The sequence below is a fragment of the Alnus glutinosa genome, chromosome 7 (genome assembly GCF_958979055.1).
Source record: "Alnus glutinosa chromosome 7, dhAlnGlut1.1, whole genome shotgun sequence".
NCBI lineage: Eukaryota > Viridiplantae > Streptophyta > Magnoliopsida > Fagales > Betulaceae > Alnus > Alnus glutinosa.
Window position 1 is genome coordinate 23,740,352 of NC_084892.1, and position 143,193 is coordinate 23,883,544.

General features: G+C 35.1%; 12 protein-coding genes across 20 annotated transcripts in view; 7 read left to right on the top strand and 5 right to left on the bottom strand.

Moving 5' to 3' along the window:
* Positions 1–1,782: 1,782 nt before the first annotated feature.
* Positions 1,783–2,515, top strand: LOC133873004 (zinc finger protein ZAT11-like). Its single transcript, XM_062310707.1, has one exon. It carries the CDS (start codon positions 1,852–1,854, stop codon positions 2,365–2,367), a length of 516 nt encoding a protein of 171 aa, XP_062166691.1. The 5' UTR covers positions 1,783–1,851; the 3' UTR covers positions 2,368–2,515.
* Positions 2,516–27,604: 25,089 nt separating this feature from the next.
* LOC133874248 (type I inositol polyphosphate 5-phosphatase 8) lies at positions 27,605–34,233 on the top strand. Of its 3 annotated transcripts, none has more exons than XM_062312122.1 (11): positions 27,605–27,934; positions 28,955–29,051; positions 29,133–29,220; positions 29,315–29,383; positions 29,708–29,780; positions 30,038–30,142; positions 30,661–31,114; positions 31,727–31,923; positions 32,183–32,291; positions 32,492–32,640; positions 33,329–34,233. In XM_062312122.1, the coding sequence occupies exons 2-11, from the start codon at positions 29,022–29,024 to the stop codon at positions 33,621–33,623; spliced, it is 1,569 nt and encodes a 522-aa protein (XP_062168106.1). In that variant the 5' UTR covers positions 27,605–27,934; positions 28,955–29,021; the 3' UTR covers positions 33,624–34,233. The 3 variants fall into 3 exon arrangements, with proteins under 3 accessions (XP_062168106.1, XP_062168107.1, XP_062168108.1); XM_062312123.1 differs by having other exon boundaries at positions 27,605–27,895; XM_062312124.1 differs by lacking the exon at positions 27,605–27,934 and adding an exon at positions 27,975–27,992.
* A 1,746-nt stretch (positions 34,234–35,979) lies between these two features.
* Positions 35,980–46,988, top strand: LOC133872394 (uncharacterized). Of its 4 annotated transcripts, none has more exons than XM_062309896.1 (7): positions 35,980–36,159; positions 36,556–36,779; positions 37,807–39,072; positions 39,156–39,224; positions 39,360–39,558; positions 39,684–39,777; positions 46,843–46,988. In XM_062309896.1, the coding sequence occupies exons 2-6, from the start codon at positions 36,777–36,779 to the stop codon at positions 39,752–39,754; spliced, it is 1,608 nt and encodes a 535-aa protein (XP_062165880.1). In that variant the 5' UTR covers positions 35,980–36,159; positions 36,556–36,776; the 3' UTR covers positions 39,755–39,777; positions 46,843–46,988. The 4 variants fall into 4 exon arrangements, with proteins under 4 accessions (XP_062165880.1, XP_062165878.1, XP_062165879.1 ...); XM_062309894.1 differs by lacking the exon at positions 46,843–46,988 and adding an exon at positions 43,734–44,012; XM_062309895.1 differs by lacking the exon at positions 46,843–46,988 and having other exon boundaries at positions 36,556–36,615; positions 36,727–36,779; positions 39,684–40,091.
* LOC133872395 (WAT1-related protein At2g37460-like) lies at positions 44,004–46,550 on the bottom strand. The gene is made up of 7 exons (XM_062309898.1): positions 46,113–46,550; positions 45,910–45,972; positions 45,703–45,819; positions 45,322–45,562; positions 45,076–45,237; positions 44,507–44,658; positions 44,004–44,430 (listed from the first exon to the last, which is right to left on the bottom strand). The coding sequence occupies exons 1-7, from the start codon at positions 46,307–46,309 to the stop codon at positions 44,199–44,201; spliced, it is 1,164 nt and encodes a 387-aa protein (XP_062165882.1). The 5' UTR covers positions 46,310–46,550; the 3' UTR covers positions 44,004–44,198.
* Positions 46,989–70,855: 23,867 nt separating the features above from the next.
* LOC133873087 (ras-related protein RABE1c-like) lies at positions 70,856–77,336 on the bottom strand. 2 transcript variants are annotated; one of them, XM_062310807.1, is made up of 9 exons: positions 77,103–77,336; positions 76,887–76,972; positions 76,444–76,516; positions 76,266–76,366; positions 72,072–72,137; positions 71,705–71,802; positions 71,521–71,583; positions 71,331–71,423; positions 70,856–71,113 (listed from the first exon to the last, which is right to left on the bottom strand). In XM_062310807.1, exons 2-9 carry the CDS (start codon positions 76,957–76,959, stop codon positions 71,030–71,032), a joined length of 651 nt encoding a protein of 216 aa, XP_062166791.1. In that variant the 5' UTR covers positions 76,960–76,972; positions 77,103–77,336; the 3' UTR covers positions 70,856–71,029. The 2 variants fall into 2 exon arrangements, with proteins under 2 accessions (XP_062166791.1, XP_062166792.1); XM_062310808.1 differs by having other exon boundaries at positions 76,887–77,115.
* Positions 77,337–92,274: 14,938 nt separating this feature from the next.
* On the top strand, positions 92,275–98,898 carry LOC133872512 (soluble inorganic pyrophosphatase 4-like). Its single transcript, XM_062310033.1, has 9 exons — positions 92,275–92,545; positions 93,796–93,949; positions 94,039–94,067; positions 95,211–95,276; positions 95,353–95,460; positions 95,820–95,885; positions 95,964–96,084; positions 96,222–96,303; positions 98,623–98,898. The coding sequence occupies exons 2-9, from the start codon at positions 93,805–93,807 to the stop codon at positions 98,663–98,665; spliced, it is 660 nt and encodes a 219-aa protein (XP_062166017.1). The 5' UTR covers positions 92,275–92,545; positions 93,796–93,804; the 3' UTR covers positions 98,666–98,898.
* Positions 98,899–101,034: 2,136 nt separating this feature from the next.
* On the bottom strand, positions 101,035–107,236 carry LOC133872302 (small ribosomal subunit protein uS8). The gene is made up of 4 exons (XM_062309781.1): positions 107,076–107,236; positions 101,655–101,803; positions 101,399–101,559; positions 101,035–101,276 (listed from the first exon to the last, which is right to left on the bottom strand). The coding sequence occupies exons 2-4, from the start codon at positions 101,785–101,787 to the stop codon at positions 101,178–101,180; spliced, it is 393 nt and encodes a 130-aa protein (XP_062165765.1). The 5' UTR covers positions 101,788–101,803; positions 107,076–107,236; the 3' UTR covers positions 101,035–101,177.
* Positions 107,237–114,377: 7,141 nt separating this feature from the next.
* LOC133873614 (uncharacterized) lies at positions 114,378–119,880 on the top strand. Its single transcript, XM_062311344.1, has 2 exons — positions 114,378–115,092; positions 119,618–119,880. Exons 1-2 carry the CDS (start codon positions 114,500–114,502, stop codon positions 119,622–119,624), a joined length of 600 nt encoding a protein of 199 aa, XP_062167328.1. The 5' UTR covers positions 114,378–114,499; the 3' UTR covers positions 119,625–119,880.
* A 7,051-nt stretch (positions 119,881–126,931) lies between these two features.
* Positions 126,932–127,543, top strand: LOC133873168 (probable histone H2B.3). Its single transcript, XM_062310901.1, has one exon. The coding sequence runs from the start codon at positions 127,012–127,014 to the stop codon at positions 127,435–127,437; it is 426 nt and encodes a 141-aa protein (XP_062166885.1). The 5' UTR covers positions 126,932–127,011; the 3' UTR covers positions 127,438–127,543.
* Positions 127,544–131,494: 3,951 nt separating this feature from the next.
* On the bottom strand, positions 131,495–132,566 carry LOC133873964 (histone H2A). The gene is made up of 2 exons (XM_062311776.1): positions 132,282–132,566; positions 131,495–131,951 (listed from the first exon to the last, which is right to left on the bottom strand). Exons 1-2 carry the CDS (start codon positions 132,489–132,491, stop codon positions 131,709–131,711), a joined length of 453 nt encoding a protein of 150 aa, XP_062167760.1. The 5' UTR covers positions 132,492–132,566; the 3' UTR covers positions 131,495–131,708.
* A 2,976-nt stretch (positions 132,567–135,542) lies between these two features.
* LOC133872902 (uncharacterized) lies at positions 135,543–138,174 on the top strand. 3 transcript variants are annotated; one of them, XM_062310549.1, is made up of 3 exons: positions 135,543–136,120; positions 136,839–137,168; positions 137,554–138,174. In XM_062310549.1, exons 2-3 carry the CDS (start codon positions 136,854–136,856, stop codon positions 137,947–137,949), a joined length of 711 nt encoding a protein of 236 aa, XP_062166533.1. In that variant the 5' UTR covers positions 135,543–136,120; positions 136,839–136,853; the 3' UTR covers positions 137,950–138,174. The 3 variants fall into 3 exon arrangements, with proteins under 3 accessions (XP_062166533.1, XP_062166536.1, XP_062166534.1); XM_062310552.1 differs by having other exon boundaries at positions 135,544–136,120; positions 137,578–138,174; XM_062310550.1 differs by lacking the exon at positions 135,543–136,120 and adding an exon at positions 136,262–136,355.
* A 1,285-nt stretch (positions 138,175–139,459) lies between these two features.
* The window catches only part of LOC133872922 (arginine biosynthesis bifunctional protein ArgJ, chloroplastic), a 7,206-nt gene continuing 3,472 nt past the window's right edge, over positions 139,460–143,193 (bottom strand). Inside the window, exons 11-17 of the mRNA XM_062310583.1 lie at positions 143,131–143,193; positions 141,962–142,084; positions 141,462–141,524; positions 141,033–141,110; positions 140,811–140,956; positions 140,459–140,529; positions 139,460–139,840 (exon numbers count right to left, since the gene is read on the bottom strand). The exon at positions 143,131–143,193 is cut by the window's right edge and continues 24 nt beyond it. Coding sequence (XP_062166567.1) covers positions 139,758–139,840; positions 140,459–140,529; positions 140,811–140,956; positions 141,033–141,110; positions 141,462–141,524; positions 141,962–142,084; positions 143,131–143,193 — 627 coding nt within the window. The 3' untranslated portion in view covers positions 139,460–139,757. The remainder of the gene's footprint in view (positions 139,841–140,458; positions 140,530–140,810; positions 140,957–141,032; positions 141,111–141,461; positions 141,525–141,961; positions 142,085–143,130) is intronic.

A 143,193-nucleotide genomic window follows, 5' to 3' on the forward strand; every position in this document is an offset into this window, starting at 1 on the left:
TTGATTTGGTTTCTCATGTATCTAAGAATTAAACCCGCATATCCCCACACAACCCGCACCCCCCGCCCCACATTACCCCCACCTCGCACCGCACGGGTTCTCCCCATTTTGTGCGGTTTGCAAGTAATTTTCGCAACCCACATGGATGCGGGACAGTGCCAAAAAATGGGCATCCCAACCCCCTGCCCCATGCTTAGCCCTAACCAAACGGACCTTGTCGTCAAACACCGACCAAAGTGTCAATTAAAAAGAAATGGTAGGTTAAGTTGTCAAGTGCCGTACATAATAGTTTAGGTGACTTGTCGGTTGTCACTCTACGTGTATGGTTTTTTTTTTTCATTTGGATTTATCCGTAAGACACTTCCAGTAACCTACCATGAGACTTCAAAAGAAGATTCCTTCACTCGCATATATAAATAAATAAATTAATATATACTTCTTAAATTATGACTTAATTTACAATATCTCTAACTAAAGAGTAAAGATTATATTAATTTTTTAAAAAATTATCAAAAATTTACAATGTACATATTGTATCCAACAAAAGGATAAAATACCCTTTTAAAAAATAATAAGGCAAAAATATCTTTATAAATTCGGGGAAAAAAAAAAAAAAAGCAATGTGCCTGTCATCACTTTTTTTATTTTAATTTTTTGAAAGTTATTAATTTTTACTATTTATGATAATTTAAAAGAATATTGATGCAGTTTTTATTTCGAAAACACGTTGTAAATTAAACGTGAGGTCGAGAATAACGCGAAACTTTTCTAAAAAAATAAAATAAAATTCCTTTATAGCCTCGTAATTTGTTGGCTAGCAATAAAAAATAAGAAAAATGCTAAAATTACTACTGTACGCATAAATCATTCCCCAAAAAATAAAGGGGTAATTGCACCATTGGTCCCTGTGGTATGTCATAATTATTTTTCACTCCTTATAGTTTAAAAAGTGTACGGGAGGTCCTTGTGGTATGCAATAATTACAAATCGATCTCTGGCGTCAAATTCTGTTAAAATTTTTAACAGATTCCGTCAAATGCCACGTCAGCGCTACGTGTCGCCGACATGCACATCTTAATAAAATAATATAAATTTATTAAAAAATAAATAAATATACTTATTTTTTTAAAAAAAAAAAACAAAAAGAAAAAAGAAAAAAGAAAAAATGGGACAAGGTGGTGGCAGCCACCCCAGTGGCCGGGGGTGGCGCACGGCCACCCCTAGATCTACTAGGGGTGGCTGCCACCCCCTTGCCCCATTTTTTCTTTTTCTTTTTTTTTGTTTTAAAAAAATAAGTATATTTATTTATTTTTTAATAAATTTATATTATTTTATTAAGATGTGTATGTTAGCACTAGGTGTCGCCAATAAGATGGCAACACGTGGCGCTGATGTGGCATTTGACGGAATATGTTAAAAATTTTAACAGAATTTGACTCCAGGGATCGATTTGTAATTATTGCATACCACAAGGACCTCCCATGTACTTTTTAAATTATAGAGAGTGAAAAATAATTATGACATACTACAGGGACCAACGGTGCAATTATTCCAAAAATAAAAGGATTAAGTGGTCACACGGTCCATATCCTCTAAATCATCACACGTGGAGATATACCATTTATTACTTTTCTTGGTACACAAGTATCAGCGTTCTCGTCGTTGCACACCCAGTCAAAGAAGGACAGAGAAAGTCCAACTTGTCTATTGCCAGGAACACCACACCGTACTTTCCTCGCTCGTCAAATAAAACATCCTTATAAATACCCAAGCTCCCAAGCTCTGTCACAGGTAGATTGCTTTCCCAGACCATTTACGTCAACAAAGCTAAACAAACCTACGTACGTAGCAATGAAGAGAACGAGAGATCAGAGCTTCGACATGGCAAATTGTCTAATGTTTCTGTCTCACGGCCTACAGACCGAGCCGAAAAAGAGTTCGCCGGTTTCTTCTGTCTTTGAGTGCAAGACATGTAATCGGCAATTCTCGTCGTTCCAAGCGCTGGGCGGCCACCGAGCCAGCCACAAGAGAACGAGATTAACGGGGGAAGAACAAGAGCAGAGAGACCGGACCAAACTCCAAGGCTCTGCTGCAGGGAACAAACCGAAGATGCATGAGTGCTCGATCTGTGGCCTGGAGTTTGCAATGGGGCAAGCTTTGGGCGGGCATATGAGGCGGCATAGAGCGACGATGAACGAAGGGTTTTCTTCTTCCATTACAGTTGAATCGAAAGTGCCAGCTGTGCTGAAAAGGTCCAACAGTAAAAGGGTTATGTGCCTGGACTTGAACTTGACGCCATTGGAGAACGATTTGAAGTTGTTATTTGGAAATAAGGCTCCTGCAGTCGATCTTCGGTTGATAATTTGATACTGCAATTGTCTTTTAATTTCATATTCTTTTTTTTTTTTAGTTGTTCAACATTGTACGTAGTCGATCTTTGTAATTTTTTTTTGTTTTTTTTAATCTCATATTCATTCATTTATTTTTAATACAATATCATTCAATTCTTTTCCAAGATTATTTATTGAATTACTGTTCTTCTCTTCTTATTCGGTACACGTCTTATATGTCAAAATCGTATAATCCATTCCTCTATGTTGTTGGTCGTTGTTGGGCTCCTAGCTTATGGCCGGGAATTTCTATATTACGTTCAATTAAGTAATTATCTGGTTATAATATTATATAGGGTTAACAAATCCCTCAATTTACCGGAATCAAATCATCTCCCTTGATTTATGGGATAGAAATCAATAGTTATCTTAAATGATTTCTATCCCTTTAACACTTCTCTCACAAATCTTATCTTATGGTACTTGCAAAGCCACTTTTATCTGGCCTTGTATATTGAGTTAGGAAAATGCCACACGGATTTTCTAAAACATCGAGGACTTTTGGATCTGGTTTTGGGTATAAAAACAACACCCACAGGTTTTGTAACTCCCAATTAATCTAATTTGTGCCATTTGAACGTAGTGATTTCTCACCGCATGCGCTCTCACGCACACTAGAAATGTCAATTGCTAAATATCACGCTTCACACATGCCGCCTTATCTAGCCTTTCTTGCAAAATAATCCCAAAAGTAGGCGTGGACACCGCTAATATGCTGAGTCGAGAAAAGTCTCTTTACATCCACATGGTTTTTTGGATGAATAGTTTCAGTCACGTGTTTTTCCCATGCACTTTACGCATCGCTAGAGATATAAACGAAACAAAGTTACCCGTGAGCTCGCTCGGACTTGCCTCGATAAAGCTTGGCTCGTATGCGACTCGGTTATTAAATTAGCTATTCATGGACACAAAAATATACTCGATTATTAAACGATACAAACCCATATAAAACTCGGCTAGCTGGTTTACATGATACTAAATCTTAAAATTTAGGTGATATACTGACAGGGCATAGTATATCTTCATTATATAATGTAAATTATGTAATAAACATATGATTCATCATTTATATCAACAAGACAACAACACTTGTTTTGTATGACTAGTGACTAAGTATGATCTAATCATGTAAATCATATAATATAATCTAACAATTCATATGAATATGATATAAAGATTCATATGTGATATATATATATATATATATATATTATAGTCATATAATGTCACATAATTCTTAAATTTTAATTCATAAGTATACAATTCATAGTAATGTAAACTTTAAAGATTAAGAACTAATAGTAACTGGATCACTTTACCAAAAAATATCGGTATTTCTTTTTTCGAGCCGAGTTGAGCTTAATTTTTAATTTTAAAAACTCGTCATATGAGCTCGAGCTCGACTTGAGCTCGTGATAAATGAGCTCAAGAGCGGCTCGAGCTCGGCTCGTTTACACCCCTACGCATCGCTAGCCAATTTTCCCAAATTCGATGCATGAGGTCATGACTATCTACACATCCAACCACCGTTTGTGGTCACCTCCAGTAGCCCACCGCCAGCCACGGTCTGACGCCAACCGTCCACCATGGGCCACCTCTCAACCTCACCCATTGCCAGCCACTGTCCAACCCGGCCCATCATCGACCGGCCACCACCGTTTAGCCTAGTATCTAGTTAATCTCAACCGAACTTGCTCGTCACCAAGGTGTAACTCAATCGGCTGGGGACCATGCCTCATGAAGCTGAGGTCACTAATTCAAATCCCCCCTTCCCCCTCCCCCCTTTTGTGTGGACATGTCAAAAAAAAAAAAAATGTAATCAAATCCATGGGATATATATCAAGGCATTACTATTACATTTTCTAGCCTACCTTCTTCAGCCCTTACCTGTTACATTTTACCTATAAATAGACAATGCAAGACAATTATATAATTAAGCCATTTAATAGTCTCAATGGTGAACATAAATCTCTAAGGTAAACCATCCCAATCCCAAATTTCCGCTTTGGCTTCTCTCAAAATCTTATTTTTATATTTTATTTTATTGTTTTAACACATCGATCTTTTGCTCCGTCGTTAGACATTCGATAGATATCTTTGTTAGTAAAAGAAAGAAAAATGATGTTGGGTGGTGGGGGGAGTTCAAAGAACTTAATTGAATGCCTAATCTCATTTCAACCTAGAAATGCTTGCATGGCTTGATTACCACGCAAAGGGATTTCTTTTTGATATAAAAAAACACTCGTGACTCATGCGGCGCCGATTTGCTGACCATTTGCGTACACAAGTTAGAAAAGAGCTCCAATTTGACTTCTCTTCTCATGAATCACGGTCGGGGTGGTAAACATGCACTCCTTTACACAAGTTACGCGGAATGGGGTATTCAATCGGTTTGGTCTGCACTTTTAGTAGCTTCTGCTTCTTTTTCTTTCAAAAAGAGAGAATTTCATTCAAATATAAGAAGTAAATTAACCACTACATTATGAATTCCAAGTTAATTAAGGAAAAGGAGTCTCTTTCTTTTTGTTTTTCTTATAAATGAGCTTAAACAAGAACGCACAACCAAGTGCATATTCAGACGTACGGCTGACTAGAAACACGTACAATACAATTAATGTAATCAGAAACAGAAAGAAAATACACGAAAATAAGAAAACTAAAAACAGAAATAGACTAACAAAGGAGTGCATCATCAGCAATATTATAAATTAAAGCAGGTCCGATATCCACAGGTCTGAGGGGATCCTCGCGGTGGAGAAGGTGCTCGAGACCGAGGATACAGTAATTCTATAAGAAGGACTAGAGTCTTCTTTGTGTCCGCTCAAACGACGTTACGTGGCTTTAAAATTATCATTGAATCAAAATTTAATAATAATCATCTTAAATTCAATTGTGATTTTAAAATCCATATGGCATTTGAAATAACACAAGGATAGCATTACTCAAAAAAAAAAGAAAAATAAAATTAGTTTCGTTCTCTTGCAATCTCTTATTCATCTATATAAGAGATTTGCAAATCTACCATTGAATTTTTTAGACCACATATGGGTTTTACAGATTTATCAATTTGTAAAAAAAAAAAAATAAATAAAAAAGTGCAAGAAAATGACACTAAACAAATCTCTAAAACAACCAGAAATAAAAATAAAAACTAAAAAATAAAAGAAAATAGCGAAAAGGAGAGGGGGAAGTTAGTACATCTAATAGTGTATATAAAGTCAATGTCGTCATGTCTTTTAAAATTTTAAATAATGTGAAATTATATATACTATTAGATGTATTAACTTTAAATCCTAACCATAAAATATATAGCATTAAGTTCATTTGAAATTGAGAAGATCTCAAGGGAGATTGAGCTTTTTTTGGTTTTTTTTTTTTTTTTTTTTGGATGATGTAAGCCCCTACGTACGTCAAGTCTGAGCATTGTTGGGGCCTGGGGGCTTCCCTCGCACTCTCTCTTTCTACGCGTTTTTTTGACTTTCCCTTCCAAGTTCCAACCATTAATCCACGAGCCCAACATGACTCTGATTGACTGGGCCTAACCAACCAAATTAACAATTCTAGCCCAACATAACACGTTAGATATACAATTCCTTCACGACTCACTTTCTATTACAATTTTTATTATAAATCGACGTAACAGTTTATGTAATATTTATTAAAGGGGACTGTAGTCCATAGTCAAAACAATTTTTTTTTTTTTTTTTTTTTTTTTTTTTTTTATTTTTATTTTGCACGACACCAAATTTGTTTTTTCTGAATATAAAATATATTTGATGGGAAAATCAAATTACATCAGCAGCCTCATAATCTGCATATTCTATTCGTAAGAAACTAATTATGGAAAGGACCCTGGTCCATCGTTTGAAAAGATAGTTGAAAAATCAAAAATTAGATTAAAAAAAACTCTTAAAAACCAATTATCTTGCTTGTTAAAAACACTCTCAATGAAAATGACCCAATCCAACTTTCCAAATTCAAATAATGTCAATAAACCTCTATGTCACTGAAACTAATCCACCCATGCCTTCTAATAATATATATAGTCAAAATTTTATTTTATTTGCGAGATATCATTATCATTGTCTAAATCAGTTCGTTATAACCTTACATTTTAAAGTTTTTTTTTTTTTTAATAATAATAAAAAAAAAAAAAAAAAATTGCGTCAAATGGACAACCAATAGAGTGTTATTTAATTGGTTTCTTCCGCCAAAAAACAAGCACATGTGCCACAACAAGTATTTCGTGACTCACAACTAGGCAAGCCGTCGCCATGAGAATCAACTGGTCAAAAGATACCGCCTTTATTGAGTCGGAAAAAAACTGCCTTTAAAACAAATAACGCCGCCTCCATTAAAGCTACTCTGCAAGACACGAGACAAGTTTCTGTAGGGACGACGAAGCAAGAAAGTTGATGGAGGGGGTGAATTAAGGATACTTGGAAGGGTTTTGGAGGACACCATTAAGAAAACCTCAAAGAATACCTTCCCAAACCACCCTTTTTTTTTTTTAATGTTCAAATCTGTTATCGTACGTAAGCTAATATCTCATGCACATTCATATATAGTATATTATAAAATATTACTTTTTAGTCCATGTCACTAAGAAAATGATTTATGCATAAATAATGTATTGTTTAAATTACTTTCGAGAAGACAACCGCTGCTATTGAAGAGAGACCTCAGTTAACCATGCATTAAGATTATATTAATTGAAGTCTTATGTCATTAATATTATTGTAATGACTTACTCTCAACAATATAATATTGTCTGTTTTTTGTTCTCCCGAATCAGACTTTCTAAGAGATCACCTATCCTGATACTATTCTCGTAAAAGCACGCTTAACTGCGAAGTTTTGATAGGTTCATAACCATCACGGCTTCAAAATTTATTGTGTCAAGATAGGTGTGAATATACATATAAGCACGTATCCATTCTCATACGCAGGCGATGTAAGATATCACAATTATATTGTAGGAAAAAAAAAATTGTCTTTATGACACAATCATTCGTGCCTCCTAATAGGGTCATAACTATAAGTACAAATGCTAGTAGGTAATAATCATTTTCATCCGTTATTCAGATATGCTAGTACGCATCTGCATTTTCATCCCTAATTATAGCTGGCTCAACACTCAAGAGTATTAATGACATCTGATTTACTTATTTAGCATATAAATTGCAAGCTTTATAGAAATTTGTTTAACTCAAAAGTGATCAAGAAGGACCACACTACTACACTAGGTTCTGAGTGTTAATGCTGACGTGGTTTTTTTTTTTTATATATATATATATATATATATATATATATATATATATATATATATATATATATGAAGAAAATAAAAGGTAAAACAGACAGAAATTGCATGACACGTACCAATGATGTTTACGGTGCATGAAAACCATTAACAAAGAGTTGGACGTTTAATTATTTTCTTAACAATCATCCAATGGTGATATAAGATTCTTCCTTTCACTTTATGATTAAGTTTTTATTTTATAAATTTAATTGTGTATATAATATGGCGTCGTGTAAAAGTTTTAAATAATGTGTCATTTTGTACACTATTAAAAGGAGTAAAATAAAATATTGAGTATGAAATAATATCAAATAAAGAGGATCCTTGACCAGTTAGATTTTTATAATGCAAAAAAAAAAAAAAAAAAAAAAGGGAGAAGAGAGAAGAGAGAGATTTAATTAGAAGTGCCACAATAGTTGGATGCGACCAACAATATGTAAGCAGGGCTGGCCCGACTGGCTCAGGTCTTTTAGGCACCCTGTATTCAGAAAGTGGACTAGGTCCAAGCTCAGGTCCGACCCGGCAGGCGGGAGCCCAAGCCAGCATACCAATGTATTAAGAAAGGTTTTGTTTTCTTTTGTTAAAAAACACGGTGTATAAAGATTTTCGCTATTGAATTGAGCCGCAGGTCACAACAAAATATTACGACATTTGTTACATGTCACAGAAATTTGGCTCTAATACAACGATGAAATCTAAAATAGAATAATAAAGGCGGAAACAAGAGAGAAAAGAACATAAGGAACTACGGGTGATTCAGTGTTAAACACCTACGTTCGCCATTACGAATTAGCCCTAAAGGCTACATTGTGCTCATTGACTTATTTGTCTACAATACAAATGTCCATATTTGTAGAGCTTAGAGTAAATACAAAGAATGATAATCAAATCCCCATTACTCGATTATAATTCCAATATTTGATTACAATTAACACGTAAACAGATAATAAAACAATATCAACCAAATATAGAATATATGAAAAATATAATATATTTTCATATATTCTAACAAAAATTATATAAGAAGAAAAATGTTCGGCTTCACTCTTTTTTTTTCTTTTTTTATTTAAATGTTTGGTTTCATTATCTTGTCCATTTCCGTACAAGAGATGTACAAATCTACTATTGAATCTATGAAACACATGTGGGTTTAACAAATTCATTAATAAATTTATAAAAAAAAAATAAAAGAATGACATCAAACACATCTCGTATAAAAATCACATGTATTTTGTTATCATATATCATTCAAAAAACTGTTCGTAAGAATAATAAATTAATTAAATGGAATGAAATTTTTAAAACCATATTTGAAGAAAAACTTTATCCTAACTAGTTTTCATTAATTTTATTTTATTTATTTTTTTTAAAAAGTGCACATCATCATAACGTTGTCATCACAGTAAGTAAATATGAAGTAATTATTGGGCTTTTGAAATTTGAATCATGACTTCGATGATAATGGCCGAAAACAGTAGTTTAATTAATTTGCAGATCTAGTCATCACAAAGTTAACTTGTCCCTAACACCATATAATTAGTATCACGTTATTTTGGAATCCTTGTCACTGAATGAACTTTGATTTCGATCATGATAATAACATATATAGAACACTTGGGCAGATCTTCATCGTAAGTTAATTAAAATTTAACCCATTATTTTCGAATCCTTGTCACTGAGAATGAACTCGATCTGCCTTAATAATTTATATTCTGGGATTGCTTTAGGGGCAGCCAACTGCTCCGTGTAGAGTAATTTAAACCAAAATTAGATTCTTTGGAGTCAGACATGAAATCATTAAGCTCCTTTTGAGATAAATTTTGGTTTCTGATGCAACCCACTCGTGCCTCCGAAAGGTACTATTATTGCATCTAAGTGCTATAATATGAAAATAATAATATTAAAAAAAAAATTATAATACGAGTGGAAGTAGAAAAAGAGATCGAAGGAAAGATTTGAGGAGCTTAATGACAAGCATATTGCAAAGATAATATTTATAAAGTACTATGGTGGGTGAGCTATATATGCTGAGAAATATACATATATCCTGAATGATAATTGATACAAACAAATATATATATATATATATATATATATATATATATATATATATATATATATATATAAAATAAAATAAAATTCTAAACTTTAACATCAACCATGCATGGGTAAAAGCACAGACACTTTTTGTTGGGAAGGCTGGAATAGTGCCGGCCCTAGATTTCACCTATCTCAAAAAAGCATATATGAGATCCGCTTCCTCCTCCTCTACCTTTTTCTTTCTACTTCCCGCTCTTATCCTCCCCCTCTCATTCTGGTTTTTTTTTTTTTTTTTTTTTTTAGGTGTTATCTTCGATTAGATCAGCAATTTTGGCATTTCCACTATGCATCCGTCCATCTATCTACCTTCATACTGTGTCATTCATCTTCTCCATTACCGCTGCTGCTGTTTGCTTTTTTTTTTTTTTTTTTTCTTTTTTTGGCTTTGAATAAAAGTTTTATTCTCTTAGATCTTTCCTCATGTGCGATTTATGGAATGTAGGTTAGTCAGGTGTAAGGGTTTATCTCTCACGACCTTGATAGTTCGATGTAAGGGGTTATTTCTCACGGCTAGTTTAAATAAATTTTTAGGATATTTGGCTACCCTTATCTTAGATTTAGTCTGCTAATAGCAGATCTGTTATTTAACTATTTTTATACATGGGTTAGCAGAAGATGAAAGTCATAGATAACACTTTATTGTAAAAAATTTGTTGTATCTATGACTATATAACCTCATAGCATGTGCCTATGATTCTGCATAGCTTTATGCTTTGTGATGTAAGAGCTTTTTGCTCATAATCTTTGATCAATGAAATATTCAAATCTTTCGTTAAAAAAAAAAATCAACCATGCATGTTTCCCACAAATGAGTCTCGACTATAACACTATGTCTCATTAGGGATATACATGCGGATGAATATTAATCGTCAATATTCGCTATCTGCAATTATTCGTTATCTACACATACAATTGCTGTTAGTAAAAATTATTATTCGCATACGTGGATGTAAATAATAAATTTAAAATATGCACAGGGGCGAAACTACTCTTTGGCTTGGGGGGCCAAAAAAAAAAATCTGAAAAAAAAAAAAAAAAAATTTAAATTTTATCCCTTATTTTTTTTATTTTCTTAGTTTTAGCCCCCCAAAATTTTTTTTTCTCAATTTGGCCCCCCAATGTTTGAAACCTGGCTCCGCCCAATATGCAGATGCGATCTACTGTATGTGAATCCAGTTGAAATATTTTGGGATTTTATTTTTTTCTAACCATAATTAAGAATTAATTGAAAAGTATTGACTAACTACTCTTTATCGTAATTGGGGCCCTAACAATTTTTTTTTTGTTAAACACAATTTAATTATATTATAATAATTGAACCTTATTCCACTGGAAGGCTTAGCAGCCAGTTAACTGGTCTAACCAAAGAACCGCCCATGGTTAGTGGTCAAGATCCTCCGCATCGCCGACAACCCCAACGTGGTCAAGTCCCATGACACGTTCAATCATATCCAAGTCGCAGATTTATTGGATGGTGTGTTTGGTAAAAAAAATTATGTGAATTCTTTTTTTTTTTTTTAACAGTAATCAAGTATAAATAATTTGTATGAAAAAATAAAGTTTTAATTTGTAATAATTTTTTTTATTTAAATTTTTTAGTAATGCTATATAAAAAGTGACAGTTGTTTGGCTTAGCTGTTAAAATGCTAACTGATATACTAGGTTTGTTTGGTAAAGACATGTACAGAACATAATAATGGGTTGTTAGTTTGAAATTAGTAAAAAGTGATGATGTGACATAAAATAAAAAGAATTTTTATAAAAAAGTGAAAAAGTTTTGTATTGTAGTGAATTTTTTTATTTGAATAATAATAAAAAATTATTGATATGATATAAAAAGTGAAAAAAGTGAGAATGTTTTGATGTTGATTGCCGATTGGTGATAAAAAATATAAAAAATTGAAGAAAAAAAAAGAAGATGTAAACAATAACAGCATTATACTGTTCTGTTATGTAAGTTATCAAACAAGGCCACTATCTACGTAGGATATCAAAATCATGTCATGTGAATTACAAGTCAAATCATTTTGTCACGTATGACAATTTTTTTTTTTTTTTTTTTTAAGAAAAATACACAAAAAAAAAAAGAACAAAAAACAAAAAAAGAACAGAGGAAAAAAACTAAATTTTTTTAAGAGAGAGAGAGAGGTGGAGGGGTGACTCCATCTCCCTAGCTTCCACCCCCACAGAGGGGGTGGCCAGGGGTGGCTCCTATAGGTCCATCCCTGCGATCGGTCAAGTCTTTTTTTTAGTCAATGAAATCAAAATTTTTTTTTTTTTTAAAAAAAAGAAAATTAACTTTTCCTTTGCTTCGCAACCTAGCTCTTCTATTTTATTTTTATTTTTATTTTTATTTTTTATTTTTTTTCTTGAAAGAACTCTAAACGAATTTAGAGACAAACAAAAGTAAGAATTCTTCTAAAAAATAAAAGAGAAATAAATCATATTTGATAAATATGTCATAAATAGTTTGACAATTTTTTATTTTTGTTGCCTCTGCACCAATTAAGAAATTTAAATAGTCTCCCATTTTGTCACAACCCAAAAAGTATTTAAAAATATGATTTTTTTTTTTTAAAAAAAAGTAATTAAAACGTGTATTCATTAGTGCCAAAAATCTTAATTAGTCTAATATATATAACACAAGCGCAACCTAATAAATCTCAGACTATTTGTAGTTTGTCATATGTACGTTACAGTTCCTATATATATATATACAAACATTTTATCCACCTTCGGTTCATCTTCACCAATCAATGTTTTCTCGTGAAAAAAAAAAAAATAATAATTAAAAATGTCATCGTTCACCAAGAATACCCCTACTGCTCAAATTTCCAGATCGACATGAACCTAAAAATGTCTGGAAAAAAATTATTTTAGAATTATATCCGGCCTAGCTCCCTAATTAGTTAAACATCGTGATTCCATCCCTCAATGTCACTGTCGCAAAGATACATATTCTATTGGTTCCTAATGAGTGGCCGGAGAGTTAACTAAATTAATTAGTCTCTTGATTACTGCTCCAACTTGAGTTACATTAATATATAGTTAGATTCGATCTGTTGAAGAATCCAACCTTTACTTGTTAATAATTAGAAATAATTTCCGACATTTTAGGTTCTATTAGCCTGAAATCATTGCTTACGAAACCTTCCAAGTTTAACTTGTTCATGGCTTCTAAGAGTTCTCATTAGTCAATCTAGAATCTCATTGAATAATTAAATCTTGCGGTGGTTGCTGAGAGCTACTTTAGTGAGCAAATTTTTAGTGGCTCGATCATCGGGATATTCAAATACTATGTGTATCACGTTTCTTTAGTCAATTTCATCATATCATTTCAAAAAAAATGTGATTGCGATCAGTTTTCGAGCAAAGAGACAGTTACATATGAACGTCACTGCATACACAATATGCAGAGAGCTAGAAAAATTAATGTTAATTTTTTAGTAATTGTTCAACGTAATGCCGGCCGGACTGAATACGAAGAGAAATATTCGGGGCAACTTTTGGGATCCTCACGTTTGTTTGTGGAGTATTTAAACCCAAAAGTTAATGTAATTATGATAACCGGCCTACAGTCAAGCCATTGATGTATTCAGTCATGGATGTTTATTTTTTAAAAGCTCTCCAAATTTGAAGTTGTTTTGGGATGACGTAACTGCCCCTTCCGGGAGCGTTGCTTTTAGAGCATTTCTAGTAACCTCATCAAAATAGCTTTTTAATTATTTTGGTGAGCCAATTTGATGAAAATACTAAAAAACCACTTCCAGCAGCCTCACTATTTTAACGAAAAAGTTTTGATGAGTGAAATTACTCACCAATACTGATGAGTAATATTCACTCACAAATTTTTTTTCACCTTTCTCTCTCACATGATCATCACACTTTTTTTTTTTTTTTTCTCTCATTTTCTTCTCCCATTTCCCATCTTTCTCACACGATAATGTCTTTATTTCATAGACATGAAGTATTCTTTGTAAAAAGTTTAAATAAAAAAATAATAAAGAAATATGAAAAAAAAAATATATTATTTAAATAGAATAGTGAACAGTTAAAATGGTGAGGCTGTTGAAAAAATTTTAAAAAATTGGCTCACCAGAATAGAGAAAAGTGATTTTTAACTACTTTGGTGAGTAAAATTTGATAAGACTACTAAAAATGCTCTTATATATATATATATATTCTATTGTTAATGTTAAGTTAAATAAACTTGACACTCTAAATAGTAAATTAAATCAAATAATAAAAAATAAGGATTATGATTATTATTGCAAATACGATTTAAATCACTATTTTTCATGTTCGTTAATGTACCAAAAAAATAAAAATGAAAAATGAAATGACACCAAGTTCCGAAAGATGGGCAGGACAAAAAAAGGGTGGGCCGGCCACTTGAAGAGCAGAAAATGATTACCAGGATAGATGATCCACTATAAAGCGTAATTATCTGATAGGTCTCATGATTAGGACGCTTGGAGGATCCCCTAATCATTGGTTGGCTTTTTAATCGCTATTCCCTACAGCCGGCAACCTTTTTTGGTTATCTATCTAGTCCCAGTCCCACACATCTCATTGCTGTTTTTGTCCAAACATCAACCACGCTGGTCGCTAGCTCATCTTCTATAACCAGTCCTCCTGGACAAATATCGCTAATCATGCTTATATTCTTAAACAATCCCATCTGCCTACACCGCATGACGTTTGACGTGACGACAGACTCACCCTTTCCGGTGGTCCTTTAATTATTCGGTTCTAAAGCCAACCGATGGTTGCTCCGGGGGAATAAAAAAAAACGTTATACCACTTGCTTTTAATTTCAGAAAAAATATATATATATATACCTTTCACTGCATGGGGTGATTCTACGGAGTAATGTTAGAAATTTTTTTTATTATTTTTGTGTTTCTTTAAAAATAAAGTGATTTATAAAATTATTAGTAAATTTGTGATTGATCACTATTAAATTTTAATTAAATGATAATTTTAAAAGTCATCTGAAACTTTTAAAGTTATTCGGTTTCACTCCTCTTATTTGTTTGGAGAGGTAGTTCGATTATTTTCTATTTTAGTTTTTTTTTATATAAATTTATAATTTTTATTATTATGGATCATATGTGTCATGATTTGAATGATGTTAGCGTAGCATTTAACGGTTTCGTAAAAACAATTAGAAGAAAATTGGGTATAGTGACCCAATTGTTATTTTTACATATCACATGTATTTTTATACTATAAAAAAACTTATTACAAATTAGTTTAACAGATATTGATTTTACATTTTTCCTCGAATTAATACTTATATAACGGGGCTCTCAAACAAATTATTAACCACAAGGCTCTATTTTCTTTTGTCGTTGCTTCATCTGCGTTAATCAGCAGTCTTTATTATCTTTCTTTTTTTCTCTTTAATTTGATCAGTAGTAATATAATGCAAGCACATTTCTTTAGATTTCTGTTTTTTCGGTTATTTTGTAAACACTTCCCGGCCAGCAAGGTCGAAAGTAGGCGGAAAACGGCCGGGAGCTAGCAACACTCTTTGCCATGCCAGGACCATCAAAGGAGAACGAAGCTGTAAATCACTAGTACTGGTCGTCAGACGGTCATTGTACATCACCCATCAAACTTAGATTCCTGTCTCTCTTAAAAATTCAAGGGCACAGATTTGACAATCATACGTACTCGTCGATCCATTGCATCATTTGCATGCACCTGATCGATCTAATGGCCATTTCGATTATGTACGTTAAGAGTTTCACGAATGAGATCTCTTGGTATCGATCAGTTGGCTACTCATCCTCTCTTACGATATTCTCGATCGTACTCCATCTTTGACAATCATACTGATCAATTGATCATCCATTGCACTTGATCGATTTTTCTTATGGCATTATAATTGTTCAACAGATGGAGAACATATCGCGGAAGATTACATATCTTTCGGCGGTAAAATGAAGTCAAAACATCATGGGAGAAATCGCGGAAGATTACATATATATCTTGCAAACATAAGCTGTTTGTCTAATTCTCTTCCTCAAAACATTAGGTACGGTACGTACCTACCCCCTAAATTTGTCAGTTTTGATATTTTTCCACTTCCAATAAGGATTTAAGAATTGTCTATTCACCATTAGGTTAATATATATGAATATGATTTGATCTTCCACTTGTAGCCAAGTCTCTTAATGCATACATATATCATTAAAGAACCACTAATGCCTTGAATAATTAATTATTACTAAAATATTCATAAGCTCCCATGCATGTTCATGAATCATGGAGACAATTCACTTGGCCTCAGCCCTAGAGTAATATATAATTAACATTTCTTGTTGATCAATATCCTCTATCATTCCCCCCACGATAATGGCTTGAACATGGAAGGTTCCAAGGATAAATATTGCACCGGCCATGTAAGCCACCATCTATGCAATTGTTTTCAAAATATTTGCTATTGCGCTAGTCAAATTAACCAAAGTTTTCCTGGAAATTGATCAGGACATCTTAGTCTCTATCTGTCCAAAATATGTAATTAAATATATTATTTCCATTAATATGATACTTGGTTCAAGATTTTAACACTAAAAGCGATCTTTGCTACCGTCCAAATGAAGTCTAAATTTGTAAGAGGAGTCTAATACATATTTTTAAGTGTTCATTTCTTGACGTGGTAGTAAAAATCATCATGGAATGCTATATATAGCACATCAGGGAATAAATGTTAGGAAATAACTCATATTTCCTAGAACCAATGACAAGCAAAAAATAAGAAAGAAAAACAAGCAATCACCACTAAAGACTACGTCTACAGAGTTGCAGTAAGATTTCACTATTTCTTGAGAAACAATACAATGAGAAGTCAATACAACACAAAACCCTAAAAACAAAAATGCCTATAAATACGACCCTCAACTGAGTCAATAACATTGAAACGGGTTAAAAAAAAATTTCCCTAATTAAGGACACTAAGCCATGCATGGACTAAACCTCAAGAAAAATATAAAAATTGTAGTGCTTCCGAGTTGAATCGGGTCAATACAAATCAGGTTCTACATAGCCTAATAGTAAACACTTATGAATGAATATTTGAAAGTATGTATAACATTTCTCAATTTGTAAAAGGAATTGGACCACTCTAATCTGTTGGACAATTTGTGGTCATGCCTCCCTTTAAGGTGTTCTCTTGATCATGTGGCGGAAAGTTTTGTTGTCAAACCTTATCGTTTAAGCAAGTCAAGAAGCATATTGGGTTAGGTTGTAAGAATGATTTGTCGAATCTTCAGAGCCAATGGGTGAAGAAGTTGCACATGACACTTTGCTCACCACCATTGGTTCTCTCTCTTTCGACTCCAAAAACTCAATAATAATATAAGCAAAAAGTGAGCTTTTTGAAGTTCAGCTTAATTAATTATCTTTGTTTATCTCTTGGGGCACATTATCTTTTCTTTTTTAATCGTCACTAACGCAAGCCTAACTGCAGCGGATTGCGACAGACTTTTTGTGTAACCTTTCCACCAGTTCTCAAGCTAATCTTGACCGGGACACACGGACGCGGCACGTGTACAAACAAACCGACATCCAGATCGATGATATTGAGGTTAATTATAAAGGTTCTAATTCTGCAATAATTAGTTAACACCTGTTAACGTTTGAAGGATGCTAGGTATTTTACAAGTCAAAAGGTAGAAAAAGCTCCAAACATGTGCTCATCATGCCACTAAGTACCAATTTTTATTTTTATTTTTTTAATTTTTCTGGTAAAAATAGGATATTTTTTGAGATACTTGGGTTGGCAACGAGAAATCTGCCCAACTACTGCAGCATGTGCTGTCAATATATATTAGCACTACCATTAATCCTTATATATTTTTTCAGTTTTAAGATGAGTATATATATATATATCCATTCTTGTAATAATTAATATGAAGAGCAAATCAAATTTTCATTTAGACTAGAATTGTTCTGGTCTTGCATGCATACATGCATCCAAATTGAGTATATATGAAACACCAACACAAAAAATGCATACACTCGCATGTATAGAGGTTTGCTTAGAGTAATATAAATGGAGATTGCATTTGGATATATTCGGCAAAAAAAAGCCACTTTTGTGATGTGTAGAAGTTGTTATATATTGATCAATTGTTTGAATATGCAAAGCCACAATTGCATCTTCTCAACGTCCACAACATTTCAAAGAAACCGTTAGGTTTTTAGTGTGTTGGCGAATTCAATGTTAAAACATGGTATTTGGATTGTCATTTTAGTTTTGAGTTAAGGGATAGTCAGACTAAAAGTCGGTCCAAAACATGAATAATTCAAGTTTATGAATGCAATCCAGCAAAGACCAGTCAAAACAATTTTGTATTTCACGAAAATTTTTCAATTCCGATGTTTAGTAAGTCAATGAATTGTGAACATATATCGGAAAAAATTTTATGCCTAAATTGAAACTTCTCTCTTTTTTCTTTTTTCTCTTGTTATTACCATTAAACCAAGTCATCCTAAATATTTTGAGCCTAAATAGAGATTACTTTGGAAGGAAATCCTAGAACTTTAGGCCTAAATTGAAACTTTTCACTCTTTTTTTCTTGGTTATTACCATTAAACCAACGAAGGCATCCTAAATATTTTGAGCCTATATAGAGTTTAATCCTCTTTCTTTTGTGATTATTAAACTACGTACATTAAAAATAAAAATAACAACCCAACTCGGCCATTAGAGTTCAAGGGTTGTAGCAAGCAAATTCGTTTGTTATTCAAATAAAAAAAATCACTACAATACAATTTTATTTTATTTTTTCATACAAATTCTTTCTACTTTGTATCACATCAATCATCTTTTATTACTATTGAAACAAAAATTCTTCAAAACAATATTTACCAAACATTAGGGTGTTTGGCAAGCATTTGTGTTATGAAATTTTTGTTTGAGTAGTTGTAAGAAATGATTAATGTGATATAAAGTATAAAAAAGTTTGGAATTGTTTTATAAAAAAATGAAAAATTTGTTTTGTAGTGGTTTTTTTATTAGAAAGTAATACAAAATTATTGATGTGATTTAAAAAGTGAAAAAAAAAAAATGTTAGAATGTTTTGGATTTGATTTTTTTGAAAAAAAGTGAAAAAAATAAAATAAAATTGAGGGAAATGAGATGCTTGCCAAAAAATTTCTCTACTTTATTTTACTTTCGTAAAAAATAATCTATTTCAACTTTTTTTTCACTTTTTATATAGTGTCTGGCGGTCTGTTAGTTTTTGGACGGAGAAGTTAACCGAGGTACTTATTTGGTCATTTCCTAAAACTGGGGTATCATCTGTGATGCAAATTGAAACTCAAGGACTAAAAAATAAAGTTTCCAAAATTCAGGAACTTTAAAGGTGTTTAACCCAAAAATTTATACATCATACTCACATAGTATGAGACTCATATAGTAAATTCTACTCGCATAAATCCTAACTCATTTAAGCGTGTTATATAAATTTGTTGCGAAAATATCATTTTTTATAGGGAATAATGTGATTTTTTTTTTTTTAAAAAAAAAACTGTTTAGTAATAATGAGGAACTGTCTAATTAGAATCATGAGGAGCTACGTACATCTCAGAGATTCGGAAAGGAATCTTATTAATCGTTAAAACGAAAGTACATTGATTACTTATACAACAAAGAATTAGCTTGACTGCTAAGAGTATTTTCAGTAATAATAGTTAAAATAACTATTAAAAAATATAATTATTTACTTTAGTTATTAATTTTTTTATGTTGTTTTTAACAAATTTGTTATTTTAATCTCTACTTACATTTAAATATTATTTTGTGTGAAAAAAATAGGAAGAGAAAAAAAAAAAGAAATGAGGAAAATGAAAGATAAAATAATAAAAAAAACTCTTTGTAGAGTAATAAACAGAAGATTATATTTACTATTCACACTAGAAGAAATATATATATATATATATATACCTATTTTGCCAGTTTTGCTGGAAACAAAAAATAGTTCATAATGGTTATATTTGACTATTATAAATCATTTACCTATTTTGTTGGAAATGCCCTAAACAAACTACTAAAGTCTAAAAAGATAAACATCATTCCTTCTTAACTCAACTATAGACTTTTGAAATTCTAATATAAATTATCTTAGAATTCTAATTTTTGTAGTGACCCATGCACGTTGGACTGCATCACCAACATGAACAGTTGTTAATTATTTGGGTACCAAATTAAACTAAATTCTTACCTTCTACAGAAATGTGTCGTTTTAAGTGGTTAACATCTTCCAATCAAATGTAAGAGATTGCAAATTAGGTAACTTCCGCCATTTCATATGATGAATAATGCAACAACGACGAACACACCCTTGGATGTAGGACACCTCGAGAATAGCGCTCAAGCTACCTCTGTCAGGGAGGACCACTTGACCACTGCTCAACTTCCGCACGAGTGGTTGCCAACTGAGACGAGCTTTTGACATGCGCTCATGGCTCAACCTAGTCTCAATCGGAATGATCGGGTTGTCGTTGCCTAATTAATGTAGAAAATTTTCTAAATTCGCCTGATATTTGAAGACCCAACCATCGCAAAACCATAACAAACGACCTGTTTGTCTCATATTGCAGTAGTTTCAAAACTCTATTAAATCTTTTAATCAATCTCCTCAACAACCAGAAACTCCTTATATAGGTCTTGAGAAAAACTGGAGTTTAGATCAAAGTTGGTTTATGAAAAACACAGTTTGAGGGCGCAACATTTGAATGAGTTAATGATGCATTCGAACGCATGCTTAAGTTTTCACAATTTTATCATTCAGGCGTTCGAACGAGGTTCAATCACCATTGCGACTAAGTGTCTCAATCATATATACTTCAATGAACATCACATTCAAAACTTATTCGACCAGGGTTGCGCTTGGACATCTTTGTAGCTCCTTGTGAAACATTTCAGGTCAAAATATCTGCAATCGAGACACTAGGGCTCTTTGAGGTATTTTATAGTGTTCAATTATTCAGCCTCGTTCAAACCTCGTTCGACAGCCCTTGAGATCGAGCCTCTTGAGAGCTTGAACTTTAAAACACTTGAAATCTTGAAATCCTTCGTTCTATCGACCTTCAATCGCCACAGCGACCAAGCCTCTCACGAACTCAATTCTTGAGATGTACTAAAATCGCGTTCAAACTACTTTCGACTGATAGCAGTTGATCTTCTATTTTCAACAAGATTTGAACTCTAACTTAAGAACCAACTTGACAACTTAACTTAGACTTATAATCAAACTAGTTTTGCCATTAAATTTGCCAATATAAAACCTAACACTTGTTCTATTGGAAAATTTTATAAAGATGCATGAGGAGACCATGATAGCATGATGTGGGCGCTACCCACAAGGGTTGGAACAACACGTCTCTATGTTGATGGCATGACAAGAAGGTTGGTTAGGTATTAATGAATGGAAATGAATTATTTCCCAAAACTTCTAAACTGGAAGGGCAATCCTTCCTAACAACAACTTAGAGCATTTGTAGTGAAATCGTTAAAGAGATGAAATTACCAAAATCAGACGATTTTGCTCAAAATCACGTTTCCAACGAGCTCTCTACCACTATAATGAAATTGCTGATTGTTAGAAACCCTCATCTGATGAGATGTGGGCAAAGTCGATTGTCTCCTCTTGTTTTGCGATATTTTATTTAATTTCGCAGGCGAAGGTCATTAGTCAGAGGTGGAAAGCTAGTCGAGACCAAAACCGATTTAGGGCAAAATCGATCGAGAAGATGCTGGCTGTGAGGAAAAGCAGGCCGTCGAAGAAGCTGGTCGTCATGGAAGGCCGGTTCCAATGGATCTAGAAGCAGAGAAGGTTGAGCCTCCACCGGTCGTTGAGCCACCACTAGTCGTCAAAGTAGAGAAGGTCGAGCCTCCACCAGTCGTCGAAGCAGAGAATGTTGAGCCTTCACCAGTCGTCGAAGAAGCCAGTTCGCGATGAACAGTCGGCCGTCAAGCCTCCACCAGTCGTGAAGTCGTTGGTCGTCGAAGGTTGAGTCCGGTGGAAGTGGGGTTGGGTTCGGTGGAAGTCTGGATTGGGTCTTTTTGGTTGGTTGGTTGGTTGAAAGATTAATAAAAAATAGTATTTATTTTAAAGTAGAGAATATTTAAAGAATTCGATATTTAGAGTTTTGAAAACTAGGTAGCTAAAATAACAAAAGTGATATTTTTCGTCAAAATTTAAAATGCTCTTAGTACCAATATCATTGATGTGTTCAAGTACCATCCCTTGGATGAGCCATTATATCCAGAAGATAACTTGATGACGAGTTTTTTTGAAGAATGAGAGGCAACTAATATAGAAAACCTTGAGAATAGAGCTTGAACGGATGCTTGACAAAGCGCTCAAGCGATCTTTTATCCAAGACTGCTCGACTACCGCTCGAGCAGTGGCTAACAAGGGCCAAGCACTCTAGCGGGTCTTCTTATATCAGGCCAATATGTAAGATTTTTTGCATTAGGCAACAACCCAATTCGATTCCTTCCTATATTATACTGATTAATTGGTTTATTTCTAGCTAGCATCAGAACTTTCTAATATTTTCTATATTTTTCGTCTTAATTTGAGAGATTCTTCCATGTTTAGATTACTTGTAGCATGCATCGAGTTTCTTACTCTTTTATTACCAATGCCATATCTACTTACGTTTATCAACACAATTTTATTATGGCTTAATCCATCAAGTTATCCACCATTTGTCTGCACAAAAGAGCTAGGGGTTTTCCGATGATCCCAACACACAAAGGAATCTTTTCCTCTGAGTAACTGAGATCGATGGATAGCAGGCATGAGGCATCTCCAGTACGTACACAATCCTGTCATGGCGCAGCCGTTGGCCCTGCTACTTCCTTTTGATCGAGACAGAAGTGTGTGTCATCTTTTGACATTTGCTTTGCCAAACCCAGACAAATCAAATCAAATCAAAAGCCAATTTGTCAGAGCCGGAATTAAGATAGACGGCTGTTAATAAAGGCTCAATCAATGATTGGTAAAGCTGGGAGCCACTTCTTCCTAATTTCAAAGTAATATTTATTTAGTAAATATTTTGTAGAAGTAACTTTTTTTTTGAAATAATAATAAAATGTCATCAATGTGATTTAAAATAAAATAAATAAATTTGTAATCTTTTTATGAAAAAGTAAAAGAAAATTTGTTTTGTAATGACTTTTTTATTTGGATAATATTAAAAAAAAAATTATTGATATGATATAAAATAATTGTTGAAACTTTTTTGTCAAGGAGTTAAAAAAATGGCAGATATACAATGAATTTGTTTATCAATTGGTGCCGTTATCTTTAATATTTTTATGAGAAATGATCCTTACGCTCATTTTTTACAACAGCCCCACAACAAGTTGATGTGACTGGTAATAGTTTATTATTTTTTTACAAAAAGAAAACAAATCAAAACAAAAAAAATAATAAAATATTACCAGCCACGTCAGTTTGTTGTGGGACTGTTGTGAGAAATGAGTATAGGGATCATTTCTCTATTTCTATAGGGAAAATGTTAGATTTATAACATCAACACAACAAGTGCACAACCTCTTACATGAAAGTGGGCCCCACACACAGGGACCCACCTTCATGTAAGGGGTTATTGTATACTTGTTGTGATGGTGTAGTGTATGAATCAAATCCCTTTCTATAGAGGGTCCTATTAATCGAGTGGCTAAAGACAATTTGTTTGAAAAATATTTTTTTTCGACAGTTTTTTTACACTTGTCAAGAAGAAAAATATTTGAATAGGGTCAGTCATCCTATATATACACACACTCCACACATAAAAATTTAGAAAGAAATTATAACAATATATATATATATATATATATATATATATATATATATATATATATATATATATATATATTACAGAGACAAAGAATTTAATATTACTTAAATAATCCCTTAAGGGCTTTCGTTAACAAAAGCCTATCCTGCTTTTACCTTTTTCTTTAAATTTGTGCAATTTCTAAAGAAAGGTGATTGGCATTTTAAGAAAACTCTTATGGGAAACAATTAAATATTTTTTGTTTTAGAATTTAATTCTAACTTGATGTGTTACAATCGATCCTATGAGATTTATTATTTTGAGAAATATTTCACAATCTTATAGAATTGTAACACATCAAGTTGGAATCAAATTCTAAAAAAAAAGTGTTGAGATGCCAAGCATTTCTCAATTCTTATATTTTAATCTTTGGATTAATAATCACGCGTGTCATGTCAATCTAAAAATATTTAAATTAATTTAGACAAAATAGAGTATTTATATATATGTTTCGTATTGTTAAGCGTCACTATATTTATAGATTCCATAATGCATCTCATGGGACCATGGCAAATGGAATAACCCCAATGCCTTGGTGAGATACAAATGGCCGGTCACACCTAGTTATTCGATTGAGTCTAATTTCGGGGGATTCACACAATTAGTAGTGTTGCAAATCGTGACCACCATCCATACATGGTTACATCAGTTGCTTCTAACCATTATATCCAATGTAATTAACATTAGTTTGTGTGCATGCATGTGCGTAAAAAATGCAAAGTTTATAAGTGAAAGTATTTATGCATGATAATAATTTAATTTGGTGTTTTTATGGACAATTAATTTACTAAAGTGCTAGTACATATTCATATACAAGCTTCTTGCAAATAAACTAGCTCCTTATTTATGCATCATACTCTAATATTAGCCAAGGTTCATGCCTAATTTCACGTTCTGTCATAAAAATGTTCGAACGTTCCTCAGGAAACATTGGAACGTACATTCTGATTTACACCTTAGACGTATGGTCTGGACCATTGGAATAATGCTCGACGAACGCTTTTGTCCCATAATTTGTTTCCGCAAAGTTTCACCCAACAAGAACCTGATCTATTACTCCCCTTTATCTCCAAGGAGTTCCACAGACCTCTAAGGCGTTTATTAAGCATGAACCAACTTTAAAAACAACTAAGGTTACAACTTATAATCAAAACCTTAAAAAACACAATTTTTTTTTCCGATATTCACTTCAGTGGTTAAACAACGAAATAAATGTTCTAAATGTGTTAAATGGTAAGAGGTTAATTAAGCACTACCTTAGGGTCAAAACAAAAGTCATTCTTCAAAGTTCCGGTCGACTTTCATACAAGGACTAAACATATCTACAAGTGCTCATTTTTTTTGACAATATTTATAGGAAACACAACAAGTATATATACAAACTAATACCAAAGTCAAGGCTCTAGCATGAAATACAACACATAAATCAACAGTAAGTCATGCCTTACACCTCAAAGGTGAAAGCTTTATGTCCTAATAGCACAAAACCCAAAAGAAAAGCCCTTCTCCTTCTCCTTCTCTCTCCCTCTTTCTCTCTCTAGGGCTGCTAGGAGTGAACCAAACTGGGTGCCATAAGGTTCCCTCGTATTTTATTTAAGTTTGGACGTATTATAATCGCATGCACAGTATAACCGTTAGAAGGGTTATCCACAACCATTGGAACGCTTTTGCTAAAATTTTGTTACCCGATACTAAGCACCATTTGAATGTTCTATTGTGGCAACATTGGGACAGTGCACGAACTGTTCGAACGTTGCACATAAAATTAACCCAAGGGTTTTGAAAAACCTGAATTCTCCTTGCCTTTAAACCAAGCATTTCAACACCTTAAACTTATTTGGGTATTTTATAAAACACAACATTGTCGTTTACTTTGGGTATAAAGTGATATATATTAAAAAGATAGTAAAAGGAGCTCACAATTTTAGTAAATATTTGTTGTTTTTTAGAATTTTCTATCTTCTTGTTTGTGTATAGAAAATGCCATTCTTACGTGCTGCACTCATTCATGAGCTTCCGCTGCGTGAATTTATAGCCAATAGCGATGGTTGATGAAGAGATGGATGAGGGGTACTAAAGAGAAGTTCTGTTGGGTTTCACCTAATAAAGTGAAGAGTGGGGTCCAATCTGGTACTTGGGGGACCATGCACCCCGAAGTCCTGAACCAAGAGCACAGTCGGTCAGCCGCACAGGGACTAGCTCTGAAAAGACTAACTGATTTGACCATCTATCTAAAATTCTTCAAAATTGCTAACGCTATTTAAAAAGAGAAATGCTAAAATATTTCTTAGTGTTTTCCTGCAATGACATAAATATAATTAAAAAATTATATCTATATCCTTTTGGATGGCATAGATATAATTTTTTTAATAAAAAATTATATCTATGATATTTCAGGAGAACGCTATGAGAACACAAGAAGATGCTCTAATATTCCTCATTTAAAATTTGGCCCGACTCCACTCCCCACTCTTCAAAAAATTCTATGATCACAAATATATATTTGGAGTCAGAAGGGCTTTTCCTCCCTTTTTTTTTTTTTTTTTTTTTTTTTTTTTTCAAGGAGAACACTATGAGAACACAAGAAGATGCTTTAACATTCCTCATTCAAAATTTGGCCCGTCTCCACTCCCCACTCTTCAAAAAATTCTATGATCACAAATATATATTTGGAGTCAGAAGGGTTTTTCCTCCCCTTTTTTTTTTTTCTTAAGTAATTTATAAATATTTTACATTTTAAATTATTTGTTAATGTTTTTAATTTCCAGTAAAAACTGTGAGTTTATAAAAAAATTTGTAACAAAAAGTGTAATATATGGTTAATATTACATGGAATACTATTTGTTAATTGTTTATGTCATGTGAATTTATAAAAAATTTATAGAAAAACTGTAATACATGAAACAATACTATTTATTATGATATAAGATTGAGTAATTTTAGGAACCGTATTTTTATCTTATTTTTATCTTTTTAAAGTTGATGTGACTTTTAAAATTATAATTTAATTAAAATTCAATAGTGATTAATCACAAATTCGACGATAATTTTAAGAGTCACATCACTTAAAAAGATAAAAAGACGGTCATAATATTACTCTATAAAATTGGACAATATTTGTTTAATTATATTGATACATACATGAGTAATTTTACATGTCATACAAACGTCTATCAAGTGTCTATCAAATAATGATGTGTCTTTTAAAATTACCATTTAATTAATTACATACTCAATGTTAATTTTAAAAGTTACTTTATTATTGAATGAACACTTAATAAACATTTATATAACATGTAAAATTACTTTATATACATTGGTTAGTGAGAATTAATCACTAAACCTAAACTTTGTGCTCAAGTAACATGTGAAATTATGCACAACTAACAATTTATATTCCATTTCTATCGAAAGGGATCTTTTACTTGAAAAAAACAAAAAAAAAAAAACACATCTTATATGCCATTGGATACACAAAATTTAAATATAATCATGAAATAAATATTATTTAAATTATTTGAAATGGACAAAAAAGAAAGAAAAAAGAAAAAAAAAAAAGAAAAAAGGCGATTCCAATAAACGGGACATTCATAGTTTTAGCATTACGTAAAAAACCAGCTAGTTTAATAATATGTGCATTAAATATGACTGAGCTTGACAAGAAACGAGGCCGCCCTATATAAATAGATCTTCTGCAGTACCATTTTTAACAGTAACCGCAATTAGATGAGTTGGACTTCAACCCCACTCCATCGTTCACTTTTTTGGGTCCCCCACTCTCCCCAAAAAGAAGCTCTTCTGCTGTAGGAACTGGTACAGTGCTGGGCAATAGAGCTATGATCCGGACACGCGTACGGAGAGGTGGTTCAGTTCCATTAACACCACACTACTGTACCCAGGTTGCTATTATTTCCAAATTACTAAAATGCCCACCATTGGACTTCAGGTCATCGCATCTCCACTCCCCCCTCAAATCTCTCTGCACTTTCTCCATCTCTTTTTCATTTTTTCTTTTTTCTTTTTTTGGATCTGGACTTTCTAAATCTCACACCGTGACACACTTATAAATTTGAGGACCAACTGCCCCTTTTTTCTTTTCCGAGGAACGCCCCCAAACTTGTTCTCCATTTTTTTCTCTTTCTCCTTTCTCTCCACTAAACCAGAAGAGGCAAAAGAAAGAGAAACACACGTCAAATTGTGATTTCAATCACTCTCTCTCTCTCTTACTAGAAAGGTAAAAGAAAGCCCGATAAGAGGAGCCTTGTCGATTCCTGTAAGTGCATGTACATCTCTGTTTGTATTTTTCTCTGTGCACTATGCATCGTTTTGGCGTAATTATTGCTTCTTTTCCCGTCTTGATTAATGTCTTCATGTTCCGCTAATGTGCCTTAAACCCATCCCTAATCAGCAATGTTGTTGACCCCTGTTCCGAAAAACAATAACAGTATTTTTGATTGCTTCAATCTTCATTGTCCCGCTTTTTCTTATGAACTCTGTTTTTCTGTTTTCCTTTTTATTGTCTCCGTTTTTGGAAGAATGAATGACTTTTTCGGTTTTATTTTCTGTTACTGTATGTTATTCTGGTTCGTCTACGCCCAAACGGTTAGCCAGAACCCTCCTAGTTCTTGGTTCTTTCTGTGGCGTATATTTCACTTCCAATCCATTATTTCTGAGACAGTTATAAATTTACATCCGGGTTTTGATCTGCTTTCTTAGTCTTCGATTAGGTAGTTTCTCCGCGTCGAAGAAAGATGAAAAGGTGAGCTTTCTGAGATGGGTTAATCGAGATTTGATCCTTGCCTAAAGATCTAGAAAGTAACAAGCTTTTGGTTCTCTAATCCTTCGTCTTCCACTCTGTCTTCCTCTCTGTAAAGGGCAAAACTGGTGCTTCTAAAGAAAAGAAAATTCCTCGCCAAAAGGATGTACCTGGCCTCTTCTTTCTCGCATATAATATTCATTACGTTTCTTTTATTTTCTTTTATTTTCTATTATTGCTTTTTTTTCTTTCTTTCTTTTTTGTCTCAGAAGCTGTCTCCATTTACCCTGCAACTGGGTCTTTTATATTGCCGTTGAATCCTCCGTTTGACGCCAATAATATCGTCTAAATAACTATATCGTCTAAATACCCATTTGGGGAAAAAAGTACCCCCTCTTGATGTTTGATTAATCAATCACTGTTTTTCTTGGAGACTTTCAATAATATTCAACTGATTTTTTTTCTTGAAAATATCTTGCCGGATAGAGATTCGGATAAAGCTTACACGCCATTAAAATTGCTTCCTCAACGTTTCAGCGGCTGTTTCCTGATTGGCGACTGCGATTGGACTCGTTTTCGATTTCAGTGATTTGACGGTGGTGCAATGGGAGCTGAGCGCAGGAAGATCTCCAAGGTACGGAATTGATCTTTATATATAATTTACTCTCGGGCTATATATAGGCTTATTGAAAGCCCCTATCGTTTATTGTCACAGTCTTCGTGGCCGAAAGTTGTGGTGAGAAAATGGCTGAATATACAGAGCGGAGGGGAAGAGTTTTACTCCGATTCTTATACTATAAAAGGTATACATTTTCGGGTTTTATTTTGTGTTTCGTATCGGATGTGTTTCTGGTTTCGGTTTCGTATTTAAGAAATTCTTGCTATTTTGGGATTCAGATAAAACTGAAAGGAGGAGGAGCTGCTCGGACCAGGACCGCTACCTCGTCGTGCCGGAAGATTTCTCAGGTATTTTTCTGTAGTTTTACTTTCTACTGCTTCGACCTTTTTCCCGTCTATTCTGTACAGACTCTGCTCCGTCAGATCGACGGCTCCACTAAATATGATTGAACATTGGGGAAAGGGAAATGAGCTTGGGATCATCGGGATACGCTAACACAAACTGGATTCTAGTTGGGCCCCGTTTGGTTAGTTGGGGACGAGTAGGGTCTTCGTGCCCACGTGGACGGTGGAAATACGGCTGTCTTGAATGGATGTCTGATGTGTGTACTTTTGTGTGTTCCTCTTGGATTTTGAGTTGCCTCTAACTGTGTCTTAATTTTTGGCTTGAAGGGTGGTTAGTGAAGGAAAATACTGGGCCAGGATTCGAGCCGGAAGCAACTGTCAGAGATACACAAAATTTCAGGTAATTGAGAAATTAAGTAGAACAATTAATCCCATCTAAATTTGATCACCTATTCGTTTAGGATCAGGTTCACAAGCAATTATTTGATATGGGCTCTTTCATGTTGTCTGTTAGCAATTCGGACATATAATTGCTATGAATCCCGATCCTTGTCTTTATATTGCTGACATTATTAATATTTTTATCATGAAATTCATGTATGAAATTTTACGTTAATATGAGAATGGAATGACCGTGGCATAGTTGGGATTATTTAGGATGTTCGTGGGGACATGGAATGTCGGAGGGAAATCCCCCCACGAGGGCTTGAACTTGAGAGATTGGCTGAGGTCCCCCACGCCAGCTGACATCTACGTTATTGGGTAATGCTTTCGGACTCTTTTTCTTCCTCACATTCCAAATAAGATACCTTTCTTGTTCTCTTTGCTTGTCTTTTTACGCTAATAAAGCAGCTTGTTTCCATGAATGGAAGCCTAAGCTTTTAATCATACATGCCCACTTCAGTAGACTACGTGTTACTCAAGTAGTTATTAATGCGAGACCCAGGCCTAGAAAGTATGCATAAATTTCCTCACCTACTACAACTACTGTACATCGCTTTCAGCTTCCGCTGGCAAATTTCTAAAAGTGGGAATTGCGCGTGTCATCACGCGCCGCCGTTGTTGGCACAAAGTCTCGTCCAGCAAGTCGCTCTATTAGACTAAGAACTATTCCATAGACTTGTCGCGGCCGAACGCGTCCCCACAGCTCATCACTAACGTGCATAGAGCCGGTCTCAGTGGACCGGTCCGCCTGTGTGTGTACGGCCCAAAGAGGAACGGGTAGTTTAGTAATTTGGAAAATCGTATATTTCTTGATGATTTTTTTTTTTTGGCAATAGGTTCCAAGAAATCGTCCCTCTTAATGCGGGGAACGTACTGGGCGCAGAGGACAACGGCCCAGCTGCCAAGTGGCTTTCCCTGATTCGTCAAGCACTGAACGACAATGCCACTAGTGCAGAAGTTTCGCCACAGGCTGACCGCCATGGGAGCTTGAAACCAAGGCTCAGCTTCTCAGATTTGCTTTCATTGGAAGATGAACTTGGTAAAGAGGATTTCCAAAACCTGGTGAACTCAAATTTGGGTTTTAGCCATAATGATGAGTGCTCGCCTACCTCATATGTCAAGTCTAGGAAGCAAGATAGTGCATCTCATCGACGGTACTGCCTGGCGGCGAGCAAGCAGATGGTAGGAATCTTCCTATGCGTGTGGGTTCGAGCGGATCTTTGCAAACACGTCAGCAATTTGAAGGTCTCCTGTGTGGGCAGAGGCATTATGGGATATCTTGGGAATAAGGTTAGCTATTCAAAATCTTCTAAACATAATATGCACTATGCAGTTTCTTTCTTTCTTTCTTTTCTTTTCTTTTCTTTTCTTTTTTTTTTTTTTTTTTTCTAATTTTTTAATTTAATTTTTTTTTTATGAGAATCTTCTATGATATTTCATCACTTTAGCTATTCAATCTTCTATGATATTTCATTACTTTTGAAATTAAGTATTCAAAGTTTAAAAAATGTTAATTTAAAAAAAAAAATGAGATTTTTGAAAAATGTTAATTTAAAATTTGAGTATCAAAGATCAGGTATTATAAGTGAAGTTTTCGTTTTTTTTTTTTTTTGTTGGATAACATGGGTGTCCTAGGCTTTGTCCTAACTAGATCCCACCATGTAAAGCGGGTCCAGTAAAATCGGGTAAAATTCGCGTTTCTGCCCGGGGGCGTGACGTCGAACCTTAGACAACATAATATATAGATTTAGACATGTACCATAGTTGTATGATGCCTCATGTGTCTAGGCATAAGAATTTGGTTATGGTCTGTAATTATGAAGCATGAAGTAGCTGCATTGTTTAATTAAGGAAAATTTATTTCTCAGTTTTTCTTAGAATCTTCTTTTCTATTTGTAATAGGGCTCGATATCGATCAGCATGACACTGTACCAGACAACATTCTGCTTTGTATGCACCCACTTGACGTCCGGGGAGAAAGAAGGTGCCGAGATCAGGAGAAATTCAGATGTTGCAGAAATTCTAAAGAAAACAAGGTTTCTGCATTCGTCAAGTGGTCCAGAACAGTCACTTCCTCCTGATTCCATATTGGATCATGAGTAAGTCAATTTGCATATATTCATTTACTTATTTGCTTATGTATTTTGATAATCTTTTGTAGTTTTCATGGGCTCTCAAGAAAGATTGACTTTTTCTAAGCACTTCATTACAGTTGGCAGTCTTGGTCATCAGTTTTGAACTTAAGCAAAGGACTGAAAATAATTTTTCTCATTTAAAATTTTATTATCATGAAGTTGCTGCCACATATTCTTTTCTATAAAATAATCAACTTTCTCACCTTTTTTTTTTCCAATTCAGCAACATTATTTGGCTCGGGGATTTAAATTACCGGCTTGCGGCTGGTTGTGGAGATACACATGAGCTGCTAAAGAAGCATGATTGGCAGGCACTTTTAGAGAAGGATCAGGTGAGTGAGTGATCCGAACTAAACTTGTGGCGCTTAACATAAAATGCTTTTATTTTTGGATGTTGTCGTTTTCAATCCACATTATGCTGCCAATCACATTATTATTGGATTGGAATTTACCCAAGAAGATCAACAATTTTTCACTATGAAAATACCCCTTTTTTATCCAATCTAATGTGTTGACTAAATTCTGTTGGCAGCTAAAGATGGAGCAGAGGGCTGGTCGAGTATTTAAAGGGTGGGTAGAAGGGAAGATATATTTTGCTCCCACTTACAAGTACCTCGCCAATTCTAACAATTATGTTGTCCAAACCTCTAAATCTAAAGAGAAACGACGCACTCCTGCCTGGTAAAGTTCCAAAATTTCGTTGTCCCCTTCTTTCCCATTTATTAAAAAGGTTTCTAGATTTCTAATCCTGGGTCAATTGTCTCAATTTCGATGACAAGACTTAAGCTGCTGTCAATGTTGTATTCAAAGGTCTCTCTCGAGCATTTCATTTTTTAGCGTTACCAAAACTGAATACGTCCACAGAGAAAATTAGTCATGTGCAGAGCATCATTTGCTTCATTAGTTTAGTATGCAAGTGGATATGAGAGAGAGATAGAGAGAGATTTGAATATCATAAAGCAGACCACTCCCTTGGTAGGGAGGCAAGCAGGAGTCATATTTTCTCTTCTTAATTTAATTGCTGCCGTGTAAGATGCAACATTGACTGCTCATTATCTGTTATTGATTAAAAATAGTACAGGCCTCAAGCAAGTTGTCACTTAGTTTAATAATTTGTGCAGCATGGTCATTTGTAAGCAATCTGTCTGCATGCTATGTTTACTTATAATAGCTTTATCCCATCAAATCAATATGATCCAAACAACCGATGTCGTTCCATAAGAGTTTTATTATATGGTTTGAAAACGGAAAGCCTTAAAACATGTTACGTCAGTCTATTTGAAATTGGGTGTGAAGAAAAAGCTTGCATAAACAAATCTGATTGGATTGGTTTTTTCATTTTTTTTTTTTTTTTTGGACATTATGACAGGTGCGACAGGATTTTGTGGAAAGGAGAAGGACTAAAACAAATGTGGTACTTGAGAGGGGAGTCCAAATTCTCAGACCACAGACCGGTGTATTCACTATTCTCAGTCCACGTCGACGTTGCAAACAAGAACAATGTCGCTGCTACCACCCCAACCATCTCGACCAAATTCTGCACAAATAAACTGTCAACAAATACTCCCTTGACATCGTCATGTGCAGTCAAAGTCCAAGCCGAAGAAATTCTTCTACTTACCCGGGCACAAAGCTGCCTAGACACCGCCTCCTCCAGATTTTGAGAATCATATATCACACCTATCAAAGCTCGTTACACTGACACCGCCTATGTCCACCGCATTTTAAACTGTTGGGACCGGCATGCATGGTGGTGAGTGATGATGATGGGGCTGGCTCAAGGCCTCTGTTTCTCTCTCTGCCTTTATTATTAAAAGCACGTGGGTGTGGCAGGGTGAAATTTTGACACGTAGATGATTAAGGGGAAAAAATTGTAAATAATAGGAGTGAGGAACATGATGATGATCATTGATCAGATGGTTGATGGAAGAATCCGAGGAGTGAGTCTGAAGCAAAAAGGGAATGCAAATGAATGGGGGAAGTGGCTGTGCATCTCTGGACTCTTAGCCATGCGTGTTTATATTTTTTAAACTTGAGCTTTTGCTTTTAAAGTCTATTTGGTTGAGTGGTCTTAGAGAATAGAGTTCAGTTACAGCTTTTGCAGAAGAATGGGGGGAGGGGGGGCCATTTATTTGTTCATTTGTTTCTGTGGGAGAGAGGAGGCAGATAGGGAGAATAGATCAAACTAGAACTGTACAGTACAAAAATGGGATGGTTTTTTCTGTCTGCAGAATTTCCTAAATGATGAAATTTATATCTAACATTCCAAATCTACCAACATGTGAATTGCTTTGTATGTTATTGCTTATGCCATTCCAGTTTAATTCAGAGGAGCAAGGTAGGCTTGGGTTGGATTTTGATGTTTTGCAGAAAATCTTCAGCATTTGCCATTGCCCGCTACTTAAGGATGGAGTTTGCTAGCCCATTAACTGTGGTGGGCTAACATCTATTAACTTTGAAAATAATAGAGTATCTCCCTTAGAGATGAGTCCGAGTATACATGCTTAAAAAGTAAAAACTAATAAGATGACACTATCAAAATCTATGATGAGGTGACCCATCATCAATCAAACTTTTACCAATCTTGTTTAATAACTTATATATTCTATTAACTTTGAAAAGCAAATTAAACTAAAAAGTAGGAATTCATTAGGCTATCTTTTTTTTTTTTTTTAAGGATCTCTAAACTTTCACTACATTTGCAATTATCTCACTAAATTTAAAAAACTCCCAATTTAATGTATTCATCTTTCAATTTTTTTAATTTTACCCATTTGTTAAGATTTTTCGTTAAATCCTAACAGAAGGATGTCAAAATTTTCAAAACATTCCTATTTTTTTTTAAAAAAATAAAATAAAATAAAATTGTTAGGATTAAGTGTTGATCAGGATTTAACGGAATTTACACAAATATCAACGCCTAAATATTTGAATTTTTTTAATAAAAAAAATGGTTATTTTAAAAATTTTAACAAGATTTAACGTACTTTCAAAGAGCCTAAGAGTTTTTGAAGTTTTTTTAGGGTGGTTCCACCATCTCACATCTAGTGGTGGTTCAACCACATCCTTAAAAATTTGTTTTTATATTTATATTTAAAATTTCCTTTTCCTTTTTATATTGTTCTTTATTATTTTTATTAATGAAGACACGTATTGCTTTTTGATTAGGTATGACGTAATCATATGATTTAGAAATTTAACCGAAGATAAAGAGAATTATCTGTTTGAAAACTATTGTAATTATAAGAAGTAAATTGATAAAATTTAAAATTTATGAATGGATTTGGTAAATTTTATTTTAAGTTAATGGTGGTTAATTAAAATGACAAAAAGAAATAAGTAAATTTTAAGGTAAGAGCATTCCTAATAGCCTCACCAAAATAATTTTTTAGCTATTTAGGTGAGCCAATTTGATGAAAATTCTGAAAAACCATTCCCAGCAGCTTCACCATTTTAACCAAAAAAATTTGATGACTGAAATTACTAACCAAATTAAATGAGGCATTTTCACTCAACAATCCACTCATCAAATTTTGTTTCACCTTTCTCTCTCACATGATTAGCATACTTTTTTTCATTTTTTCTCTTATTTTCTTCTCCCATCTCTCATGTCTCATACGATAATGTTCTTATTTCATAGATACGAATAATTTTTCGTAAAAAGATTATATAGAGAAAAAATAAATAAATATAAAAAAATTATTATTTAAATAAAATAGTGAATATTGACTAGTTAAAATGGTGAGACTGCTGGAGAAATTTTAATAAAGTAGCTCACCAGAATAGAAAAAATAATTTTTAATTATTTTAGTGAGTAAAATTTGGTGAAGTTATTATGAATGTTATAAGGCGGGCATAATTCCCTACGAGTCATTTCGCCACGTTTTGGTACACTTTTAAAGGCACCACCTTCATGGCCTAAGCACGTTCAACACTGATAGAACTAGTTCTTGCCCACGTGTACGGCCACGATAAGGCTCCAGTAATTGTGATCGTGCGGAGCACCATCTTATATCTTTCTCCCCAAAAAAAAAAAAAAAAAAAAGCCTCAAATCGACTCCAAACTTTCTCATCTCGCCGCGATCCCCGACCGTACAATCGCCGGCGTCTTTCCCGGTTGATCGCTGCCGGAGAGTTCTTCAGTCTCCGCTCACTGATCACGAGGTAATCGGAGCGCCTTTTCGATCTTTCTCGCAACAGGTGCGTATCACGGAGATCTCTGCCTTACTCAGAGCACTAGGGTTAGGGTTTCATTGGATTTTTTTTTTCAATTATGTATTCGTTTGGTTGCTCTGAAAATGGATGAAAAGGAAAGCATATTGTTGAATTTTTACTTTTGAGTGAATTCATCGTAGAAGTGTTATGATTGCTTTGGTTTCTGATGTTATTAGTCTAAACTTTCACTTCAAGTAAGCTTCATACTTGCATTGGGCTTATTTGAGTGGAATTTTTTCCTTTCCTGCATTATGGAAATTTGAGATTCATTACTCTGATTTTGTTTCCTTGTTCTACATTTTTCATAAAGATCATACAGAGAATGGAGTAAATTATTGCGGAATTGTCTCATTGTTGTATTTTCTTCGTTTCTTTTGGCAGATAAGTTATGGATAATTGGCAGCGAGCTTAGTTGTCTACTACGGATCATAGTTCTGTGAAGTATTAATTCTTTTCGAACGGTTATGTGGTATTTGTTGTCGAGAGAAATTTTTCTTTATTGATAGCAAGATATGCGTTCTGAAGGGTGTGTATACTTGATCATTTAACCAGCTTAGGAAGTGCAAGCACAACATTGGAGAGAAATTTGAAGTACAAGAAAAATGGTAAGTTTTGCATACCTTCTATGAAATTTGGATCTGAAAACAGAGCTTTGAAATGAATTTAAATGAGCCATGGGAATTAGAGCTTGTATCTCCTTGTTTGAATTTCCGGCAGAAGTAAATCCTTGTGCGTTTGGAATAAAACTAATGGGGGCCATTTGGATGGGACTTTCGAATTTGTTTAAAAAAGTTTCAATCAAACTTTGGATTCCCGTGTCTGTGTATGTGCATGCTCCATTGACCTATAGAATGTGTCATTGTAAGCTGTCTGGCCTTTCTCTTGGTTCTTGGGTTGAATGGAGGGAAAGGAAAATGCTATAAAATGATCGAGAAAGGAAGTCATGTTTGTAGATTCCCTTTTTATTTCCCTCATTCTTTCTACAACCGACAAATCCTGTGAGGATCTAGGATGCTTCTGCCATTAAAATGAAAGATCCTTCTCACTTGTCATGCTGGTTAAGTTTGATAGACATAATCTTTGTTCCCATAAATTTAAGTGTTTTATTGTTTTGCAGAATTGTAGAATGCAAGATAATAGGCAAACCCCAAAACTTGAGTTCTCCCTGTGTCGTCATGGATGGCTTTAAACCAGAATGTAAATAATAGATTTTTATCAGTGTTAAATAGGACTTGTCAACATATGTAGAAAACAAGCATGTGAATTTGTTTCGTTCTTACAAGTTTATTGGGATTCTTGGACTTTGAATTAATTAGTACTAGTTAATGTTGAAGGCACATTCAGCATCTCTTGGCTTTACAAGTGGCATATTAATTATATATTTTGGAGCAGCATCAGTGTAACCTTTAAACTAATATTCTTGATTTTTCCTAAATTAATGTTGAAACTGAAAGAGTTGTACTGATTGGTTACGAAGATGTGAATCATGTGATGCAGACTATACCTGAGTGGCAGATTGATCATAGTTTGTTATTTACTTTATACTAATTGCAGGTGTTCTTACAATCCTTTTTTCATTTAGTTATATTGTAAGGAATCTGTGTAAGAAATTATTCGTGACATTCTTTCCAGAATCAGGGCTTCTGGATGGCAAAGGGTGCAGGAGGTCTAAATGATAGTGAGATGGCTTACGATAATTCTTCTAGAATTGAGCTGAAGCGTTCTCATCAGTGGTTCATGGATGGCCCTGAGGTGGAGCTGTTCCCTAACAAGAAACAGGCGACAGGGGGTCCAACCAACAATCTATTTCCAGGAATGTTAAACTCAAATGTTTCTTCATGGGGAAATGCTTCAAGTTTTCAATCATTCTCTGGCCAATTCACTGAGCGGTTATTAGATTCTGAGATTACCAGGACTGCTAATTTTGATGACAGAAATATTCCATCACTGAGCACAGAAAAAATGGATGTGGGAAGAAAAGTTAATGAGGATACATTTGGGAACGATCCCTCGTTTGGTTTATCGATGTCGCATACACTGGAAGATCCTAGGTCAGATCTAAACTATGGTGCATTTAGAAAAGTTAAAGTCAGCCAGGTTAAGGACTCTGAAAATGTCATGTCTGTACCAATGGAACATGCCTACAATCGGGAGGATAACAATACCATGATGGCAGCTCATACTTACAAGGCAGATGACAATTCAATATCAATGGGTCTCACTTATAGCAAAGGGGATGACATCATATCTATAGGTGACATCTATGACCGAGCAGATAACAATTTTATGTCAATGGGACAACCTTATAACAAGGGGGATGACGACTTGTCAATGGGTCAAACATACAAAGGAAACACCAATACCATATCATCAGGTCATACATTCAGCAAGGGTGGCAACAGTATCATTTCTATTGGTCAAACCTATGACAAGGCAGATGACAATACCATAGCAACAGGCCACATCTTTAATAAGGATGAAAATACTTCTGTACCAATTGTTCATGCTTACACCAAGGGTGAAAACAATACACTATTAATTGGTCACTCTTGCAATAAGGGAGAGAGTACTATCATATCCTTTGGTGGCTATGATGATGATGATGATGCTAATCCCTCGGGAAGGCTCATGTCTGGATATGAACTGTTAATGGGTCATCCTTCTGTCCAAAGATCAGAAGCAGTAAATGGGAAAGAATTGGTTAAATCAAGTGCTGATGCACATACAAGTACTTCCCATATAACTGCTTCTGGAACTGAATATATTTCCAAAAAGAAAGACGATCTGAAAATGTCTAAGAAGATTCCTCCAAACAACTTCCCATCTAATGTCAGAAGTTTGTTATCAACTGGTATGCTGGATGGAGTTCCTGTAAAGTATATTGCCTGGTCAAGGGAGGTAAATATCAGTTATTGCGCATTTTCTATCTTTCGAATTAGCTTATCATTTATAACATCTCTGGTTTATTCTGTGCATGTTAGAAGGAACTTCATGGTATTATAAAAGGTACTGGATATTCATGTGGCTGTCAGTCATGTAACTTCACTAAGGTAAGCTTGTTCAGTATTAGTGCCACCCAGTAGACTGATTAACTTAACTAAGGTTTTCGGATATTGTGTTGTGGTGTTAAAGGAAGTCTTAAGCACAATTTTTTGACCCACTTGACTGATTAACTTATTCTGTAGGTGATCAATGCATATGAATTTGAGCGTCATGCTGGATGCAAAACAAAACATCCAAATAATCACATCTACTTCGAGAATGGGAAGACTATTTATGGGATTGTCCAAGAGCTTAGGAGCACACCTCAACACATGTTGTTTGAGGTGATTCAGACTATAACTGGTTCAACTATTAATCAGAAGTCCTTCCGCCTTTGGAAAGGTGATGCAAACTATCTAGTTTAATAAAAGTACTTTAGACTTTTTGACTGTAATATTCTTCACTTTCTTCTGTTGTGTGTATGTGTGTGTCTTTCTTCTCGTGACTCCTCTTCTTTATGCTTTCAGAATCCTTTCTAGCTGCTACACGTGAACTTCAGCGTATATATGGAAAGGATGAGGGGAAGCAATTTTCATGAAGCAAGCTCATTCAAATTGTGAGGTAGGGATCATCTTTGTTTTGTGCATAGAAGTAATCTTTTTGGCTATTCCTTGTAGCGATTGCACCACTAACTTAAGGGCTCTTGAGGTCGAGGTCGAGGTTGGGTTAGGATGGGATGGGGGTGGGGAGCAGCAGAGATGTATGATGAAGGTTGTAGTCCATGCTGTCTTGAAGAAAAATGAAATTTAAGATGTGTTAGTTGTTACTAGAAAGAGAGATTTTTTTTGTTACTTTGGTTATCCACTCTCATCATTTTCATTTATCTTGGTTGTATATGGTATCCTCACTAATGGAAGTAATCATTTTGCAAGGAAGATCTAGGAGTATGATATATCTTTTGAGGTTTTCTTCGTTCTCTTTTTTTTTTTTGATAAGTAAGAGAAATATCAATAAAAAGCGCAAGCGCAATCAAGTACACAGGAAGTATACAAGAAAGGCAACTAAGAAGAAGAAGAAAACAATACCAGGAAATCATTAAAACTAAACGATAAAGGTGCGAGGAACGCCGCCGACCAAGAGTACAAAGAATGAAAGAAAAAGGACATGAGTTCCTCAATGGTTTTTTCTTTGTCCTCAAACTGCCTATCATTGCGTTCCATCCACAAGCACCACAAAAAACAACAATGAACCATCTTCCACATGGCTGCACTCCGAGAGCGATCACCCGTCCACCAGCAAGCGAATAAATTTACCACCCGAAGAGGCATAACCCAAGACAAACTGAAACGACTAAAGATGGCGTTCCAAAGAGCGCGTGCAACCTCGCAATAGAGAAGAAGGTAATCCACCGACTCCCCATTCATTTTGCACATGCAACATCTATCAATCACAATGACACGCTTCTTTCTGAGGTTGTCCAATGTGAGGATCTTCCTTTGCGCTGCCGTCCAAGCAAAGAAAGCCACTTTCAAGGGCACCTTGGTCCGCCAAATACTTTTCCAGGGAAAATGAATAGCCTCTTTGCAAGCAAGAGCCTTATAGAAAGATCTAACATCAAATTTTCCTTTGTGAGAAGGAGACCACCAAAGCTGATCTTCCCCATCACAATTCACTATGGTTGAGTACAGCAAAGAGAAAAATGAAGCCAAAACATCCATCTCACAGTCGTGGGCCACTCGGAAGAAGCTAACATCCCACTGATAGGACCTGCTCACCACAACCAAATGGTCTGCAACATGTGCATCCTTCTCACACGCAATGTCGTACAAAACTGGGAAAGCTTCCTTAAGAGGCACCTCACCACACCACACATCATCCCAAAAACGGATCCTAGATCCATTTCCCAGAATAAGTCTAGTATGGCTGCAAAACAAACTCCATCCCTTCCTAATATACTTCCACAACCCCACTCTGTGAGACCCAGGGGGGCCTAAAGAACACCAACCATCCCAAGTAGATCCATACTTTGCATCCACAACAGATTTCCACCAAGCCTCTCTCTCATGGGCATAGCGCCACAGCCACTTCCTTAACAAAGCCATATTGAAAATCCTCAAATTTCTGATGCCCAGACCACCACTAGAAATAGGAGAGCAAACCTTGGCCCAATTAACCAGATGAAATTTAAATTCTTCGCCTATGCCACCCCACAAGAAATCCCAATGCAGCTTCTCAATACGACTAGCAACACTGGAAGGAATAGGAAAAAGGGATAGAAAGTACGAAGGAAGATTAGAGAGTGCTTTTTATAAGGGTTACTCTGCCACCCTTCGACAAATACAACCGCTTCCAGCTAGCCAACCGCCTCTCAATCTTACCAACTACCTCATCCCAACTAGACTTAGTCTTGAAAGGGGCCCCCAAAGGAAGGCCAAGGTACTTTAAAGGAAGAGAAGAAACTCCACAGCCCAAAATGCCAGCAAGTTCATCCATGTTATCCACAAGACCCACAGGAACCAAAACTGACTTATCCAAATTAATCTTCAATCTTGAAACAACTTCAAAGGACAGTAATAACATACGAAGATAGAGCAGATGTTCAGGACTAGCCCCGCAAAAAACTAATGTATCTTCTGCAAAAAGCAGATGAGAAATAATAATCACTCCATTGCTACTAGAGTCCACAAAGAAGCCAGAGAGAAAGCCCCTTTGAACAGTAATAGAGAACAACTTGCTGAAGGCCTCCATCACAATGACAAACAATAAAGGCGACAGAAGATCACCCTGTCTAAGACCACGAGAGCTGCTAAAAAAACCAGAAGGGGTGCCATTCACCAAAACCGAGAAGCGCACCAAAGAAATACAATGTGCTATCCAAGAACACCTTCTCTCCCCGAAGCCACATCTTCTCAACATATACAATAAGAAATCCCAGTTAACATGATCATAAGCCTTCTCAATATCCAGTTTACAAAGTAACCCTGGTTCACCTGATTTGATGCGACTATCCAAACACTCATTAGCTATAAGACCATAATCAAGAATTTGCTTTCCTTTCACAAAAGCATTTTGGGGATTCGAAATAATCTTCTCCACAACTTTTCTGAGCCTATTAGCAAGAACTTTGGATCTTGTACACACCACTTACAAGACTAATAGGCCGAAAGTCTTTAAGATCCACAGCCCTGAACTTCTTCGGAATTAAGGCTAAAAAAGTGGCATTAATGCTTTTGACAAACTTGCTATGAGTGTGAAAGTCCTGGAAAATTCCCATGAGATCAGTCTTGATCACATCCCAACAATCTTGGAAGAACGCAAGAGTGAACCCATCAGGGCCTGGATCCTTATCACGATTCAAACCTTTAACCACCTCTAAGACCTCCCTTTCCTCAAAATGAAGTTCTAAGGAATAGGCTTCACCCGCATCCAAATTGTCAAAAACAATGTTATCCATCCTAGGCCTCCAACTGAGAGGTTCTGCAAAAAGAGATTTATAAAATTGAGCAACATGATCCCTAATAACCTGCTGATCAGAAGAGATAGAGCCATTGATAGTTTGAATTTAAATTTCAAATTCTCCTTATTCTCTCTTTCCTCGCCTATTTGTTTTTTTGTCTTTCCCCATGGCAGTAGAACTCCCTTTTTTGTCCTTAGAACCATTATATTATGTACTTATCAAAAATAAAAAATAAAAATAGAACCATCATATTGTGATATGGCATTTGTTCACAGAATGGGTGTTTTCTATTTTTCAATGACGAGGATATGATGGACTAGTGTTTGTAACTAAGGGTCTTGGGAAGGCATGGGATTCCAAAATAAGGAACCCCAAGGGTTAGCTCAAGTGGTAAGGGCCTTGATCTTGGTGGCATTCTCATGAGGTCTAAGGTTCGAATTCCCTTGGGTGCAAACAATTCCATGGGGCTAGCCCGCAGGCAAAGCCGGAGTACTACTCGATCTGTGTGGAGGGAGTGCTTTGCATGGGACCCCTCCGAGTGCATCACCCTAGCTTTGACCCTCGCTCATGGTAGAGCGCTTAGCGGGTAGGCCCTGACTATACGTTACTAGGGACTTGGGTTATGAAGGCTTGCTGGCCTGGAGCGTCGCTTGAGGATTTTCTTTGTTTTCATGTTACGGATACATTCCCGGCTATGACTCACCTCACATGGATTCGGCTCGAGAGATGGAAAAAGGGAAGAAAAATGCTACATGTACTTAAACTTTTATAATGAGAGCCTTACTAACTGATGTGGAGCTTATTCGTTGGAAATGATCAAAACAAGTAATAAAAAGAAATGCTACGAGTACCAATGAATAAGTTTCGCATCATCTTAGTAAAATTCTTTTTGCAAATGTTTAAGTACATGTAGCATTTCTCAAAATGGAAACCTTCTCCCTTCCTTGAACTCTCAGAGCTTAACGAGAGTGAGTTGTTATCAATGATGTCTTTTTTTTTACGCCCATTAAGCAATAAGACCTGCATTCCTCATCATCAAAAAAGGAAAAGAAAAAAAGATTCCAAAAAAAGGGATGTTGAGGCTGTAAGAATTAACATTGTGGTTCTGGATCAATTGTAGATGTTGCAGATAGTGCAAGATGGGGGAAATGCTTGGCCATTATTTAATGCTTCTCTTACTATATTGATGTCCTGGGAGGGCATGAGATGGTAGGTCATCGAAGTGGATTCAGCGCATGATCATCTAGTCACATATTGTGAGAGGTGCTCATTTGACTTTACATCACTTGTCAAGTCATGATATTCTCTTATAAATAGTCATGTCATCTTCCTTCCATCATATTCAGAATCGAATGCTATTCAGTCAATTTAAGTTGGAAAATTGTGGAGATTGATCAAACTCTGTTTCATTATGTTTTTATGTGAATTTTCATTTTCCTTGCACCACTATTGGAGATTATTTTACACTTATTGGAAAACCTTAGTAATGCATACAATATTAATTAGATGTGACAGCCAGATACTATCAATACAGCTGTAACCTTAGAACTGTGAGGTGCATGGAACTCTTCAGGAAATTTGCAATTTAGACAGTGACTGGATTCCTTTGCTCTTGTTGTCTATTTGTCTCCCCACCAGAGACGTCAATTGTGACAACCTCATGATTAAAATTTTCTTTTCCAGTGTTTCCTGCATGTATTATTTGTAAATCCAGCGCTGTTTGCTCATTGGTTGATGGGGTTGGGGACTTGTAATCTTTGCTTTTACCCCACATGACGAGATATAGGCCCGCAACAATGATAATAGCACCAAGTACCCTGTACAGTTGATCAAATTAGTTAGTCACTCTGTTCTCGTGTGTGGTTGTGGTGGTGGATTAAGCTTGGTAGATACCTTCCGAGATACATTTGCTCAGCCAAGAGGAGGGAGCCCATGACAGCAACAATAACCATGCATAGGGGACTAAAAGCCGTCACAAAAACAGGGCCTCTGTCTTTCATTACTACTCCTTGAATATAGTAAGCCAGTCCTGAACAGATTATGCCCTGCAGGCATGTATTTTATAGGTATAAAGAGTTGAAAATACACTACTTGCTTTGCCTAAGATCTGATTTTTCGTTAATTGACATGATCTTTGCCTAGGAGAAATGAAAATAGGAGTGGCTTTCCTGTTATTTTGAAAGATGAAGACTTTCCCCCATGGATTGTGAGATGCATCACTTTAATACGCGGCTTTGATGGGTCTGGAATTCTGGACTGGTAAGGCAGAAAAGATTTTCAACAAGGTTGGGGTTTGAGAAAGAGTGTCTAGGCCTATTGGGCTATTTTAGGTTATGTAACCCTGTTGGTGGTATATGATCCCTGTATGATTGGTTAGATATGATCAAAGGTGCTCATAGACTTGGAGGAAGTCGCTACAAAGATGACAAATTGTAGATGAGTATAAAGTTTTATATTCTTACACTGTAGAGAGCTGCTAGTAATTTGATGTCCCATTTTATTGACCAGATGGCTTTTTTTCCCTTTTCCATCACTATCGCCACTGCGGCGCCTTCGAATGAGCCTAACAGGCATATCCAAGCTGTAAGAGAGAGCTCAGCAGGGTATGTTCTTAGTGTGATTGCCTGGAGAAACAGAGCATGAGGGTGTTATATTATGAGATCCATAAAAATTTTCTGTAATACATATGATGGGGAGAAACACTTTACTTGCAGAATCATGAAACAAGACCAGCTGAAGCAGCCAATGGAGATCATTATGGAACCTTTAATTGAATGTTGAAGATTGGTTCCGCCCTGTTGATGTTCTTGGTAAACTTTTCCTTTCGTCCAGATCAACTCAAGGACGGGGCCTTTTACCAGTGTAATGACCATGGCTCCTGCAACTGTTGCTATAGTCCCCATCACCTTAGCTTGGGTGCGGATACTTTTAAATCTAACCTTCTCAAGCCTAGGAAGAGAAAAAAAAATGGTTTACATCGGCGATCAGTAAAGTTAGTCTTTGATGCGTTCTTATGTTGTGTTTTAATCTTTTTAGAGAAGCATATGCAGCTACACAGCCTAAAAAGTGGTGGTTTACGTTTTAGTTACCTGAGAATGCAGGCCATTATAAATGTAAGGGCAGGAAGAATATTGGTCATGGCGGCTGCAAAAGTTGCTGTCGTGTACTTCATTCCCAGAAAATACAAGTTCTGGTCAATTACTGGCCTGCCAATAGAACAAGACATAAGATATGCTTAATGGTAAATATATGAAATATTAGAAGGAAGAACTTGGTTAGTGTTATAGAAAATCTACTCCAATAAGCTGAGCACGATTAGTTTGGTGAAGATTGAAAGTGTCATCTTTGGCCTTACTTTCCTGTAAAAAAAAAAAAAAAAAAAAAAAAAAAAGTTGAAAAAAAAAAAGGCTCTTTAGTAGTCAGTTGCCTGTGTCTGTATGGATGTGCTTTGGGGAGAGAGAGAGAGAGAGAGAGAGAGAGAGAGAGAGAGAGAACGAACTTGTCTAGAATGATTGCAAAAGGGGCAATGACAACAGTAGCAACCACGTGGCGGTAGACAACGAGCACGTAATTGCTCATCCCCTTGTTTAAGGCTTCCTTACAGATAACATCCATTCCTGCAAACCCAAACTGCAAGAAAATGACAGCGAGAAATGGTTTAATTCTTTCAAACGTGCGAAGTGCTTGGCTCTTCATCTTGTATTGTATGGCCTCCCCACCGGACCAGGTTGATGGAGCTTCAGTGCAGTAATGAAACAACAAAATCTAGTTATAAATTGCTCGCAAGAGAATCCGAATGGTAGGCAATGGGGTCCTGCTTATGTAGACGGCAATAGCTGCGTACTCCACTACTATCCTAAAACTCAAATTATTGCTCACCAATTATTGATACCAAATGAGTTCATCTCTATGACGATTTGTTGATACTCATTCTTGATAAAGCTTTCAACCCCAGTGGTTCATTTATATAAATCTTATGGCATTGTTTGAGTGCCCACTTTACCTGGTGGAGTTGCTTTGCTATCCATTTTAAAAGTTGTTTTCTATTATTTCACAACCCTCATTATTTGGGTTATTTCGATTTTAAATCCCGAGATTCAATTTTCGATTTATGGCTCGACTTTTTGGCCTTTTTTAATTTTTATTTTATTCAAAATAATAAATTCTAATTTAGGAAGAATAACTTTTCACTATAAGCTACTCTTTTTCTTTTGACATGTCCACACAAGACGGGGAGGGGGGATTCGAACTTGTGACCTCCGCTTCATGAGGCGTGGTTCCCAGCCGATTTAGCTACTCCTTTGGGACTTCACTATAAGCTACTAGTTTCACATTAAAAAATTTAGCTATGTATTTAAATTCGTTAAATATATATGTGTGTTTTTTTTTTGGTGTTGGGTGGGAGGGTGGTGGGTTTAAAATATTTCAGGTATGTTTGTTAGTGTTCTGGGGTGTTTTTGTTTTTTTTTTTTTATTATTTGGAAAAAGTATTTTAATGTGATATAAAGTTAAAAATTGTTTTTATGTTTGTACTAGTGTTTTATATTTTGGGTTGTTTATTAATATTTTTATATTGAGATCCTGAAACAAAAAATTTAACAAACGTAAGTATCTTTTAATTTTATTTATTTATTTCTTTTTTTCAGCTGAGCATCTTTGAAGTAAAACCAAAAAATGAAAAATCTGATAATTATAGGAGAAGTTAAGTATATTTTGATTAATATCTTCAAAGAGATAGATGAAGGCCTTTTGCCTTGGGAACATTATCAAAGGTGGCACTATTCTTGATTAACATGTTAGTCCAGAAACAAAAAGGGGGTGGGGGTGTTGGCCTAACATAAGAATCTCATTTGTATATTCTTTCTACTATGGTAAAACCCCTACTACTCCATCGGTGAATCTGAGGTATCCATGGCTAAATTCAAGTTAAATTATGTGCGATAGTCCTTTGTGACATATACTGTTCATCGATCCTCTCTTTGTATATCCAACTTTAAAAAAAAAATTAAAAATTAAAAAAAAAAAAAAAAAAAAAACTCTCAATTTAGTATATCCAACTTAAAAAAAAAAAAAAAAAAAAATCAACCAATTTATAAATTTTCCACGTGTCTCTCGAGTTCTCACATGTTTTTTTTTTAGTAAAAAAAGTCACTTACCCCTAAAGTATAGGTGCTTTTCCATTCATACCCTTAAAGTTTAAAAATTTATAATTTCAATACAAAATCTTCAAAATACTCATTTTTTAAAAATAAAAAATAAATGGATGACGGTCACGGGTCATGTGCCCCACGACCTCACCTGACCCACGGCCAAGCATATATATATATATATGAATTTTTGTTTTTTTTTTTTAATTTTTAATTTTTAATATTTTACTTAAGGTTTAATTTATATTTTTAAAATGTTTACAAGAATATAAAAGACATTTTATCTGTTTAACGTTTGATTTTATCATAAATCTTAACGGTGAGGTTAAATTGAAATGAAAAAAATTGTGGATATACCTCCTTAATAAGTGAAGTTTTTTTTTTAATTTTTTTTTTTTTTTTTTAAGAGGCATTGTTAAAAGGTGGTACGATGATTAATTAAACACTATCAAGGTGGCATGCGCTTTTATGAAATATTATTAAAGGTGGCTGATTGATTGATTAAACGTGTCAGTCCAAAAACAGAATGGAGGTGTTGGCCAACGGGGAATGATTCATGCAACCCGAATGTGTTTTGGGGTTGTATACTAATTGTGCACTAGTAATATTTTTAGTGGTACGATGATTAATTAAACACAATCAAGGTGGCACGCGCTTTTGTTAAATATTATTAAAGGTGACTGGATTGATTGATTAAACGTGTCAGTCCAGAAATAGAATGGAGGTGTTGGCCAACGGGAAATGATTCATGCAACCCGAATATGTTTTGGGGTTGTATACTAATTGTGCACTAGTAATATTTTTAGCATTTCTCGTTGGCCAACACAAGAATCTCTTATCTCTTTATATTAAGATGTTTGATAAAGATTGTTGAGTAGAAAATTCTTTTTAGTTCAGTAAGAAGTGATTAATGTGATTAACGTAAAAAAAATTGTATGTGAAAGTAAAATAATTTTGTATTATAATGAATTTTTTTATTTGAATAGTAATAAAAAATTATTAATGAGATATAAAAAGTAAAAAAAATTAAAGAGCAATGCTAGGTTGTACATTCTTGTATTCCTACGCTCCTGTATTCCTATTGTTCCACCTATCCTATATGGATATCTTTACATTATTATTCTTTCATTTATTATTATTTAAAAAAAAAAATTAAATAAAAATATTCACGTAATATGGAAGGAAGAGCAGGAATAGAAGAGTGTACAACCTGCATTTCCTTTTTGTAAAACATGAACCACCTAGTACTTGACAATCTATGGTCAATGGGCTTGTTTGGTAAAGACATGTACAGAACAGAGTAGTGAATTATTAATTTTGAAATTAGTAAAAAGTGATAATGTGATATAAAGTAAAAAGAATTTGTATAAAAAAGTGAAAAAGTTTTGTATTATAATAAATTTTTTTATTTGAATAATAATAAAAAATTATTAACGTTATTCAAAAAGTGATAAAAATAAAATAAAAAAAAGTCCATAAACAGTAACCAACATTACTGCATTCTGTTCTTTATGCTTGGCAAACAAGACCAATGTTTTGTTTCCTTGTGCTTTTATGCTGCCCTAGTCCTACCACCTTCGATCTGGATTCCATTTCTTGTAGGCTGTGAGTCAGTGAGTGTACCTTCCGCCTTCAGTGCCTCTTCCGACATCAAACACTAGTAGTTTTCTGAGTCAGCGATTAAACGTCACAATGTTTCATTAATCATTATTGATATGCTGTAGCACGCGTCCAGCCTTCTCTGGATCAAAATATGTGCTACTTTTTTTTTAATGGAAATATGTGCTACTTGTTACGTGGGATAAAAAGTACTTAACAAAAAAATAAAATAAAAAATAAATAAATTTGTAGGATTTTTGAAAAATTTTGACTTTTTACATGCATATAGAAGTATTCTCGACTCTTACGGACAATAAATTACTGATTAAAACTAAGAATTTAAAAGAATAAAATACAACAAAAAATAGAATTTCACGTGAAATAGAACTTTTATTTGATACTTACGACAACGTACCGAATCTACTAACAAATGAAACTCTTAATTAAATTATAATACCAACACTTTCAAACAACGACAGACCCGTAAACAGTAAACAATAAACATGAGATATGATAGGTTTATAATTTTTGTATAGCTCCAACAACTTTTTTTTTTTTTTTTTTTTTTAATTAACCATTAGATCTATTTTCCTACATGTAAGTCCTACGTATCCAATGGTTATTTTTTTAAAAATAAAAAATAAAAAAATAAGTTACTAGAGTTACACAGAAGTTGTAAATAAGTTTTAAACGTATCATATCTCCAGTAAACATAACCCAACATAAAACAAATGAGAAATGATTGTTTACAACTTCTGTACAACTCTAACAACTTTTTTTTTTTAAACTTACCATTGAATCTATTTTCTACATGTGAGGTCTTACATATCTAATGGTTGACTTTTAAAAAAAATTGTTGGAGTTGTATAAGAGTTTTACCACTTCTATACAACTCTTGTACAACTTTTTAAAATCAATTATGAGATTTGATTCTTACACTACACAATCACAACAACTGCACAACCCCTCACATGAGGGTGGGCCCCAGTGTTTTGGTCCACCCTTATGTGAGGGGTTGTTGTGCAGTTGTTGTATTGGTGTTGTAAATCTAACATTTTTCATCAATTATTAGATATGTAGGACTTCACATGTAGGAAAATAGATCCAATCGTTAGTGTGAAGAAAATAAAAATTGCTAGAATTGTATAATAATTGTAAACGTATAATATCTTTATATCTGAAAGCATCAGTACGTATACTACAAAAAAATATGTATTTGTTGGCATTTTTTTCTTGACCTTTAATTTAAATGTCAGTATCCTATTTTTTATTGTGACACATTGTTGAAAAATGTCAGGAAACAGAAAAAATCATTCCTGACCTTTTACAAAGTGCCAGAATATTTAATTTTCTTGACACTTAATTTTATGTGTCAAGAAAATTGTAAAAAAAATTTTTGACACTTAAATATGTGTCAGAATATTATAATTTAATGACATATAAATGAAAATTCCTGTCATTTACGCATATGCCAGGAATATTTTTGCAAAATTTGAAATCCCGCCTAATTAATTTTTGTTTGGCGCTTGATATTCTAACTAGCCCCACTTTTCTTTTAATAACTAACCTTATATCTTTCTTTACTCTGATAATTAGCCGATCATCTCTCTCCCTCTCACTGATATCTCTCTCTCTCTCCTCCGGGATGCAGCGCTGCCCTCATTTAAAGTTAGTATCTGTTAAATAGTTGCTTACACTTTTCGTTTCAGTCAGTTTCTAGACTTCTTGGGTTGTTCATATACTTGTTCCACAGAAGGAGGGTGCCTTAGATCTAATAAAGCCCCATGGAATAATCCTGACATAATGAAGGCAAGCTTTTTCTTATAAGATTTTTTTTAACGCTTGAAATTTATATTATACTGGGCATTTGAAATTAAACTTGGTCTCCCCATGTTTAGCTTGTACATCAAGTGGAAGCCATGTTTTGTGAGGTAAATTATCAGTTTCTATTGACCAGCAGAAATTCGACACTTATACTAAGATACGTCCACTGAAGGCATGTCTTAGTTTCATTGTCAGAAGTACGATGATGCATTATTAGTATATCTTGTTCCTATATGTCTAATTCTGTTTTTTTTTTTTTTCTTTTTTTTTTTTCTAAATTCAGGGAAGATTTAGTGATACATCATCATCAGGACGGCAGAGACTTCACATGCTGGGATTTTGTAGCTTGTTTTTGACTATGGGATTTTCTCCTTAATTTTTTGTAGTAGCTAGTATAGTACTTGGATGTTTCTTAATTATTAGTTAGGATTGTTTTATGTTCTTTTGTTATCTTAATTAAACATATGACATGTTTTCCCTTGATTTTTGTCAATTTCGTGTTATATATATATATTAACAAGTTTCATAAAATTTGATTATGCCGGAATTATTCCAGTATAATCAATTTTTTTTTTAAAAAAAAAAATTGGAAAACAGGTTTCCTGACACATAAATTATGTGCCAAAAAACAAATAAAAACCTACACATACAATATGTGCCAGGAAACCAAATTTCGTGGCACATATATCATGTGCCAAAAAATCATATTTCCTGACACATAACTTATGTGTCAAGAAATTTTCCTGTCACACAAGTTATGTGACAGGAAACAAACTTTCTCGACTACAAAGCTGCGACATTAGAAATAGGTGAGAAATTAAAGGTTAAGAATGGTTTCTTGACATTTAATACTTACTTCTTGACACATAATAAATGCCAATAAAGGCCTTTTTTTTTTTTTTTTGTAGTGAGTACTACATTTGAAAGTCGAAAATTAAAAAATACTAAAATATTAACCAACCCAATAACATAACAACTGTTGCATTGCACCCAAACTCTACCGGCTTCTAATATTACGTACATAACGGTACAGATTTAATTTCACGACAAAAAAAAATAAAAATAAAAAATGAAGACTTTTTTAATATGGAAATTAAAGAATATCTATTACTCACTAGAGGTACAAAGCATTGTGTTAGAATATTCAGGAATTTCTTTTTCATATATGCTTGTGTGAGGAGTTAGAATTTTTGGGATTTTTTTTTATCTTGCATGTGATACCTCAATTTTTTTTTTTTTTTTTTTATAAGTGAAGTCTACCTACTTTAAATATATAATCCTTATGTTATTCTCTCTCTTTTTCTTTTTTAAATTCTCTTCCGCAATATTTTATTTTATATTTTAATACACTGGATTCAGATTTCATTTTCTCAACGATCACTCAACCTAAAAATAAAAAACTTAATTAATTATATCAGAGTACAGCCTTCAGAAATTATAAATTTGTTTGCGCAATCTAAGATAGCTGTCGACCCATTTCCTAATAAGCCTTGTTCTTAAGGTTTGATGCTGTCTGTTGGGCAGTTGGCTCCAGACTAGTTTAGTTTAACCAACCAACCATGCAACCAAGTGGTCGGACATTCCGCTCCAATCCTTGGGCATGCTTGCTTGTGCAGGGTACGTCACCGATATGGAGTAAGATCATGTGCAATATTTAATGCACTGTGTCGGGAATATTCCACTCCAAAACGAATTTGAATAGTAATTTTAATCTAAGGTCTCGTTTGATTTACGAAATGACTATTCCATTAAGAAAAAAAATAATTATTCTTGAAAGTAAAAGGTGGTGGAATAGAATAGCTATTCATATTCTTTTGTTTGGTAATGACTCACACATTTTAATCGGAGTTCAAAATAAATTACTAAAAAAACCTTACATTTTATATATATATATATATAAAATCGAATTAAAAAAAAAAAAAAAAAAAGGTGAAAGAAACTTGTGGGTGGCCGACCACCCATTGAAGTGGTCGGCCACCCACCATTGAACAGGAGGTGGTCGCCGCCACCCTCGAGTGGCCTCCAGAGGTGGCCGCGACCATCCCCTAATGAGAATCTAGCCACCCCCGATGTACTCTGGGGGTGGCCAGCCACTCCCGACAAGAACAGGCCACCCCCACTTGCTCCAGGGGTGGTCGCACCACCCCCGAAACTCCTCTGTGGTCCCCCCGAGGCATTCCAGGGGTGGTGCGACCACCCTTGGCCCTCCACAGTGGCTAGGGTGGTCGGCCAACCATTTTGGGGTTTAGATTTACTCTTCTTCTTTTTTTTCATAAAAAAAAAAAAAAAAAAAAATTTGAAAGAAAATAAAAAATGAGTTTTTTTTTTTTAAAAAAAAAAAAATGTCGTCTTTACCCCAAGGAATAGCTATTCATCTCATTTTTTAGAGGAATAGGTATTCATCTTCGTAAGGAAATAGCTATTTCATGAAATATACCCCTACCAAACTAAAGAATAGTTATTCCTATGGAATAGCCATTCCATTCTATGGGCCTATTCAGTGAATCAAACGAGGCCTAAGTCTAATAAGAGCTCTATAAAAAATGTGGTCAATAGTTCAATTCCCAGTTGAATAGGGATAAGACTCTTAGACCAAATCAAACTTCAGGCAGTCCTAGTTTAAGTGAGATTAGTAAACCTAATTCAAGTTTAACTTTATCTCTTTATTCATAAATAGACCCATACCCCAAGTATAAATGACAAATGGAAAATGTTAAATTTACAACACCAACACAACAACCACACAACGACCCCTCACATGAGGGTGGACCCCACATACTGGGGCCCACCCTCATGTGAGGGGTTGTTGTGTGGTTGTTGTGATGATGTTGTGTATGAATCAAATCCCATGACAAATTGAATATTTCATACATAGAGTATATTTTTCTCTCAGACACTGACTTAGGCATCGGAGTGAGATCCCCGAAAGAGTCTCTTAATTTTGTTTTGCAGTATTCTTGAGGAGCATGAAGAACATCGAAAAACGTGCAATTCACACCATACCGAAAATTGTCCCAACACACGAAATACAATAACTTTAATATATATGAGCTATTTATTTAACACAACAACACATAAGAGAGAGAAAATGATCCTCCCCAGTTCAAATGAACCGGTTCCTTAAAAATGAATGGCTTGCACACGCTACAAAGGGGTTTCTGGTGGGGATGACTGAACGAAAATCGAATCCTCCTCAGTTCAGTTAAACTGGATCTAGTTCCGAAGCACCCTCTTTGGCTACTGTAAAGGTTTGGCCACCCCAGACATGCTAACTTAACCTTTTGGGAGGTATTGAACCAATCATGTGGCTTGCATGCAGGGGCGGAGTTAGGGGGGTCGAGAGGGGGCAATTACCCCCCCCCCCCCCCCCTCACCTCCTTAAAAAATTCTTTACTCCCTGTGAATTTTTTTTAATATCCTTGTTGCCCACCCTTAACCATTTATTAAGGAGGCAAATTATTTTTCAGAAATACTGAGATTTATGACTCAAGCCATTGGAGCCAACGATTTATCGCGTTTTGTTAAATTAGGTCACTCATATGTGTACGTTCAGACTCTTCATAACAAACCAACGTTGAAGATGCACTGTGCATTTGTAAAACGCAGTGTTTAAGCATGTGGAAGAGTTTGCAATTTGCAAAACAAAAGTTTTGATTCAAAACACATTATTTCATTTATTTGCTGGAATTGCTTTCGTCAAACGCACCGTTTGACTTAATGACTTGTTCTTTATCTTGACTCTATGGGTGAGAGGTGAGAGGACGTGAAACGGTGAGAGAGTGAAGAGTCGGAGTAAAAAAAAATAAATTGAAGGGTGAGTCTCTTTGGAGAAATGATTGAGGGAAGACTTTTAACCGTCCCCCCTCACTCCCTTTTTAATAAAAAAAAAATCAATTTTATTTCAAAGAGTGTATTTTTTTTTTCTCTTGTTTTGTTTTGTTTTGTTTTGTTTTTTTTTTAATTTTTTATTAATAAAATTGAATTTTTTTATTAAAAAGGGGGTGAAGGGGGACGGTTAAAAGTCCCCCCTCAATCATCTCTCGTCTCTTTGTTTGTGAGAGGCCAATTTTTTTTAAAAAAATCTGAACATCAAGGCTTAGTCCACGCAGTACACTGACTTTTTAAAAATTAATTATTTATAAATATATATAATTTTGTTACATATTTTGATGATATGAAATATATAATTGTAGTTGCATGCGATTATGGAAAACAACAATGATTCTATTGAACTCCAATCAAATTCTAAATGACCACGTGTCGAGGTAGAACTAGCAAATCCTTGTTTAAGAAAAAAATAAATTATGATTACCATTCTAGTGATAGAAATCAAATCTGAAGAACATATATATCTACAAAAAAGACTTTATCAACCAATTGATCATGATTTTTCAAAAACACAGTATGGAAAAACATGCCGTCATTTTTTATAATTTAACAGGATTCACAGAATATGCTGATGTTCCAATATGCTGCATATTGAATAGTTATATATATATACTTATATAATATATTATATTCTATCTCATCACATATGGTTAACAATAATATTATACTTATATTATAGTTACTTAGTTATATAGAATATATTAGACTTACTACTTGTTCATATTATACATAGTTTACACTCTCTATTTATGTATAATAACATATTGTTAATTTGTTACTTATAGACTATAGTAATGTACTATATTTTATAATATGCCTTTTATAGTTGCATATTATATATATTTATGTTATTAATAAATGTATAGAGGTTGTTCACAAACTCAGTCTTAAACTCTACTTTGATCACACATTGAAAAATTTAATAGTCTAACTCGAGCTCTAGTTGAGTCGGGCTTGTCGAGTAACCCAGCTCGGCTCAAATGGCATTCTCAACAAACTCGAACTCACTCGAGTTTTAAATGAGCCGAACTTGAACACACATTTTAAAGCTCGACTCAAATTCAAATTCGGCTCATAAACGAGTCAATCTTAAAATCTTAAAGCTCAACTCGGTTCAATTACGTCCACTGCTCTTTTGCCGTAAAGATTTTTACCTTGGCGTTGCAATTCAGTCAGTTGATATTATGGTGATTGCCTCGTGTTATACGATTTTCCTTGCTGTTCATCTGGTTCGATTTGGTCGTTGATCGACGGCGGAGACAAGGACTTGATCGATTATATCCTTTGGTTTATCCCACACTAAAAAAGATAGACCTGAGAATCTGACAATGGCGCCAATGAAGACCCTGCACGTGGCGTTACATAACATCGATCAGATCAGCTACTTCAATTCTTTTCAGTCTTCTTCATCCATCGACCATCAATGTTGTGTATGTGGTTTGTGGGGGAGGAAAAGAAGTTGATAGATACCTTCCAAGCTTCATCTTCTTGGTCAAAAAGATTGATCAGTCTAAAGGAGGTCGCCACCACCAAAAGCAGTCACAAAGACCGGCCATTCTTCCATTGCCATTCCCTTTTCTTCTTTTTTTTCTTATCTTTTTGATCGCTTCGTTAGCTTTTTGTCCATAATTGTAAGCTTTTGTCGCTGATTGTAAGCTTTTGTCCATGATTGTAAGCTTTAATTTTGTCCATAACTGTAAGCTTTTGTCGATAATTTTAATTTTTTAAGCTTTAATTTTGTCCATGGAAAGTGAAAACCAAGCTATCAGCATTCTTTTTCCCAGCCGTCTTGGGCCTCCTATTCCTGTCAAAAGATCGAATTTCTTTATGCTGAGATTGGTACATTCAAATGGTAACTTAAGAATAGAAATGGGTATTATTAATAGTACAAGAATTATTAGAATGGAATGTTTATTTCTATTCCAACCAAATTTTGTAATTCAAATTGAATAATATTTTGTCCAAATTTCCTTTAACTACACATATTCTTCAAATTACCACGCAATTTACAATATTTTTCTAAACTTTCAATTTTTGCAAATGTACACTATCAATTTATCACGTAATTTGTAGTGTTTCTCCTCCGTTTGTTTTTTCTATTAAATCCTAACACGACATGCATTTCACATGACCCAAAATGACAAAAATACCATGTGTAAGACAAAAGAATTCTCAAAAAGAAAAAGAAAAAGAAAACTATCCACATTTGTTCGTGGGTCGATCACCTCCCATCAAATTTTTTTTTTTTTTTAATTTTTTTTACCTAAGGGTATAATTGTATTTTTTTTACAAATTTCACGGGGTATAATTGACATTTTACGTCACATAATTGCTTGTTGTCTAAGTTGATGAAAAATTCTAACGGTCAAGGATATTGTAAATTGAGTAGTAGATTTGGTAAGATACATTACAAAATTTGAAAATGTAGGAGAACATTACAAATTACGTGATAGTTTGTGAGGGTAAGTAAATTTAAAGTCGATCTTCTTTTTCTTTTTGCTCTTAAGCAATACAATACAAGGGGAAAGGGTTAGAGGGGGTGCTTTTCACTTCTGATGCGGATGGAAATGAGGGGAGGAGACCCAACTCAAAATGAAAAATAGTCATTCCTGTCACTGTAAAAAAAAAATACAAACGAACGTGAATAATAATTGTCAAAAAAATAGTCATTCCTGCCGCTATAAGAAACACATAATACAAAAAAAAATATATATTAACAATATCAAACGAACGTGAATAATGACATCTAGTTTAAATATACCATTAACGCCTCTCATAAAGCTTCCTTAGTGCCAGCATTTACATTTCCCCGGTCATCCCGCATTTATACAAAGGACCCACATCTTATTAGCTTGCCGATCTGCCGTCTAAATCTATTAGTGTTGAGTCCTATAGGTTGGAATGTTGAATTGTATTCCACAACTATCATTTTTCCCACGGGTCTGTAACCACTTCGTACTCAATAAAACCATCCGAATTGGTACCTAAGACATGTACTTAGTTGTTAGCGATCGATGTTAATTATTTAAACTCAATATATATATGGGTTAAATATCTTATACACCCCTATGATTTAAAAATTTTATTTTGTCTCTTGAGTTTTTATTTTTTTCATAGGTGGTATCTGTACTATAAGAAAAGACGAAAATGGTTCCTCCATCCAAAACTGACGGATTTTCACATCAGCGACACACGGCACCATTAAAATTGAGACACGTGGCTGCCTATATATTTATTATTATTATTATTATTTTAATTTTAAGCCTTTTTTTAAAAAAAAAAAAAAAATTAGGCGTGGCTCTTTGGGCCACCTAAGGGTGGTTCGGCCATAAAGTCGACGCTATTAACTTATTATCAGTGTCGACACCTATAAGTTGACGTTGATAACCTCTTATCAGCGTCGACCCCAATGTCGATACTGATAGGTATTTATTAGCATCATGAAATGTCGCTGCTATTTGTGTTCTTACCTCAACCCGCGCGCAGCATAATTTGTTGACAAGTTATTAGCAACAGCACATTAACGCTGACTTTGTTATTAATGCTAATATTAATTTTTTTTTTGGAGAATTAGCGTCGAGTCGACGCTAATAATGTCAGAACTCAACGTTGATAGTTGAGACGCTAATAGTGTCGTCACTGACGGATGAGTTTCTTCTAGTGAAGAAAGATGGCCAAAGTGGCAATCACAGGGCACGACTGTGTGGATGTGATAGCGAGCGAAAGGGAGAGAAAGACTTGTCCAGAAAGATGGCAATAGGGGGCAATCACAAGCGTGGCCACAAGCACATGAACATACATCAAGGGTCATGGGACAAGGATGCACCGTGCACGTAATTGCTCATGCCGGGTTCCAATGCAACTTTAACCAGTAAAGACTGAAAATACGTCAATATATACTTAAAGTTAGCATCTTTTTTGAAAAAATAAGACAGTTTTTTTGGGAGGAGAGCCAAATGTCCCCCTAGCTTTTACATGATGACATAGCATCTTTTGTTTTGTTTTGTTTTATTTTATGCAATTACAAATTATGGTCGGCAGACGGCAGAATTGCTTCGGCAACAGAACTTTTTAGAGTGTAAGTTTTGCATTTTAAAAATAAAAATAATTTTTATTGTTTTGAGTTTTGTTGTTTGTTAATATTTTTATTTTATTTTTTTTTGTTAGAAAGTATAAAATTATATAAAAAGGCATCGTCAAACAACACATTTAACATATTCATTCATTCTTTTCTCAAAAAAAAAAACATATTCATTCATTAACAAAACGGGCAATAAGACATTTTGATAATACTTTTTCTTTTTTCTTTTTATTTTCTCCTTTTCAAACTTACGAACAATCTAAAAAATAAAAACACTCGAAAACTACTTTAACATTTAATATTGCAAAAATAATAATAAAAAAAAAAACTCTTAAAAAGCATTTACAGGGAGACAAAGGAGTCAATCTTTTTTTATCTCTTCTTCGCTTCGCTGAGGTAAGCGACTGAAAGTGAAAGGTACTGTATAGAATCAACTAATTTTCCCTTTTTTGCAGATAAGGACCTACGTATTATATTCAGAGTAATGCTTATTTTTCACACAAAGTGTAGATCTACTCATTTTTATTTTTTTTTTGGAAAAATCTTCTTGATGCACACAAAGTGTGTACAAGAAGATTTTTTCTTAGAGCATTAACGGTAGATGTCTTAAAGCTTGTTCTCTTTTTTAAGTATAGAAAGAAAAAAAAATTAAAAAAAAAAACTACAAAAAACTACCTGCAGCTAGTGGCAGAGACAAAGGGGGGCGGGCCCCCCTAAATGGCTGAGAAATTTTTTTTTTTTACAGATATTTAAAAAAAAAAAAATTACATAAAAAAGAAGAAAAAAAAAATGTTGATGCTAGCCCGCCCCTCCTGCTGATAACAAAAGGAAAATAAAAAAATAAAAAATTACATTTACATGGAAAAACCAAAAACAATCATTAAATTTTCACTTGCTCAGGAAGAGGAACGGTCAAACGAACAATTTTGTGGAAAAAAAAAAAAAATACAAATCTGCAAAAGCCAACCATAAGAAGCCATTAAGCCAATAATACAAATCTTCTTCTTTGACATCCGACATCTACACCACCTCCTCGCTCCTCGGCAGTCGGCAATATCTCGCATGGTAAGCACTAAGCAAGCCATCTACCTTTTTTTCTTTTCTTTTCTAGTACTGGGTAATGGGCATAGTGGATGAGATGAATAATAGATCGCAGATTTTCTTTCATTTGCTTTTTTCTTTCAAGATAACTAGATAAGGGATGAAATATGTGGTTCACGACTTTTCAACGTTGCCAAATTTTTTATTTTTTATTTAATTTTTGCTTCTTTTTTTTTTTTTTTTTTTTCTGTTTTGTTGATTTTCTTTCTTTCCTTTTTTTTTTCCAACTTATCTTAACTTTTTAACGTTGTCTTTTCAGATTTTTTATTTTTTATTTAATTTTTTTTTTTTTTTTTTTTTCTGTTTTGTTGATTTTCTTTCTTTCCTTTTTTTTTTTCCAACTTATCTTGACCTTTTAACGTTGCCTTTTCAGATTTTTTATTTTTTTATTTTTTCTGTTTTGTTGACTCATCTAACTTTTCTTCTTTTTTTTTTCTTTTTTTTTTTTTTTGTTGACTTCTTTGACTTTTCAATTTTTTATTTTTTATTTTTTATTTTTGTTTTGTTAATTTATCTGACTTTTCAGATTTATTTTTTTTTCATTTCTGTTTTGTTGACTTCTTTTCAGATTATTTTTTTTGAATAGTTGCAATGTGAGTCATGTGACTTGTCAGGCCCATAACCGCATTTTTTTTTTATTAAGTTAATTTTCTTTGTTTTGCTTTTCTTTATTACTTACAATCATTGTAATTTGCAATTTGCAATTTGAAGCACATATAGTTGTATTTGTTTGGATTAAGATAGGATAATCTATAGTTGTTGATAGTGTTTTTCTGCAATGTTTAGCAGTCTTGTTCTGTTGGTGTGGTCTGCTATTTAGCTGCCTTTGTTCTTATTTGGATGTGTTCCAAATTTTTTTTTTTACTTGAGGATTATAACTCTGTTTTGGTGGTTTATAGAGAATTAATTCATCCAAAAAAAAAAAAAAAGGATCTTTCATCTTTATTACTTAATAAATTGTAACTTTTATTTTTGTTCAAACTTCCATACTCGAATTCAGTTTATTTATTTATTCTTTTGACATCAATGTGATTATAAATAATTTTATTGACTCTTCTTTTTTATTATACTTTTTTATTTATTATTCTGATGAAAACAACATTGTCATTTTTTATTTCTATTTTTATAAGGTTTTCTTTATATTTTAGGATTGGTTCAACTGGCCAAGTGACAAGTTTCAGTAGAATTTTTGCCACTCTCACGTATGTTATTTGCTATTGTTTGTTAATTTGTTAAATTAATAGCTATCGGAATATGCTAATAATTTTATGTATTATAATAAAAAACTAGTATAAAAAAAAAAAAAATTATTATTTTAATTCCGCCCCTACTAAGATAGATTCCTGGCTCCGCCACTGCGGCTGTAGCAGACACCTAAAGCTTCCCTAAACCATTGGGTAGCTACCGTGCTTCTTATAATCATAAACGGATCCGGCTTCTATGCGGTAGTAAAAACTACCGCTTGGATGCTGTGAAAATTCTTGTGGTTCATATTTAACCACGTGTGCTACAACATGCTCACCTCCCCATGTCTCTCACCGCAGTCCGCATACAATATAAAGGCTTTACTCTTGTAGTTAATTAGCAACTGTTTCCCAAAAAATCCCTACAAAACAAAGAAGATACGAAAATAATACTATAAAATATTAAACAAGTTGTTTCTTATTTTTGGTTTGAAAAATATGTACATCCTGATGTAAAAATGTAAAGGAAAAAAAAATTATTTTTGTGTTTTTAAAAGAGAGAAACCAAAAGATATAAAAATAAAAATTTTAACAAACATGAGCGATAATCCTCTGGTTTTTTCTTTTTCTAAGCATACCTGCTCACTTTAATATTTATTGTTTATTTGGCTGTCAAAGTATTGTAATGATCAAACCCCACCCCAGCCAACCATGTGAGTAAAGCTGTAAGTAAATCGAGTTTGAGTAAATAGTGTATGTGTAAACTTGGCTCATTTAAATTTATTATGAACTCAAACTGCGCTTAAGCTCATTTATCACGAGCTCAAGCTCAGCTTGAGCTCGTGATATTCGAGCTCATGACGAGTTTTAAAAATTAAGTTCAAGTCGGCTAAATGAGCTCAAGCCGAGCTCGAGCTCATGACGAGTTTTAAAAATAAAGCTTAGCTCGGCCGAGTTTGTTATAAGTTATATAATTTATTTAACATACAAAAAAGAGGGATGAACTCATTTAAAAATTAATATTATATTATATAATATATAAACAATATATATTTATATTGTGTGTTAAATAAGCTATATAACTTACAAAAAAAAAATGATGTAATGATTATTAAATATCCTATAATAATACTTATAACATATAATAAAGTGATTACATGTCATATGTCACAATGTTATATTATTATATGATCATATAGTCATATAATTTTATTATATTACATGAATAATATGATTAAGTATCTGGATTGTCATTATATCATATAACTAACAATTAAGTATATTGATATTATTCACTTTTACCATTTTATATACATATAACCAATTAATATATACTGACCAATGGCCATTATTATTTGTTACTTAATTTATGCTTACATATAGTATGTTTTTTATTAATATATATACTATATTATAAAAATGTTATATACTAATAAATTAATATATATATATATATATATATATATATATATATATATATATATATATATATATATATATATATATATATATATATATATATATATATATATACATACGAATCGAGCCTTAATAAATGAGTTGATTTTTATACGAGTGGGTTCACGAGCTTTAATTGAGTCGAGTTTATATGAGTTTGTATTGTTTAATTATCGAGCCTAATTCTGTATTCATGAATAGCTCAATTAATAATAGATTTGAGCATACGTCGAATTTATTCGAGTCAATTTCAAATAAACTTACGAGTATATCAGGTCATTTACACCTCTATATGCGAGTTTCAGGAAGAAGCATAAAGCAATTATTGTTAAGATTTGATAGAAAAAGATACTAGCTCATTCTACTATTATTTTCGTACCTTCTTTGTGTTGTAGGGACTTTTTGGGAAACAACTGCTAATTAACTACAAGAGTAAAGCTTTTAAATTGTAGGCGGACTGCGGTGAGAGACCTGGGGAAGTGAGCATGTTGTAGGACACATGGTTAAATAAGAGCCACAAGAATTTTCACAGCATCCATGCGGTAGTTTTTACTACCGCATGGAAGCCGGATCCATCGTAAACAAAGCAAAAAGTGTAGGGGAAGAAAAAATAAAATAAAAATAATAATAATTTAATAGTATAGGGAAAGATTACGAAGAAGTTGTTGTGGAGTGTATCATATATATATATATATATATATATATATATATAATAGAGGAATCACTCAGAACATTGCATAATATTATGACAAATGGCATCTTAAAATGCTTTCAAGTGTTCATTTTAAGTTAAACAGTGAGTTTAAGTTTGTGTTAAAATGTGATAGTAAATTCAATCCCTATTTGCATGCTAAATAAAAACTGAATCCCTATTTTTTCTCTAAAAAAAAAAATAAAAAATTGAATCCTATTTTGGTGTTAAACATGCTGTAGCCAACTCATTATGCATCAATTATTTTTTCCTACAAACTAACTAAAACTAAAACGTAGTGTTTCATAATAACTATAACTGTTTACTACACTCTCAAAATCACAACCCTTTACAAAAGCCAGAAGTGAGAGGTTTACAAGATTCTTCAAATCTTTACTATGCCGTATTAAACGTAAGGATTAATTTCTAGATTTTATTTCATTTGTAAGAAAACAGATGTTAATGAATGCCTTTATGCAATATATGATTAGTATCTTTTTTTTTTTTCCTGTGAATTTCTTCTTCCTTTCCTTTTTTTATTTTTCCTTATTTTTTCCTTCTAATTTATATATAATTTTTCTTTCGTAAATTTGACAGTAAATTTAGTAAAATTATGGTGAGAGAGAAAGAATCACATCGTTGTGTTTTGCATAAGATATGACGATTTTTTTAGTTTACACTGTTATTTATTAATTTTTAAATCTTTTTTTGTTTGAACGTGTAATACACATTGTTTAATACACATTGTCTAATTGATGGATGACATCGCTTTCAAGGTTTCATTAGAACGAGAAAAATTATACATAAAATAATGTTATTTTTTGTTATATTAGTGTGTTTGATTCTTTGTTTTTGTCTTTATTTTTTGTCGAAATAAATAACGCTCTTACTTTTTTATTCTCTCATATAAGTGGTTTTTGATTTAGCATGTAGCAAAAATTTGGGATACACATACACTCCATAATTTTTGTTTGCTTTCTTGGAATCGGGAAAATATACAGCAAATAATTATTTTTCATTATTTGAGTAATTTCTCTTCTTCTTTTTTGTCCCTTTATTTGTCTTTATTTTTTATTGTCACGTTAGTTTGTTATCATTTTTTTTTTGTTATAATTTATATATTATTTTTATTTATGTTCTAAAACTAGTTTATATATATTTTTATTTTTATTTTTTTAATATTATATATGCAAAGGACGATCGTAAGAAAAATCTCAATTTGACAGAACTTATTCCTATAGGAATGAATAAAGTTTTTTTTTTTTTTTTTTTTTCCTATTATGAGTATATTTCGTTTGTCGTTGGTCGTCCGTTTTCATTTTTTATTTTTTCCATATTTGATGTTATAATTTATATACAAAAAATATTGTTATTTTATATTATAGGAGTATTTTTCCAGTTTTTGTTTATTGTCCGTTTTCATATTTTGTCATTATTTTCTGTTCTAATTTATATATTATTTTTATTTATGTTCTAAAAGTAGTTTTTGTTTAACGTTATATATGCAAATGATCGTCGAGAAAAAGAATCTCTATTAGACATAACTTCTTCATATACCTATGAGTCTATGAATTTATTGTAATTGGTGAAAATATACAATAAAAGAAAATAAAATTATTTTTATACTATATGAGTATTTTCATTTTTTGTCGTTTGTCATCTGTTTTCATTTTATGTCCTTATTTTATGTTCTAATTTATATATTATTACTTATTTTGTGCTAAAAGTATTTTCTTTTATGATATATATGTGAAGGACAGTTGAAAAAAAAAATCTCATTTTGTTGGGACTTCTTCCTATACCTTTTAGTTTCATTGAAACCGAGAAAAATATACAAAAAATACAAATCTTACATTTCAATTTTTTGTCCTTATTTTTTGTTCTAAATGTAGTTTCTTTTATGTTATACATATAATAAATATATACACCTCTAAAATGTTGTATGAGTTACACTTCATTTCATATTGCCTTCAATTTTAAAGGTAATAAGAAAACAGTATTTATAAAAATGACAATATAATATTTGGCTTCAAGTTTGATGGTTTATAGATTGTTAATTATTCATTATTTGATTATGGTGAGAGTGTGATTTTCTTTAATTTAAATATGTTAATTGTTAACAAAATTTTCTTTTGGGTTTTTTTTTTTTTTTGTAAATATTGAATACAAGTTGTAACAATGATGTGAGTACACTATTTTGTTCTTTGTTTTTGTAAACTCCCGTATTATGTAAAAGGTCTCTTGAATTAACATCTATAAAAATTGAATAATGTGATTACTTATAAAATAAAAAATAAAAATAAAAATTGAATACATGTGATTTATTTTGATTCCTTACAAGATAATTTACAATATACATTTACGTATTTTCAATCTTATTCCTAAATTTTGATTTTGTTTCTTAAATTAAATGTAACATTCTAATTTGTTATGCAGTTTTAATTAGTAAAAACTCGCACATGACGCGGGTTATATGCTAGTTTGTATAAAAGAACAAAAAATAATTTTGTTATCTAAATATACAATTTTTTTAATATTTATTTTTTAAAAAATATACGTGTGATTTATTTTGATTCCTTACAAGATAATTTACAATATACATTTACGTATTTTCAATCTCATTCCTAAATTTTTATTTTCTTTCTTAAATTAAATGTAACATTCCAATTTGTTATGCAGTTTTAATTAGTAAAAACTCGCGCATGACGCGGGTTATATGCTAGTTTGTATAAAAGAACAAAAAATAATTTTATTCTCTAAATATACAATTTTTTTAATATTTATTTTTTTAAAATATACGTGTGATTTATTTTGATTCCTTACAAGATAATTTACAATATACATTTACATATTTTCAATCTCATTCCTAAATTTTTATTTTCTTTCTTAAATTAAATGTAATATTCTAATTTGTTATGCAGTTTTAATTAGTAAAAACTCGCGCATGACGCGGGTTATATGCTAGTTTGTATAAAAGAACAAAAAATAATTTTGTTATCTAAATATACAATTTTTTTAATATTTATTTTTTTAAAATAATTAGTTTAGTGGCATGTACAGTATCAAATCCAACAATGATGTTTCTCCACTACATAAATAAACTTTTCAATTTCTTCCCATAGTTTTCGCAAATAGCTGAAGCTTTATGACCGACCAACTTCTTTCAATTGATATATTCTAATAAAGCCACTTTACTCGGGGTCTGAATAAAAAAAATTTATGGTGGGGAAAAACATTAAAATAAAATAATTGAGGAGGAGAAAATTAATTTTTGAGAGTCTACCTAACTTCATATTTTGGGAGAATTTTTTTAATATTTCTGAGGAACTATGGCTTAGGCCAGGGGCTCTCTCAACAAAAAAGATATATATTTTCAGAATTTTTTTTTATTAAAAAATTTGGGGGAACCAAAATTTAAGCTAGTTCTGCACCTGCCCTTACTTTATTGCTCAATGTTTCAAGAAATTCTGACAAAGTTGGTCTCCAAACTAAATGGGAAGGAATAATCTACTATACTGACATGTGTGTTTAAAATATGTAATTTTTACGTGTATTTTTAATAAGATTGTTTATTAAATTGATTTGTGACTCATATACTATAAGGACACATATCAATTTAGTAGATTAGATTGACAAATTTTCTTTTAATTCAATTTGAATTAAAACTTTGTCCTAGAAAATCAATCATCTACGTTTTGTCTCTTTTTCTGGATCTGGATGATGGTCGAGAAGGTTGGTTGAAGCATATTCAGTATACTTTCTTGGAAAATGCCAATCCTGCATAAACAAATCGTGCTTGATTATTTAGGCTCAAACGGTGTGGATAACACACTTCAAAAGATTTTGAGAATGTTTTGCACAAATAAAAATGGGGAAATGTTTGGTTTTTATCTTTTGTTGTTATTTTTTTTTTTCATCTCCGTACAAGAGAGTTGAACAAAGTCTTCCCCTTTCCCTATTGTGGGGTGGTTTTTTTTTTTTTTTTTTTTTACATGTCCACATAAGAGGGGGAGGGAGGATTCGAACTAGTGACCTCCGCTTCATGAGGCATAATCTCCAGCCGATTGAACTATTCTTTAGAGACGTGGGGTATTTTTATTTAAGGGAACAAAAAATAATTTTATTCTCAGCATTTAAAAAAATGCTTGGGTAGCTGTAGTGAATGTTGTTACTCGCCTCAAATCCAACCATAAAATGGGCATGTACAGTATAAATCCGACAATGATGTTTCTCCACTACATAAATAAACTTTTCAATTTCTTCCCGTAGTTTTCGCAAATAGCTGAAGCTTTTTGACCGACCAACTTCTTTCAATTGATATATTCTAATAAAGCCACTTTACTCGGGGTCTGAATAAAAAAATTTGATGGTGGGAAAAAACTTTAAAATAAAATAATTGAGGAGGAGAAAATTAATTCTTGAGGGTCTACCTCACTTTATATTTTGGGAGAATTTTTTTAATATTTTTGAGGAACTATGGTTTAGGGGGGCTCTCTCAACCAAAAAGATATATATTTTCAGAATTTTTTTTATTAAAAAATTTGGGGGAACCAAAATTTAAGCTAGTTCTGCACCTGCCCTTACTTTATTGCTCAATGTTTCAAGTTCCACAAAGTTTGACTCCAAACTAAATGGGAAGGAATAATCTATTATACTGTTGCAGTGACGTGTGTGTGTGTGTTTTTTTTTTCCGAACAGAGTAGCATGAGGTACCAAATATATTGCTAAGAAAACCTAAAGGGTTTAGAAGGAAGTACAAAACCCTTACAACTCTAAGTCAGAAGTATTTGACTTAAAAAAACAGTTGCTTAAGCAGAACACAAACCTTACAGAAATTACATTTGAGCATCTCTTTACATTAACGCATACTTTCAAAATAACAGAGGGCCGATCTAGCATTTAACCAACAAAAATTCCAATAAAATTTAAGCAATACAAAGACAGATTATACTGGGGAAACAAGGGGAATACACAACACAATGGCAGAAAAAATTCAAATCCAAGTTACCGGTAGTGGAAAAATGGCAGACTTCGCCGGAGTGGCGGCGCGTGTAGAACATGCGCCGACACCAAAAGCACCCAGCAACAGATCCGACGCCGTAGACCCTAGGCGCCGCCAAGAACGGCCTGAAAGGACGGAGCGTGGTCTTCACGCGCAGTCAGAAAGCAAAGACTCCCTGGCATATGAGGACCACGCCCTGAGCTCCGGCGAACCACACGACCAATACTTCCAGCATTAGGGGTTAAAGACAACGGGGAACGCAGCTGGGTGGCGCGTGTCTAACAGAAGTCAACGAATGTGCGTAGATCTGGCTTCAAAATCCGAGGAAAAAACACTTAAAATCCGGCCAAAGCACACTGTAGACAACACAGGAAGCCGGCCACTCCCCAAACTGGACTTCTTGAGTTGAATCTCCCTGCTAGAAACCAAAAGAAAGAAAGAAACAAAAAACAAAAACACAAACACAAAACCACCATAGCCCAAAAGAGGTAGGAGAAGATCAGCCACCACCGGTTCTACCGGGGGGAACAAAAACTCTATAGCTCAGAAGGCTGAGAGGGAGACAAAAAACACAGCCGGGAGCCTCCCTCCTCCGGCAAAACAAATCTCACTGGACGGTTCTCTCTCTCTCTCTCTCTCTCTCTTTTTCTCTGGACTCACGAAGAGAAACGTTGTGTACAGTTGACGTGTGTTTAAAGGTAATTTTCACGTGTATTTTTAATGAGATTGTCTATTACACTGATATGTGACTCATATGCTATAAGGACACATATCAATTTAGTAGATTATTGATAAATTTTCTTTTAACTCAATTTGTATTAAAACTTTGTCCTAGAAAATTAGTCATCTACGTTTTCTCTTTTTCTAGATGATGGTCGAGAAGGTTGGTTGAAGCATACTCAATATATTTTCTTGGAAAACGCCAATCCTGTCGAAACAAATCGGAGTAATTCTAAATGTCAATTAAATAATGAGGTGGCTTTTAAAATCACAATTTGATCAATCATACGTTCAATGATGATTTTAAAAGTCACCTCATTATTTGATGGACATTTGATTGACATTTAGAATTACTCAACAAATCGTACTTGATTATTTAGGCTCAACGGTGTGTATAAGACACTTCAAAAGATTTTGAGAATGTTTTGCACAAAGAAAAATGGAGAAATGTTTGGTTTCTACCTTTTGTCCATTTTTTGTTCATTTTCGTACAAGAGAGAACCATTTGACAACCCCCCTCCCTTTCCCTTTCTTTGTTTTCACTTCTTCCAAAAAATATCAACTTCAAAACATTATAATTTTTTTTTCACTTTTTATATCACATCAATAATTTTTTTTTTATTATATAAATAAAAAAAGTCACTACAATATAAATTTTTTTCACTTTTCTATAAAAATGATTCATACTTTATATCACATCAATCACTCTTACTACCACTCAAAAAAAAAAAAAAAAAAAAAAATTCCCTCAAGTATGTGAGAAACGGGTTGTTGCCAAACGGGACCTAATTCTTTTTTACTCTCGTGGGTATGAAATTTTGGCCTGTTTAGAAGGGTACTCCTTGCGAATTTTCTTGATTGAAGTAGTTTTTTTTTTTTTTTTTGATTGATTTTCTCTGTGCTATTTCCTCTGGTGACAAACAAGAGTAAAGGTTACGGCTACCATTGAGAATAGAAGACAATGTCGCATTGATAATAGCATATTTCAAAGAACATTAAAATGGTATTTCTGATGGTAAGCCCGATTCCGAGCCAAGTTCCAACCCGTGATTTCTGACTCAAGATGGAAAATTACGAAAATCGGCTAGGAGTCGGTAACAGTTTTTTTCCGTTTCCAAACTCCTCGGGTCAGAATTTGGAAAGACCAAAATTTCCGCCCGAAAGGGGTCGGAAACCAAGCCTAAGCTAAATGCAGCCAGAAGCCCCACATATAATTAAAAGATACTAAAATGTTAATAACTAAAGATACTAAATTACAGATTCCTCCTTAATAGGTTTCCCATGGGCATCAGAATCATATAAAAAGAAAATGATAGAAAGGGGAGGGAAATGCTTTAAATACTCAAGAAAGAGATCAGGTAACTTCTTTCCTCACTGTTCTCAAGAACCTGAGGAAGACATTACCATGACAATTGACAAGTTCACAACGTCAGTTAAAAGAGGCATCAAAGAAAATAGTAAATAAAAGAGGCAGGCTCCTAGTAAATTAGTAATCAACTCTAAACATCAGAATACGGAATAGATTCTATCAAGCTCAGGAAAAATAATTTCGAGGTAAAACAAATATATAATTGATTTCTCAAAATACGAAGATCTACCATTCACACCCAAATGAGTAGTGACTGTAAAATAATAACAGGGAGAACAATACAAGCATCAAAGATATAGTAGTTTTTCCCATCAATATGGTTCCCTGTGATCCCGTCTTCAACAAGATTTGCTTAAGATCCACAGCAAGCTGATCTTTGGGTAGATTGAGCAGCTCCTGCTGCCTGGTCCGGTTGATTAATCCTAATTGTCTGTGGCTGAAAAGATCCAACAACCAAATATCTGTTAGAACAAATTACCAGAGGATAAAATTGTCTGCGCCAGGGTAAAATGTGTAGATTTTTACTTAAATGTAAATTATTTCCAGAAATAGAGATGGTCATATAAATATGCAAATACCTAGCCATGCCAAAGAAACCCCATTTAAATTTAATTTATTTTTCATCATTTGCGACTTCAAAGTTCAAATTGTACCTCAGTCCTTGAGTCAGTATCCGCCAGTCTTTGCTTAATATCCCTAGCTATTGAAAAGAAAACCTCTTCCACGTTTAAATTTGTCTTTGCACTCTGTAATTCACAGCTTTTTCAGCATAAAAGGATAGAAGGAAAGAAAGACAGAACCAACAATTTCTGCAAATTGACATAAGCAACAAATTTTCCTCACAGTCTCAAAGAACTTGATGCCATATTCGTCGGCAAGAGCTTGGCCCTTTGAGGTAGGAACAGCCTGAAAATAAGGTCCTTGTCAAGTCAACATCGCTGATGGCCAGGGAAACTAATATATACACACATGGACACACCCACACACAAAGTGAGAGAGATAGAGAGAGAGGAGGAGGAGGACAGACCCTTTTGCTTTCATCCATGTCAGCCTTGTTACCAACCAGTATCTTGTTAACATTGTCAGAAGCATGCTGTTCAATGTTACGAATCCAATTCCTAATGTCTGAATGTGGAAAGATATCAGTCTAATTATCATTTATAACCAGAAACGTTAAAATTCACCATTAATGAATAAATCTCCATCCAAGGAAAGGAAGCTCCTCAAGATATCAAGACCACGATTATTTCATGATGAAAAATTTAGTCTGCTTCTGTATAAAATTTAACAGAAAAGAATCCATATGGTTTAAGAGATACAGTAAAGCTGAAGAATGATCAATATAATCACGGCATTCCAAAACTTCAAATAATAACAGTGAAGGAAGACATTACTGTTAAAAGATGACTCATCAGTGACATCATAAACGAGCAAAATACCCATGGCTCCACGATAGTAAGCTGCAGAAGATAGTGATACTTAGTCAAGCTTTTAACACTTAAAATCATGAAAGAAAACGTAGTCAAGCTGCTAACACCTAAAATCATGAAAGAAAACACCTGGAGGTCAATAAAAAAAATTATCAATTACAGAAAAATGTCTATAAAAGTACTATTCTTGAACAAAATATTCTATAAAATTATTAATAAATTCTGAAAACACTAAGATATCAAAGAACACAGGCTACACAGCTCTTACTAGAATTGAGTAAAATTATATATGCATACCCCTCAATAACACAATCATATAAAAATTCCCCTCATAAGCTTTTACAAAATTATTGTCAAAGTTCCAGCCAACAAGCTAAAGATGTTCTTGGAGAAGACTATTTCTAAGCCGCAGAATGCTTTCATCCGAAGAAGGCAAATCTAGATTTCTTATTGCTAATAAATGCCTTGATAGTAGAATAAAATCTAGGGAGCCGAGTATGGTTTGCAAATTGGACTTAGAAAAAGCTTATGATCATGTAAATTGGGGTCTTCTATTGTACATGGTGAGGAGGAGAGGTTTTGGGGGGAAATGGTGGCCACATGGATAGGCTCATTGTATCTCTTCGGGGCATTTTTCTGTTTTGGTGAACGACACTCCCACCGGTTTTTTAGTAGCTCTATAGTTTGAGACAGGAGACCCTCTGTCTCTACTATTGTTTGTCATTGTGATGGAGGCTTTCCATCTTTAAGTAGGATGATTTTTGTTGCAATTAATGGGGGTTTGTTGTTTGGCTTCTCTATGGGAATAAGGAATGTTGGTAGGTTTGATATCTCTCATCTTTTGCTTGCGGATGACACTTCAATTTTTCTGTGGGGCATAACCAGATCACCTCCGTCATTTGCGTTGCTTGTTCTTATGTTTTGAAGCTATTTCAGGCTTGAAGATCAATTTGGCTAAGTCAGAATTGATTCATGTAGGTTTGATTGATAGAATAGAAGGTTTTGCTAGAATCTTGGGTTGCAAGGTATCGTCTTTGTCTATGAAGTACCTTGGTATTCCTTTGGGTGCTTCTTTTAAAGCAAAACCTATTTGAAATGACATTATTGAGAAGGTTGAGCGTTGTTTGGCTGGCTGAAAGCAGTTGTACTCGTCTAAAGGGGGTACGATTACCTTAATCAAGAGCACTTTGTCTAACTTGCCGACCTACATCTTGTCGTTGTTTCCCCTCTCGGCTAGCGTTGCCAATCGAATTTTTGAGAAGCTACAATAGGATTTCTTGTGGGGGAGGTATGGGTGAAGAGGTCAGATTCCATCTGGTAATTTCGTCCAAGGTATATTCCCCGATCTCTGAGAGGGTATTAGGGGTCCGGAATTTGCTTTTATTCAACCGAGTCCTTCTAGGGAAGTGGCTATGGTGTTACACCTTTGAGAGAGAGGCTCTCTGGAGAAAGGTACTAGACATGAAATATGGCAGTCAATGGAATGGGTGGTGCTCTAATGAAGTTTTTGTGTCTTATGAGGTGGATCTCTGAAAATTCATTAGGAAGAGGTGGGAGGAGGTTTCTAGATGTTCTAGTTTCAAGGTGCGCGAAGGCTCCAATATTATGGCATGTTTGGGTACTTAGTTTTTCAAAAACAAATTTTATTAGTATTCGCAATTTTTTAAAAACAAATCCAACTTTTTTAAATTTTGTCTTAGGAAGTCAAACCATCCAAACATAATTTCAAAAACAAATTCTATCGGTATTCGCAATTTTTCAAAAAAATCGCACACCCAAACATCCCATTAGTTTTTGGCACAATGTGTGGTGTGGGAAACGACCCCTTAAGACAATGTTTTCGGAGTTGTATAGCATTCCTTGCCTTAGGGATGATTATGTGGTTGATCATCTTCAGCTCTCTAATGGCTCTCCTCAGTAAAACGTTAATTTTGTTAGAGCAACACATGATTGGGAACCGGAATTCTTCGTTTCAGTTGTTGATGTAAGATCGTTCTATATTGTCTTAATCCCCCATGATAGCAACCATTTCCTTGTAGGTGTATTTGGCAGAGCAGGGGCCTGTTGAGAGTGGCTTTCTTCACTCGGTCTACCGCTTTAGGTAAGATCTTCATAGTGGAAAAATTGAGAAAGCGGAAAATCGTTGTAGTAGATTGGTGTTGCATGTGTAAGAAGAGTGTGAAAACCGTTGACCACCTCTTGCTCCATGCAAGATAGCTAGTGATGCAAATCAAACAGCACAAGAACAAGAGAAAAGGGATTTGGGCTACTTCGAGGGAGCCTTGATCTCCAAAACACCATAAAATGTATTAGGTTTGATAATATTCAAGTATGACTCTTTATTCATTGTGAGTTTTCTTAAATAGGAGACTGCTAGGTCATAAGACATAACCATTAGGTCTGGCCGTCGTTTACAGCATGCAAGAACCCTACTAGGAAAGATCCACACTAAAGGAATAATAGATATATGTTACAAGGGCTAAACTAGGTTTAGCTGTCAATAACTAGTAAGAAAAGATCTTTACGAATAGCCTACATTCTTATTAGGAATATCTATTCCTTATTAGACTAGGAAATAAAGGCTGGAAATAAATGGAGATTTACTCCTTATTAGTTTCTACTTGACCCCGAAGGAACAATTACATCAGCTAGTGCCTTGTGGTGCTCTATTTTCGGTCTTTTCGGCTTAACGTGAGTCATGCTTGTCAGGTGAGAGATCTCCTCGCTTGTTGGAGAAGGAAGATTGGTAATTCTCAAAGTGAGGCTTTGTGGAAAATGATCTCATTCTATTTGATGTAGTTCATTTGGAAAGAAAGAAATGACCGGAGCTTTGAAGATACTGACAAGACGGTGGAGAAGCTAAATTCCTTATTTTTCTATACCCTTTTTTAGTGGATAGTTGTTTATGATTGCTTGCACATTTATAGTCTTCATGACTTCTTTTTTATCTCTCTTTTTTTTTTTTCTTTTTTTTCTTTTTTTTTTTTAGGCGTTTCTCTTATATATCTCCTATGTGCTTGGGTGCGCCCTATAGTTTTTAATGAAACATAAAAAAATAAAAAAATAAAAGCATTCCTAGTAGCCTCACCAAAATAACTTTTTAGCTATTTTGGTGAGCCAATTTAATAAAAACACTAAAAAATACTCCCAGCAGCCTCACCACTTTTACCAAAAAGTTTTGGTAAGTGAAAATACTCACCAATTTTGATGAGTAATATTCACTCACCAACTCTCTCACCAATTTTGTTTCTCCTTTTTTTCTCACATGATCACAGCACATTTTTTTCCTTTCTTCTCCCATTGTCTTCTCCCATCTCTCTCACACGATGATATCCCTATTTCATGGACATGAAGGTTTCTTTATCCTTGATATAAACTTTGCGGTTCTTTCATTTATCTTTTCTTTTTTTTTCTTTCTTGAATTTGGTTGAGAAGCAAATGAAAACTTCTATGAATAACTTCTGTGAATTTCTTAGCAATGATCTAATCTCAAGATGAAGATGTATCGTAGCTAGTTGTATAAAAAAGATTAAATAGAGAAAGAATAAAGAAATCTGAAAATGTATTATTTAAATGGAATAGTGATAGTGAATAATTAATAGTTAAAATGGTGAGGCTGCTAGGGAAACTTTAAAAAAGTGGCTCACCAGAATAGAGAAAAGTGATTTTTAACTACTTTGGTGAGTAAAATTTGGTAAGGCTACTAAGAATGCTCTAACACAACCAAGTTAAAGGGCTCAAGTACTTTACAGTACACCCACATAACATTCTAAGCCTTTGTCCTCCTGATTTTGGCAGAACAGACCAATTACGATGTCGGCCTATCACTGATAAGTCAACATAATCATTACTGTAACTCCAATCTGATTGATAACTCAAACTATAAAAGCTCCTGTTAGTCATATCATAACCAAAAATGATATTTCTCTTTAAAAACATGTTGTTTGAATACTTATGAAAAATAACACAATTGTGAGCTTTGTCAATAACCCTAGTACCAACTTAGATAAACACTCATGTCTTTCAAAACTTTTGACAACCCCAAACAAATGTGATATATGACTGCACCATTCACAATGTGTTCAAGACCATAAAAATTTTATAAGAGTACATTTACAATTACAACCCCACTCCACATCACCAAGGCCAGATACTAACCGGTTGTAATCGTTCGAAACCTCTCTTGACCAGCAGTATCCCAAATTTGCAGTTTGATTCGTTTGCCATCAAGCTCTATGGTCCTTATCTTAAAATCAATTCTGTCAAAGAAAATCCAAACGAGTGATATCAGACAACAATTATGGAGAAACAAAAAGGAAATTCCTAATACCCTTACCCAATGGTTGTAATAAAACTCGTGGTAAAGGATCCATCTGAGAAACGCAAAAGAAGGCAACTCTTACCCACACCTGCCACGTCACATAACAAGCAAAGTACTCAGGATCCTAACTTGACATGTAAAAGATATAAAGGTAAGCCTCAAAAAATAAAAACATAAACGTAAATGAGAGCCTCTAATGATCATAATATCACTCTTCAATCTTCATAGCCGCACACCACATATCAAGGATCCACATAATTTAAGCACTAAAATTAAAATTACAATCAAACTAAACCAAAAAAAGTCGTGAAAATAGTTCATATTAAGCTCAAAAGAAGCATAATCAAATCAGGCCTTATACAAAACCTATTTTTTCCTTTATTCGAAACGAAATGGATTCGCAATCAAATCAAACAAGTAAATGGGAGATTTCGAAGGGCATAAACGTAAAATCATACCGCTGTCGCCAATCAGAAGGAGCTTTATGAGGTAATCGTAATCGGCTCGAGCTCTAGCAGGTGGAGCGGCCATCGAAAACTATTCGCTAAGAGAAAAACAAAGCAAACCCTAGACAGCGAAATCCCTCCGAGCAAATAATAAAATAAACAACGAAAAATAAAAAGTGAAACTAAAAATTTGTAAAATTTGGAGGACAATTGTGGAAAAGGAAATACCAGATCAGGAAGTGGAAGTGTGAGATCTACGGAGATGAGAGAAAATAGGAGGGAAGCGTCCCTGGTATACGTCAGCACCGGTCGGCCGTTGAAAAATGTTTAAGAGAGAGAGAAAGTTTTGGGAAAGGGTGCGTTTAACTATTTTAAGGTGTGGGAGAGGGCTTTGAGCCGTTGGATTACTGGTGCATTGAGGTCTGGGTCGATCCGACGGTGAAATGGATTCGTCAACATCGTCGGTGGTGGTACTATGCAAAAGAATCTGTAGTGAAGTTAGTGAAGCGACGTTGTTTTTGATCGTTGAGGAGATGGGACGTCGACGTGCTGGACGCTCCGTGATTGTGGGAATGACACCGTTTTGTGTGGTTACAAGTGGGCTCTACATGCGTGCAATTATTGACCATATTCACATCTGAATAACGCACAAACAGTTTTCACTTTTAAGTATATGCATCTACATTATGTGTTTATTAATTACATTCACGTTGATATTGCGGTTATTATCCATTTATCTACGTATGTTAATTTAATATTTTAAACTTGTTTTAGTCATTTGTGTCTTCTTTGTGTATGTATTTTGCATATTTTAAATCATTTTGAAAATGGTTTGGACAAGTTTTTGCCCTGTTTTAGTGTTTTTAAGCCCTAGTGCTTAAAAGTATTAATAATAAAATATGTGCTTATAACATTTTTAAATGACACATATCATTCTTATATATAGGTCGTATGAAATTCCTACAAACCGGTTTGTAGAAAATTTATGTCATGTTTTAAATGAAATTTATATCTTGATTTCATATTCTGACTTAAAAATAACAAAAAAAAATAAATACATACCCCGTTTGACAACCCCCTCCTCTCTCCCTCCGGGCCTTCCCTTATTTTCACTTCTCCCAAAAAAATCAACTTCAAAACATTTAACTTTTTTCACTTTTTATATTATATCAACAAATTTTTATTACTATTCAAATAAAAAATTCACTACAATACAAATTTTTTTTTCTTTTTTTCACTTTTCTATATTTTTCCACTTTATATCACATCATTGGACAGCGGCAAAAACATAGCAAAGAAATTTCTCATATGACTAGGTACTTTAGGGTACGTTTGAGACTGCAATATCATAGATAAAAAGTGTGATTTTAAACCAAAAAGTATAAAATGAATCGTTTAAGAATTGCGTTTTTAAAAAATTACAATTTAAAAACGTAGAAAACTGTTTTTTTTTTTTTAATCGCAAGCAAATGAGTGTTTATTTGAAAACATAAAATTTTAAAGGCTAACTTACGATTTTAAAGCCCAAATTACGATTTTACCAAACGTTTAACTGCATTTTAAAATATTACTTTTACAAATCACATATTTTTAAATTTCACTTTTTTAAAATGCAAACTCAAACAAATCCCTTAGTTAAGAAACTGGCTAATGGGTATTGTGCTCACCAACTACTATTGCTCAACAATACATAAATAATAATAATAATAATAATAAAAATAAAGTATATATATTTCTCTCTCCTCTACTAAAAAATTCACGCATCTTTAGGTGATATAAAGTAGTGATGGAAGAATAAATGAATAATACACCTGGAAATCTGGAATTACTCTTTCAGAACATCCCATGTCAAAAATTAATTAGTTTATTAAGTTTTTCCTGTAGGATTTTTTTTTTTTTTTTCATAACATCCCTTCCGGCCAAGCAATTCCACGAACGACTCTTTTTATTTCTTTAATTTTTTGTCGAGAACTTAATGAATAACTGAAATTCCTATATTTCATCATTTGTCGAAAAATATCATTGTTAAGAAAATACGAATTTTAAAAAATATAATCGTTAAAAAAAAGATAAATTTTGAAAGATATGATTGCTAAGAAATGACACTTTCAAAAATATGATTATTGGAGAACAAAAATAATAGTTTTTAAATATAATAGTAAAAGTTAATAGCTAAAATTCTGAACCAGATTTGGGTGCTTTAAAAAAATTGATAGCTAAAGTAGAAAAATGTGATTATTTAGCTAAACATTTGCTGAACCGCATGTGAATAATCTAAGGATGAGAAATTTTTTCCTGATCATACACTGTAATGTCTATCTAAGTTCATTTTTAAACAAAATCACCAATAGTGACTTGTTTGGATATGCATTTGAAAAAAAAAAAAAAAAAAATTATAGTTTGAAAACGTGAAAAAAAAAAAAAAAAAAAAATTAACAATCACGTTTTACAAACCACTTGTAAAGAGTGAGTTTTTAAAAATACAATATTTATAAGTTAAACTGTGATTTTATCAAACGTATAACAACGTTTTTAAAACGCACATTTTTATTAATTGCGCTTTAAAATAATTTTTTTTTTTTTTCCAAACAGATATGCTTTGAAACGGTTAAACAAAACAAACACTTAGATGATAGACCTAGCTCATTGATACCATTTACTTTGATGTGAGACGAATGAGCATACATTTTAAAAATTTATTTATGCTCCGTTTGTTTCGACGTAAAATGGTTTCCGTCGTAAAATGGTTTTATGGAAGTTATTTTTCTGGAAAATATTTTTCGCCGAAAGCATTTTTCGGTGTTTGGCGCGTACAAAAAATTACAAATATTTTTTATATTTTCATTCAAACATATTAACCTATAAAAATTAATTTTTATTCAAAACATATAAATATTAATATAAAATAATATAAAAATCATCGATAACGAGATTTCGTCACTGACCGACAAGATTCTGACCATTTTTATTTGATTTCGGTTAATACAGTTAGAATTCAAGATAATGGCCGGAATCCGGACAGTTTTGTCGGAATTTGAGATTGCCGGATTCCGGCGAAGTGGCTGGATTCCGGCCAGAGAGGCCGGATCTGGCCAGATCCGGCCGGAATCCGGCCTCTCTAGCCAGAGCCGGCCGGGAACTGGCCAGAGCCAGCTGGGATCCGGCCAGAGCAGGCCGGCTCTCTGGCCAGACCGGCCGGATCCCGGCGATCTGGCCAGACCGACCGGATCCCGGAATCCGGCCGGTCTGCCCAGATCCTGCCAGATCGCCGGATTCCGGCCAGATTGGTTGCCGGAATCTGGGCTGACCGGATTCCGGCGAAGGTGGCTGGATTCCGTCGCCAGATTCCGACGACATTATCCGGATGTTGTCGGAATTCGACACGGGCAAGATTTTGATCGCGGTCGGCTGCTTAAACGTGAAGATCGACTACGTTGTTTAAAATAAATCGACCGCGTCAGACGTCTTCGGAAAATGATTTACGCTTTTAAAAAGTGTAAATCATTTTCCGAAATTTACTAAGCATTTTTGGTCAAACAGAAATCATTTTCCGGTTGACTATTATTTTCGCCCCTACCAAACACCGGAAAATACCGAAATCATTTTCCAGAAATCATTTTACGCCGAAACAAACGGAGTTAGTCATGTTTGCCATGCCAAACATACTTTTTTATACATATTATTTTTATATATACATATATCAAATGGCTTTATTATTTTATTTTTATTTTGTACATACTCAACCATAATCTGAAGTTTCTTGGCATGATGATCATGATACTGTAATGATTTGATAGTTTCTTGGGACAACGATGACTAAAGGATTTTACCATTGAGTTCTACAATATTTTATTAATGCAGTATTTAACTCCTAGGGGGTTGGTTTGAGTGCATAGTATTAAACTCAGTTTAGGCATCGATCCAATCAAGTTATTGGGTTATCGAATCTGGTATGTTCGGTGAATTATTGCTCAAATAGCATATTAATAATATTGTTTTAAATGTATTTCTAATATAAGACATTTTATGCCCAGTTTGTTTTGGAATAAAATAGTTTCTGAAAAATAATTTCGGCATTTTCCAGCGTTTAGTGGGAGCGAAAATAATAGTCAGCCGAAAAATGATTTCCGTTTAACCAAAAATGCTTAGTAAATTTCGGAAAATGATTTACACTTTTTAAAAGCGTAAATCATTTTTCCTATACGGCGAACGCAGTCAATCCTCTTTTAAATGATGTAGTCAACCTTCACATTCAAGTAATCGACCATCGTCGAAATCCGGCAACCATCGACAGCTTCCGACAAGCCAGATTTCGGCACAAGTCGAAATCTGATTAGTGCCGGAATCTGGCAACGTCCGGCCATCGTTGCTGAATCCAACAGTTATGGCCGAGATCTGGCCAAAACGGTCGGATCTTAACGTTCTGTGCCAGATTCTGGCCAATTTAGCCGGTTTCCGGCCGTTCTAGCCAGATTTCAATCATTTTGGCCGAAATTCGACACTAGTAGCCATATTCCGGCCAATCCAAATTCCGTACACGTCAAATATAAAAAAAATATTTTTTTATATTATTTTACATTAATATTTTTATCTTGTAAATAAAAATTGATTTTTGTAAATTAATATGATTGAATTCAAATATAAAAAATATTTGTAATTTTCTGTACGCACCAAACATTGGAAAAAAATTTCGGCGAAAAACATTTTCTTGAAAAATGACTTCCCTTAAAATATTTTACAATGGAAACCATTTTACGCCGAAACAAACGGAGCATAATAGAATGGTGATAATATTCAGTAAAAAGTATTTTAATATTATTTATTTGCTATATTTAAGAAACAAATAAAATAAATCATCCAATAATTTTATTCATTTAAATGGATTTGAGGGATGAAAAAAAGTATGAGTAAAAAGACAACTAGTATACTTTAGAACCATTATGTACTAAGCGTAGATAACATAAATTTTAAGATAGTCCAATGACTTTTAACGAAGCCGTGAGCAGTAATGATGCTGAAAAGTGGCTTCAAATTATGAATGAAGAACTTGACTCAATCAACTGAATCAAAAAAAAAATTGTTTGACTTACAAAAAAAATATTGTTTGGGAGCTAACAAATTTTTCAAGTAAAAGAAAAGTCATTAGATGCAAATGGATACTAAGAAGGAAATTTAAAGCAGATGGAAGCTTTGATAAGTACAATGTTAAGTTGGTGGCTAAAGGGTTTACATAGGAACCCATGTAACTTGGTTGACTCATATTCACCCGTGGCAAACTTTGCCTTGATGAGGATAATCATGTCTGTAGTAGTCAAAATGGATTTGAATTACATTAATTAGACATTGAGACGACATTTCTAAAGGGGGAATTGAAAGAAGACATTTAAATGATACAACCCGAAGGATTCAAGTAAAAGGACATGAAGAGAAGGTTTATGTGATGTCTCACATCACCTAGGTATGGAAATGAGTATGTGCTTATTTATATATTCTCATCCTTCTTGATACAACAAGTTTTTAAGCTGTGATTGTCATGAACTTATTAAAACTTCGAAGTTAAGTGTGCTTCTGCGAGAGTAGTATCGAAATGGATGACATCTTTGGAAGTATGGTTTTGAAAAGTCAAAAGCGGATAATATTGTATCGTTTTTGGGGTAGGTCGTTACAAATGATATTAGAGCCACCTAGTAATGCCAGGTCATGTGGTACTGGAGTACCGCGTGACGTTGTCCCGACGAGGATGTCAGGGGTTTAAAGAGGTGAGAGTTTGTAACTCCGGTCCCATATTGGAAAGAGATGAATAGTTCACATAGAGTGAATAGTTTATAAAGACACTCATGAGTGCTAAATCTCACATTACCTAATTACTAGGTGAAACTGGGCTTTATAAAATTTCGCAGTTAAGCGTGCTTTTGCAAGGTAGTACCAGAATAGGTGACATCTTAGGAAGTTTGATTCGGGTGAGCCAAAAGCGGACAATATTATGTTTTTGGAAGTGGATCGTTACAAATGGTATTAGAGTCACCTAGTAACGCCAAGTCATGTGGTTCCGGAGCACCGTATAGGGTGGCCCTGATGAGGACATCAGTGGTTTAAGGGTTGGAGTTTGTAACACCCCAGTCCCATATTAAAAATAGATTAATAGCTCAAATATAATGAGTATTTTATAAAGATACTCATGTGTGCTAAGTCCTACATTACCTAATTACTAGGTGGAAATGTGCCTTATAAGGGATTATAGGAAAGCTCCAAATTGACTAGTCATTTTGGGGTGATAGCACAGATGTGGCTAACGTTTTTTCTTGGATCGTTACAAATGGTATTAGAGTTGTTGTCTAGCCTGAGTTGAGGGAAGCATGCACAAGCCCATGAGGGTCGTAAAAAATGGGAGGATCCCATGAGGGTTGCCAGCGGGGATGCTGGATCCCAGGAGAGGGTGATTGCAACGTCCCACATCACCTGAGTATGGAAATGTGGATGTGCTTATATGTATGTTTGCACCCTTCTTAATACAACGCGTTTTAAACTCGTGATAGCCATGAATCTATCAAAACTCCGTAATTAAGTGTGCTTCTACGAGAGTAGTATCATGATGGGTGACCTCCTGAAAAGTCTGGTTTGGGGAAGCCAAAAGCGAACAATATTATGTCGTTGAGAGTGGATTGTTACAAGTTACAAGTTGAAAAGATCATTTATGGGATCAAGTAATCGTCGAGAAAATGGTGTTTGAAGTTCCACTGGACCATACTAGAAATTAGTTTTAAGATGAGTCAATTAAATAATTATGTTTATATATGGAGGAGCAATGACAAATTGATTATATTGTCATTAATATGTAGATGACATATTGCAAATCCAAATTTACCGTATATGATAGATAAGACAAAATCATTATTGGCATCCAAGTTTGAAATGAAATATTTGGGTGTATCTACCTATATCTTGGGAATAAGTATTTATAGAGATAGAAATTTGAGATTGTTGTACTTTGATCAGGGAAAATATATAAAACAAATGTGTTTAAGAGATTTGAGATGGATAAATGTAAACCCTTAAGCACTTATGTTTCCAAGGGTCAACACTTAAAGCAATAAAATGTGTCATCAAGATGAGATATAAATTGAAAAAATGAAAACAGTTTCCTCTGCTTAGGTTGTGAGTAGTTTCATGTATGCCATGACAAGCACAATGCCTAATATTTGTTATACAGTAAGATTGGTGAACATATATTAGTCCAATCCAGGGGGGGCACATTAGCAATCGGTAAAGTGAATATTTAAATATTTGCAATGCACTAAAAACATGGGTTTAAGTTTTGGATTAGGTGATTTGAAAATTTCAGGATACATTTTTTCAAGAGTTAAAGATGACAAAAAGTCAACTAGCGGTTATGTGTTCCTGTTTGGTGAAACAATTGTTTATTGGTTAAGCAAAAAACAAAATTATTATGTTGCTAAATCTACAATGAAGGCTAGGTATGTATCATGCAGCACAATGGTAAGTAATGCGATATAGATTAAATGTTTTGTAGACAATTTAAATTTAGATACACTTAGCAGATTGGTCAATGTGTTTGTGACAATAAGTCTACTATCTCATTAATAAAAAGCAAAGCACATAGCTCCAAGGGCAAACACATTAATTTGAATTATCACTAAATTCAAGATATAGTGGAGAGGGTTGAAATTAAAATTGAATTCATTCCCTCGATTGGGATGGTGGCTGATCCTATGACTAAGGGGTTGCCTATGGATAATTTGGGAAGGAATGTAGTAGCAATGGAATTAAGAAACACCTAGAGATAACTACATGGGTTAGCGCATAGTTGAAAAGATTCGAGAACGCTTGAATGAATGCACCATGCACTTTTGCCTGATGTAGACATAATTGGTCAGTTAAAGACAGATGATACTAACGAGGTACAAATATTACAACTCATATAAATGTAAAGTCCACTAAAGAGGCACTATGTCAAGGCTGGATAATATCTATGCTATGAAAATGAAAAAAAAAATCAATATTGATAAGGTGTATCGAGGAAAACCTCACGAATAATGGTTTTAGAAGAAGTACTTGATCGAAATTTGACGCAGGTTGATACATGAACTTGTGTATGGCTAAATTCTTTAATTGTGTAGACTTTGTTCCCAACCACAGAGAATTGATGTCATTTTATTAAAATATGGCGAAACAAAGTCACTTCTAGTATGCTGTCGGTAGGAAATCATATGAAGAATGGTGCAGTTAGATAAATTTGTGACAAAGTGTGCAGACATATAAGCCTATCAAGATCTGACACTGATATTTGGGGACTCACATGGTAGAGTTGGCATACATGGAAGAATTATTGGTATTAAGGCAATTATGCTCATCTAATTTTATCACCTAAAGTTATAATGTGATTTAAGTGAAAGATGATGAAGTGTTTTAAGGGGTGTTCACAATATAACAAATTAATCATTTCCATAGAAAGTGATAATTTTCCTAGAAGTTGGAGGAGAAACAATGCAATGATGATCCACTCATAAATAAAATGGGTTGGAGGACCAATTTCATTTATTCCCTTACATTCACTCCTTTTGTTTTCCTCAACTTTTAGCCTCGCGAGATTTATCCTTAAAACTTTTGAAAGCATGAGATCCCTTTCGTAATGGTTTAAGGCTTGCATATCCTCGAGGATTAATGGTATATGCAATACTTTTAACCCTATCAAATGTGATATGATTTTTAAAATTATTATTAAATTTAGAATTGATTATTATTAAATTTTAAATAAATTATAATTTTAAAAGGCATTTCACATTTATGGAATAAAAAAAAAATAGAATTTTTACTTATGCATTATCCAATAAATGATTCGATCCCCTACATTTTTCACGCTCCTCTCCCACGCCTCATCCTACATGCGGTAGCGTCATACTTTTCATTTTAAATATGTCACTAAAAGTTGATTGATAAAATAAATAAATAAATAAAAATGCCACGTAAAATGAGGTGTGAGATATATATAAAAATGTAGAATAATCATTTCTCAGCCTTTTTTTTTATTTTTGAAAGGAATCATTTCTCAGCCTTACTCTATCGTCGAGTCTCAGCGTGTACGCTACCCCAACCACTAGATCCACAGTATCTGGTTGCGTGATAGTATTTAAAATGATCTCTGAGTTTATAACATAAGGGAACCTCTTTTCCTTACTTTTTTTTAGCTCGTATTGATGGAACTCCTCTTTGTTGATGTGTTTGCCGAGTGGTAATTCTCAGAATAATAATAAAGGGAATATTATGTACCTGTCAATATTTAAATCAAAGGAGAAAGTAGAAGCCAGAGAAACCCTTCCTTTTGATCTCTTTGGTATCACCTATCAATCCATGCTGGTTGCATGGCATGAATATAACTGAGAGCAGAAGCATTTAAATACCTTTAAATATTCACCCAAAACAGGAGAAGACGACGAAAGTCACGAAAGGACAGGCTTTCTTCCTTCTTTTGAAAAGAAATTATTGTGATTGGTTGGAGAGAAACACTTGCAAACATGTAACATGTTAAAACAAAAACAAATTTAACATTATCACAAATAGAAACAAAAAAGTGTACGTTTAATGGGAATCATTCCAAAATGTTTGTTTGATAATTAATATTTTTTCTTCATGCCTTTTGTTTTTTTATTTTCAAAACAAAAACATTAACACACGACCTAAAATTCAAAACACTCAACTGTTGGATAAGGTATGGGTAGAGGAATGTCCTCCCTTTATTCATAGCTTTGTCTCGATAGACCATGATGTTTCTTTGGATTAATGAATGCAAATCTTTTTCATCAAAAAAATTCAAAACACTTAAAAGATTATTTTTACATTTATGTTACATCATAACACTTTCAACGCAACTTTGGTATTAGTAATTCAAAATTCATAACATATGGAGGCAAATGCCCTATTCTGGTTACTATACCGACGCGGCGTTGTTGCATGCTTTTGATCAATAGAACAAGAGGAGAAGTAGCTGCATATGTTGGTAGTGTCATATCCTTTTAATTTAAATAGTATATCTTATACATATAAAGAGAGAAATGCTATATATATTTTTACTTTCATACTCTCAAGTGCATATTCTCTGACATGGTAGTAAAAATCATCATCATATTTTGAATAAATCGTAGATCTAATGGTGATTTTTCACTACCACGCCAAGCATTGTCCATTTAAAAGTGCAATAGTGGCCTAATGAGTAAGGGTGTACATGTGGATATCTGGATGGCAGTAAAAATCATTATCATATTTTGAATAAATTGTAGATCTAATGGTGATTTTTCACTATCACGCTAAGCAATGTGCATTTAAAAGTGCAATAGTGGCCTAATGAGTAGGGGTGTACATGTGGATATCTGCATTCGCATCTGCAAAATGCAAATATTACTTTTTGATGTCCGCATTTGTATTCGTATCATTTTTACTATTCGCATCCGCGCGGTTATTATCCGCTATCCGTAAATAGGTAATTAACCTATTTTAATTAATTTTTAGTTTCTTGGGTTTGTTTTGAAAATATAATGCAACACTAAAAATATGTAAAACCGAGAAAAAAAAGGAGATGATAGATACGACCTAAAAATATTAATGGTAATCAACGCTCACAATAAACACCCTTATTTTTTTTTATCCATGATTCAATTAGCATAACAATCAAGATAGCAAACATAAATTACAAATCCAACATAATAATAATAATAATAATAATAATAATATTATAAATTCATAAAATAAATTGTATAAATATTATACATTCATAAGTGAAATATATATAAAAATATACATTAGATGTAAAAGGTATGCGAATGCGGATTCTGCATACACTAAAATCTTTACCTGCATCCGCACTTGCAGATAGTGGGTTTTGCTATCTACACGTGCAAATAGCGGATAGGTGCCGATAGCAGATGCAAATGGTTAATATCTACTCATATGTACACCCCTACGACCCTACTAATTAATGAGAGTGTGTGTAATATTTCTCCTATGTTAATATAGTTTAGGCCTTAAAATGACTTAAATTAGATTTAACTCTTATCAAAATTAAGCTTAACCTAGATAATAATAATAATAATAATAATAATAATAATAATAATAATAATAATAATAATAATAATAATAATAATTTTGACCTCTTCGCTATGCATCCGTCAATCTACCTCCGTGTTGTGCCATTCATATCCTCCATGGCCGCTGCTGCTGTTTGCTGGTTGTGTTTTTGCTTTAAATAAGAGTTTTATTCTCCATAGATCTGATCTCATAGACGATTTATGGGATGAAGGTTAGTTAGGTGTGATGGTTATCTCTCACGGCCTGGATAATTCGGTGTGAATGGGTTATCTCTCACGACCGGTTTAAATAAATTTTTTTTGGATATTTGGCTACCATTGTCTTAGATCTAGTCTGCTAGGAGTAGATCTACTTTTTAACTATTTTTGTATATAGGTTAGCGGAAGATGAAAGTTATAGATAGTATTTTATTGTAAAAATTTTATTTGTATCTATAATTTTGTAACCTCATAACATGAGATTATGATTTTACAGAGATTTATACTTGTGATCTTTGATGATTGATCAATGAAATACACAAATCTTTCATTAAAAATAATAATAATAATAAAAATAAAAAGTCTGATTCTATCCCTGCATGATCTATTGAATATGATTGTTAGGGAAATATTTGCTCAATTGTCGTTAATGGAGTCAGATTAGCCTTTAGAGTGATCCCTTGACCCTGGACTCCGGGGTGAACCTTGGATTTTAGCCTTGGCCGGACATTTCAGCCTTCAATATTTATTAAACCAGTCAAATCAAGTCAGAGGTGATATAAAACGTCTATATGGAGCTTTGTGCTTGACAGGGGCAAAATGGACATATAGCATACATGGATAAAAAATGGAGTATTAGAATCTATTTTTCCCACTCTCTCTCTCTCCCCCTTCTTTAAACATTTGACTGACTTGACCGTCGGAGGAGGCTTCGTCGGCCAACCCCCTGCGGCAGGGACGGAGCCAGAAGTTCTTATGGGCAGGGGCCAGTGGTAAAAAAAAATTATTAGTAGGGGCCAATAGGTTAAATTTTTAGTTTTTTAACTTATATATTTTTTTTTTTGAGAATTTTTTTTTTTAACCTAAGAATTTTTTTTTTTCAAGGAAATTGGGGGGGGGCATGGCCCCTGCCAGCCCCCCCTCCCTCCGTCTCTGTTCGGCGGGTTTTTGTTATTTTGCAGGTCAAAACACGAACGAAGGAACGTCTCTAATGATGCCACGTCACCGGACAAAAATTGCATCAACAATGATAATGGTAGACTTTATGATAGTACATTTAATTAACCTACCTAGAGACGTCCATTTGGACCGTTTCTTTTTGTTGCCATTTGGACTCTTTCTCAATGCCATGAATGATCCTTTCGATCTCACCGCTGCCACCCTCCTTTCCCGTGTCGGTCAGCTCTACATTTACTTTTTCTGGAGGCCCCTAATTTGTCGATTTCAACCCGCCGAAGACGTATTATAATTTATAAGCAATCGTCACTTTCAACTATGGGAGTTATAAAAAAGAAAAGTCATTTGGCCGTTGGTGATGGATGACAAGGAACAATTTTCATCTCCTTGTCGAGGGCAACCGCCCTTTCACTTGCGGGAGGGATTGAATTGCTTTTAAAAGGCATTTCTCTTCTGAAAAATGTGTTAACAAAAAGTTTTTTTTTTTTTTTTTTTTTTTTTTTTTTTTTTTTTTTTTTTTTAAAGTCCCCGTTATTTGGGATTGACTTGGAAAAAAAATTTGAAAATCTCCATTAATAAACTATTTATTTCCTTAAATAATTCAAAGTGAGGACCCTGGAAGGCTGGAAGTTTCATTTGTGAATGCAATAAAATATTTCAAATTCAAATTCAATATGTCATTGTCCCATATTTTCCTACCGCGTGGGTTGGACCTAACTGAATTGATACAAGTCTTCATTTCTAAAATAAAAAAGTGAATAGATCGCTCATGACTTCATAATGTATTACTATCAATACCATTACATTTATACTGATTATTTTAAAAAAAAATATTTATCATTAATAAAATAAAATAAAATAATCTTAAAGGGGTTGCGTAAGAGTGGCATTATTCCTTAAATTACATGGTATATATACTATATAGGTGGTGGAAATGGAAATGTCGCGTATAATTAATGTAGGTGGAAAGTCATTTTAACGTTTTCTGGTGCCACGTCTTGTTTCTGGTGCAATAAATATTGAGAACCCGTATTTTTCTCATTTAAAATTTCAATTGGGTGGTCGTGCTGCCGTGCAGGTAGATAGCATGCGAATCTGTTGAATGATATTGGCAATTGAAGAATAATACAATTAGCGTAAAAAATTGGAAAAAAAGAAAAAAGAAGAAGCTCTGAATCATAAATCTTTGATTGGAAGCAAACTTTTTTGTTTTTATTTTTTCTTCATTTTCAAACCAAAATTAAACCCAAATTACAGCCGAAAATCTATAATGCAAGCATCAACTTTTTTGTTTTTAATATGTTCACGCAAGAGGAATGTGTGGCATGTCAAACGATGTATCAATCATTTTTGACCAAGCACAAAATGCACAAAAGAAGTGCTTCACTTATTAAAAAGGTTTTTTCAACTGTTAATTCTCACATGATGTATCAATTATAAATGAAATTTATAATTTTTTAAAATATGTCACGTCTTTTTTAGAAGTAGAGTTTGGGATGATAGCATCATCAACCGAAGATGAATAATGACATTTTCTTCATATAGTGAGAAGTAATTGTGCCCCCTCCCTTAACCTCTAATTATGAGTTAAATTAATGAGGTAATTAAAGGCCACCCCAGCTGAGGGTGACTGCCGTGCCACTTTTTTTTTTAATCAAAAAATTAATTTTTAATAACTTTTATTGACAGTAATACGTGTCGTTATTATATTAGTGATGACGTGACATATTAACATAATCCAATAAGTGTTTATACAAAATTTGACTGGAATGAGTAAATGAAATTTATTTTGATACAACATAATTAAATGTAAATCATGTAAACTACATAGATTAATTTTATAATTTTTTTCCTTAAAAATAATCATTTGAGGGTGGTTTTCCTCCAAAGGCCTATGGATTTCCAAAAGCATTTTTAAAGATATTTTTGTACCATAAGAACTGACTCGATAGATTAATTCACGATAAAATGGTGTGGTAATTGGTATGATATATCACGATAATTTGAAATATCTAAGAGAGATTCCTATTGCCCATGTTGTTGGTACTAGTTCGAAACAAATGTATGAAAGAAAAAGCTGGTCTCTTGTCCAGATTACCAGAGGACGACGGATAAAAACAATTATTGAACAAATCATAGTGAGTGGCTGGCCATGAAGGCTCCATTAATTGCCTTAATTGGTCACGTTCCTTCTGGAATCAATTGGTTCGACCATTGCCCAGGTCAGAAGAAACGATCAATGTTCAAAATAACAAAGTCATATGATTAGAATTTCGGAAGACTGGTAGGTTTCATACAAAGTCAGATAGATAGAATATAGTTTGCGCCACTGCCAACCTTAGAAGAGTAAATGGATAGGCATTCCCACACACCTCTTACACGGATCACATGCTAAGATAAGAGGAATTGATACGGCTTCATTGGTTGAGGTTGCTTCGATGCCACTTCTTCCGCCGCTGAGCCTGCTTTCCCTGTGGACGCGATCACAAATACCTTGTTGAGCTGACCCGCTCTTGATTGCCACGTCGCCATGCCTACTGACTTTGCACCTAATGTGGGTTCATTTCATGCGAAAATTGTGCAACTTTTTTAAAAGTCTAAATGGAACAAATTCTATGCGATAAAAAAAAAAAAAAAAAACGCTTACATTGTAAGTTTACATGTGTGATTCGTATCGGACTTGTTCGTGATGCCTTTAACCAATAAAAATAAATAAAGGAGTAAAAGGTAAAATGGCCCAACATGCTAGTGGATAGTGCTTTGAGATCCAATGTGACGATGAGTCAGATGCTAACGTGGCAACCTCCGAGCTTGGCGTTTGATGCAACCCCGCCGGGGATGGGTGCACCCACTCACACGTCACCGCCGCCACACTTACTTAATGAATTTCAATAGTAAATCTTTTGTCCAAAATAAACATTAAACAGACTCCCCTAACGTCCGACTAACGCTAACGTGGTGGACCAAACTGCACCTCACGACCGTTAGGAACTCGGTCCCAGTCCCCAGCGGGCCCCAACTTCACTTCACCAGCTGCCCAATCAGAGCCAAACGCGTAGCGCACCGGCGAACAGCTGGAGCCACGATATTTTGTGGCGGCAGAATATACGGATTCCATAAGCATTTCTAACATTGAAACGTTTTGGAATTTTCCGTTTTCTCCCTCTCTCTCTCTCCGTCGCTCTCTTGAGTCTCCTCTCCTTTCCGTCTTTAAATGGCAAAGAGGAAAGAGAGCGGGAACGCGTACAGCTCTCCGTTGCTTTCCTCTACTTAAGCGCCCTTCCCTCTGTCTAGGGCTTCACCTTCTCTTTCGCTCTCCCTTTCTCTCTCTCCCTCCCTCCCTCGAGATCTGTGCCTGTTCTCCGTTTGAAAGCAGAGCTGGAAGCAGAGCAGGAAATAGCGGTTGAGCCGGTTGAGGTACGTTTCAGGTTCTGGTTTTCGAGTCGTAGATCGCTGTTATCCAGGGTTCTGCGGTTCCTCTTTTGTGAATTTAATTGCTCTTTCTCTCGAATTTGTTTTTGCTCATGGATCCGATCGCTCCGTTCTCATTCGTTGTGTGTGATATGGAAATACTGTGTGTGTGTGCCTGTTGGTTACCAATAAAAAAATTGTGTGTTTTGCTGTTGATTTTCAGAGTTTTATTTTGATTTTTGAGGCGAGTTGTTTGGATTTTGAGCTTGAGCGGTATTCACTTTTGAAGGAAACTCTGTGAACTCTTCGTTGCCATTTTTGGTGCGGATTGCGGATTCTACTTTGGCAGATCTGTTCCAGTTGTTGTGGATTTTTTTTCCGTACTGTTTTTTTTTTTTCTGTTACGTTTTTCGAAATGCAATTATCTCTGCGCTTTTACGTGCAAGAAAATGAGTTTTCTTTTCCTTTCTTCATTTTCTACCGCTGTCGGTGCATTAATGCCTGCATTACGTTATTAATCAATTAGATGCTCACCTAAAGAGTCATTTCATTTGGATCCAGAAGCTTAGGGCATGTACATGATACTTTCGTTCTATGTGATCTTGATATTGATTATTGAAGTTTGAAAATGTGAGATAAGCGTTTTGACAGAAATAACGTGTGAAGTGCTAGCCAAACAATGCCTTTGTAACGAACATCATGTTTTTGGGCCTGTAGATGTACAGGATTAGGAAAAATTCTTATTTCTCTTTTCTAGATATTTTTTTTGTCGTTTCTGCTCGACTGTTAGTTGCTCCTGTTATATTCTATAATGTTATCTTATGGTTGGCAATATATATGTAAACGCATATATAAAATATTACGTGTGATCTAGTAATTGGGAACTATCAAATAGTGGACTACTTGCATTCTTCTAAATTCAATTTGAAATAAATAGAAGTTGACAAACGGCCGAATGGGGTTTGTACAAAGGTCTTTACTCCGCATTAAGTATTAAGCATCTCTTTCTCTCTCATTATTAGTCCAAATGTTGTTAATCAGATGGATCTTCTATCAGCGCTGAAAGAGTTTGTTTGGCATTTCTTGTTTATGCTGTTTCCGTAATTTATACTGATGCCTGTGGGACATACACTATGAGAACATTGTTTATGTTAGACTCCTATGATGATGTAGCTTGAATAATAATTTCTAGAAGCTGCATTTTGGCTTTTTATATCAAAGTAGCTACGTTTTGAAATTACTGCATTGTATTTCAGCTTGCAGTTATGGTTCCACCGATTGAAACTCCGAACAAAACTCCCGATGTTCACCATGGTCATCATGCCCCTCATCCACCTCTTAATGAAAGGATACTTTCGTCCATGACCAGGAGGTCTGTTGCTGCACACCCTTGGCATGATCTTGAGATAGGTATGCAATGTCATAGTAAGCGATGGTTGTTGTTTCTATTTAATCAATGTGGCAAACCTATCATATAACCTTATTTTCATTTCAAACAGGACCTGGAGCTCCAAATGTGTTCAACTGTGTAAGGATACTGAACCTTTCTTACCATTTCTTCAGTAGCATTTCTTGCAATGGATGTATATTATGTTCCCGTTCATACTCGCCTAATCGGTTTGTATCATAGGAACTTAAATATTTAAGATTTTCATTTTGGTATAAGACTGTTGGAGGAACCCCCTTATGGCCAGGGCTGGGGGGGAGAAGGCCCTCCTCCAATTATTAGAGAAACTGTATGTTCTTTTCTTGTTCACAACAAAAATTCCTTTTCTAAGCTAATGATGTGGCTCCTAGCTTCTATGGACAATTTGCAAATTGGACCATTTTAAAGAATTGTATAGTGAAAACATGCAAATGGCAGCTAACTTTTTAGGTCACCAGTTTGTTAGGAAATTATCAAAAAAAGGACAAAGGAAAAGAAAGGTATATATGCATCTATTTAGATTTTAGTGGTCCAAAATTTTAATACCATGTAACTTTTTAGTAACTGTCAATCATTTTGACTTTGATCAATTGCAAAAAAAATAATAAAATAAAAAATACTGAATTGCACACATAACAAAAGCACCAAACCCTGAGCCACTTTAACAACAAATTTCTAGCCACTGATACAACAGACTGAGGTTGATGTGGTTCCCACATGCATGATTGTCACCACTGTTACATTCATGTATGACATGAAAATCAATATATAAAGGGACATCTTGATTGCTGCGATTATTGTGTGCGATGCTGCATGACATAATCTGCAAAACATAGCGCCCTCTGATCTACCAGAAGATGTGTCTCATATTTCTATTGATAACTATGAAATTAGAATACCTTAGTGAGACAAGTTAGATGCTCCTCTTGTATACTCCCCTTGACTGGGCTTTGCGTTTTTTGATGGTATTTCGCTTACTTATAAAAAAGAAAACTATAATTGTCCGGAACCGTAATATAGTTGATTTATCTCTTTTCTTTTGATAATCTGCTCTAGAACATACTGTTTTGCATTTTTCTTTATGTATGCAGTTTTATATTGCATTCCAAACTGTCATAGATTTTATCAGTTAGAATTCTTCTTATTCCAGAAGAATTAGGGAAAATTTGACAAGATATTCATTAAAATTTTGTTATACATTCAGCTTTTGGACTTGACCATTGTTCTTGTTGATGGCTCATTCAGGTGGTTGAAATAAGTAAAGGAAGCAAGGTGAAATATGAACTCGACAAGAGAACTGGATTGATCAAGGTAATGATGTGTGCTAAGCCTTTTTTATTGTTCTCCTTGTATGTAAATCGGTTTCTAAATGTACAAAAATGTGCAGGTTGACCGTGTGCTGTACTCATCAGTTGTGTACCCGCACAACTATGGCTTCATTCCTCGTACTCTTTGTGAGGACAATGATCCCATGGATGTCTTGATTATCATGCAGGTATGCACATCCCTGTAGCAATTGTCAATATTTCTCTCTTTCTCTTCATGCATGTCTCTGAATTATACATACGCTTGAAAGCACTTAGCCGTCTAACAAGTTTGTTTGTTCAAGGCATTCAAACTTGAGTAGCACTGACAACCATTGGAGTGTGTACTACCTGTGTCTGTTGTAACAGACGCATGTACATAAATACATTTGTATTCATGTCTCATGTCTGTTAGTACATATGTCAACTGCATTGAACCTGAATGGTGGACTTAACACCACAATTAGCCTTATAAACAATGGTTGGATTCTAGGAAGTTGTAATGTTGAACCTGTCTGATGATATGTTATAGCTTTCCAACCATTGACAGGAGCCAGTTCTTCCAGGATGCTTTCTTCGGGCTAAAGCTATAGGCCTGATGCCTATGATTGATCAGGTAAATATTCCCCAGAAAAAAATAAAATAAAATAATATATATATATCCTTCAAAGGGTGTTAATTTTGATTTACGCAGGGTGAGAAAGATGACAAGATAATTGCTGTTTGTGCTGATGATCCTGAGTACCGACACTACAATGATATCAAGGAGCTCCCACCACATCGTTTGGCTGAGATACGCCGCTTCTTTGAAGACTGTATCCTTTCTGAGTTCCATTTTTTTAGCAAGCTCTAAGTCTGAACATCTGCAAACATATCTAACGGTGTATAATGGTCTTTTCTTTTTGTAAAACCTATGGAATGACAATTAATTGTTCCTTGACAAAGTAATCAGACAAGAAAAATGAGAACAAGGAAGTTGCAGTTAATGACTTTCTGCCTGCCTCTGCTGCCTATGAAGCAATCCAGTACTCCATGTAAGCGATAATCTCTCACTTTACTTTCCTACATGCAAATGCACATACACAAACACAAACAGAAAGACAGGGAGGGGATTCCCCCAACTAGATAAGTGTCTGGTTTGTCTTTTAATGTTTCTTCTGCTAATTAAACTGGTCAATCTGAAATTGAATTGTTAGTAATAATATAATAATCTAAATTAAGAGAAAATAATGCTTCAATATTTTTTTAATTGAAAAGATATTTCAATTTCTGGTTTCATTTTTGGGCAATTGATTTAAACGTTAAAATAAACAAAATAGCTTTTGTATGGCTATATCTGTGTCTTATGTTTCTTTCAAATACTTATCATCCGGCATCATGCAAAGAGCAAATCTATTGATTTCTGTTCATTTCCGTTTGATTTCATATGCATTTATCACCCATCTCTTGCAAGGGGTTATGCATGTAGTGCCCATCCTCAATAAGATAGATGCCAAGATTTTATAATTACTTTTACGTGGCATTTGGTTTGCGGAATTTAATATTCCTCCAGCATCTGCATTCACAGAAATGTGATGCTTGAGAATTTGGATTCCCAAGAATGTGACTATTCCCATGTTTAGAGCATCTCCGGCAGTGATAGGTATTTTATCTATTCAAAAAGCAGTCTTCTCTATTTTACCTATTCACTTTTCAATACAAACTCCAACAGATTCTTTATTTCATTCTCTACTTTCTTTAAATATATTTCACTTATTTTTTATTCCATTTTTTTCACCTAAGTCTCTCATTTGCTCACTCTACTCACGTAAACCGCCACGGCCTCTGAAACTATCCCTTCACTCTCCACCCATTGCCTCTCTTTCCACCAAGGTTTCAAATAGTTCTTCAGTTTTTTACCCAAACCCAGCAGATTTAGCCATTGACCAATCACCCAAGCAGATTCAGCCCTCTCCACCCATCGCCTCTCTCTCTCTCTCTCCAAACCCAAAAATTCCTTCATCTTCCGCTTCAGCCTTGGCCCAGAGGCTCAAGATGAAGATTGGATGGCAGAAAATGGGGCTTGACAAGTGGGTTCAGGAGCCTAAAACCCATATTGGTCTTGCAGCTTCTAATGGCTTCCTCTTTACGGGTGGTTCCCAGGCTATTTCTCCTATGGAGTGGTCCTTGTTTTGGTCTTCGATAGGGTCCGGGGACAAGGGGGAAGAGGATAAATCTGTGGCTTTCCTATCTACCCTTGATGAGGAACATAGGAGGTGGGATAAGATTGAGGGGTGTGAGCTTTAGGAGCTTAGGGTTGAGTTGTTTTGTGGGCTGTTTTTGTAGGGTTGGTGGTGAGGCTGTTGCTTCTTGTATACTCTGTGTGTACTAGGGGCGCCTTACGCTGTTTTTTAATAAATTTGCACTTACCAAAAAAAAAGGCTTCCGCTTTGCTTAAATTTTCCTTTTTGAATCTTCTTTCCTCTTAACAATTTGCACATGATTTTCGGCGTCTCTCATTTGAGCCTAAAAACCCAGATCAATCTTGCATTTGGGTCTCTATATGGCGCTGTCTCAGCATTTTTCTTTCTCGACGGCGTCTTTGTTTTGTATTTTTAGAGAGAGAAAATGGCAGAGGGAGAGAGAGAGCAGAGAGGTGACTTGAGAATATTATTTTATTCTTATCGTGTGCTATAGTGAATAGCAACTTGCTATTCACTGTAGCAAAAAATGACAGCGAAGAAAAACTATATATAAACAAACCGTGGTTTTTCTTTTATTTCCCAATATATTAAGTGTACTATTTGATTTATTTTATTCATTTTTCACCTATAACCAAATAACCTGTTCATTTCCATTTTTTGTGGAATAAAATAGTTCATTGCTTTTGAATACAAATTTTACAAATGGTCACCATAAAATCCAAAAAGGTAGTACTAAAAAAATAACTATAACAAAATTATCACATAATTAAACTTTTCTTATATTATAGCAATTTATACAATGGAGAGGGAGATAGTTTTTTTTAGGATTGAGGTTATGGTTTAGCGTGCCCGTGAGAAAGGTTTAGTGTCTTATTAATAAAAACGTATGAGATGTGGGCATTCTTGACTTTTAAAATGTGGATTCCCTCCTAACCCCTTTAGGTGGGAATCCATGTTCTTCGGGTGCCTGGATTCTCTTCACTTAAATGCAATCAAATGAGGTAATCTTTTAGGGCAACCTTAAAAGTTTACCCCATACGAACGCATGTCCCATTAGGGGCTAATCTTAAATATCTTACATTTTTTTATTCCTTTTCTGATTCATGTCAAGAATCTTTATGTGCATGTATTATGGCCGTCTGATTTCATTTATCATATGTTTTTGTGAAGGAACCTCTATGCGGACTACATAGTGGAGAGCTTGAGGCGGTAGTCGTTTGTGTGAGTAATACATAACGAAGTCGCTTTTATGTTGTTTTCCTTTAATACAAAGAACCTCTCTATCTCTTGCTGTGCTGCTGTGCATACTTTGGCTTCACGAATATGTGCTAATATTACAACATCTAAACGAATTGGCTTTTATGATGTTTATTACAAGTACCTTGTGATTTTTGATGTAATGAATATCTGGAAGGAAAGGGAAAAATCAAGTCTGGGTTTAGAGTAGATTGATGCTTGTGATGATTTTTCTACGTTTGTCCTCAATTTGTCACCCATTTTGGTAAGACCCTTTGCTTCATCCAAATCATCCGCAGTCGATTTGTCACCGTATTTTCAACTACGTTTTGCTTCTCTTCGACTATGTTATGAAACAGTGTGTCGTGGCTTGCTTTAGGAAATGTCCAAATGTGGAATGTATAAATAAATGAGTGTTTATCTTCAAGATCTCAGGTGAGCAAGAGCCCTGGTTGCTTTAAATTTGCCCTTTATATGCCGTTGGCTGATTTATTGTGTAGAGAGGGTTAATTTGTGAATCCCAATAAATATAAGCATTCGAAACTTCATCTTTCAAATTTTTTTTTTATTTTTTTTATTTTTAACACAATGTCAAGAGAATTGGATAAGGGGAGAAATGGGATTGGTTGATAAGCGGAATCCACTCTTCATCTTTCATTTAGTTGTAAACATTGGATGCAAACTTTTTTGAGTGGTACATTGTCATCACTTGTTCAATAGTCATTGCTGTCCACTTTAAAGCTGAGTGCAAATTGAATCAGCCGACTCATTTCAATCTCACTGATGGATCATGACATCAAAGATGGATGCCTTTGGCTGGCTACTAATGACGTCTAAAAGTAATTTGTTATGAGAAAAAAAATAATGTTTGATTGATTGCGGCTCGATTAGAATTTTTGCTAATTTAAGAAGTTAGGCAACCTATTCGCCAAAAATTTCTCCTCAACCCTACTAAATCGTGGTCCCAACTTATTGAATGGCAGAAGATTAATGAACAATACTAGCAGCATATTTCCTTAAACTAATTCTTAATTAAGAGAACTAAACTACTACTTGCTTCATTATTTAAAAATACTCCACGATAATTTTTCTTATATTTTCTTATACCATTTAAGTATTCTTTAAATTAAATGTCAGGAAAAAGAGAAAGGAAAGAAATCATTTAAATATTATTTCAAATAAATGCCAGAGAAATAAGAAATGAAATAGTTTTTATGTATATATATATATTAAAATAATGTTAATGAACTACTTTTGCTTTCTTAGATTAAAGTACAACTTTTGGTTCTCTTTGTATTTTCTTTTAGTTTAGGAAACAACAAAAGAATCTGATTCAATAGTTTTTTTAAGAATTTTCCCTACATTAAGGAAATAAGATTTAGGGAAGTTGTCGGTAGTGCTCTAAATGATTAAACATTTACCTTTTTTTTATTAGCTTAAGTTTTCTGAACAAGTGATGATTTAACATATTATTAGAGTAAAAATCTTAGGTTCGAACCTTATCTTCGTTATTCACTTCCTATCTCAATTAAATATCTTACGGTGATTAGATAATTAAATTTACATTTCCTAATGATAATTTAACAAAGTCGTCCTGCATGGATCCTTTTACGCTAAAGCACCAACGCTTACACGGATGAGGAATAATTTGTGCACAACTCATACACAACTTTAACTATTTTTTGTTATGATCAACCATTAAATTTGTTTTTCTACATGTGGACCTTAAATATTTAATTATTGATCTTAAATAAAATAGTTGTTAGAATTATGTACAAGTTGGGCCAAAAACATTACTCTTTAGGATCCACGTTCATAAGAGGAAACAAAAAATTTATCCTGGCTATCAACCTACCGTAAACCACCTTTATCTAGGTTTGGGGTCGGCTACGCAAAAAAGATGACACTAACGTGACAGGCGGGTAATTCTGTAATTGTCCAGTCATTTAATAGAGAAAAGTGAAGTCAATTCAGTTTCCAAACTTTGATGAACATGATTCAGAGCTTAAGATTAAGGGTCCGTCTGGGTTTGCGATTTCAAAAAGTGCGATTTAAAATAACGATTTTAAAATGTGCGATTTGAAAAAAAAAATGATTTTTAAAAACGCAGTTAAACGTTTGACAAAATCACAGTTTAGCCTTTAAAATCGCGAATTTACCTTTTAAAATTCTGCGTTTTCAAAAAAGCACCATCTTATCTGCGATTTGAAAAAGCAGATTTTCTGCGTTTTCAAATCGCAATTTTTAAAAACGCAGTTCCCAAACGATCTATATTCTGCAATTTGATTTAAAATCGCACTTATTGTCTACGAAATCGCAATCTCAAACGCACCCTAAACGCCATAATGAAAAATTATAATCTCGTATTATGGCTAGATAATCATCCTTAAAATTGAACCGGAAAACAAGCACAAAAATGAAAATTTTCAACTACAAAACTCCTTGAAAGCAGGAAAGATTTTCCAAAAGCATAACAGGAAAAGCTCTACCTAGTAAAAGAAACCGAGAACTTTTCCACCAACGTTTTTCCTCCTAGCCTCCTCGTGGTCCATGATGCCCGCAGAAGTTGTCAAAACAATATATCCAAACTGTAAATTTATATTCAATTGTTACCCCAAGAATGACACTCAAACAGTTTAGACAATAGTAATTTCATCATGAAGCAAACCATCTTTTAGAGAGTATGCAATGTTGAAATTTGCATGCTAACCTGTCTAGAGGGAAGCAATCTAGCAGTCCAGGGCTCGATCTCTTTGACGCCAACATCAAAACGAGGGCTAATAACCCCACACTTGTTCAATCTCCCATTTAGTTCAACCACAATTTTTCCAGATCTGTGATCATCCACAAACTCAAATTCACCAATATATCCTGGAGTCCAAAACAAAGGTGCACAAGGAGGTGAGGTTCAAAAATTAAACGATGCAACAGAAAAGTCAAAGAAAAGAAAAGAGATGGATGCTAACCATGCTTCTGCATGACCAACAGAAACTTGACGATAACCTTTGAAGAAGGCCTGATCATGACCTGCCGCTTTCCTCGCTTCTCAGCATTGTACATGCTCTTTAGAGCATCATTCAAAACGCTGACTCTCACCATCCTTTCAAAGACAGGGCTGCCACACAAGTTATAGCATGAATTAGAAAGATCATTAATATCAAGAGAACAATGAGTGCTTCTTTCTTTTATAACTTAGAGCCGTGCGAGATGAAAGTCTCATGCACAGTTTTGAATAAGAGAAAAAAGTGAAGAATCATCTTTTCAACTCTGACTCTCCCACACCAGTCGTTGCTTTTCTTCCTGTTACTTCGATAGTAACTGCTTCAGCTTTAGCCACTCAAATTTTCAGTATTCCTTTTTATTTCTCATCAAATGAATGGCATTCTTCTGGAAATCCTAACTATTCTTAGATCCAAGAGATGGAAGTTGGGGACCCCAAGTGGAAAGCAAGGAAAGATTCGTGGTTCCTCATCAAGTGAAAGTCTCAGTCTGATTTCCTACTCTTCGAAAGCAAAGCATCCATCATGGGATCTGCACCTGTCTCCACTTCCGGTCTTGGTCCCGGTGTGGCAGCTACAACCTTTTTACAGTTGTCAACTGGATCTACTACCTCTATTCGGTTAATCCTAGTACCTAACTATACTATAGGATAAGCCAAATATCACTAGTGACATCTCAAGTGAGATATTCAACGAGAAAAGATTTTGAACCTCAAGCTTATTAGCCTGATTAGTCGACCAAAGAAACTACCCCAACTATTCCTAGCTTAGCCTATCTTTTAATCAGTTCAGTCTGATGCGGCCCCATCTTCAAAGATAATAAGCTTGTCTGCCTCCCCTTTAGATAATATAGAGAGAGGTGAGCATTCTTACTATTCTTTGTTTGAGTCTCTGGATATTTTAAGCAAAAAAGACGGGCTTTCTATAACTAGTTTGCTTTTCTTCTTCGTCTTAAGAGTGAAAAAGCATGTTTAGCCCAAAACAAGGGAAGTTTGGAAAAGCCTAGCAGACGGGATTATCAACCCCTTTCTATTAAGACCTCTACATCTTCCTTACCCTTTACAAAAAATTTACCCCTATTTTGGCGAGGAAAGCTCCCAACAAGCAATGGATTGAGCTTTAGAAAGCTGTTGCGCATTAGAACAAGCAACGGATTGAGTGATGGAGATCAAGGCACCGCTTCAAAGGATCTCGTTCAAGTACCAATTGGGCCGGTTACGAGAGCATGAGCAAAGAAGTTCAATGATGTACTCAGCAGACTCATCCAAGAGTTATGGGCTCAAGCAAATTTGTGGAGGCCCATTGAGCATGATCCACGTGGGCAACAAAGAATCGTCACCTTGATTCAAGTTCTAGAAGGATCCGGTCAAGGCTAAGAATTGGCAAGAAATATTTTGGGTCTATTCTAGAAGGATCGGATTGCATGGCTATTCTAGGCGCCACTTTCTTTCCTTTTATGTTGTCTTTTGTTTCCTTCTATATGACTCTAGGCTTCCAGCTCTTCTTTCCTATTTCATCTCTTTTTTTTTAGGCAAGTAGGGATTTATTTTAGCTTTGATTAGGAGGGTGGGCATCCAGCCTTTATTGCCTTATATGTCTTGTGTGTTTTAGGAAGGTAAGGATTTCTTTCCTTACCCATTTTCGGCTTTAATTAGGTTTTCTATATTAGGGTTTTTCTCTTGTAATGTTCAGCCCTTTAAATAGGTGCATAAGCAATGGAAAACGCAGACATTGATTATTCATAAAACTTGTGAGGTTTATTCTCTTTGGTTCTTTGAAAAACTACGCGAACTTATCGGGATTTCCCGTGGCGTTCATCTCGACTTATTAAACGGAGTTTCCACCACCGTTTGTGGCATCTTCCTTATACCGAGGTTCTTGTTTGTCATAAACAACGGGTCGAGGTCTTCCATTCGAATCTGTCCATAGAACGATCTTGGGTTCCCTTTCGTTGTTGGGTCTCGTTATTCTTGACGGGGTTCACATCACTGAGCTGTGCAAAAGTCGTCGTGAATTGTGATTGTCATACTAATGGAAGCAATCATCACTTTTATAAACAATACAGCAAAAACTTCAGTCAATGTGATGGTCCGGGCATTACACTGTCACCACATCGGGTTGAAGGAAAAGTTGAAAAGTTTGTTCCCTGTGAACAATATGTTAAGTTGTACGAAGAGCGAAGTCTGATTGCACTAAGCGTATATGATCATGGTTTGCTATCTTCCCCAAGATACCAAGCATAAGAACAATTTAGAGGAGACTTAGAAATGCATTCATCCGAGGTAGGCAAATTCTAGATCATATTCTTATTGCCAATAAATGCCTTGATAGCAGATTGAGATATAGAGAACTGAGGGTTATTTGTAAAATGGACTTAGAAAACGATTATAATCACGTTAATTGGGATTTCTTGCTGCACATGCTGAGAAGGCGTGGGTTTGGGGGGAAATTGTGCTTAAGGTTAGGTCATTGCATTTCCTCAGTGCATTTCTCGGTTTTGGTGAATGGCTCTCCCACAAGCTTCTTTAGCAGCTCTTGTAGATTGAGGCAAGGGGACCCCTTGTTTCTTTTGCTGTTTGTCATAGTGATGGAGGTGTTGGGTAAGGTTATTTCAGCTGTAGTGAGTGAAGGTTTGTTGTTTGACTTCTCCATGGGGATATGGACTGATATTTCTCATCTTCTGTTTGTTGATGATACCTTACTTTTCTGTGGGTCCGACCCAAATCAACTTTGCAGTTTATGGAGCTTACTCTTACTTTTTGAACCTGTGTCATGTTTGAAGATGAACTTAGCCAAGTCGAAATTGGTTCTTGTGGGAGATGTTGATAATGTGGATGGGTTGGCTGGAATTTTGGGTTGTGGGCTTGTGTCTTTGCCCTTGAAGTATATTGGTCTTCTATTGGGGGCATCCTATAAGGCCAAAAGCATATATGGGATGGTGTTATTAAGAAGATAGAACATTGGTTGGCTAGTTAGAAAATGTTGTATTTGTCTAATAGTGGTAGGACAACCCTTATCAAGAGTACCCTATCCAACTTACCTAAATACTTCATGTCCCTATTTCCTCTCACTGCGAGTGTTGCATACCATATTGAAAAAATCCAATATGATTCCTTATAGGGGGCTAAGTGAAGAGTTCAAGTATCACCTAGTGAAATGGTCCAAGATTTGTACGCCGATCTCTAAGGAATGGTTGGGGACTAGGAACTTGCTGAGGTTCAATCATGCTTCTTAGGTAAATGGCTTTGGCTCTATGGGCTTGAGAGAGAGGCTTGGTGTAGAGTGGTGGTGTTTTAGTGAGCCTAATGAGGTGTAGGGGGTGGGTTTGCGGGGGAGTATTAGGAGGGGTAAGGTGAAGTTTTGTAGTCATACTAGATTTGAGGTGGGAGATGGCTCCAAAGTTAGATTTGAGCATGATCTTTGGTGTTGGGATATGGCCCTTAAGGAAGCCTTTCCGATTTTATTTGGTATTCCTTGCGCAAAGGATGCTTTTGTTACAGCTCACGTGGAATTTGCTAGAGGTGTCATTCAGTGGAACGTGGATTTTGCTAAAGCGGCTCATGATTGGGAGGTGGAAACCTCTGCCTCGTTCTTCAGGGTGTTGTATTTAGCGAGAATGAGATGGGAAGTGGAGGATAAGCTGTGATAGGTCCCTTCCAAAAGATGGTTGTTTAGTGTTAAATCTTTCTACAGTGTCAAGGGTTGCCATGATGGTTTTCGTTTCTCTTGAAAAAGTGTTAGGCGGATTAAGGTTTTGTTGAGAGTGGCATTTTTTGGTTGGTTGGCGGCCCTAAGATAGATCCTTACCATGGACAATATCTAAAAGCAGCGCATTATTGTGGTTGATTGGTGTTGTATGTGTGAAATGAATGGGGAGTCCAAAGATCATCTTCTGTTTCATTGTGAGGTTGCTTGTGCCATTTAGAATGTTTTCTTCAGTCGATTTGGGTTGTCTTAGGTTACACTTAAACGAGTATTCGATTTGTAGACTTGTTGGTGGACTGCGAATAACACTTAAGAGTGTTAATGTGTGGAAGATGGTGCCTTCGTGCCTTTTGTGGTGTGTATGGAGGAAAATGAATGGTAGTAGTTTTGAGGATCGTGGAAGGACTTTGGAGAAGATTAAATCCTTATTTTCAACACATTGTATCTTTAGACAGCTGCTTTTGTTTCTCATTTTATGATTAGTTATCATGATTTTCTCGTTCTTTTTGCTCCTACTAGTTAGATGGCTTCTCTTGTATATTTATTTTGCACTTGGGAGCGCCTTGCGTTTTTAATGATATCTCGACTGTCAACTATATTGCATCAGAGGCAAAGCAGCTGATTTGAAATCTTGAGTTTCCCCGTAGAAAAAAAAAGTGGTATACATTGAGAGAATAAAGGCTTCTATCAGAAATAGAACGCTTGGTTCAGTGAATGGTCATGATCAACCCTTTTCTTTTCATCCCTAGACTGAGGTTCCACCTCGTCGTAAGTTCCGGCTTCTACATTGCATGCTACTTCAGTATCTCCTCAGGAAGAGGACGTGGCCGAGGTGGCAAATCATAAACATATTACATCCAAAGTTCATAAATGATCACAAGGGTCCAGAGAAACAGGACCCAAAATTAGAATGGCTTTCCAAACATGCATGCAGAAGAGGACAGAGAACCAAGGAGTTTATATGTCGTGAAAGCTAGTAGCAACTCAGACATTTCAATTCCGAGATGCACCTTGACATCCAAGACGCAGCAGTTGAGTCGCATCCTATTGGGCATCCACATGCATTTTCAAAATAAAAACGACAACAACAAAAGAAACCCCCTTAAACTATTTCATGCTATTTATATTCTTTCACCAATTTTCAAGCGAGCAAGGCTTAAATATATCAGATAATTCTCTGATTCCTAAATTACTATGAAAATAAAAATATCCAGCTTTATAACCGATTTCCCGTATTATGTCGCAACCTGAATTTGTCCTCATATCTTTTCTTTCAAACAAAATTCTACTCAAATATAGAGTATTTCCAACGATTATTTTTCTTCTCACTTTTATGCTTGTATGAACTCGATTTCCTAAAACTAAGATACCCAGCTATTCTATATTGCAAATAGCATTTCTGAGCGCTTGTAAACTCCTCTCCTCTTCTATTTCATCTCAATGTACACACACAACTAAAAACCAAACAACTGGGTATAGCTCCATCAATTTATACTGATAGATGTCACAAAGAATGCAAATTCTCCAGAAGAAAGAAAGAGACATAAACTCATATGAAAACAACGAGGTACCCAAATGAATGCAACAGTCACATCACGCATTACGCGACCACATATTATGCAAAAATACAGAAAAACCCAAATCTTAGTTTTAGGTTGTCAGTAAAGGTGGGTGAGAGCGTACCTTGGGGTTGAACTAGCTGCGTCCGTTCCGTGCCTCAATGAAGTGGAAGAAGAAAATAAGGACTAGCCGACTAGGGTTTGGGCCTTGCGAGAAACGGGCGTATTTTTCCCCTGTAATTGTAGCGGCGGGCCAATAAGGGTTAAGAGAATGTTTGGATAACACTTAGGCCTTCCTATGGTTTGCGGAATAAGTCAATAGAATTGAGGAATAGTCATTCCTTTATTTGGTAAAGACCTATTCCTTAGAATAGCTATTCCATATTAAAAAATAATAATAATAATAATAATTTCATGAGAATAACTATTTTCTTACGAAGAGGAATAGCTATTCCTCCCATTTCGTGAACCAAACGAAGTCTTACTTTTTTTTCTTTTTCTTTTTTATTTTAGGGATAATTGCACCATTGGTTCTTGGGGTTGGCCTAAATTACAAATCATTTTCTGTGGTATAAAAGGTTCATGGATGGTCCATATGGTAAACTATAATTACAAATCACTCCCTAAACCCATTTTTCGTCCACCAAGTTAACAATTCCGATAGTTTGCCACGACATTCCCACTAAGAAATCGACACGTGTCCATTACAATAAAAAAAAATATAAATAAATAAAACTTAAAATATATATATATATATATATATATATATATATATATATATATATATATATATATATATATTTTAAAAAAAAAATAGCAAAGGGGTGGCTACCGGGGGTGGCCCGGCCACGTCTGGGGGTGGTGCATGGCCTCCCCTAAGCCTGAGGTAGCCACATGTCGATTTCCTATTAGATATGACGTGACAAACTAACGGAATCTGTTAATTTGGTGGACGAAAAACAGGTTCAGGAAGTGATTCGTAATTGTAGTTTACCACAGGGACCCTCCATGAACTTTTTGTACCACAGGGAGTGATTTGTAATTTAGGCAAACCCCAAGAACCAGCTGTACAATTATCCATTTATTTTATTATTTTTCAAAAACATATTTTGGTTTTTTTTAATTTAAATTATATTAAAGTTTTATACAATTTCTTTTTTCTTTTCTTTTTTTTTTAATTTTGTTTCACTTTTTTTAAATCATCTAAATATAATTTCAAAAAATAAATGTTCTCGATATTCACAATTTTAAATATAGTAAAAAAAATAAAATAATATAATACAAAAAAACACACACTCAAACAAGCCTACAGGTTCTTACGTCGATATTTCTCGCCTCGGAAAAAATTATCATTCAACTTGATAAAAAAATGCAAAATTAGTCAATGTGGTTTACTTGATTTATATTAGTTTTATATGGTATCAAAATGAACTCAAAGGTTCCTGGAGTATGCTAAAAAACAAATAATTTACTGCAATCAAATTCTGTCAAAACACTTAACGGATTCCGTTAGTATACCACGCCAACGCCAATAAAATGAAAACACATGTCACTCTTAATAAAAAAATATAAAAATATAAAATTAAATAAATTAAAAACTTAAACATTTATTTTATTTTATTTTATTTTTTAAAAAAAAGAAAGGGGTAGCTCGCACACATCCGGCTTCCTCTGGGGTGGCCTTTGAGCCACCCCAGCCACTATTGGGGGTGGCTCGAAGGCCACCCCAGCCAAGGGGGTGGTTGAGGAGCCACCCATTTTCTTTTTTAAACAAAAATAAATAAAAATAAACAAATTATTTAAGTTTTTAATTTCTTTAATTTTGTAGTTTTATATATATAATTAAGAGTGATACGTGTCGTCATTTTATTGATATTGTCATGGCATATTAACAAAATCCGTCAAGGGTAATGAATGATTCATTTTTTTGGCATACCATATGACCTTTAAATTTATTTTAATACCACATGGAGTTAATTGTAAATCAAGTAAATCACAATAACTGATTCTGTATTTTTCCTTAAAAAAATTAATCACCGATAACTATTTTAAAATGGACATTGTTATTAAGGGTCCGTTCGGGTTTGCGATTTCAAAAAGTGCAATTTTAAAAGGATAAATGTATAATAAATCCCTGAGTTGACGAGCAATTTAAAAACAATCCCTCACTTTTTAATTTTCAACATTTACTAATTAACTTTTTCGCGTTTTTTAATATGGTCATTTTGTTCATTTTTCATCCAATTTTGTTTACTCCATTTGGCTGAGTCAATGTTTGGTCACGTCAGCATCGACAATTAAGTCTCAAAATGACGTCGTCTCGATATTTCATTATTTTTTTAATAAATAAAAATAAATAAATTGAAAAAAATAAATAAAGAAAAAAGGGGAGTGGCTAATGCCACCATGGGGGTGGCCGACCACCCCCATTTTGGCCTGAGCCACCCCCTTGGCTAGTATGGAGTGACCGAACCACTCCCATGGGGTGGTTCGGCCACCCCATGGCAAAATATATATATAAAAAAAAAAAAAATAAAAAAAAAAAATGATGGGTTCGAACCACTCTCAAGAGCCACGGGGTGGTTCGAGCACTCCTATGGGCAAAGCTAAAATTTTTTTGAAGGGTTTGGCCTATAGGGTAGTTTGGCCACCCCACGTACAAACCCTAAAATAATTTAGAGGGTTTGACCCTTGACAGAGGTGGTTCGGCCACCCCCAAGGGCCAAAACCCTTATTTATTTTTCCTATCATGAAGTGGTTTGGCCACCCCAGACCGGCCAAGAGGGTTGCTGAGCCACCCCCTTGGACAAAATGGGGGTGGTCGAGCACTCCATGATGGGCAAGAAGGGTGGCTGAGCCACTCCGTTCTTCTTCTTCTTTTTTTTTTTCTTTTTTATTATTATTATTATTATTATTATTATTATTATTATTATTATTATTATTTTAAATAAAATTATTAAAAAAATAAGGAAATGTTAAAACGGCGTCGTTTTTAGGCTTAGTTGTCGATACTGACGTGGCCAAACAGTGACTCAACCAAACGAAGTTAACCAAATTGGATGGAAAATTGACGGAATGACCAAATTCAAAAACGCAAAAAAGTTGAGTAAATGTTTAAAATTAAAAAGTGAGAGAGAGACCATTTTCAAATCGCGCGTCGACTCAGGAATTTATTATACATTTACCCATTTTGAAATGTGCGATTTAAAAAAAGTAATTTTTAAAAATGCAGTTAAGCATTTGGTAAAATCGCAGTTGAGCCTTGAAAATTTTGTGTTTTCAAAAAAACACCCACTTGCATGCAATTTGAAAAGACAATTTTTTTTTTTTGCATTTTGAAATTACAAATTTTAAAAAACGTAATTCTCAAACAATTCATTTTTTGCAATTTAGCTTAAGATCGCCATTTTTATCGACGAAATCACAATTTCATATGCACCCTTAGAGCATTCACAGCAGCTTCACTTTGATTTTCCTTAAGTTTAGGGAACAAAACTACTTTATGTTTCCCTATCCAAATACACTCCACAATAGCTAGGGGTGTGTAGATTCTACCCATACCAGCCAACCTGCCCCGCCCCGCACCAACCCGCCTCACCAATAACGGATATAAGACATTTCTAGAAAAGTGCGGATCCAAAATATGCCAACCCGTGATTTATGAGGTGGGTTGCGGTATTAAATTTTTTCTCACCCGCACACCCGCTCCGCCCTGCATCCCTTTATACTCATACCATCACATTTTCCCTAAAAAAAATTTTAAGAGTCACGATTAGAGGTATGCCTTTGATTTCATCAAATTTTTCCCAAAAAAATTATAAGAATTATGACTAGAGTCACGATTAATTGCGCAGATTGTGTACCTTTGATTTCATTCAATACAGTTCTGAAAATGGACAGTTCTGCACTATCCATTCATCTCTATTTTTATTCTATTTTCATATACACTTACATCTCTACATTCTCATATACACATACCCATTCAATCTACAATCACAAAAAAGAATAAAAAAGTTATTTACAGTGGGGTTTTGAACTGGGTTAGCAAGATTGTGAATTATTTTTCTGGTTTTGAGCCTAGGAAAAAGAAAAAGAAAAAGGAATACCCGAACCCGCATAAACCCGTCCCGATCCGTGCTACCCGAGGCCTAGCGGGTTGACCATTCACTATGTGGGTTGCGGATCTCAATTTTCAAATCCGTTCACTGCGGGGCGGGCTGTGGAAAACATGCAAATCCAGCCCGCGCCACCCCTAACAATAGCTTCCATTATATTCCTTATATCAATTAAATTTTATTTATTTACAAATATAAGTTTGTATCTACCCTCACATTTTTTACAAAATTTCAACCCAATTCCCAATAAAAGGTAAAAGGATGAGAGATGAGAAAAGAAATAAAAATAGTTTGTATTAAAATAATGGATATAAAAACTCTTTTGGTTCCTTAGAGCACTAGCAACAGTCTCCCTATATTGGCTCCTTTCCCTAAATATAGGAAAATTTTCACAAAAACTCACTAAAATCAACCCACAATAGATACCCCAAATTTACATTTTTTGGTTGGGAAGCTACAGTGCTACCCAATACATTGGGTAGCACTGTAACTTCCCAATCAATTTTTTTAATGAAAAAAATCCCTCTCTCTGATTCTCTCTCTCTCTCCTTCACAGTTGGCTTCACGCATCACTTCGTCTCCTTCATCTCATTCTCTTCTTTTGTGTTTCCTTTCTTTTACTTGTTATTTCTTTCAAGAAGAACAGAGGGTGAGATGAAAGAGAGAGACTGTGAGATACTGAGAGAAAATCCAAGAGATCAGAGAGAGAGATCGGGAGTTTCAGAGAATGAACCCGAGAGAGAGAGAGATGCAGACGGAGAAGGAGATCGCCGGAACCCGCGAACGCAGAGGAGCCGATCGTCGGTGGGTCGCCACCGGTGAACCCAGGTGAGGCAATTTTTGGCGAAGTAGAGGGTGATTTCCGGTGGGTCTTTGGTTGATCGATCGGTGGGTGGTACTGGATTTAATAATTGTGAGGGCTGGGCTGTGAATGATTCTAGGAGATGATGATTTTTATGGAGGGTTTTGCCAAAAATCTCTCATGCCTCTCTCTCTCTCTCTCCCATGGGTTTGTTAGTTTGATCTGGTTTTTGTTTTGCTTCTGCTCTGTTTGTGGGTTTTGGGAGTTTGTTGGCATTCTTCTGTGAGTGGAACCAGATTTGTTGGTTTTCATTTGGTTTTCATCCAGGATTAGCCGGAGAAGACGAGAGCAAAAGAGTCTAGAGAGAGAAGACGAGTGGGAGAAGAAAAGAAATTGATAAAAAAAAATAAAAGTAGGAAAGAGAAAAAATAATATTTAATTTGTATAGAGAAAATTAAGGGAATCTGGTGTGGGATGTTTTTTTTTAGGGAAACAAGAAGTGGTTTTGTTCCCTAAATATAGGGAAAATGGTTGGGAAGCTGCTGCTAGTGCTCTTAGAGCACTCCCATTAGACTCCCTAAAATGGTTTACTTCTTATATTTAGGGAAAATTTCATCAAAGACATCAAAAAACACCCTCCATCAGACACCCTAAATTTACATGATCTCCTTGGGAATCTACGGTAACCATGTAAATATACATGGTTACTATAGATTCCCTACCTAATATTTTAATAAATAAAATAACCATCTCTCTCTCCTCTCTCCTTCCACCTTCCCCGTCCTCCATTGTCTCCAACCCGTCAAAACTCAAACTCAATCAAAATAAAAAATTTCTTCAACCACAGCAAAGCCCCAAGCCCTAGGATCACCGAAAAATTCATAGTTCAGAATTCCACTGAAATTTCACAGTTTGAAATGTCCGGAATTCCACCGGAAGCTTGCACCTCAAGCCACCAGAATCGCACCCTCAACTTCTACGGCATCACCCACTGGAGATCGGACCTTCCTCTCACCGCGTCTCTTCTTAGGCCACCGGAAATCGGACCCACGGGTCTCTCTGCATCTCCGGTTCTCTCTCTGATTCGATCTCTCTTCCTCAAGCTCTCTCTCTCGATCTCTCTCCCTAATTCGGTCTCTCTCTCCCGGGTTCTCTCACTCTACTTGTTTTGGGTCACAGAGAAGAGAGGAATGAAGGATCGGGAAAATAAAGAAAGGGAGAAGAAAAGAAGAGGAGGAAGAGAAGAATGGTGGACTGGTGGGTTTTGAGAGAGAGAGGACAGAGATGACAAGAGAGGAGAGAAGAAAAAAAATAATAAAAAAAATAAAAGTAGGAAAGAGAAAAGATAATAAAATAAGAGTAAAAAATAATTTTTAATTGATATAGGGAAAATTTAAGGAATCTATTGTGAGATGTTTTTTTAAAGGGAAGTAAAAAGTAGTTTTGTTCCCTAAATATAGGGAAAATGGTAGGGAAACTAATGTGACACATTGTGTAGAAGTATAGCATTTTCCATGCTTAGGAATTCATAAGGTATCTGCTGTGGGTGGTTTTTTGTGATTTTTTGACATTTTCTCTTTATGTAGGGAAGGAAATGTGCTACAAAGAAGTTATTGTGAATGTTCAAAGATAACTATTATAACCACGACTCCACTATAGCCCAAAAAGCTTTTAACCCTATAATAGAAACTAATGATAAATTGAAGTTGTCACATCAAACATTACAAAATAATTATAAAATAAATGTTTTCGGGTACGAGTATAGATGTGTTACACACTATGGTTAGAGTAATGATACATATCATCTCATGTCTTCCTTTAATCTCCTCAAAATTGATGTGGCTTTTAAAATTATAATTGGATTAAAATTCAATAGTCCCAATAGTGATTTTAAGAGCCACATCAATTTTAATGAAACATAACTCTCATGGTCCTGTTTAAAAAAAATTGTAGCCAATGTGGGAAATTCTTTGCTTGTTTTCTAAGCTTTGAATTAATCTCATTTTATGACTTTTTTGGGGCTCAGTTTGGTCCGGACAAAAAAAGAAAAAAATAAAAATTAGCAAAAGAATAATTTAGAGTATTTTTATTTAAGATAAAATTAACTTCCAAATTAGATTAATTTATTAAATTGATATATATTTTTAAATGTATATAATTTTAATATGTATTTTTAAAATGTAATTAAAAATCAAGTGCTTTAAGGCCATATATCACATGCTCCATTAATCCTATAAAAATTATACGAGGACCATATGATTTAAAAACATATATTAATTTAATAAACTTAATTAATGCATCACATAGTAACACAAAATAAGCACAGAAAAATTTGTCAACGCTAAGAGGGACTTGATGATTGAAGTCTTGTTTTTTTAAACTTTCCAAGTTTTAAATCGGCAACTATTTTCATGTCTATCCATTGCTTACACGTGTCTCCAATTCATCTCCATAGCTGCCAAAAATCTATATATATATATATATATTTTTTTTTTTTGGTGAGAAAAAATCTAAAAAATTAAATCATAACATAGGCCCTCTTCACGGTCCACACTCCACCATCCCAAACCCCTCAACACCCTCTTCCTAAAACCCTTCACAAAAACTCTCAGAGAACCAAAATCAAACAGCATGAGTTCGTTCACCAACACCACCAATTTCGATAACCTCCTCCTCCAAACCCTGATGGGTCGCCTCCAAATCCGCCCTCCGACCAGTCCTTTGCAGTCCCAGTCCCTCGAGGAACTCCTCTTCGACGCCGCCAATTTCTCTGACGATATCGACGACGACGAAGACGATAATAGCAACAAGACGCAGCTCGCAAAAGAAGAATCAAAGCTCGAAAAAGAAATCGTCCGGGTCATCCTCAGCGGCAAGACCGATTCCCTCAAACCCAACTCGGGCCAGGCCGTCACCATCGGCGAGCACCACATTTGCGTCGGGTTTCATGAGGAGAAGGGTTCGGATTACCGGGTGTGGGAGTGGCACGGGCACATAATGCTCTTTGACGAAGAGAACGGGTACACGCCCGAGTATATATATGGGAATTACTTCGAGAGGTTGTTGGTGAAGTCGCGTGGTGGTGAAGAGGAGAAGGAGGACGAGGAGGAAGAGGAGGAGAAGGAAGAGAAGGTGGGGAACTTGGGGCTGAGGGAGTTGATTGATGGTGGGGATTCCGGTGGTGGTCGGATTCTTCATCGGAGCATGAATACTGGTTCTTCAAGGTTTATATGAGAAATCTTTTTCATATTTATTGTTCTTTTTCACATTTCTTATTGTAGAAGTTGTTATAGGGCTTTGTTAGTGTTATGGGATTATGGGTCTAGTTCTATCTAAAATTCTGCAATGTCTATGGTTTTTTCTTTTTGGTTAGTTTAATGCTGTTGTTCTGGGTGTTAGCAATGAGAAGCTGCTTGCCTGCTTGCTTTTGCACCTTTTGCAGCTTGATAATTCTAACTGTGTAGTAAGAAATGTGTATGCTATGTCTGTGATTTTCAATGTCATCTAATCATCTTCCTGTGCGCGCCGGTGTCCTTCAGTAAGCTTTGATTGAATCGTGGGTCAGTTTAGACTTTGGATAGAATTATGCACCTGATTCTTTTTTTCCCTTGCAAAGATAATAAAAATTCACGCTTTATACAATTTTATGTGGAAGTTTTATTCAACTATGAATCAGAGAAAGTGCGAGAGTGTGGTAACGTAATGGTGGCTTCGGCATATTATAACATTGTGGGCCTTGTGGCTGTGTTGGAATTCGTTTCAGTGAAGGGATGGGGGCTTGGGTGATTTTGCTGATATGTGATAACAGCAGTGGATGTGGTTTAGTGGTGATGGGGATCATTTTTATGATTGGGTGGCTATGGTGCATTTGCCAATTATGCTGAGGGTGGTTGGTTGATGTCATGGTGGTAGAGGGGCCTTTGATCTCTTTCTAGCTTCCGCATGTATTAATAGTTTTTTTTTTTTTTTGAACACTGAATCACTTCCCATTCAATAAAAAGATGACCAAATTACAGTCCAGAGACCAAAAAGTCTCTATAAGAAACTTCAAAATAAAAAGAAGCATATCCTCAAACCAACAATTAGAAAAACATTTTGAGGAAGCCTCTCTAGCTAACACATGGGCAACAACATTAGCTTCTGTACAACAATGAACCCAAGAACAAGATGAAAAACCGGAAGCATCTTGTCTAATTGCCTCCACAAAATGCCCAATCCAAACATAAGGAGATCCTGGATTATGAATTCCTTTAATCATCTGTAGAGAATCACCTTTACACACAACTTTCGTAAAACCATTTCCTTACAAAAGGTTATAGCTAAATGGGCAGCCATTACTTCTGCCAACAGAGGATCCGCCTCTACCTTACATGCACAACACTTAGCACCCACAACCAAACCTTCATTTCGAATTACACAACCCAAACCAATAACACCAGCCCTTTGAGTTAATGGAGGCATCCCAATTAACCTTTTCAATCCCCAAATCCGGATTTTTCCATGTTTTACTACTGATTAAAGTGTCAACACCCGGCTTCACTACCATTTGCTCCTTCATGTTAACCAACCGGAAGTCCTCAATAAACTTAGAAGCTACTCTAAAAACCATAAAAGGGGAAGAAAAGTACTCCTCAAAAACCAATTTATTCCTTCTCAGCCAAGTACTATGAAAAACAGCCACCATAAGACTCAACAACTCATCATTCAATTTATTAAATAAGAAAGAAACAAGCTCCACTATTCCTGAAAACATAGAAAGACATTTCTGAAAAATAATAGGGCCACTTCCCCAAACATCTTGAGCACTAGGACAACTCCATAAGGCATGGATAGTGGATTCCTCCTGAATTTTACAGCAAGGGCACAAACCATCCTCCACCACTCCTTTCCTCAATAAATTTTGTTTAGTGGGGAGCAGGTTATGACAAGCTCTCCATAGAAAGAATTTCAAAGAATTAGGAGCTTTAATAGACCAAAGCCTTTTCCAGAAATCACCTCTAATAGGTCTGGTAGAACATTCCCCTTCTTGTCTTCTCATCAACTCCAAACCCAAATGATAGGCACTTCTAACAAAAAACATTCCATTAGAAGTACCATTCCAAATAATTTTATCCGGTGGCGGGGAAGGGCATAAAGGAATACTTTTAATAATCCTTGCCTCATTGACTGAAAAAATACTGTCAATAAGAGAGCAATTCCATCCCGGAAGAGAGGAATCAATGAGATCCGACACCATTGCATCACTATGAAGAATGGACTCGGGGGAAACAACCAAGGAACTGACATTAGGCAGCCATTTATCTCCCCAGATTTTAATTGAATGCCCATCACCAATTCTCCATATGATTCCATGAGAAAGAAGATCTTTAGCCGCTATAAAACTTCTCCAAATAAAAGAGGGCCTTTTACCTAACTCTGACTCCAAGAAAGAGGAATTAGGATAATATTTGGCTCTGACACCATTGCATGTATTTATGGTTTAAGCATAGCAGATGCTTTTGCTCCAAATGTATGAGTAATGTATCTGAACTGATATAATTGAAAGGTAAGGAATGCTCATCCAATGATCTCTGCCATTGGCAATGGAAGTAGCATTAGAGAATCTAATGCCAGCTGGATGCAGCTGTAATGGTGATTTTAGCATTGGAGAATCATAATTCTATTGAAATTAAGATTTTTGTTTAATTACTTATTTTGGTGCTTCAACAAAATGGTGCTACATTAGAATGTGTGTAGTTGATTAGCCATGTATTTGGGATTAGGCTTATTGGAGTTAATGTAAATGTGCCTTTCAGTTTTGGAGTGTATAATTTGTCATTCATCCATTGTTGAAGACTTCAAAGTTCAAACCACCCATTCTTTTGTTAGTGTTTTGTTGTTTTAGCTGGCAATTTGTTGGGCTTGGGTTAATTTATGAGTAGAGCTGTGTTTGATGAGGTTGAAACCCTCAAGGATAAATCATCTATATGATCAAATCTATGGGATGCTTGGCACTATAACAAAGAAGCCTTTCTCTGGGGACAGAGATTCTATCCATGTCTAGAGTAAAGTAAATACTATTTCAAGGATGGCAGTGTCTCCTTGTGAAGAAGCCACAGGTTTTAACCAAGTCCATGCTTCAAAGTGCCAAATGTTTGCTTTAGTAGTGCTAGATACTGACTAAAAGAAGTTTTGCCAAATTGCCTTAACATTCCAAATTTGATGGCGTGGAGTTTAGCATTCGGAGGTGGCTATACGGAAAACCATTGGTCAGAAAGGAACTAGACAAGGATTCTGAGTTACCTAGTTTTCATGCCAGGAAGACAAAAAACCAGATACCCTGATATGCCACAGTATCATGTTAAAATCCAGGACTGACTGGTTGTTTTATAAATTTTCTTTATGCCTTACAAGTGATTGGTTTCCGCAGCCTTCTTTAGGATGCCTTTGTAGAGAAAGGAGTTGACACCAGAAACGGTTAAGATAAAAGAAAACCCATGAGCATAGTTTTTATAAGACCATATCAGAGAATGAAAGCTCCCATGTTGTGTGTGCTAACTCACCTGCCATTTGTTGCTCTTACTATCAAGTTGTTAACTTTCTGCACGAGTGAGTCTGGAGGGGTCTTAGAAGGCCAGTTGAGTTTTGGGAGTTATATGTGGTAGTTTTTAACAGGCTTGTAAATTCTCTTCGCACTGTATTATATCTTTCTTCTTTCCGGTCCTCTCCATTTCTTGTTTATGCATATGCAAGATGGAATTATTTTGGGGGGAAGAGTTCCTTTGTGCTCAAAAATGGTTTAGGATTGGCCCCGCAATCAATTTATTCCTTTTGGAATGAACAGTGAAGTAGAGTAGAGCAATCGGCAATTTGTGAGGCTTCTGACATTTGGCCAAGATGTCAATCTTATTTTGCTGGCAAAAAATTCTTAAAACTTATGAAGTGACAGGATAATATTGATTTGTTATTGCCTACTTTGTAATCTAAAGTTGAAAATGGGATTGGGGTTGGCTTGATGGTCTAGGAAGTTAACCCAAATGCAGTCTGTAAATAGGTATTCTACCTGGTTCAGGATGAACTTGTGGACCTCGGCTAGATTCCAGTTGCCAACACTACTTTTCCTCAGTTTTTTGACAGATTGATAAGGTTGTATACATGTGTTGTCTCCATGAGATCATCAGGGCTTCATTCCTAATATGTATAAAGCCCCGTACTCCCTATTTTCCCCGTGATATCTTCATGCCTTGATATGTTTTGGGCATCAAAGGAGAGTGCTAGTTCCCATTTGGCTGTAGTTCGCTGGAAAAAATTATAGGTGTTTTTAGTTGAGTTTGTTCATCTTCCATGTCAGTATTGTGTAACTATATGAATGTCTTCACGAGGACTTTGTGAAGCATATATATCTATAAAATCAATTGTTTCATTGCCTTCTCCCATTAAATCTGCATGTTCCTCTGATTTTTGGGACATGCTGCTATTCAACACCCCAGCATGTAACTCGCATGAAATTCTCAAACCTTCTTCTGAATTACTGTATAAGTTGCTTAATGTATACTTTATTATATAATTTATGGTTTATTCTCTTTTGGTTTAAAGGAATCTAATGAAATTATACGGTGCCTTCTTTGATTTTCTTATGTCGTAATTCATTAAATATGCCTTTCGTGCATTTTCGATGAGTTATGTTCTATTCATTCGTTCGTTCGTCGTTCTTGTTTTTCTTCTTTTTTGTTTTTACTTTGATTTTTTCCTCTTCTCTGAAATTTACAGGGTTTAGTCTAGAGTCTTCAGTTAGCATATGAAGTTTTGGGATTTAAAGAGAAGCTGCACCCAGTGCTCATCCACTTTGTTGATTGGAGATTGAGGTTATTGCTCATCATTCTGCACACGATGTCCAATGCAGTTTCGAGTATTCATCGTGTATTTTATATTTTCTGTATTTGGACTTCGACTACTTCTTTGGCTGCATAGAAAATGTGAAATAATTTTGGTAAAGTAACTTATTTATTCAGCAGAACAAGTATTTGCATTAATCTGCTAATTTTTTCTGTGTTCTAAATTTAAGCGTGCCTGCCGTTCTGGTTGGTAATTACAAACACGTTTGGTATCCCTTTGGTTCCACAATTTGAAATCCGCATGCCTACTTTGTAGTGAAACTTTCAAATTTTCGTGCTGATGCTGTTTTTAAAATTCTATATGGACCTTAGGCCTTTTTGCCCTTTTCCCTGGACTGGTTTTACTTGTAAGTTGTAAGGCTTCTGTGGTATCTTTCATTGAGTCATGGTTACAAGAACAACCATGCATTCCTTTTTCAATGTGAAATGGAATAGGGTGCGATTGGTAAAGGTTTTTTGGGGTTTTATTTTATTTTTTAATAGTAATAAGAAGTTATTGATGTGATATAAAGTATAAAAAAATTTTGAATTTTTTGTATGGAGAAGTGAAAAAAATTGTCTCGTATCGAATTTTTTTGTTTGAATATTAATAAAAAAGTGATTGATGCAGTATAAAAAGTGAAAAAAATATAAAATAAAATGTTTTGAGGTTGTTTTAAGAGAAAATTAGAAATGAGGGGAGGGATTGCCAAACAGGCCAGATACCTTGTGTGTTACAACTTATCAGATCTGTGAGTAATGGTTTGACTTGACTGTCTTAACCATCGTAGGTGAGGTGACAGTGTAGAAGTGGTTCTGGTTCAAATATCTTTCAGGTAGTTTTAGAAGAAAATTGATGTGTAGTTGGTAAATGTCTTTTCAGAATGAAGTGAGATCTTGGAAGAGGAATGTCGTTCTAGGAGGTGTTCATGATTAAGATTGGGGTGGAGGTGCCTCTTGAAGTTGTGAAGTGCGTGAGTGATTACTGTTACCTGTTTGGGTTCTGGAATGGCCTAAGAGCATTTACATTTGGCTGAACAATTTTTTTCGACACGACCAGAACTAAAATTTATCACTAAATTAGATAATCTATTTAATTTTGTTAATTTAATTTTTGAATGAATTCGAACTTGTACACAAGCTACTCAATTAACTTATTCATTGCATATATAAAATAAATGTTGTGATTTTTATTTATTTTTTTTTATAAATTTGTACTAATTATTAGTTAATTAATTATTGTTAAGATTTTATTATTTGAGTTAATTAAATAAATGAACTCGAATCTTAAATTATCTTATCTCAAGTTTATATATTTGTCTTATAATATGCATATACATTCATTCCACACACACCCATATATCTATATTAAGACTCATAATTACAATAATTTAGGCTATATCTATTACATTACGAAGATAATTCATTTTTATCTTTTAAATACTTAAGATGTTATCTTTATAAAGTTAAAAATAATAGTAAAAAATAAGAAAATGAACGTATACGACTTTATACGAGTCGAATCGAATTTATATGAGTTTAACTTGTTTGATAAATTAGTTTGGAAATTTGTTCGAGTTCGTTTAATATATGAACTAATCTCGAGTTGAGCTGATCCAAAACCGAGTCTTAGCCTGTTCGTGAACAACTTAATTTGTTCATTTACAGCCCTATAACCCAAGCTGAACTTGTACAACAAGCCTTTTTAACAATGAAAAATTTTAGACATTCAATTCTTTTACAACTTTTGACACGTGTTAGCACGTGATTATAAAGTGTTAAATGCTTACAACTTTTGGCTCAAGTCATATGTTGATACCTGTTAAAAGTTGTAAAAGTTTTGTGTAGCATTACTCTTTAACAATTTGCTTTCATGGACTTGTGTGTAGGGTTTTGTCTGGGTTGTGCATAGCTTTGTTTAGGGTTTGGCCGGATAGGCAACAACTAATTGCCTAAATTTAACCTAAGGATTTCATGATGAACACAATTAAAACAAATTAACTGGCCTTAGGTTGGCTTCGCTTCTCATTGTTCATTCCTAGCATACATTAGTTAAGGGTATTACTCACCAGTAGGGTTGTAATCAAGCTAAGCTTAGCTCGAGCTTGACCCCCTTGCTCGAATTTAGCTCAATCAATTTTTATACAGTTTAAGCTCGGTTTGAAAAATCAGCAAAAAAAATCCAAATGAGTCGAGCTTGAGCTCGACTGTTTTTTTAGCAATTAGGTGCTTGAAGCAATGAAGGCAAGGAGATTAACAGAGGTGTCTCTAGTGGAGGCATAGTCGGCTTTGATGACAGGGTGGTTCATTTTGCGGAGGTGATTGACTTGGCTGACCAAGGCTTGTCGTTGAAGTTCTTCTACACGCCTAGACGACGAGGAGACCATCGAATTGGAAGCTTGTAAGAGCATTCATAGCAGCTTCCTTAAAGGGGGTCTGTTTTCTAAGTTTTAGAAAAAATTTTAAAAAAGTTACAAAAACTTCTCCACAGCAGCCTCCCCCAATGCATTGGGAAGAACTATTTACTTCTCATTCAATTGTTTATTCACAAAATATATTATCTCTCTCATACTTTATCTTCTTTTTCCTACTTTTAATTAAAGTAAAAGTAAAAAAAAAAAATATATATTTTAATGATATAGGGAAAAATGAAAGGAAGCTGATGTTGAGTGTTTTTTGATAGGGAAGTAAAAAGTAGTTTTGTTCTCTATATTTAGGGAAAATGGTTGGAAAGCTACTAGAAATGCTCTAATCCAATTTATGCGGACAATATGATGGTTGAGAGAGAGAGAGAGAGAGAGGACTAGTCTCAATCTATGGCATGTGTAGAAGAGTGAAAGGCTCAATCTATGGTATGTGGGGAAGAGTGAAACTCTAAGGGCCTATTTGGTATGCAGAATAAACTATTGGAATGGAATGGCTATTCTTACATTTGTTTGGCTGCAAATTATGCTTAAATTGAGGAATAACTATTCTTCTAAAAAAACGAAAGGAATAACAATTCCTTGAGAAATATAATGGGTATTCCAAAAAACCACTATTTTTTTTTTCAAACCTATATTTTTTAATTAGAAAAAATCAAAACTTAAAATTTAGGGTAAATATAAAATAAATCCATGAGTCGACGTGCATATTTTGAAATACCCCACTTCTTTTTTTCAACATTTAACATTTTTAGTTTTTCTCGAATTTGAAACCAGTCCCTCCGTGAGTTCTCCGTCAATTTTCACAATATCTGTTAGTGCCAGGTTAGCATTTTTGCCACCTCATTTTAAAATATTATTTTTTATTTTTTAACAAAAAAAAAAATGGAAATAGGGGTGTTTGGGGGTGGCTTGCGGCCGCCCCAAAATGGGTACGGGGTGGCCCGAAAGCCACCCCATGGCTCGAAGGCTACCCCGTGGCCTTGGAGGTGGCCGCGAGCCACCCTAGAGGTGGCGCGCAATCAACTTTGGGGTGGCTCGCATGCCACCCCCCTAGCAGCTACTCCTAAACCCCCATCTTTCCATTTTGTTTTTTTTTTTAAAAATATATGTATATATATATAAAATAAAAAATTTAAGATGAGTTGGCAAAAATGCTGACGTGACACTAAAGGAGACTGCAAAAATGGACCAAAAACTTATGGAGGAACTAGTTTCAAATTCGCAAAAAACTAAAGGATTAAATATTGACAAAAAAAAGTGAGGGGTTTTTCAAAATATGCGCGCCGACTTAGGAATTTATTTTATATTTACCCTAAAATTTATACAACCAACAGTGTTTTTTTTTTTTTTTTTTTTCTAATTGATTGAGAAAATGGTTACAAGGATTGATATTTTCCACTCCTGATCCAAAAGGAATAAGGAATGGATGATCCTAAAAAGAAAATGGAATGAGCTTTCCAACAACAAACCCAAAATAAACTAAAACAGTGCAGAAATAATTACAAATAGTAAAAAATTGGTCAAACAAATGACTTGGTCCTCTCAAAGGGCCGCATAAGGCAGTTACAGAAGCAAAGGAGGAATCTATTAAGACGAACCTATCTAAACCCCCCTTGAAACCAACAACAACCACCGAAATGAGGCTGAAGTTGAAAATGTACTGTCATAGTCCACATCAGAGACTGCATAAAAGAGAGGAACTAACCTAAATTCAGTTACAAAAGTCCCCGCTAATTGTTCATACCACATATAATCAAGGAGACAGCAATCCAAACAACAAAAAACATAGAAAATTAGGAGAAAAAAAATACAAGAAAAACACTAGAAAAATAACAAAACACCAAAAAGCAATTGTAGCGGCGAGTGAGGGCGGAGGAGCCAAGATCCAGCAAACCACACGCTAGTGATGAGGAACCACACACTAGTGTGTAAAGGCCACACGCCGGCGTGTGGAGGGTGGATGGTGGAGCTAAGGACGACAATAGAAAGCGGGAAGGTCCAGGAGCACGATATGTGGGGGGTGTATGAGGGCGGGACTGACGAAGGATCACATATCTAATTTTGAAAAACCAAAGCCATAAACTGCCACAAACCCAAGAATTAGCCGGCGAGGAGCAGAGAAAAGATAGAGAGCAAGACGTCGGCGTCCAAGGGGCACGAGGTAGAGGCGGGGGCTGAGCTATTGAGGTGTTGTTTGGAAGGAAAGAAAAAAGACACCTAAGAAGAAAAAGAAAAACAAGATACAACAAGGAGAAAGGGAGGAGGAGATGAAATAAATTCATCCCTTCCCCCCTTGAGGACCACTGGAGATGGAGGAAGACCCTCACAAGGAGGTAGAAATCCTTACTCTTAGAGAGAAGGTGGAGAGTCTCTCTCTACAAAAGAGAGAACTTTCCATACAACCAGCAATTTGCTTCTTGCTCGCTGCTTTTATCTCATCCGACTGACCATTCTATGGAATGTGTCGTCATACCACCATCCAACAATTCTTCACCGCTTATTGATGCATCAATCATGACCTTTTGCTTAAAATTTTGCTTTTTTTTTTTGGTGGTTAAATGTGCATTTGGGATTGCAATTTCGTATATAAAAAGTGCGATTTTAAACCAAATCGCATAAAATGAACCGTTTGGGAATTGCGTTTTTAAAAAATTGTGATTTGAAAACGCAGAAAATTGCATTTTCAAATCGTAGACAAGTGGATGCTTTTTTGAAAACGCATAATTTTAAAGGCTAATTTGCAATTTTAAAGGCCAAACAGCGATTTTGCCAAACACTTAATTACGTTTTTAAAAATCACTTTTTTAAATTACACATTTTAAAATTGTTATTTTTAAATCGCACTTTTTCAAATTGCAAACCCAAATGGACCCTAAATACATTATGAAGTAATTATGTTTCATCTCGATGCTCCTTGGAAACCTCATATCATAGATCAGAAAAAGAAAGAGACAAAGTGTGAAAATTGGAGGTCCACCACGAAGGGCTACAGAGTGGTGTGACCATCCCTAATGTTATGTCAAGGTGGCCGGCCGGCCCCAAAGAATGCTTTGAAGTTTTTTTCTTTATTTTGTTAAAGTATATACGAATTACCCTAAAGTTAGGGATTTGATGAGAATTGTATTGTCTTGAGGAATGCTAGAACTTCTTCTAGTGTATTCTGGTGTTCATCTAGAAGGACATAAATGTAATAAAAAAAATTACATTTATGTCATTCTAGATGACATGGATGCAATTTTTTAATTTTTTTTATTACATTTATTGTGACGTCCCACATCGCCTGGGAATGAGGATGTGCTTATATGTATAAATGTACCCTTTATGACACAACGTGTTTTAAAGCCGTGACGGTCATAAACCTATCAAAACTCTGCAGTTAAGCAGCAATTCCAAGATGGGTGACCTCCTAGGAAGTCTGATTTGGGGAGTCAAAAGCGGACAATATTGTGTCATTGGGGGTGGGTCGTTACAAATGGTATCAGAGTCATTGCCCAGCCTGAGATGGTGGGAGCGTGCACAAGCCCAATGAGGGACGCTAGCGGGGACGCTGGGTCCAAAGAGGGGGTGTGACGTTCCACATCGCCTGCCGTGATGGTCATGAACCTATCAAAACTTCGCAGTTAAGCGTGCTTTTGCGAGAGCAATCCCAGGATGGGTGACCTCCTGAGAAGTCTGATTTGGGGAGCCAAAAGCGGACAATATTGTGTCATTGGGGGTGGGTCGTTACATTTATGTTATTCCAAATGGACACCACAAAAACACTAGAAGGAGCTCTAACATTCCTCTATTGCCTTTGATAAAGATTATATTATCTAGAATTTAGGGATTCGATAATATTAAATCATCCTAAATTAAAGGATTTTATTATGATTATATTTCATCTATAAACTCTATGAATAGAACCTTTTGTATTGTCTCATCAGTGAATAAGAGTATAATGTAACCCTTTGAGCTTTATCATGTAGACATAAGTCATAGACTGAACATAATATCATCAAACTCCTAAATTTAAGGTAATATAATCTTTATCAAAGATTATATATATATATAAACGAGTTTAACGAGTCAAATCGAGCTTATACAAACTATGTTCACGAGCCTAAGTTAAGCTGAGCCGAATTTTTACAAGTTCGAATAGTTTAATAATTGAAACTAGTTTAATTTTTAAACTCGGCTCATTTATTAAATGTGCGAAGCCCAAACCATACTTATCCCGGCATGTTCATGAACAGTTTTGTCCGGTTACAACTTCGCTCACCGGTTCTTGAAATTCCATGTGTGGGCTCAGCTAAATCCAATGTTGATATCAAGGTTTGGTTTGGTTTTACTTTTCCAATGGATAAGTGTTTTACGAAACATTTGGCTTAAATTTTAGTCTTCTCAATCTCTTGAAATCAAATACTCATCTAAAATTTATACTTTTTCATTTTTTTAAAAATAAGAATATTTTATTTATAAAAAATCAGCCATATTAAAAGATTTCTATTGTTTTATTTTTTATTTTTATTACTAATTATGATATTTTAGACCACACCACACCACACCATTAGAATGGAAGGACGGCTGTAAATTACCTAGTCCAGCCCACCGCTTGGATCCCCGAGATGACGACCCAACACAGTGTCATAGACAATGAATCGCAAATCCCACCGCCAACACATACCAATCAAAATCCAACGAACAGTCCTACAGCCACGTCACTGATCCGCGTGAAACCCTATCTTCCAATAAGAATCCACCTCACCTCCCTATATAAATCTCCTCTCTTCTCAAACAATCCTCAACGCAATTTCCTTGCGAGCGTAAACCTTTATCAAATCTTCGACTCGCTTTTTCAAGACCTTGCACCCTCTCCGATCAAGCAATGGCGCCCACAAAGGCCGATAAGAAGCCGGCGGAGAAGAAGCCGGTGGCGGAGAAAGCTCCGGCGGAGAAGAAGCCCAGAGCGGAGAAGAAGCTCTCAAAGGAAGGCGGTGGGGGCGACATGAAGAAGAAGAAGAAGACGAAGAGGAGCACCGAGACGTACAAGATCTACATCTTCAAGGTGCTGAAGCAGGTGCACCCGGACATCGGGATCTCCAGCAAGGCGATGGGCATTATGAACAGCTTCATCAACGACATCTTCGAGAAGCTCGGCCAGGAGTCCTCCAGGCTCGCGCGCTACAACAAGAAGCCCACCATTACCTCCCGGGAGATCCAGACCGCCGTCCGCTTGGTGCTTCCCGGTGAGCTCGCCAAGCACGCCGTGTCCGAGGGCACCAAGGCCGTCACCAAGTTTACGAGCTCCTGAAACTCTCCTGGCTTATAGGCGTAGGCTTTGTTTAAATTAGCGGAATTTGTTTGTTCTGAGAGCGATATATATGGAATGATCAGTATATTTTGTTGCTTGAATGGTATTTTTGATCTATACTGTCTTTGGTTTGCCAATTGAAAGCTGCGTTGTTGCCAAATCATTAAGGCAGAAATGGATTGAGATTTTGAGACAACGTTCATACGGGTATCTTGAGTTTGAGACAATGTTGTTGCCAAAAATCGAATGATCTCTTCCTAAATCCAATACAATTCATTTTGTTTAAATCTCTATGGCTAACCGTTTCAGAATCAAATTGATTGTTTTTAACTTTATCTGAAATGAAACAATATATATACATATTCTTATCATATTGAAAAACAGTTTAGATCAAATTGACACACCTAGATGGCGGTGAATAGGTGTCCTAAAACAAATTTTACCAATTAAAATTAATAGAGCCAAACACCAAGCAATATTAATCAACAAAAATCCACAATATAATTGCAAGAAATAAAAAGATAACGTGCATGAATTTTTGGTTACGAAGTGAAAAACTTTCGAAGAACTCTTTAAAATAAAAATCACAACAAAGACGATCAACCACCAACAAATTCCACTATAGAAGAAAATTATTACAACTTGTTTAAATACTTACTAGTAGACTCAAAGAACAACTTGTAATTCCGCGAGGGACACTCAATCTCTACTCCAAAGTGACTCTAGAACGTTGGTCCTCTTCTATAGCAACTTGCAACGAATGAACTCGCTCGATCTCTAGAACTCGAGCTGCTCCAATGAGCTCATTTAGCCAAGCCAATTATCAACGCTCATAATGATTTCATGGTAATTTGGTAATAAGGAGAGAGGTGGTAACAATTTGGGTTAAACAAAGAATCTCATTTAACAAAATATTAAAATTCCTGCAAACTAACTCGAGCGAGAGTCGAGGAAGTTTCTGTTTGGTCTTGCTCAAGCAACTGTTGCGCGAGCGGTTGAGCGGCGTTTATGTTTGGGCTTGGAACTTGTTCGCTTGAGCATGAGTCGAGCATGGGTCGAGCGACATTGCGGGGTACTGCATAACTTCCTCACTCGAGCATGGATCGAGCGAGAGTCGAGCGAGTCTTCATAAAGTGCAAGATTTGTTCAAGACTCAACCCTAAGCCAACTACTTTATCAATAACAACCTAAATGACCCATGTTTTGATACTAGGATTTGCCAACACAAATACAAAGCCTAACAATCTCTCCCTTTAGCAATTCGATGACAAAATATCAAAAAACAACAAAATGTAATTGAAGCTAATCCTATCAAACCAACGAAACAGGACTCCTCCAAATTACATAAAACCATGAAAAACTCGAACATCTGAATTGTTGAATAAAATGAACCTGTGTCCTGAAACATTCAGAAACACAAAGACATAGGGAACATACAACTATGATGAAAATTAATCATTAAACAGCAATAACAGAATATCCACGTCATTAAAACCAAAATAACCAGAAATATCAGAATATCACATATATCCATAACAAAAAAACTATCCATGTCTAAATATCAAAAAATATTATACCTCCCTCTTTTAGTAACGAAATGACAAAGAGAAAGTACAACATAAATGATTAGCTGTATCAGCATCCTGCAAGTCATGAATAGCGCGGATATCTTGCTCCATCCGATCGGGACGATGCAGTATCGTCTTTGTTTTGTTATTATTATTATTTATGAATAATGTAGTATCATCTTTGTAGTCTGCTGCAAAAAATCAGTCGTGATGAATAGGATTATAGGATACGGATTTGTGCAGATAATTCTACACAAAGGTAGATTCTCAGCAGTGAATGGCGCAGGCTGGGCATTGGGTATAGAGTGATGCCATTTAGGACGATACTCATGAAAAAGAGTGAGCATAAAATCTTTATCAGGTGGAGTTTCAGAAGAATATGGAAAAGGTGACTACTTAACTATAGGTAATCCACAAACAGAAGATGAGTGCAAAGGGTGAATTTAAAAGAAACACTTCTGAGATAGACAGAAAAGGAATTGTCCTAAGCTATATCATGAATGTTCGCGTAAACTCGCAAACTAATTTCATAGAAGGCTAAGGAAAACCAATGGTCAAAGATAATCATTGTCGAGACTTAAAAATACGGGGAATAGATGTACCTCGAAGCTCAGCAATGTGAATCTCACGCTCCATAAGAAGAGAACCCGTGGAAAAATTAGTCTCAAGAGGTTCTCGATCCCTATCATCATGAAAAAGGCTAGCTGCAGGAGCAGAAGAGGCAGTACAGGCACGAACACATCCGAGAGAGTTAATCTGAGTCCATACACAAAACAAAATCACAGAACATATACGGTTCTCAAGGATGTTTCATGTTCTTTTTGGTATTGCTCGGTCAAAGAACGCCTCTGTTGCCGCTAATGTGGAGCTCCTAGCTGTTTTATTTAGTGGAACGTGAGCTTTACTAGAGAGGTGCATGATTAGGAGGTGGGTGTTTTTGCATCTTTTCTACAAGTCTTGCATTCAGTTATAGTGAGAAGAGGTAGTGGAAATAAGCTTTGGTGGGTTCCCTCCAAAAGAGGTATTTTCAAGGTCAAGTCGTTTTTCTGTTATTTGTGTTTTGAAGGGAGTCGTTTTCCTTGAAAGAGCGTGTGGTGGACCCAGCTCCTTTGAGGGGGTACCTTTTTTCCATGGTCGGCAACTTTAGACAAAATTCTTACTTTGGATAATTTCAGGAAATGACGTGTTATTGTCATAGATAGATGTTGCATGTGTAAAAGAGATGGGGAGTCTGTGAACCTTCTTCTTCATTGTGATATGGCTTCTGCTTTTTAGAGTATTCTCTTTAGGCGCTTTGAGATGTCTTGGGTTATGTCTAGATGAGTTATCGACTTATTTGTGTGTTGGTGGTCCACTAGAAGGCCTATTAGTGTTGTGGTGAGAAAATGGTGTCTACTTGCATTTTTTGAACTATTTGGAGAGAGAGAGGAATAATAGGAGCATTGAGGATTTGGAAAGATCATTGGAGGATATTATTTCATCTTTCTTCCATACTCCGTACCTTTGAGCTGTGGCCTTTGTATCCTCTCTGGCGATTAGTTATGATGATTTTCTTGTTCACTTTTTTCTTTCTAGTTAGGTGTCTCCTCTTATATACTACCAGTGTACTTAGAGGCGCCTTACGCTTTTAAAAAGCTTGGTTTAGTACTTATCAAAAAAAAAAAAAAAAACATATGGGGTAAAACCTAGGCCTAAGAACTTAAACCAAAATCTTAAAACCTAAGGCAAATCACCCTAGACCTAAATGCAGTGACCTAGAAACACCTAGAATGCATAACCAAATTAAAATGCAAAGAAACATCGCAAGAAAAATCAAATAAATTGAAAGAAAACCTTTCTGAGGCATTTCATCAAACATTGGTATGCACTCTTGAAAAATCAATTTAACAACCATACCTATACTTGAAAATCAACCTAAATACATGAGACAAATTACAGACACAAACCCGCAGGTAATTGATGCACAGAAACAAAGTAAATTTGCATGAATCTAAGAAATGGTTAAAGATTGTGAACAATACCCTACAAACAAACAAACAAAAATGAAAAAAGAGGAAAGAAAACATACCACTACTCACGGTGGAAGATGGGGTAAAGATAGAGATGATTTGGAGGCAAAAGAACAACAAATGGAGAAGAAGAATGGCACTCCTTGAGGCCTCGCACAAAGGGATGCTCTAGCGACCGGAAAAAAGAGGGGAAAGAAACGGGTTTTAAACGCTGGAAATCACGCATCTGTCGCAACTGTCCAATCTCGCTCAAGAGTCGAGCAAAATTATTGTGGGGGCTTCTAGCACATCTTCTTTATGCTTTTTAAGGAAAGTTGACTATGCCCATTGTCATCTCCATGCTTCTTTTAGGAAAGTGGTTTAAATATTATATCAACATAATTGATTGTTATAATCTTATGATTTTCTCTTAGCAATCAATTCATTGTGATATGGAAAGTGAATCATAATTCTTCAACAATCTCGGATCGAAGTAACAAGTGAGAGTTCCAAACTGGGCTGCAATTCGATTTCATTCATTGAAAAGCAAAGGATGTTCTACAAAGGACATGGGAATTAAAAAAAAAAAAAAAAAAAGGTGGTACAATGGTGTCCTAATTCCTAAGAACATGAAGCTTCCCCTACAAGCCACATACAGAAGGGAAATTACATACAGAGACACAAACACTTCGCGCAAACACTGCTCTGAGAAGTTTTAAGCTTTCCTAGGAGACTTGGTGGCCTTGGATGGAGACTTGGGCTCCTTGGCGGCCACCTTTTCAGACTTCTTGGGCAGAAGGATGGGGTTGATGTTGGGAAGTACACCTCCATGCGCAATCGTCACACCGGCGAGAAGCTTTCCGAGCTCCTCATCGTTCCTCACAGCCAGTAACACATGCCTTGGGATAATTCTGTTCTTCTTGTTGTCTCTTGCAGCATTTCCAGCCAGCTCCAAAACCTAAAACAAATTTCAAATAATTATCCACTTGCTGAGACTACAGAAATGCAAGATCTATCTTAGAATTGAATAGACTAACTAACAAAAGCAAAAAACGAAGGACCTGTTTGGTTGCCGAGAAAACCGACAAAAGAAAATAAGCTTGAAAACCTAAATTCTCAATTACTAGTCAAATAGACTAGCTATGCTACTTTTTTCATCATTTTCCAACGCCAAACCAAGAAGAACAAAGCAGCAAGTTCCACTCGAAACAAACAATTTCAGCTGCAAACCCTAAATTGTCAAACCAACGAAAAATTCCAACAGAGAGAGAGAGAGCGCAGAAATTACCTCAGCGGCTAAGTACTCGAGCACGGCTGCGAGGTAAACCGGAGCGCCGGTTCCAACGCGCTGAGCGTACCGGCCTTTCTTCAAGTACCGGCCAATCCGTCCGACTGGGAACTGTAGACCGGCTTTGACGGACCGGGTCACCGGTTTCTTCCTGGGACCGCCGCCCTTCCTCCCTCCGGCACCTCTCTTCAACTTTCCTCCACCTTCCATGAGTCAAAAAAAATAAGTCCAAAGAAGAAATTTTTCTTGCGAAACAAACGGAAAAATAATTGTGGACGACCAGTAGTGGTTGGGTGGGTGAGTTTTTAATACGGGTAGTGAAAGTTCGGAAGCACCCTGCTTTGGAGTTGAGGGACGGAGGCCCTTAGATTGTTTGGGTAATCGACGGTTCTGAAGTGATGACGTTGGTCATCCGTGAGACGTGGATTGGACCAATGGGGTGAGGATATGTGTTGGATAAATGAATTAAAAAAAAAATGGAAGGTAGACAGTCGATGTCGTCTTGGATAAGTTTCAAAGTGGATGGGCTGAGTGGGACCATTCGTCCACTCAGCACGTCCAGATATAAGCATCTGTCTGGACCATTTGTCCCATGGAAATGATTTGATCTTATGTTCATGGCATGTTAGGGCCCAAAGCCATGAATTTGGGTCAAGCCCAGCTGATTATGCTTTGCAAAAAATTATTTAGGATAATTTTTTTTTTTTTTGATAAATGTATCATAAATCCCTGAGTCAAATGCACGATTCGAAATCACTTCCTCATTTTCTAAAAGTAAACTTTCACTCCTTAATTTTTTTGCGAATTTGAAAAGGGTCCTTCTGTGTATTTTCCATCCATTTTTGCAACGTTTGTTAGTGTCATATCACTTTAAAATAATATTTTTTTATTGTGTTATAAATTAAAATATAAAAAATCAATTTTGAAAATAAAATCTGAAAAAGAAAAATTAGAAATATATATATATATATACAAAAGCATCCCCATCGTTGGCCACCCCTGACGGTGGTGATGGTCCCCCTTGGGGGTGGCTCACGGCGTTGCCCATGTCCCTGACTGTGGGACTTTACTCCCCACTTGCCTTTAACCGTTCTGCTCTCCATTATTCTTGTTGTGTTATGTGTTCATTTGAAGATGTTCCTACCACTCCAAAGAAGAGTCGTGATGTTGGGCGAGGTTGTCTTCTCTCTCTCAGAACGACTGCAAACACGACTCCACTAGATCAAATGTTTATTTCCTCTTTCTCAGTGTTTATTTTGATTTTCCTCAACTAACATTGTTGGATCTTTATGTTAATGGTCCGGATCTAACCATCATTTATGCCGAATCATCCAATTATTCAAAAACCACATAGTACCACAAATCGCATTACATAAACAAATGATTTATCTTCTGCTGCTCCAGATTTGAACGCAAGGACAAATATAAGGAAATAGAGACAAGGACTTCGCTTCTCTCGCCACTAGTAGGGGTGGGCAAAAACCAGTCCACCCGCCCCCGACCTACCACAAAAATCCCAGATTTTAATTGATTTTTTGACGGTACAGGTCCAAAAATGGTATACCTGTGTGGGGCGGAGCAGGATTTTAAAAAACCTTGGGGACCTGCCCCGCCATGCAAGAAAACTATAAAAAAAATAATAATAAAAAAACCCTAACCCCATTTAAACTTAGCGTGCCGCACCCCCTCCCCCTCCCTTCATTTTTTAATTTCTTTTCTTTTAGAGTTTTTGCCTTAGCACTGCAAGTCCTCTTCTCTTCATTTTCTCCTCTCTTCATAGCCTCCCTTCCGTTTTTTCTCTTCTCCTCTTCATTGAACCAGCGCCACACAACTTCGTTTTTCTCTTCTCTAGTTCTCTTCACAGACTTCAACCTCCCCTTGAACCCTCTTCTCTAAGTTCTCTTCAACTTTTCTCTTCACAGACTTCAGCCTCCCCTTGCGCCAATCTTCACCTTCTTCAATGTTTGGGTTTGCATGTATTTTCAGAGAATCAGTATGAAATTAGGTATTTTTAGAGCTTCACTCTTTTTTGTTATGTGTCTTTATATTTATTATATGCTCTTTGAGTCTTTGTCTTCCTATTTCATGTTCATTAGGTGGTTTTTGTTGGAAATTTGGTATATAGTTTTTGTTGGAAATCTCAAATCTGGTTTTTGTTAGTATATTCGTATATGGTTTTTGCCATTCAAAGAAATCTATTCCACCCCACTGAACTCGCACCCCTGCCCCACACGAACCCGTCCTAGACAGATTCTTCTTCTTTTATGCGAACTGCGGGTGAGAAATTCTCAACCCCCAGGGTACAGGGCGGGGGCAAAAAGAGTGAAAATTCGCCTCGCCCCGCCCCGTGCTCATCCCTAGCCATTAGGAGGTTTGTGAAGAGAGAGAGAGAGATTATGGGCAATGCCGTGAGCCACCCCCAAGGGAGCATTCCAATCGTTAGGAGTGGCCAACGGTGGGGATGCCCCTAGTCTTTTTTGTTTTATGTTTTTTCCCAGATTTTTCTTTTTAGATTTTATTTTTAAAATTAATTTTTATATTTTTAATTTATAACACAATAAAAAAAATATTATTTTAAGTTGATGTGGCAAAAATGATGATATGACATTGACAAATATTGTAAAAATGAACGAAAAACACACGGTGAGCCCTCTTTCAAATTCATAAAAACATTAAAAGAGTACAAATTTACTTTTAAAAAGTGATGAAATAATTTCAAAACCGGCATTAACTTAAGAATTCACGTCAAAACACTTTTTTAAAATAAAAACAAAAAACACTTGTCCAAAAACACTAAGGGCTAGTTTGGCAAACTATTTTCATTCTCCCTATATTTCTTTTCACTTATCTCAAAAATATCAAATAAAAAACATTATAACTTTTTTACACTTTTTATATCACATCAATAATTTTTTATTATTATTCAAATAAAAAAATTCACTACAAAACAAATTTTTTTTCACTTTTCTATAAAATATTCTCAAATTTTATATCACATCAATCACTTTTTACTGTACAGTACACAAATATTCCTCGATCTAATTACTTACCAAACAAGTCATAAATATAGCCAATGTGATCCAACCCGACTTATCTCTCACATGAAGCCAACTTTTATTCTCCGCCCAGCGAGCCCAGCCCAACCCAATTTTCCCAAAAATATCTCTCTCCCCAGTCGTCGGTGACCAAAACGTGTGCGCCCCTGATTGGCCAAGGACCAAAAGATTCCTTTATTTTAATAAATCCATCCCCGGTCAGCTTTTAACCAGCGTATCCCTCCGATCCAATCCTCAATTTCAGTCTTCAGAGAGCGCAACAACCTGTCTGACCGAGTCGTCACGTGCCATGGATCGCCTCCTAACTCGCCGACTCAGATCCTAATCTTTTCTTCACCTTTCGTAGTTCAAATCCACAGTCACCAAATCCATCATCGTGTCCGATCAGTCGGTACCGTGGCTAAGAGATTCAGGGGTTTTTGCTTAGGGTTTCGGAGAGCATAGGAAATATGCCTTCGGTACCCGTGCCCGTTGCGCTATTTCTGCGCCCTTTGGCTCCTTCCTTAACTTCTTCCTTCCATGGTGGATCGTCTTCTCATCGTCTGAAACGTCTCGAAAAGGGTGATCGGCGTGGTAATCTTAGTTGACATTAGATTCTTTTTGTTTCGTAGTTTCTGTTTTTTCGTGATTTTTTTCTGGGTTCTTCTCGTTTCACGGGCGGTTTGTACGAGATCAAAACTGGGTTTGTTGAGAAATCGGAAATCGAGAAAGGCTGAGAAAGTTTGCGGCTGTTTGGTAAACGCTAAGTACTCCTTCCGAGGTTGTTATAGCCTCTGGTATAAGGTACTTTTGTTTATGAATTTCAGTGAATTTCGATTTAATATCTAATTGCTTGTCCGTCTAGGGTTTATCCGTGTTTTGTGTTAAGACCAATTCTTTGGCCTCATTGAGCATTGATGGTGATCTTCATGTTTAGCTCTGAGGACTTTGTTTTATGTGTGCATTTGACGGCATCTAGCTTTAGTTGTGTGCGTTTTTTGGGGAGAGCTAACAAGAAGTTGAAAACGGAAAATTGGGGGTAAGATGTGAATGTCTCTAATATTACTTGTGGATCATCTGATTTTGAACCCGCCTCAAGTTTTTTGGTCCCCTCAAGAAAACATTTTAAATTTTTATTATTGTTATTACTCTTTTCTGGGACATTAGATATTAAAATTCCGTTGGAAATGATATGTGCCTTGTGGCCCGGATAAGGTTGTTTGGAGTAATTTATTTTGATATTTTCAGTTGTTTTAATAATTTTATTTTGGTATTGTGAATTGCAAGTTTTTGTTTTCTTCCATATATATATATATATATATATATATTCCATTTAAGAGCAAAATTGGAAACTTACTCTTGTACTGGAAATTCTTTTGAGCTTCAAGGCTTATGTGGTCGTCACATCTATTGGAATAGGGTCTATATTAAATATATCACTGCTGAGATTTCTGCTTACTAGATTGACTGCCAATATAATTGGATCTTTCTAATATCCACGTGCTGTTTCTTTTTCTTGTAGAACCTGATTTTGTCGATGGACGCTCAATCTTCTGATGTAGATGGCCTTGGAGATGCTCTTAATAAGTCATTGAATATCCAAGATACTCAAGAAACGGAATCTGCATCTGATGGGAATGAGGGGGAAGACTTATGTGAACAGGATAAAATATCGCAGACAACTTCCTCTAAGAAGTGCTTAAACAAGTGTGTAACCTTTCCACTTCCAAATACAATGCAGCCTGCGAGTTCTTCCTCAGATGAGGAAGATGTGGAGTCTGAAGCAGTATCACAGGGACTCCTCTCTGAGGAATATAAGGATCAAGCCTACTCACGATCTATATCTTTGCCTGTAAGTTCTCATCATTGGTAAAGCTCATTGTTTAATTTTTTACACCTCTTAGTTACTCACTTTACTATATTTGTAGGATACTCTGCCTTTGATAGTTAAAAGTATGTACTAGTAAAAGACTGCAGGTTTTTCTGTTTTGGGTGTCTTTGTAAGTGCCCCTCGTCGTGCACTGCCTGTTCTGTTTGTGCAAGCTCTTTCAGTTTTCTAACCCAATATTCCTTGCTGCCTTCTTACGTTGGCTGGATTTTTTTAGCGATTGTTCCCAAATGTTAATTTGAGACGTGGCAAAATCGACTGTAAGATATGTTTTCAGATGTATCAAACTGGCTGCACATAAGCTTTTAGCTTCCCTAGGTTTCATTGTATAGACTTTCTTTTACTGTAGGCCTTATATTTTTCCACCTCACAGACTCCTTTGAAGCTTGTATCTGCCATGAAAGGTAGCCGTGAGAAACAGGGGGTTCTGCGGGAGAAACTGACAGTGAAGTGGGCTCCTGATGTGTATGATCCAAGGCCTACATCGGTCTCACACTCAGTTAAGAGCAAGAGCTCACAGAAGTCAAAGAACAAGAAAAATGAAAGGAAGAATGGGAAGAAAGGACAGAAGGGTAACTCTTCACAGAGGAGCAGTGGCAAAGACAAGAAACAATATCGCAAAGCTGCTAAGAGTTCTGATGGACTTGGGAATTTTGAAGTTGGCAGCTCTAACTCCCACTGTGGGAGTAGCTTCCGTAGAAAATCATGCACTGAGATGCACTACTCAACTGCAGAAGCTTTGTGAGGCATCACTTTCGATCAATATCCTATCCTTTGTCTCAGGTGTGTGTATAAATAAGTGTTTGCCTTATTGGTATTGTTCGGTTTTGATTGTCTAAGAACTTTGGATGGTACAAGCAAAATTTTGTTGACGTTGTGGTGATGACCTTTCTAACATAGTGAAAATATATGGCGTTTTATGCTTTGTACATAGCAGTAGAATTATATCCATGTCTAGTTTGTGATTAAAGGGGCCTGCTCCTAGTGCTTAATTATGCGATGTATTCCTTTTGTTTCCAACTATTTGCTGGCTTTGCCTTTCAAATCTCTCTTTTTGGTTAAATCATATAGTGGGCGGTGGGAGGTAAGTTGATTTCGTTCCAAAACCATGGGCTGAATTTGCAGGGGAAGATCCGAGGGACAGAAATTGTGTTGCCACTTTGTAGCTTGTTGATAAAGATTTAGGTTTCAGTTTTTTGCTGTGATTTAATAGTGGGTTTAAGGGTTATGAAGTTGTTTGGAAGTTGAAAAAAAGAGTTCTGTTTGAGTTGCTAACGTAATATGAACGTGTTTTTTAGAGCATTTTTATTTTTATTTTTTATAAGCAGCCTTTTAGAGCATTCCTAGGGACATAAGCTATTTTTTTTTTTTAATCTATAATTTGTTTTAAAAATTCCCCCTTTTCAGTACTTTTTAAAAGCATTTCACGTCAAACTCTTTAAACCTTTATTTATTTTATTCTATTTAAATATTCTTCTTTATTCATTCTTTTATTTTATTTTAACAAACAAATTTAACATTACATAGCCTACCTGAAGCCTGATTCAACAATTGGTATTGTTTTTACACAAGAATTTTCCCAATAGAACAATCAATCTAAAAGGCAATTACAACAGAATAGGTGCATAACAATTCTGATGTGTCTAGCAAATGCTGGACACATCAGTTGTTCAAATAATGTCTCATAGCACCGAAACTAAAATTCAATTCTTAGTTCCAGATGAGAAGAAGGGTGATTGGATTGAGAAGAGTGATCGGATACTTGGGCTACTGATTATATTTGGTTATTTCAAGATGTGCTTCTTGTTGATACTGTCCTCTTCGACACCCATTTCTTCAGGCTTCCCCGTTACCTTTTTTAGGGCTTTTAATTTGCGGTTTTGCTGTAGAAAATATTGAGCACTTGGGACACACTGACAGTGACTCATCAGTACTACGAAGAGAATTCGACAGCAGTTCTACAGTCTCTTGAAAATCGCAATGGGTATCGAAGCACCCTCCATCAATCACGGCAACTCAGTACCTCTGTCACGCCAGAGCTCTTCAAGTTTTCCACCAACCCAAAATTTGAATACAAACCTTTTAAAGGACACAATATTCTTCTACGATAGTCATATAACAGATAGATCCGTTTCCCGCTAAGCTCCAAGCTCCAACCTAGGCGGAGATCTAAGTCTTTAAACAAGTTCAAGAGTTCAATGAATTTGGTTAAAAAGTTGTCTTAGCTGCTAATTAAATAGGAATGCTCGTAGGCCTTCGTTTAAATTCTTATGCTCTATTCAGGGCTCCGAAGTTTTATTTGCAATCGTTGATTAGACAACGGTAATTCATCTCAATCCAACAGCAGTGCGAGAACATATCGTGTTACAAAGAGGCAAGATGGCACGACTTCCCTATGCAGATTTCACTCATCTCTAAAGAAAAAAACACATGCATGCTATAACCTTGTCACCCAAAAAAAAAAACAAAATGTTTTTGATAAAAGGGTTTAATCATATCTTTAAGAGTCTGGTGAAGTGGCCAGAAATATTGAGACGCCACACAAGGATTCTTCTATGATGTGTACTCGGCGTTTATTTTGACATAATCATAACTTAGATCGCAGCCCCATGCTTGCCCGCTTCCCGACCCGTCACCTGTTGGAAGAAGAGACGAGGCTAGTCAAACAAGATATACGATGTACATATACAGTTATGTATGGTTATAGGAAGTACCGATGGCCAGGAGTTGTCTTAAGACATAAACCTCATCATAGGTAGATCAGCTGGTAGCTGATATTTTTCAGTATTTATTATTCTTTTATTGGAGCTATCAACCGGTGGGTGACTAAACATGAGTAGTTAAGTGTGTATTTACTTCGAAACTTTGTGAAGATTGCAGTCCAAATGAGAAATACTAAATTTAGCTAGCTACCTGACTTTTTCAACTTTAAGACGATATAAGCTGCTGTAAAGCAGAAGAGCTAACACATCGATTTCCATTCTTCTTTCAAAAAGAAAAGTTATTTTAGAGGAGATAATGATTTTGAATAATGGACAAATAAACTGAACTAGTAGTAGTTTTGTCAACAAAGGTTAGCAGACCAAACTTCAGACAGTTTATTGCAAAATTATGTTGGTTCCACCCTCTCTAGGGGAGTGCAATTCCATAATTAGCTAACGTTAGTGGACTTCCGGTAAATTAGTTTTGGATCAACTGTCAACAGAGAGCAAAGGAAGTATATGCAAGTTTTGTCTGTATTTTAGAAAGCTTACCGACGGATATACAAATTCCAACTGTACCGTGGGTCTCACCAGCCTTCTTCAGATAGTTACTTGCTGCCACCCTGAAAACATCTCCATTTGCTCAAGAGATTGTAACAGAAAGTGCACATGCAAAATGTATGCATCAATGCTGTAATTTTTAACTAGCTTGGGAAGCAGAAAATATAAAAAGCACTTGTACTGGAATTTGGATGGTGGCGACTCATTTTGTGGCTATCCAAACTCAAACAATGATGGCAAGACTAATTAAATTTTTTTTATTTTAACAGAAATAGCCGTGAGAAAGGAGCTAGTTCTTGCATATGCCCTGATTTTAATGACAAAATTCAAGCCTTATACATACGCGTCAAACGGTTGTGGTTCCCCAGCATCCATGAGCAGGATATCACCTAGCAATACTCTAAGTTTGTTTTGGTGGAAAGAAATCCCTGCATAGCCAGCAGCAGCAGCAATACGTCCCCAATTTGGGTCTCTGCCGTATACAGCAGCCTGATTAACAAAACTGTGAGCAGATTAGACAGCTAAAATGATGTATCAAAAGAACGGTCAAGTTCAAAAATTATGCCTTAACAAGTGAAGAAGATGCCACTGAACGTGCAATCTTTGCTGCTTCAGCCTCACTGTCTGCACCTGTCACAGTCACCTACACACCCAAGGTAGAATTAGCAGGAAGATTTTGGAGTATAGGCCAGTCACTTTTCTCTAAAATCACAGCAAATTGCTGAGATTGAAATTATATACAAGTCCAAAAGATAAGCTTGAAATTTCTACTTTCTCATTCTCTGCGAAAGAATCATAATGGTTCATAGACTTCCCTCTCACATTGTTCCTCTAAGAGATTTGTTCGTAGCTCGTATTTGCGTTCATCCCCAGCACTAGTTATTATTCAGCCACGAGTAGATTACCATTGGATGTCCAATTTTACAGAGTGGAACAAATGTACAGAATCAAATTTGGCTCATAAGTACAGATAACCTTAACATTAGATACAGACCTCTATTAGGCATGTTGCTCCTTCTCCATCCCAAGCTACTGATTTGGCTAGACCTTGCATTACCTGAAAAATTGAAATTGATTGAATTATGAATACATTGAACCCAAGACCTGGTTTAAAACCACAAAATCTGAGGTCTCCGTATACTTATGGCCCCTCTTGTGCAAACTTTTGAAAGCAGGATAAAACACTAGAAACTAATTTAAGCAGTAGGAATTTAAAACGAAAAACAAAACAATGGTCTTTGAATATTTATGATCTCTGTAAATTTAACAAAACAAAAAACCAACAAAAAAAAAAAAACACTTTACATAATGTTAAATCAGGAGGTGTAAATAAATGGAGTTATTTTTTTGGTCGGGGTTGGCAACAATGGCATATAATGAAAAGGAATTAGGTGCCAACGTTGAAGAAAATGGGTATTTATCAATGTGAAGAAGCGAACTACTTTCTATGAATTTTTATAAGCGAGTGAATTGTTTAATGGCAGCTAAACTTACCACATCCAGGCGTTCTTGGAGTTGAATTGCCTCATAACTGTTTATAGAAACTATCCTGGTTGATCCAGATAACCCACTAGCCAAAGCAATAACAGTATCATTGGTACTAGTATCTCCATCTACCTGTTGCACCAAATATCAACCAGCTGAATATATAATTTTCCCAATGTCCCAAGAGGTGGGATTAATCACACCATGTCAAAAAGGAAAACGTGTGTGCCTCTTTTCTCATGCATACTAGTCAAAGATGACACAAAGTTCATAGAACACAAGGAATACCCATTTGTGTGCATATTTATAAGATAAGAAATTAGATTATGTATACACAGGTATGCCGTCAAAGAGACAGACCAACCATTCATCTATAGCTAGTGATGAGCTGACGACCATAACACTGGACGTTGACCACAGCGGAGTCCTATTTCCAGACCAAAGACAGCACTCATTGGATACCCAATAATCAGACCTTCAAAGGTCTCATATAATAAGTCTATCATTATAGATGGGCCAACTGCCAAGGGTTGTTCATTCAATGTATTGGAAGCACAAACCTATTTTGAGGCTAGTTATTTTGGCAAAAAAGAAATAAGCCCTCTTTTGGAGGCATGAGAAATTTCTTTTTTTTTTTTTTTTTTTTTTGAAAGAGCACTTTGGCTGTTTGAAAGGGTAGTTAGTTGAGTTATAAAAGTTACTGATCATACAGTCATGAAAATTTACAGAGAAACTTCATACAAAACATAAACCGTAATAATACATCCATGATTAGTAGATATGTACTGATCAGAAATAATAGATAAAGGATGTGCAGGTCAAAGATTGGCAGTCTAAACACCAAGCAGGGCCAATAAAAGGTAAAGTTCATCACTGATTGGCAAAAATAACAAAAATTAGGGCTTGGGAAAACAGGTATAAAAGTTAACTCTCTAGAATGAATTAACTGCATACACAGGTGATGAACAAACATGCAAGAGACAAAAAAGTTAAGAGTTACTTATAAAACCTAAATTAAAGGAAGTTTTCCATGTAAAGGAGAAGGTGGCAGAAATCAGAAATGATAGACCACGTACAGAGTGTATTCTTGGAGATTCAAAGCTCAACTAAATCCACCATGCAATTTTTTAGAGACAGCAATATATTGAAACCACTAGTAGAGCAAATATATTCCATACAGTTATCTGGTTGAAACTTCTGTTCACAGCAGTCTGCACCATCTTTCTCCAAACATCACTTGC

Excerpts from the sequence above, each read along its gene's own strand:
- LOC133873004 (XM_062310707.1), top strand. The coding sequence starts at position 1,852 with ATGAAGAGAACGAGAGATCAGAGCTTCGACATGGCAAATTGTCTAATG.
- LOC133874248 (XM_062312122.1), top strand. The coding sequence starts at position 29,022 with ATGGGAGCTGAGCGCAGGAAGATCTCCAAG. Across the intron at positions 29,384-29,707 it reads CGTGCCGGAAGATTTCTCAG|GGTGGTTAGTGAAGGAAAAT; the intron begins GTATTTTTCTGT and ends TTTGGCTTGAAG. Across the intron at positions 29,781-30,037 it reads AGAGATACACAAAATTTCAG|GATGTTCGTGGGGACATGGA; the intron begins GTAATTGAGAAA and ends GGGATTATTTAG.
- LOC133872394 (XM_062309896.1), top strand. Across the intron at positions 39,225-39,359 it reads AGTCATGTAACTTCACTAAG|GTGATCAATGCATATGAATT; the intron begins GTAAGCTTGTTC and ends CTTATTCTGTAG. Across the intron at positions 39,559-39,683 it reads GTCCTTCCGCCTTTGGAAAG|AATCCTTTCTAGCTGCTACA; the intron begins GTGATGCAAACT and ends TTATGCTTTCAG.
- LOC133872395 (XM_062309898.1), bottom strand. The coding sequence starts at position 46,309 with ATGAAGAGCCAAGCACTTCGCACGTTTGAAAGAATTAAACCATTTCTC. Across the intron at positions 45,820-45,909 it reads ATCGTGCTCAGCTTATTGGA|GCCAGTAATTGACCAGAACT; the intron begins GTAGATTTTCTA and ends TTCTATTGGCAG. Across the intron at positions 45,238-45,321 it reads CTTGTTTCATGATTCTGCAA|GCAATCACACTAAGAACATA; the intron begins GTAAAGTGTTTC and ends CTGTTTCTCCAG.
- LOC133873087 (XM_062310807.1), bottom strand. The coding sequence starts at position 76,959 with ATGGCCGCTCCACCTGCTAGAGCTCGAGCCGATTACGATTACCTCATA. Across the intron at positions 76,517-76,886 it reads CCTTCTGATTGGCGACAGCG|GTGTGGGTAAGAGTTGCCTT; the intron begins GTATGATTTTAC and ends GTGACGTGGCAG. Across the intron at positions 71,584-71,704 it reads ACATGGATGAAAGCAAAAGG|GCTGTTCCTACCTCAAAGGG; the intron begins GTCTGTCCTCCT and ends CCTTATTTTCAG.
- LOC133872512 (XM_062310033.1), top strand. The coding sequence starts at position 93,805 with ATGGTTCCACCGATTGAAACTCCGAACAAAACTCCCGATGTTCACCAT. Across the intron at positions 95,277-95,352 it reads AGAGAACTGGATTGATCAAG|GTTGACCGTGTGCTGTACTC; the intron begins GTAATGATGTGT and ends AAAAATGTGCAG. Across the intron at positions 96,085-96,221 it reads ACGCCGCTTCTTTGAAGACT|ACAAGAAAAATGAGAACAAG; the intron begins GTATCCTTTCTG and ends CAAAGTAATCAG.
- LOC133872302 (XM_062309781.1), bottom strand. The coding sequence starts at position 101,787 with ATGGTGAGAGTCAGCGTTTTGAATGATGCTCTAAAGAGCATGTACAAT. Across the intron at positions 101,560-101,654 it reads GTTGGTCATGCAGAAGCATG|GATATATTGGTGAATTTGAG; the intron begins GTTAGCATCCAT and ends TTTGGACTCCAG. Across the intron at positions 101,277-101,398 it reads GATTGCTTCCCTCTAGACAG|TTTGGATATATTGTTTTGAC; the intron begins GTTAGCATGCAA and ends ATAAATTTACAG.
- LOC133873614 (XM_062311344.1), top strand. The coding sequence starts at position 114,500 with ATGAGTTCGTTCACCAACACCACCAATTTCGATAACCTCCTCCTCCAA.
- LOC133873168 (XM_062310901.1), top strand. The coding sequence starts at position 127,012 with ATGGCGCCCACAAAGGCCGATAAGAAGCCGGCGGAGAAGAAGCCGGTG.
- LOC133873964 (XM_062311776.1), bottom strand. The coding sequence starts at position 132,491 with ATGGAAGGTGGAGGAAAGTTGAAGAGAGGTGCCGGAGGGAGGAAGGGC. Across the intron at positions 131,952-132,281 it reads TCGAGTACTTAGCCGCTGAG|GTTTTGGAGCTGGCTGGAAA; the intron begins GTAATTTCTGCG and ends AATTTGTTTTAG.
- LOC133872902 (XM_062310549.1), top strand. The coding sequence starts at position 136,854 with ATGGACGCTCAATCTTCTGATGTAGATGGCCTTGGAGATGCTCTTAAT. Across the intron at positions 137,169-137,553 it reads CACGATCTATATCTTTGCCT|GCCTTATATTTTTCCACCTC; the intron begins GTAAGTTCTCAT and ends CTTTTACTGTAG.